The sequence below is a fragment of the Chelmon rostratus genome, chromosome 11 (genome assembly GCF_017976325.1).
Source record: "Chelmon rostratus isolate fCheRos1 chromosome 11, fCheRos1.pri, whole genome shotgun sequence".
NCBI lineage: Eukaryota > Metazoa > Chordata > Actinopteri > Chaetodontiformes > Chaetodontidae > Chelmon > Chelmon rostratus.
In genome coordinates, this window is record NC_055668.1 from 13,413,772 (window position 1) to 13,538,939 (window position 125,168).

General features: G+C 43.0%; 6 protein-coding genes across 12 annotated transcripts; 5 read left to right on the plus strand and 1 right to left on the minus strand.

Annotated features, from left to right (window-relative positions):
• The first annotated feature begins 6,594 nt into the window (after positions 1-6,594).
• Positions 6,595-15,094, plus strand: LOC121613724 (homeobox protein Nkx-2.5-like). 3 transcript variants are annotated; one of them, XM_041947328.1, is made up of 3 exons: positions 6,607-7,280; positions 13,128-13,376; positions 14,004-15,094. In XM_041947328.1, exons 1-3 carry the CDS (start codon positions 6,890-6,892, stop codon positions 14,531-14,533), a joined length of 1,170 nt encoding a protein of 389 aa, XP_041803262.1. In that variant the 5' UTR covers positions 6,607-6,889; the 3' UTR covers positions 14,534-15,094. The 3 variants fall into 3 exon arrangements, with proteins under 3 accessions (XP_041803263.1, XP_041803264.1, XP_041803262.1); XM_041947329.1 differs by lacking the exons at positions 13,128-13,376; positions 14,004-15,094 and adding an exon at positions 8,333-9,788 and having other exon boundaries at positions 6,595-7,280; XM_041947330.1 differs by lacking the exons at positions 13,128-13,376; positions 14,004-15,094 and adding an exon at positions 8,369-9,780 and having other exon boundaries at positions 6,599-7,280.
• A 12,115-nt stretch (positions 15,095-27,209) lies between these two features.
• On the minus strand, positions 27,210-33,815 carry slc25a28 (solute carrier family 25 member 28). Its single transcript, XM_041947594.1, has 4 exons — positions 33,288-33,815; positions 30,557-30,785; positions 29,685-29,741; positions 27,210-29,225 (listed from the first exon to the last, which is right to left on the minus strand). Exons 1-4 carry the CDS (start codon positions 33,630-33,632, stop codon positions 28,657-28,659), a joined length of 1,200 nt encoding a protein of 399 aa, XP_041803528.1. The 5' UTR covers positions 33,633-33,815; the 3' UTR covers positions 27,210-28,656.
• Positions 33,816-35,647: 1,832 nt separating this feature from the next.
• pyroxd2 (pyridine nucleotide-disulphide oxidoreductase domain 2) lies at positions 35,648-44,144 on the plus strand. Of its 2 annotated transcripts, XM_041947592.1 has the most exons (17): positions 35,652-35,714; positions 36,542-36,767; positions 37,114-37,133; positions 37,239-37,332; positions 37,792-37,865; positions 37,961-38,116; positions 38,250-38,403; positions 38,485-38,546; positions 38,633-38,730; positions 38,829-38,970; positions 39,054-39,188; positions 39,266-39,338; positions 40,271-40,424; positions 41,665-41,816; positions 42,027-42,133; positions 42,531-42,651; positions 42,898-44,144. In XM_041947592.1, the coding sequence occupies exons 2-17, from the start codon at positions 36,644-36,646 to the stop codon at positions 42,966-42,968; spliced, it is 1,737 nt and encodes a 578-aa protein (XP_041803526.1). In that variant the 5' UTR covers positions 35,652-35,714; positions 36,542-36,643; the 3' UTR covers positions 42,969-44,144. The 2 variants fall into 2 exon arrangements, with proteins under 2 accessions (XP_041803527.1, XP_041803526.1); XM_041947593.1 differs by lacking the exons at positions 42,531-42,651; positions 42,898-44,144 and having other exon boundaries at positions 35,648-35,714; positions 41,665-41,843; positions 42,027-42,131.
• Positions 44,145-44,363: 219 nt separating this feature from the next.
• Positions 44,364-54,360, plus strand: zgc:123010 (uncharacterized protein LOC641500 homolog). 4 transcript variants are annotated; one of them, XM_041946821.1, is made up of 16 exons: positions 44,364-44,536; positions 47,104-47,186; positions 47,278-47,358; positions 47,478-47,534; positions 47,629-47,835; positions 48,009-48,110; positions 48,472-48,517; positions 48,716-48,809; positions 48,911-49,052; positions 49,183-49,287; positions 49,468-49,561; positions 50,209-50,242; positions 50,383-50,460; positions 51,376-51,478; positions 51,573-51,694; positions 51,837-54,360. In XM_041946821.1, exons 1-16 carry the CDS (start codon positions 44,479-44,481, stop codon positions 51,970-51,972), a joined length of 1,542 nt encoding a protein of 513 aa, XP_041802755.1. In that variant the 5' UTR covers positions 44,364-44,478; the 3' UTR covers positions 51,973-54,360. The 4 variants fall into 4 exon arrangements, with proteins under 4 accessions (XP_041802755.1, XP_041802757.1, XP_041802756.1 ...); XM_041946823.1 differs by having other exon boundaries at positions 50,386-50,460; XM_041946822.1 differs by having other exon boundaries at positions 48,719-48,809.
• A 3,043-nt stretch (positions 54,361-57,403) lies between these two features.
• loxl4 (lysyl oxidase-like 4) lies at positions 57,404-82,375 on the plus strand. Its single transcript, XM_041946819.1, has 15 exons — positions 57,404-57,473; positions 58,641-58,987; positions 59,939-60,240; positions 60,324-60,538; positions 67,464-67,502; positions 68,029-68,242; positions 68,341-68,518; positions 73,746-73,900; positions 74,002-74,169; positions 74,612-74,774; positions 74,866-75,109; positions 76,172-76,287; positions 76,588-76,724; positions 79,401-79,512; positions 79,600-82,375. Exons 2-15 carry the CDS (start codon positions 58,672-58,674, stop codon positions 79,668-79,670), a joined length of 2,430 nt encoding a protein of 809 aa, XP_041802753.1. The 5' UTR covers positions 57,404-57,473; positions 58,641-58,671; the 3' UTR covers positions 79,671-82,375.
• An 11,653-nt stretch (positions 82,376-94,028) lies between these two features.
• crtac1b (cartilage acidic protein 1b) lies at positions 94,029-112,652 on the plus strand. Its single transcript, XM_041947823.1, has 15 exons — positions 94,029-94,113; positions 97,214-97,404; positions 98,334-98,530; positions 98,925-99,061; positions 102,092-102,248; positions 104,376-104,510; positions 104,656-104,798; positions 107,815-107,951; positions 109,558-109,640; positions 109,872-109,972; positions 110,072-110,240; positions 111,197-111,342; positions 111,962-112,004; positions 112,101-112,244; positions 112,525-112,652. Exons 2-15 carry the CDS (start codon positions 97,220-97,222, stop codon positions 112,650-112,652), a joined length of 1,905 nt encoding a protein of 634 aa, XP_041803757.1. The 5' UTR covers positions 94,029-94,113; positions 97,214-97,219.
• Positions 112,653-125,168: the final 12,516 nt, after the last annotated feature.

Sequence of the window (125,168 nt, forward strand, 5' to 3'; positions counted from 1 at the left end):
TGAGTTGCTATTTTCTCCTCCTGTTTTGTTCCAGATGTTACTCACTTTCCTCATACCTGGTACCACCCCCACTCATCTCCTCACTTCACTTTGACAGTAGATGTTTTCATTCTTTCCGACCAGGTGAGGGTGTCTCTTATGTTAGCTATCACTGTCAGCCCTGCAATTATGGGATTTGAGCTCCCAGAACAAGGCTTGGGGGCCCAGGGCAGGGTTTGGTGTGTACGTACCGGGGAGGCCGCAGGACAACGGCCTGGGCTGTGATGTGAAGTGTGAGTCAGAGCAAAGAGTGACAGGAGCAGCCTCTGGCAAGACAGTGCCCACAGGGGGAGTGTGTCACATCCAGATCAATGAGTTAGTCAGTGAAACATTCACAGGCACCCTCTTTGCATTTCCTTGACATTGATATGTGGAACATTTTTTTGGCATCTAGCAGCGTAATGCACATATGACCAAAAAAAAAAAGAAAAAAGAATAGCTCCAACAAGGTTTCTTTTCTCACCCTGTTTTCATTTCTCATGCAGGTTAACGCTGTTGCTGCAGGACGCTGACACTAAAACACACAAAGGCACACATTCAGGCACAAGACAGTCACATTCCAGCTGTGGTCTCACTGAAACACAAACAGGAGCGTGTGCACACACACACTGCAGCGCATTCCAAGGGGGATGCTGCAGCGTCGCTCACATGTTGCGATGGCCTCTGTCTCTGGGTCAGAGAGCTGTGCTGAGTGACCACCTTTTTAGCTTCCCGCCCTGTTTGTTTTCCAAAGACAGTGTCATCAATTCTCTAACAACAGACTAGACACAGCAACAACAAAGAGCGCAGGACCTCCCTGTTGCTCCCTGTGTAGTCGAAGTGACTGATGGAGCATGCATGCAATAACAACATTCTTACGAGTGTATTTGTGTGTATGTCTGTGCAAGTGTGTATGTACATGCCTTTGTGTGCTCTGTTTGATATCAGGGCATGTATTATCCTGGTGCATGCAAACATTTACTATTTGTTCTCTATGTACATCTAACGAAAGACAAAAGTGCATGTGCACCTGAAGTTACAGTTTTACTACCTGTGTGAGCACAGATGACCATGTGAGTGACAGAAGTTGCTTAGCTTTAGTGTGTATAAATAAAACTCAACTTACACTTACCTGATAATACTGGAACTTCTTTGGAAAATAAAAATTCTCACACGTTCCATCAGTAACACAACATTGGCTATTTACACTTTAGAAGTGCAAATGCATGAGTGTCACAGTCACAACCGCATGTTTTCAGAGCTCAAAGAAACATCAGGAGAAAATGTAAAAGACAATGTCACCACACATAAGATAAAGGAATAATTCAACATTGTGGGAAATACTTTATGTTCACTTTCTTTCCTAGGGTTGGAAGATCAATACCACTGTCATATCTGTCCAAAAATATAGATAAATAAATACATATAGCTATGCAGCCAGTAGCTAATTGGTTTAGCTTAGCACAAACACTGGAAACAGAGGGAAACATTAGCCTGGCTAAGTGTTGTAACAACAAGTTATGGTTTTATTATTATTATCATTTAGCTACCTTGGGACAGAGCCAGGCTAACTGTTTCCCTCTGTTTTCAGTCTTTGTGCTAAGCTAAGCTAACTGCTGCCTGCACTGGTAGCTTTATACTAATCTTACAGACATGACAGTAATCTTCTCATCTACCTCCTGGCAAGACAGCGAATCAGCGAATTTTCCAAAATGTAGAACAAAGCTAAATAATAACAATAATCTTCATTTGTTGCACTTTTCTCTGACAAAGTTGCAAAGTGCTTTAAAGTAAAACTACGAAGAAAAACAAAACAAAAATGTCAAAATGTAAGCTCTGTCTTGCCGACTACACATTTTTAAGAAACTGTGTAATGTATGTATTTATAAATGGCTAATGTTCACATGTTTGATCTAAGATTGGACTTTGATCATAACTTCTGACAAGTATGATGATGCCTATAAAGGTCTGCTAATGTCCTCATCACTCATTGTTTTTCACTGATATGGCCTTTACCCCATAAGTCTGGGTGGAACCTCAAACACAAGGTCTGCAGCGTGCTTTTCTAATTGATTGATGTTGTCTTTTGGCCAACTCAAGCTCTCCAGACCTCAGCTTTATACAAATATGCATGCAAAGAAACAAAGACGGGAAGTGGAAGACTCATGTCTGAATTTTTACTCTGACTGCTTATTTTGTGTGCCTGTGTGTGTGTGTGTGTGTGTGTGCGCAAAGCAAACAGCCACAAAAATGAACGGTGACAAAAGACCTGGCGATGTCATGATCTCTGTTGATGCGATATTTCATTAATCAGCATCGGGAGATCATCTGATTTCATTCTCCCATTCACAGAGAGGTCAAGTTCAGCTACACAACAGGGACTCAGTACCTCTACGGGGCGTCGCCTGCTAACACTGGGGATGAGATCAAAGTCATCCAGTCTCCCTGTTCTTCACTCTGACATCCAGTCTGAACTACAGCATTACCAACAGAATGCTGAAACTGCATCACTCTATTCATTATTTATAAAAATGGAACTTCTCTCATCAGGAGTCAGAGTTTTGCCAAAACAAACCGTCACTTTGATAATGTTACCACACGGTTGCCGGAGAGACGGCAGAGTTTTCTCTCAAGGATGTTTACCTCTTGGAGCCAGGATGCATGCATGCTGTTATTTTACAGCGACGTCGTCTTTCCCAAGAGAGCCATAACTGCCTGAACAAGTTAGAGAAAGTCCCTCCAGGAGCAAGCTGAACTCGATTCAACCTTTTGATATTCTTAATATTCTTTTTCGCCAGCTCTGGCCAAGTAGGACAGAACATACGAGCAGCTAGAGGGAACATTGAAGGGCCCACACATCCTATTCAGTAAAAGCCCCGCCTCCCTGCAGTGTCTTTATCTACGAGGCCCGTGTGGCAGCAGGGAGGATAAGCATATTTAGGTTGCATGCTTCCTCCCAAACTCCATTCCCAACACCGTAGATCACAGACATTACAGCCCTTACATCCCCCTGTTAGCCCTCATATATACAAACACACACCTGCTGGGGCAAGGCCGTCTGGGAGAGAATTACAGCAGGCTAATTTATGAGACCCAAGGGAGGGCAAAGGGCAGGGGACCCAGACTGCCCTGACCTCACTTCCTCCTTTCATGGCCTCCAAGTTAGGCCCTTGATACACAGAACGCTGCTTCGGTTCTCAAACACATCGCCCTCTCACAGTCTTTCAAACAACCTACCTAATTAGGGTATCCTTTTCCTAACCTGGCTAACACAATGAGCCCTGTGGGACTGTTGCAACATGCACAACATCACCTTCGGCCTGCCACCGGTGAATATTTGGCACTTTTGGAGCCGAAGGTAAGTGGGTGAGAACAGGGTTTCGCTAAAAATCTGGCCTCCGGCCTCGCCTCTGGCCTCCTCATTTCCTCCAGCAAGAAGGCGCTGTCATCCGTCACTCGGGCCCAGGCAGGGGCACAATAGCACAGTCTGGGTCCTGGCTACTGACACCATCACATGGGCTGCTGATAAAACTCACCTTCCGGGACCCAGAAGAGCTGAGCCGTTACTGACACACAACAGTTTGGGCCTATGCCATTCTTACAGATGACCATGAAATGAAAGGAAAGAACATTATGAGCTACATGAGGGAAAGCACACTCTGAATTTCTTCTATATTGTCATGGTGTCATGCTTCATCACTTCCATATTGCAACATGCTCTCCTGATGCAAGGCTCCGGGGAAAGACTCGCACCCTTTATTAGAGCTCTAATAGTTACTCACAGACACAACATGGAAAACAGGCCACGCAGACACACTTGAGCTAATCTGTTTGACTAATGTTATCTATGGTTGTTACTGGCTTATCATGAGCACAGTGAGACGAATGAATAGTCATACTTCAGTTTCCTCATCACACATGGAGGCTGTTACAGTAACACCTGTAAACAACCAGCTCCTTTGTAGAGAGACGTTAAGTGCTCCTCTACAAAGCTCCGTCAAGTCATAATAACACACATCCTTTCTTTCAGTACACACACACATACACACATGCTGCTCAAGGCCTGCGCAGTGCACCCGCACACACTAGAGGTGTTGATGCTTTCTTTACACAGAGTTTACTGCTGCGGTAAAACCATCAGATACCGATCGCCTCTCGGCTTTACAGAGGCAGAGACCACAGGGGGGAAGATAATTGCAGTCATTACCAAGTCATCAAACTTCCACTCTGTGTTCAGGGATCTGCTGTCTTTAGGGAGCGTTTGGCAGCACATCTCTGGTTATGTGGGCCTTCAGTCGCTGATATACACCTGCCACTCTGGAGGGGAGACACTGCTTCAACAGGTTCGCCTGCCACTGATATGGAGAGAGGGGGGTGAACAAGAAGAAACATGTTGGGTTCTGCCTGGCAAGCCACCAACTTTAAAGAACTCACCAGAAAGTGAATCCAGAGGAATGGTCGAAATGTGACTGCTGCAGAGCTGCACGCAGTAATCTTTCATATTGTTTCTGTTTTCTCTCCAGCAGAAGCGTTCAGAGCTGCGCAGCCTCTCCGTGCTGACCTCTGCTGCGGGCCTGACCCCACCCAGCTTATCGCGATGATTCTGAGAAGAAGATGATGTATCGGAGAGTCGCATTCAGCACCGAGCGGCTCTATGACACTCTCGGGGAGTCTGGGTTTTGTTACAGGCAGGAAACAGACTCTTCCGCTCCGTAAACACGCTGCTCTGCTCCGCCGCTTTTAGGCTGCCGGTGGCACGCGAGGACCGCTGCTGGTGGTCAGTGGAGGAACCCGCGAGGCGTTGCGCGCGCGCGCGCGTGTTGAGGGTTGAAGAGCTCATTAGGCCATTAGCCCGCTAACCTGCATCTCTGACCCGTGACGCAGTGACTGAGACCGCAGGGGCCTGTGAGGGCGGAATTTTCTTTAAACCATGATAGCGTAACATTTACATACTGCGGGCTGGCCGTAAAATCTGAAATTACTCAAGTCATTTCGTCATTATGAGGCGCGCATTGATTTCTGTTTGGTCTGTTGTCTCTGAATCATTGTACATTATAAACAGGACTGGGTAAACATGCGGGAAACAAACTGACCAGATTTACTTCCTTTTACGAGCCATTATATTCCACTCAAGTCCTCCTAGATTCCACCTAACTCCAGCAACATCACCCTCGGCAGTGTGAAAATGACCTCTGGCTGCCCGCAGATTAAATGTGGAAACTGACTTTAACCTAATGCAGACTGTTTCCAGCAGTCGCCCATGGCGCAAACTCAGTTGACCATCCAAAATCTGCATTTATTTTTTTGCGTTGAGCGCACACTCGTGGCTATTTTCTCCTAATTCCTCTGTGTCTCCACTCCACTTTAATGTCCCATTTTGAAGACACAGCAGACTCCAGGAGAGGGGGCGACGCTGCCCTAATCTAAACAGCGCCCTGTTGATGGTGCAGCGGATGAGATTATGTCGGCGTGCCCTCCTTTTCTTTCCACACGGTTTAGGAGCAATGGGCCTTCAGACCCTGGCGCCTGCACTTGGCCACTGATAGGCGGAGAGGTGTCTCGTTTCAGCCTGTCTGTCCTTTGGAGGATTCGAGGATTTTGTGTTTATCAAATAAGACAACACATGTTGGGACTATTGGAAAGCTGCTAACATAAATCCGTGATTTTTGTTGGCGGAATTATATATTTACACAACATTTCTACAAAATATATACTATATTATATATAATACACATTTTCTGCTACCGTAAGATAATTTACTTGAGCAGGTGACATTATTATTATTATTATTATTATTATTATTATTATTATTATTATTATTATTGAAGGAGTTTAGTTTAGAAATAGTTTATAGAATTAGAACTAATTTGCAGCGACTTTTCGTTTCTTGTGTTATTTACCACACATGCTCATCTGAGCAAACTGTCCTTTAAGATTTCACCCAGGGGCTTTTTTCGGAAATACTGACCTAAAGTCAAGGGAAAGCATAATCGTGGCCAAATTTTAGTGGAAAAAAATATCAACTTTCTCAAATTAGAGAGCCATAAATAAACAAGAAGGCATTCGAATATTCTTCATGTCTCCTTGGGTTGCCAGTGTTTATCTCATTTCCCACAGTTGCGACATATTATCTTATCCATGTGTTGCCGAGACAGGAAACGAAGATATGCCTAATCTTAAAACCACCGTAGTGATGATGTGAAGAACTGTGAAGTCGTGGGACCATTCAGCAGAGACTGGGAGATAATAAATGCTTTTCGGGTTGGCAACCAATTACTTAGATGCCGCACCAAATCAAGGATTTTGCTGTGTAAACGTTTTAATTATGCGAAATTAAAGGGATTTTCTTGTCGCCTGTTTTCTGTTGTGAAAACAAAAAGTATGTGACGAAAAAAATCTCACCTTCAACTCCTTTAACAGACTGGGGGAGTCGGTGTTGATATTATTTCATAAATTTGGCCTATATGTCTTCCTCACACACACACACACCCACAGAGAGAGAGAGAGAGAGAAAGAGAGGCTGACTCTATCAGTCCCTCCCTGCTCCAGGACGTCACTGAAAGGGAGAGGGCAGCATCTTGACTGACCCAGCTCTTTCTCTAGATAACTGAATTCAGCCAACCAAACAGCATCGACCTCTCTCTTTCTCTCTCAGCCCTCCAGCCGTAGACGCACAGCCGCAGGAGAGGGATGTCACAGCTGAGAGAAAGCCTCTCCACCGCAGTCTGCATGAAAGGCGAGCAGTGCGCGGCCAATCTTCACGCTTACGCACGGGGTGTTTGCTTTCTTTACGCGCCGTCCGGAGACATACTGGTCCAATTTCGGGCCTGCTGACTGTTTGTTATCTGTGATCTCACTGTCGGTGGTAATAATGCTTCCCAGTCCGATCATAACGTCTTCCACCACGCCTTTTTCTGTGAAGGACATTCTGAAGTTAGAGTTGCAGCAGCAGTCCCAACAGCACCAGCTCCAGTTCATCTCCTGCTTCGGTCTCTCTGGCGCGCTGTCACAGCCGGGGACGCTCCCAAATAAACCGTTTCGCTCGTACTCACCGCCCTCCTGCATGCTGGCGGGTAGGGACAGCCCGAGTCCCGGCAGCTCCGGCGTCTCGGAGGGCGAGGAGAGGATGTCGTACCTCAGCACGCTGACGGTGCAGGAGCGCCTGGCGGAGTCCGGTCTGACGGTGGAGATGTTTGGGAACCCGGCGCAGAACCACACCGCAGACCTGCAACTGGAGACTGAGCAGGAGGACCAAGATAGCAGTGAGTACACAGTCTAATTATTTCACCCACAAGTGAGTGAAGATGATCCTTGTTGTTTTTTTAGTGATAATAAGTAATACTATGAGAGGACAGAGGAGTAAATCAGAATCAGGAGTTTAAAAAAATAATAATTTGACTTAGATATTTCTGGACAAATGATTAGAGCGAACTGAGAAGATATCCTCAATGCACCGCTGGAAGATTTTTTGCTGATAACACAAAAAATACAATTCAAATAGAAAACAGCTATATTGGCGTTTAATTGCTTATTTTTGTGTAATGATGGATTATAATTTATAACAAAAACAATATATGGCAAGTGCCACACCTTGCACAACGAACGCCCTCAAACAAGTATTGTTCTACGCTGTTCATCAGCTGCCAGCAATACCTAACTGCTGTGCACGAAGACTGGAGACATTCAAGCATTGTTTACATCTGCTCTGATTTATTTATTTTGAACAGTCCACATAAATTACTGAACAGAAATGTGCAAAAGCACCAGTCGACACCAGACGACTGACTCACAGTTTCGTAGATGCACATTTTATCGTCACAGAAATCTGAATCTAAAATATATTTAGGTTCAATTTTAATTTCCAAGATCTGACTGTCGGTTCATTTATGTTCACTAACTAACACTGATAATTTATTTGACTAACTGACAAATAAATTATCAGTGTGTCCTCCTGATTTATTCTTTCATTAAATCCTTGTGATCCAAGCACATTGTAAGTCATTTCTTAATAAATATTTGCAGAAATGCTGGTAGAGCAATTTCCAATCCAGTACACTTTCACTGTTTGAAAAGTTTTGAAACAGTTTAATATCTAAAGGTCAAAATCGTGGGAAAATGAAGGAAGCTAGTATTTAAAAAAAGAAAAAATCCGCAACAAAATTATTTGCAAGGGGAAAATGTAAAGAAAAAATGTAAGATAATTTAGACTTTTAAATAAATTAATTAATGTGGATATCATTAATCAGATATCAGACATAATGGAGTGCTGGATAAATAATTCAAAATGCTCCATAACCAACACGTGTTGTTCTAGCTTCGATGTTCACCTCAACGTGTGTTCTCCGCGCAGAGAGCTGCGGAGCGTTGCGCGGTGACGGCGAGGATCCAGACTCGGAGAAGCGCGCCACCAAGCAGCAGAGGACCAGGAGGAAACCCCGCGTCCTCTTCTCCCAGGCTCAGGTGTTCGAGCTGGAGCGGCGCTTCAAGCAGCAGCGCTACCTGTCCGCCCCGGAGAGGGAGCACCTGGCCAGCTCCCTGAAACTCACCTCCACTCAGGTCAAGATCTGGTTCCAGAACAGGAGGTACAAATGCAAGAGGCAGCGGCAGGACAAGACTCTGGAGATGGCGGGCCATCATCACCACCACCATCCGCCACCGCCGCCCAGGAGGGTTGCTGTGCCAGTGCTGGTCCGGGACGGGAGGCCTTGTCTGACTGGATCCCAGAACTATAACACGTCTTACACGGTCGGAGCTCCAAACCCGTACAGCTACAATGGCTATCCAGCCTACAGCTACAACAACTCGATGTACACCAACACTTACTCCTGTACTTATTCTAGTTTACCTCCTCTGCCGCCCAGTAACACCACCGCTAATGCTTTTATGAACATGAATTTGGGGAATCTTGGCGCACAGACGCAAAGCCAGGCGCCCCAAGGACCAGTCGTCACACCCTGCCAAGGAACTCTGCAGGGCATCCGGGCATGGTAGCGCAGTCTTTACGCACAGCTTGGAGAGACTTCTGTGGGACGGCTGAATGAACTGAAGCATGTCAGCCTGATCAGCTAATGCAACGACAGCAGGGTTACACCTCGGTAACGTGAGACAGCGTGTAGGCCAGTTTGCTGTAACTCGAGGCCTGTGAGGAAACTCTGACCCGTTGCCTGAGATATAAGCCATATTCAGTATGCGCATTTTTCTCTGAGCCACAGTGTTTAGAAAACGTATTAAACCTGCCGTTGGATATTTAATTGTCGGATTGAATGTTGCCCATCAAAGATCTATAGTGGTTCCAAAGTGGATGTAATGTGCGACAAAACAAAGGGACATTTTCATATATAAACTCACATTTCTACGAATAAGCTATAATAAATGTATTAATGGCCTAACTAGGCCCATTCGATTACATCCTAAAATTCAACAATTTTAGTAAACAATATTGACCACAACTGCCAGATAATTAAATCGTATAAAGTATTATACTTATATTTTCTTTTTTTTACAGTGTGACTTGTGTTTGGCCAGTAGTCTTTGTTTGTACTCTAAAAACTAAGTGAGAGAGACTGAACGGTGGCCTGTATGACCTGAATAAGTCGGCCGCTTCTGCGTAACAGGGCTGCTTTAACGCTGAAGCTAATATCGATGAAAGTGATTACTGATGATAAAATTAAACGATATACCAAACAGAATGACACAAATGACTGCATTGTACTGTGCTTTTGTGTGTGTGTGTGTGTGTGTGTGTGTGTGTGTGTGTGTGTGTGTGTGTGTGTGTGCGTGTGTGTGTGTGTGTGTGTGTGTGTGTGTGTGTGTGTGTGTGTGTCATTTGCTGGCTTATTAAGACATACGGAACCAAAACAAAGTGTTCCAACATTCATATGAAACCGGGCAGGAAACTCAAATAAATTACTGTTGAGTTTATAACTCAAACTTACACGTGCAGTTTCTCATCGTCTCAAATCGTTTCTCAAGCCGTGCGAGTATTTTTCTTTTCCTGTGAGAAAGCTCGTGGTAGACTTTGGTCTGAGACGAGAACCAGAAACAGAGAGAATTTAGAGGCGATGTCCGGTCAGGATTCAGAGATGGACATTAACCAGACAGCCGGCATCCTTGGGACCCACAGAGCGAATAAACTCACAGAGCTTTGGATGATAAATATTGTTGGAAAAGTGTCTCTTGGTTGATGAATGGCACCGAAATATTATAGAATTCCCAAATTAAAAATACTACATATGCTTCCGTGCTGCTGTTGTAAATAATAATTATAACAACAATGATTATAATTGTATGTGATCATTATATAATAATTAGGCCTACCACCCACCCACACACACACACACAGACACACACACAGACACACAGTTGATTGGAGATGGACTTAAACAAACACCTTCACCTCCGAGGCACGCAGACACTATTAATGGAGATGAATGGCAACGTAAACAGAGTGTTTGTCTCCTCTGATAGCCTCACCGGCCACTTCCCCTGGCTACTGCACTGCCGGTAGGACATACCTGGTGTCAGCTCTAAGTGCTGCACAGTCACTAGTGTAAATAGAGCTGGCGACAGGACGGCGATGCCTGAGGACGCGGCCTGGCCACGGCTGCTCTGACAGGCGCTGTGATCGCTATCTCGTGCTTCCAAAGATAGCAGCTCGGCTCATCGCAGCGTTAGGCGTGGAGTTTTCCCAAAACAAAGTCTCCAATGGCAACCACTCAAGGAGCTCACAAAAGAACCAGGGCCCAAATATAGAGAAGAAGAAAAAGTGCGCGGAGAAGCCGGAGTAAGCTGCCCCATCAAGTGTCATTCCGGCCGCCAACATGGCATCAGATGGATGTGGAAAAGTTTTTCAGGACTTTAGACAACTTACCGAAATTTTCACCAAGTTTATTAGACAATAAAAATAAGTGTAAAATTAAACAAAATGCTATTCTAATGATAGGCTCCTGGAAAAATTCTAAATAAATGTGGAGTGATCTAAGGAGAGAGAGAGAGAGAGAGAGAGAGAGAGAGAGAGAGAGAGAGAGAGAGAGAGAGAGAGAGAGAGAGAGCATGCTGTACAGACTCAAAAAACCTCTGAGATAAACACGTGGTTTTGCGCTGTATAAATAAATCTGACTTGACTTGACTTGACTGTGGAAGCCAGTTGAGTCTTCACAAAACCAGGGTTTGAACATGAAGCAGAAACAGCCAACAGAAAGGTAATTCTTCCCTCACGTGGATCACCATCGAGCCACACAATACATGCTCAGTAGTTTTTCCATTTTCATCTTCAGCAACTGTTGTAAGTGGTTTCTGTGGTGATTTGGTGAATGCACACGCAGAGCTTCAGTTAGTTAAGCAGACAGATTCAGATGTGTGTGTGGGTGTTCACGAGGAAAAGGAAGGGTCGAAAACTTTGAGACGCAGGTCATGTTGAGTGAAGGAAAGCACCATAATCAGCAGTACCAGCATTTATTATAGCATGCATGTTATTGAATAATGAGCCGATGAGCTGAAATAAAACGTTACATTTTGTTATTGTGGTGATGACACGTCGTGTTTTGAACACATGTATGTGTGCCAGAACTCCCGTGTTTCCAATCCGGACATGTTTTGACACCCTGGAGCTGATGTGCGCTCTTTGGCAATCTGAGAGATTTCTCTGTTTAGTCAGAGGAAGAAAACAAAACAACACAGAGGAGGCAGATCACTGCATCTGTCATCACGTCTCCTCAGTGCAGGGTAGGCCCGCTGATTGTGTAATGTGTGTGTGTGTGTGTGTGTGTGTGTGTGTGTGTGTGTGTGTGTGAGAGAGAGAGAGAGAGAGAGAGAGAGAGAGAGAGAGAGAGAGAGAGAGAGAGAGAGAGAGAGAAAGGGGTGTGTCTGTGTGTAATATAGTTGCCATCTTTTCTTTTCAGGTAGCTTCTAACCCTGAAAACGATGGATTTTGACCACACGGCGGCGCTACTCACCTGTTTGAGCACGCAGAGTGGACGTCCCAAAGCTTTCTGTGTCTGGTCAAACGCAGCAACTCAGTGACGTTCTTGTCATGGGTTTTGTGAACAAACGTTATGGTTAAAGGCATCCAAAATATCAGTCAATTTTATGCATACATTTTACGAACCACTTAAACTCACAATCATGAGAGATAAGATACTGCTTTTTAATCCCAAAACGGGGAAATCTACAGTGTTACAACAGCAAAGAAGACGCAATAGTGACAGGAACAACAATAAGTAAAAATCTGTTTTTAAAAAATTAAGTATTTGTTGATTTTTTAAAAATTAAATCATAGATTTAAATAAAATCTACGCATTTTAAGTTAGAGTATAAGTATAAGTTAGTTGTAATGTAAGTGGAAGCTGGTGGTATAATAACTGGTCCTTACAAGTAAAAGTGGGCTGCAGTATTGTGAAAGCATTTAAATCCACAGACGCTGAGCTGCGTTTTACGCACGGCTGGCGAACTTTACGCATCAGACTTTCTAAATATAATTAACATATAATTAACGCTGGGTAAACCCACGGTGGCTGAAACAGTTCCTGAATAGCTGACAACATTCACTTGGAGTCTGTAACTCACGTGTTATATAGAGTAGCGTTACTATTTAAAGTGCTCAGGAGGGTCTAATTACTCATCTCTTCTCCACATAACACGCTTTGACAAATTTTGCCATATGGATAACCTTTTTAAATAATTCCTTGCGTTCGCTACGTAAGTGAATAAAATGAGCTGACCATAGTGAAATCCCTCCTGAGGAAAATCAGTGTTCCTCGTCCTCAATTAAGGCGCAACGCGCGGAGAGCAGCATGGAGCTGGGCGGTGCGAAGGAGGGACCAGGCAGAGAAAACAGCCTATCAAAGGTTAACTAGAGCTGCTGCAGCTGAGAATTTTGTAATAGACTTGACAGTTCGTGATGGAGGCTCTTCATTAGCAGACCGGACTTAGTTCACCACAATTAAATGTGAGCAATCAAAGAGCGGTGTAAAGATCGAACTGCTGAGCGCTGTTGCTTTCGAGTGGCTGATCTCTTGATGCCTCCAGATAAACCGCTTGCGAGAGTGCAGGAAATATCAATGCGCTCACTTTAACCATGACATTACGTTTTTCGTCCTTCTCAATCAAAGACATCCTCACCGGACGCGATGCCTGGGGACAGCCCGGTGCCAGGAGCACAGAGGAGCCCTGCGCTCCGAAACGCAACATCTGCAGCGGGCATGGTGGCGCGAGGGTCCCCAATCTGTCGCATCAGGACGCGGATCAGAACTGCATCCACTCGGAGAGACTTCCTGCTGGTCTCCGTGTGTCTGCTGGAATCCCCCGATCTGATACCTGCAGCGAGGAGTTCACTAGAGAGGAGACTGAGCACAGAGGAGGTGAGCACTTTTATTCCGGTCGGCACCAAACTGTAAAGACAAAATTTGGACATTTAGGTTGTATTTGTTCGATCTGGCATCCGGACAGAGGAAAACAAATGCATATGATGGAACACTTTGCTTGGGAACAGAATTATTTTTTCTCGCCTCAATGACACGTTCGTCTCACCTTTTTGAAATAAAATATGGTTTTAATATTGTTGAAATATTACGGGATATCTTCTGCAGTATTTACAGGAGACACACTGATTTATTTGTTGTTTATTTTCCTCAATTAAAAAAGCTAGAGATCTTAAGGAGCTCTTTGGGACCAATATTTTGGGACCAGTTATACTGTGTGTCATGAAAATGATTTTTAATAGCTCAGTGATCATAAAGTTGTTTTTTTTTTTTTTTTTTTTTTTTTTTTGCCCCTTTTGTTGTTTGGCAGAAGTACCCAGTGGGAGAGTGCTGGAAAACTAAACATAAAGCCCAATAGGTTGTGTTAGGAACGTGAGAGTTTGTTTACATATTGTGGAAGAGGAGAACCTCATACGAGCCACCAGCAGCACCTTGTTGAAGTGAACTCTGGTGGCGTTTATGATCTCGACCATCTTGACAGAGAAAACACATTTTATTGTCTTATAGGCGCTGCAGACCAGCAACCACAGTGTGAGAAGCGGGATGAACGGCAGAAGAAGGAGGAGGAGGATCAGGAGGAGGGGGATCACTACAGCGAGGAGACGGTCAGCTGTTCATCCGATGAACGACAGTGCAGGCCCGGTACCAAGAAGCGCTCCAGGGCGGCCTTCTCTCACGCACAGGTCTACGAGCTGGAGCGCCGCTTCAGCGCGCAGCGGTACCTCTCAGGTCCTGAACGGGCCGACCTGGCCGAAGCTCTGAAACTTACAGAGACCCAGGTGAAAATCTGGTTCCAGAACCGGAGATATAAAACCAAAAGGCGCCAGATGTCGGCCGAGCAGGCGGCGTACAGCCCACCGAAGAAAGTAGCAGTGAAAGTGCTGGTGAGGGACAATCAGACTCATTACCATCAGGCGAATGGAGTACACGTCCAAGTGGGTGTGCCACTGTACCAGGCTTACCAGTACTACCCCTACCTGCACCACTGCTGCCAGCCGTGGAGCATGAACAGCATGCCGTGTGGGGGGATGCTCTGAAGCCCCTCAGAGAGGACATGACCCGAACAAGTGCCAGCTCAAGGTGTCAGCAGCTGTCTGTACAGTCACAGGGAGACAGCCTCCTGACACCATCCTGTACGCTGTCAAACTGACTGAGACTGCACCGTTTTATTCTCTATTATTCCTATTTTTTGTCTCATAACAAGAACCCTGTTTACTTTTTTTGTCATACTTTTTTTGTTGTTGTTGGAGCTTTGCCTCTCATGTCTCTCACCATGACCAGCTACATTTAGAGACATTCAGAAAGGAAATGAGAAAAATAAGAGAATATTTTAAATGTCAACCTGCAGCGAACATTAGTGCGGGCATTTTGTATGGGACATTTGATTAGATCATTACTGTGTAAAGAGATCTTTAGCATTTAAGACAGAGATCTGAGTGTGGTTATAACTTTGTTACGATTTACATGAAAAACAAAATTTAACTCGAAATACCTTTGCCTTTTTTTCTGTCGGGTGGTTTTCTAGCAATCTTATCATCCATCTAATTTATTTAATACTTTATGTAGGCTTACCTTTTATAAAGACCAAACTGTCAAGGGACTGTATAAAAATCATTATTTGTTGGGGTCAGAAAAAGGGAGAGTTATGTATTTCTTGTGTTTGCTCAGGGGAGGATAGGCTGACATATCTGGGAGCAGAGAAAGGTCTTCTTATTCTAAACCCCTGATTTTACATTTCAGCATTATAGGATTATAATTTCTTTTCTTTTTGGAAAAAAAGGACTCAAAAAGTCATGAATGCTGGTTATAGTGTGCACAGTGGGTCATAGAGATATGTTTTGCTATGTACAGAAGACAATGAGCCTGTCTCTGTATCAGGATTTATCACACTAAATGTTTTTTTTCCGCCAAAGCAATTTCCTCTTTCACTTTCTTCTGCATCACAACAGTATGTTTGCCCTAAATTTAAGATCATTATTCTCCCTCCAATAATTTTTCTTCCACATGCTTTTATTATATGATTTTAAGCTCTTTGTGCTTTTTTCTTAATTTAAAGGTGCAACGAGTTGTACCAACACAGCGTTACATTTTGAGACACAGAGATGCTATTGCAGCTTTTTTTCTCAGTCAAAAATAGGTTCAAATAAAATATTAACAACGCTGGAGAGGGTGTTGCAATTTCAAACACTGAAATGTAACATTTAATCTCCTCCCTACCACAGTTATTTTCTTATAGTCCCTAAATATCACAAAAAGAGGTAGAAAAAGGGGAAAAATAATTTATAAGTGGTATTTAGTGGGTATTACAACTAAGCACACAGCAAGAAAACTGTGCTCTGTTAGCACAATTAAATTAAACTAGTCAATTTACACAAATACTTGAAATAACCCCAGTGGGTCTGAAAGGATGTAGCTGTATTTAGGGGTTATTTACAAAATCTGTAAATACACTAAATCAGGTAGTGACTTGCTTTTAGTCCACTGCAATGACTCCTGACTTGGTGCCTCAAGAGTCCATTTGATGATGTATATGTTGCTTTTTGTCCCCCCCTCTTTTAGCCTGCCAGGAATAGTCCGTTTTAAGCCACCAGACAGAGCGGAAAGGAATCCTGAATTTATACAAACCCAACAAGAGAAAGTAGCTCATCTCGAAGCACGAGTAGCATGACTGAGTCTCTGACATTTTTAGTAGGTATTTATTTTATTTATGGGACATCTTTATTGAGCATGAAACTCAACGTAACACCTGCAAGAACACATTCTTTATATGAGCTTTATGGACCTTTAATAACCTTTTGTGTCTGTGTATGTTGCAATAGATTAAGAAGCAGTCAGGCTGCACAGACAGCATGACAATATAACTTACTGTATGCTATTTAAAAAAAATGTGTGCGTGGAACAGGATACAGTGTGTAACATCCATATCTCAGCAAAATAAGTTTACTTTACTTTGGTTTTAGACAAAACTGACACATTTTACTGACTCAACCAGACGGTTTTTAAAGGGTGAATATTTAGTATTCGCGTAAAAAGTCATGCGTAGGTCTCCTCTGTTCTGCTGTGTGCTGCATGAGTCAGAGAAGGTCAATAGACCGTGGAGATGTTGCACCATCCAGCCGGGCTGCACAAGACAGCACACATTAATCATGGCTCACTCAAAAGACTACACCCTCATCGCTGAGGAGCACACACAACGGCCACACTTGATAGGGAAATAAAAACATATTTCCAGAATGAGGTGACTGACGCTTTGGGTCAGCCCTTAACTGATTGCACTTCGCACAACACAGCGTTAACAGCGTTAACCGTCAGGATTGTGCTGCATAAATGGAGCCTGCAGGCGAGTGGGGAGGGCACAGAGGACACTATCGCCCTACAGACAAACGGTTAAAAAGTTTTCTTGGGGCCAGAAATGTAAAAATCTACGTATTTGTACAACAAACTCGCTGTAAACAAATTATTTGTCTACAGCGGGGTAGTGCCCCGTCTATCGAAGCCTATCAAATATTCCAGTATATACAACAATTAAGAGGCCGTGACATCAAAGAACTGTGATGTAAAATTGGTACTTGAAGTTCCCTTTTCCCATGCGCGTTGGCACAGAGGATCTCCTTGTGCCACACTCTGGCACCAGCCCAAACCTCATTTATCACTTACATCAAAATACCACTTCAAGCCATCCCCAGTGGTTAACAGGTTTCTGGGAGGGAGGAATAATCTCCCACTGACTGTCTGACTGTAGCTCACCAGGGCACCATTAAGTCTAATTATGTTCATTTACACATGCAGGGTGTATTTGCCGCCCCAGACGTCGACGACTAACGCAACGCAGTGGAAAAGGTCACGGTGTTGCACTGCGGCTCCCAGGTATGCCACTCTGTATGTGCTCTGATTATTCACATTGTGCTGTTGAATAGTTGCTTTAGTCATCGCCGTCTTCCGTGACTAGATAAGATTTTGTGTTTATCTGCAGCCAGCCTGTGATGTCACACTGATGTCAGTTTCCTTTGAGAAGAAGTGGGGCACTGAGAAGAGTGACTGACAGGATGAGTTTAATGGCTGTGGACGTTCAGCCATAAGTGTGTTTTTTTTTTGTTTTTTGTTTTTTTTTTAAATCTGGAACGTCACTTTGCTTTCATATGACAGAGAAAACTCCCATCTTCTTCATTTAAAGCATCATTCATGTTTGGTATTATTTTCACATGTTCTGGCTATTATTTTGATCAATTGTGATAAAATTTAGTCTCACTGAGTTAGCTGTTGAAATCTGAGAGCATGGCAATGATATCTGAACCACTTAATCTGAAAAAAAACATGTGATCACCCCTTGTTAGATAGGAAAATTGTGTGCATGCACAGTTATGGCAAGTGCGGCAGATCAAAGCTGAACCAGGATGTTTGCGACAGACAGTTTCGGTAATAATTTTACCTTTCTTGTCATCTTCCAAATACGTATGGCGAATACGTTTGTTTGAAACCTGTCTGACTGTCTGATGGGTTTCTTGCACGGAGAAACAGCCTTACTGCACGACTAAGTATGAAATGTCAAGTATGTAAACATCTTGAGTTGTGCTTTATTGGTGTGCCTCCTCATGAACACGCTCATGAAGCAGAGAGAGAGAGAGAATGAAAGCAGATCAGCTCAGAGGAACATGTCAGTCTGCCTCTTCAAACAATCAGCAGCAGCTTCCACAACTCAACAAAGCATTAAAGGGCAGATTTAAATAGGACTTAATAAAGCCAGTGGAAACAGGTAATTTCCTGTTGTCTTTTATGTCAGTGCAGATTTTTTCAGATGAGAGGAATGCGTCGAGGGTGGGGCTGAGCAACAGTGAGCAACACAGGAATGACAGTCCTCACCTAATCCACGCTCGGCTGCACTTTCAAGATACAGATCTATTGACGGAGAATTCTCACAGGGCTCCTGAGCAGCAATTACGCATGCATTTCCGATGCGCCCATTGTGGCAGGAATCATTTTCTTAAGAGCTTGTTGATTTAAACAATATCATCTTCACATAACGGCTGCTGGCACTGACACTGCTGGGTATTATGAGCAGATTTATAGACGACACAAAAGAGGGACTGGGAGAGGCCTGCCTCTCAAAGTGATTCATGCCCAGCCAATAGTTGATTGTGCTACCAGAAGCAATTACAACAACCGCTAACTGTTTTGCTTTGGGGGAAAAGATGGAGCGTGCGTTAATGCGTTGGCCCTCGGCAGACACGGGGCAGGACTCAGGAAGGATGGGGGTCACGGTTAATACCTCTGTTTAAAGACAGATCTGCTTCCCTTTGACCTGGTCGCTTTCTCCCACAAACACACACGCACGCACGCACGCACACACACACACACGCCGCAAATAATCCCACCCAGAGGACTCTTTAGGCTTGTTCCAGAAACTATTAGCAGATAGCATCAGTGCATGTAGGAATGTAAACATTTACAGTGGAGCTATAGGACATCAGCTCCCCCCGAGGCAGACACATCCATCACACCAACCGCATCAGCACCCAGACGTCCCGCTGGTTTCAGAAGGAATGAAGACGTCACACCTTTGAGCACATTTTTAACCGATTCCCAATAATCAGCCCACATTGTTATGTTTGGCAAGTTGGTAGGTTGAAAGTCACTGTTCCATAAAATGTTCGGGTACCAAAGTGAAATTGTTTTATAAAAACTGGTTTACAATTCAAACACTGACAAACGTCTTTTGCTTTGAGGTTTGGGGCTGAGTGCAGCACAGCACCCGGCGGTTATTGTGGCCCAGTGGTCGTAGTATATTGTGCATGTGCAGGAGCGCTGCGATCCCAGCTCTGCGTTTGTTAGAGCGGGAGCAGGGATCATGAAGAGGATTAGAAAATAACAGAGAGATGAGCCCACCCAGACTCATTTGGAAGTTGCACAGGTCCAGTCCTCATGCTGTGTGTGTGTGTGTGTTTATGTGACTTGTCGTACCCATTAGGAGCAGATGCAGGATGTTCAGGGATGAGAGTCTAAGAGGCGGATTAAGACAAAGCATGAAGGTAAAGCAGAGGAGGGAGTAGAGAGTAGGAAAGTAAGACTAAGAAGACACCATATATCCCCTTACACCAAACATCTCTTGTCTATATTTCTTCATTAAATTTGAATGCACAGTTCAAGACCAATTACACAAAAGTTGGGACTAAAACATAAATAAAACAGACTGTGATAACTTGTGAATCATTTTTGAAATATGCTCACTTGAAAACAGTACAAAGACAATAATATTTTACCTCATCAACTTCATTGATTTTTGTAAATCTGTTTATTCTGAATTTGATGCCAATAACATGTTTCAAACAAGTTGGGACAGGAGCAAAAAAAAAAAAGAGAAATTGTTGAATGCTCAAAAAACACCTGTTTGGATCATTCCACAGGTAAACAGGTTGATTGGTAACAGGTGATGGCATCATGATTGGGTATGAAAGGAGCATCCTGGAAAGGCTCAGTTGTTCACAAGCAAGGATGGAGCAGGCTCACCACTTTGTGAACACATGATTGTATAAAGGATGTTACTACATGAGCTCAGCAACACTTTGTGTTGTGTCCCAGATTTGAAGGAATTGGGGTTGCAAAACATACACAATGAATATTGAATCTAATATACAGGAAACCATACAAGGCATGCAAAAGGTTGCATGAAATGTGTCTGTATGCATCTGTTGTGTGTCTATCAGTTGTTGAGGGTGAGTGTGTGTCGAGCTCCTCTGTCCATAGATGGACAGGAAGTCTTCCAAGCGGCTACATTTCCTTCCTCTGACTCCTCTCCGCTCTCATGTCTCCCACACACATGCTCAGACAGACACAGACTCCTCCAGAGCTGGCCGGAGGAATCCAAATGTTTTAATTAGCCCGATAAGCTGAGACAAGGAGAGCATTGAGCAGCTCTGACACACAGACGTCTCCTATCAGTGAGCTGATAAAGGAACTACTCAGGCCCACTTACGGCCTCTCAGACTTCCCTCCTCCCTTTCCTGGTCTCTCTCTGCATCTCCACTGAGAGGGATTCTCATCCCTGCTGTGTGAAACAGAGAGCGTCTGAAGTATCTCAAAAACCTTTCTGAGGTCGGTCTCTTGTCCTCTAAAGCTGCCTTCCTCTCACCTGCTTGCAGTTCGGATTAAATCTATCTTGTTGTTTTTTGTTTTGTTTTCTCTCTTGCATCCATGCAGTAGTTTTATCTTATTGTCGTCTGTGCCGTGTTTTTAATCTCTCAGGCTCTTTAGACCACATCACTATCTGAACACTAACTGAACACAACCTTGATTCCAAAAGAGTTTGGCCGCTGTGTAAAACATAAATGAAAACTGAATGTAAACATTTGCAAACATACTGTGTTTACTGGCATCAGTTTTACAAAGTGTTCCTTAGTCCATGTAGTAACATCCTTTACACAATCATGCGTTCGCAAAGTGGTGACCCTCGCTCCATCCTTGCTTATGAGCAGCTGAGCCTTTCCAGGATGCTCCTTTTGTACCCAATCATGATGTTATCACCTGTTACCGATGAGCCTGTTTACCTGTGGAATGTTCCAAACAGGTGTTTTCCTGTTTGGAACAACTCTCCCAGTCGGTTGTTGCTCCTGTCCTGACTCGTTTGAAACGTGTTGCTGCAGCAAATTCAGAATAAGCAGTTATTAAACAGTGTATATATTGTCTTTGTGTTGTTTTCAGTTGAGTATAACTCCAAAAATGATTAGAAAGTTATCACATTATGTTTTATTTATGTTTTAGGCAGTGTCCCAACCTCTCAGGATCAGGTTTGAATATTTCACAGGGCTGCAGACTCAGAGCATAAAACCGTCCTAACCTTGAACCGTTGCTTTGTCTATGGAGGTCTGAAGACACACACTCAAGCCTCGAGTTTGATACACAGTGAGAGATACAGTGTGAATTGGACCGATCCTCCCCGAAGCTTCCTGCCAGGGGAAAACATTTTTGGACATGTACTGATAAATTCAGGATATGTCCAAAAACCGTCTGACAGATCTTTACCTGGACTGCCACAAGCTTTCCAGAGCACAACTGGAACAGATTACAGGAAAACAAATTCAAAGAATATCAATGTGAGTAAAAAGAAGAGCTTCCATATATATCACTGTTGATAATACCTCTCAATTCTTTCAGAATTCTTTCACTTATTTCAGTGAATAACTGAATGGCTTCTGGTTTTCACCAGACCAGTTTGTGCTGACTGGAGCTCGGAGGCATAACAGTTAAGCTTATTTGACAGGAGGGGAAGACAGCTTTCTTTTCAAGATCAAGTTCAAAGGGCAGGAGGCCTGTTTCTTCCCCGGTGTCCCTGACTGCACCTGTGTTGCTTCGACACACACACACACACACACACACACACACACACACACAAGCAATCCTGTTCACACCACTGACAGACAACAGTTTTAGTCTCAGGTTGTGTGCGTGTGTGTCGTTGCATTTGCACACACGCATGACCTCGCTTGCCTTTTAGAGGAATTTGTCACAACATTTGAGACAGAGGGAAGGGCAGGGGAGAGAAAGTGCTGGACACCTGCAGTCACCCGTAACAATGCTGCAGTTCATCAGACCCTGCCAAGGCTTCACTCCCAAAGGCCCAAGGGATGATAGGTGTGCGTCAGTGTGTGTGTGTGTGTGTGTGCATCTGTGCACATCCCTTCAGCTTTGATCATGAAAGTGATGTGGCAGATTAAGTTTTCAATTGGGAATCCCTCCTAAGGCAACAAAGGCAGCTGAAATATTCCCTCTTTAAACAAACGTTAACATTTTGCACAACGGTTTCCTATCACTTCTTTTTTAATCCTCACACTCTGTCTGCTCATATGAAAATATCAGTTTCGTAGCTGCAGGAGCCCCCCCCCCCATATTCTGGCCCATTAGCAATGGCATTTTACCGTAAACACTTGGATTTATCGAGGAGCTTTCTATTCAAAGCAAGTCTTGCATGTTATTCTTTTATTGCACGAGAAGTGAGAAGGATCCTGTTTCAAGCTCACACTCACGCCACAGCCACACGCACCATCTCCATGCTGTCCCGCATCACATGTCGCCACACATAAATGCTTGAAATAAAAACAGCTGTTTTCTATTTTATTGCAGCTGGGTGTGTGTGTGAGTCTGTGTATTTGCGTTGGTGATCATCTTGTATCCTTGGTGGTGGTGATGGGAAGAATTCCTCCTCCCCAAATTATTCTCTTAAGTGATGACAGGAGCGGTATCTCCCCCGCATCCCAATACTCCACAGCACAGCACTATGGGAGACATTCAAGCCACAACTGGCACAGTAGGCTGATAATCTTTGTTATTTTGGTTTATTGACCCTCATCTGGAATTCACATTTTGCTACGCTTCATAATTCAGTCTGACGGTGCCACCTTTGGAGTCATGTCAGAGTTAACAATGAACAAACACATAATAAAATCTGGCCAGGAACCATTTGTGCTGGATCTTTGTAACTCCACGAGTAAAGGGTGGATTTACACATCTTTTATTAAATCTAGCTTTACCATGCAAACGAATTCTTACAGAGAGACTAATTCCTAAATGCTAACACCCAGTGACTGTTGCATAACCAGGGCTGATACGCAAGCAAAAGTAATCATGCTAAGATAACCTACCTCTTGCACTATCACCTTCTGATTGAGGACAGAACTGCAGCTTTCTGTTGTTCTTTTAAAGAACGATGAGATGTTCTTCTGCAACTTGACCTAAAGATATCAAACTGAATTCAGCTATAATCAGCTCACTGCCATGAGATTCATGCATTCATTCATTCAGATGTCATTCATTTATCTAACGCCCTGGTGGTGAGACCGACTGGGGTGTCAGGGCCCACAGCTCATTTTTACCCCTCAGCCCTCTTGCAGGTTAATCTGCCTCTGAGTGAGGGTGTGGCACCAAGATAATATTTCAGCATCACTTCAAGAAAAGCACACTTTTCTGAGAAATACAGTTAATATCACAATATCAATTAGCACTTTGCTTGTGGTCAATACTGGAAACATGAACCATGATGAAAATCACAGATAACATCTCAGCTATGGTTATCTTGTCTGCAGATTGTTGTGCAGGATCACGTTTACAGAATGTCAGAAAGAACAAAATCTAAACAAACGACACCAGCCAGGACTGTGTGTCACATGTTCTTTTACTTGCCAAATTAATGCACCAAAAAGCTTGTTTTCACTGCTGCTCTCTACTAGAGCCCCTCTGCTTTGGACTCTGGTCTCCCCTCATCTCTTGGCTTCTCTCCTCCCCTCAAACCTGCTGTATCTGCCCATGAGTGGGAGCGACTGCAGCCAAAGGGATTGCAACAACAGCTCCTTTATCCAGTTGCACCCCCAAGGAGCGTGAGATCACAACCCGTATGTGTCTGTGTGTATCCCAGTGAGTTAGACGAAGAGCCTGTGATCACACCTCATCCATTAGCTGCTGGCAAGGATGGAATAAAGTGGACATTATGGTGTAATCCTGTAACACTCTGTAATTCATGCTGAGTGGTCCAGTCATGATTTGGCTTTATATATGGAGAGAGATCTGACAAGAGGCGCAACAAAAGAGCCATAAATATGTAGAGAGTGAGAGGAGGCGAGCGACTGAGGGAGAGTTGTTGTAGAGGACCCGAGTCCTTCAGGCCTTCACATTCCTAAGTACCCTTCGAGTATGTGTGTGTGTGTGTGTGTGTGTGTGTGTGTGTGTGTGTGTGTGTGTGTGTGTGTGTGTGTGAAATAGACCCTTCCACAGGTGCTTGCTGCGAGGGGCTTTGACCGGAGGCTTGAGTTTCCAAAACATGGGCTTACACCAATACACAAGGGAGTGTATGCATGTGTGTGTCTGCCTGCCCCTCATCAACTCCAAAGGGTCTTTTCCACCAGAAAAGATAAATGCAATGTGTGTGTGTGTGTGTGTTATTGTCCAAATGGAGTCAGAGAAGATGGCCTTGAAGTAGAGATAATATGCAGTTGAGGAGAGAAATTGTTTCAGGTTAGTTTAGAGGCCAGCTGCACTGATTCACACACTCATGCACAATCTACACACACCCACTGGGCAAACGCCTCAGGGTGATTATAATTGACAGTGTAGAGTGCGCCACTCTGACAGCAATAACTCCATGCTCTCTGTCATGTCTGTGTATCTATTTAAAATGGTCAATTGTAAAGTAAATATTGTTTAAAGCGTGTAATTGCTCTGACAAGATCATTACTCACCATCATAATAGCATACCTGAATTAAGAGACCGAAGGGGTTGAAGTGGTTGATGTTTCATCTTTAAATGATTCATTAAACTCAGGTTCATTTAGAGTAGCTCGTCATTGGTGCTGTAAAAGAACTACACAGAGAGATGAGGAAAGAAGAAGGAGGTAGTGACAAGAAATACTGTAGCATTTGCAGGAAATGCTGCAGTAAAATGTACAGTTGGCCTATTTAATACCAAAATACCAATAAATGAATAAGGAATCTTTTTTTGTAGGTGTATTTTGTTGTGTGATTGTTTCAGTATCCGTGGGATTTAATGTAGAATTGAGTGCTTTTCTCCATTTATTGCATTTAGTGATTTGTCTATACATTGTATGGCTTGGGGATAAAAAACAGCATCAAAACAAAATGCATGTTGACCTGTTGACTGATTAAGCAGGAATACCAGAAATAGTATTTAGCCATCATTTATGACATAAAAGATCATCATGAGGATGAGTATAGAGAGAGGGAGGTCCAGTGCAGCCCTCTGAAACAGATGATGGGAATCCTGCCTGATAGGAAAACACCAAAGTAATTAATAGTCAACACTTTTGCCAGATGAGCTATCACTAAAAACTAATGAGCGCGCTCGTAAAGTTGCTAATGTCCTTGCACAACAGGGCAAGCACAGTGTGTGTCTGCCTGCATTGTGCTTGTTTTTCAGTTGGACCTGTTTTGTACTGTGTTATCATAACCAAGAACAATGAAACAATTAAAAGGAAACCCAGGCTGTGATAAAGTGTGGTCCGTTTCAGCACCACATGCAACAGCTGTGGGAAACACTGCACTGGTGGAAATGGGATGGATCCTGGACGAGAGCCTGAATGAGCACCTGAAGCAGACGACACCAGCTGTCATTGAACATCACGCCAACGATGGTCACATCAGGCCAAAGTCACCCAGGAGTCAGTGGCAACCACATCTGATACCAAACACCATTCATGAACAGACTCAGGGATCATGATCTCCCTACATGATCTCCCCACATATACACCCACCTGTTATCACGTGACCAAAGTTCCACACTCAGGTCAAACGATGACACCTGGCGTGAGGTTGAAAAGAGCCAGTAAGTGGTTGTGTTGAGGTTATTTTGTCACACACGATGTTTCCAAGGTAACGACTGAACTTAAGCCGACAAGCGTCAGGGCTTGAGGAGAGATACACAGATTTCTGAACGTCTAGTGATGAGAAGCCATTATTATCTTCATTCATACATGAGAAGAGGAAGCCCATCCAACAAAATTCAAACTACTGAGATGTGTCTCTGACTATTTCTGTTCTGACCCCGTCTGTCTCTGCATATTACTCAGATTACACACACACACACACCCTCTCACACAAACAGAGTGAGAAGAAAAGGGGAAAGTGACCAGACCGAATAGTTTACTCCTCTCTGCTCAGACAGCTGAGATTTGGAGCAGACATGCCTGTCACACTCTCCCACACAGACTGACAGACTGACAGGAATGAAAGGCAGTAAAAGCAGAGCAGACTGAACTCACCTGTGCAAGACGTCCATTTTCTACTGGTTGATGTCCCTCAGTATCTCTGCCACAGCGTTTCTACATGTGTGCCACACACACAGTCGTACTAACACCATTCTAACAGTATAAACTACGACGGGCCACACAAACTGTATGCAGAGACAGAGGGAGAGAGTGAGCGACAGAGACGGTTCATTAACACTCCCTGTTTGAACAGGTGTCTGTCTGACGAGCATGGGTGTGTGTGTGTGTGTGTGTGTCTGATATGTGGAGGCTGTCACTCCTCACCACGATCTGCAAAGGCGTGAAACCTGCGTCTCTGAAACTGGTGTGTTCACAGACTGTAACTACAGGATTTTAGTGTTTGTGTAGCCCGTTTCATATTTCTCCCACACAGAGCGACGACGTGAAGGTCATATGACGATATCTGTCAACCGCTCTCACAGCACGGCTCATGAGTTGATGAAAACGGGTCATTGTGACAGTTGAGTGTCCTTACTGCTTTTGTAAGGAAAATATATTTGACTCTTTATTCCAACACCACCACAGATCTCTCGTTTCCAGGACCTTCTGTAGAGCAATCTACCTCCCAGTTCCAGACCAACAACCAATTTATCCAGTGTATTTTTATCATGCATCATTTGCTGAATTCCAAAGGTTCGCTCACCTACAGCAGTTTGTACGCAGGCTGCATCCACAAGTTCAAATTGTGTTTTCAGTCTTGAGGGTCAAAGTTGAAATCCGCACCTGTGTTCAAGACTAAACAACTGTACCTGCCTCAAACTAAAAATAAATACCAGAAAACACACACAAAAACTTGCCGTGTGTTTCTGGCAGTACAGATGTTGCTCAAGGTATTGCCTCATTTTCATTCATTCCATTCTTTGGTTTCCATTCAGCAGGAAACAAAAGACTTCAGATCTTTCACAAACACACACACATTGACTTGTGTGAAATCAAAAGAGAGCTCCCATCATTTATGAGCAGTGAGTTGAGCCCCGCTGCTCAGTCTTTATTCAACGAGTGCAATTCAGTGTCGGAAACAATCAGACATCAATCAATAAGAATGACAGCTTCCACTCATGTGTACTCGATGGGGGCACAGATACATATCGTGTGGGATACTGAATTCCTTGATATTCTGAATAAATTCTTCATTTGGGCACAGTGCAGTGTAGACAGCCTTTTCTGTCAAGCACAGATACTGAACCTCAGTAGTTCACAGGCTGGTGACTGCTGTTCATGCACAGATGTGGCCATCTTAGTGCTGCCCTGGACTGCTCCGCCAAACAGGTACACAAGGCATTAATGGTGAGTATTTGGATGATCCAAGAGTTGGACAAACAAATGGGGAAAAATAAAATAAAAGTTCAAATGTATCTGTTGAAAAAAAAATACCATTTAAGGAATCACAGTTATTAAAAACAAATTAAACACACACTTCAGATACCTCAGAGCTGCTGTAAACTGGTATTTATCTGTCCAATTACATGATAGGGACCAACCTTTCACATCAATATTTGAAAAATACTACATAACACCAGCAGTACGGAAACCCAAATCTGATCTGTTGTATTTGTTGTATTAATTAAAGTATCACTACATTTGAAATTACACTGTTAAATTATTCAAGATATTAAAGATGATCTGAAATTTTGCTCTTGATTACTTGACTTGCCACGTTGGCAGGGCTCCCTTACACTTCTACAAAGGTATCTGGGTACTGATCCATGCCAGGAAATCAATGTGTTTGATTAACAAAATGTTCTCAGCTTAGTGTTCATTTGCTTTGATTCTAAATGGCTGAAATATTTCTAAATTGGATCATTTTTTATTAAGAGCTGAATGCCTGTGTGAAGCCCAAACTAGACACCAACACAACCTTGTCCAGGATTACTAAGACATGTCTGTTGTTAGATATTAAAAAAAAAGTTTTATTCATAAATCCAGAAATGGGTCTCAGTTAGGAGTCAGTTATATGTTTTATCTGCAAACGGAAAAGGGAGAAAAGAAAATCTGGTTCTAGAACAGCAAAACTTATGAAACTACAAGAGTTAACAAAGTAACACTACTGCCCCCTGCTGACTACCTTTCCAACTGAAAACTTGTGCGCTCTTCATATTTATCCTCAGTTTAGACAAATGTATTGGTCACTAGGATGGCTTTAAAAAATCTCCAGATTAACTACTTCTATGGAACTGTGTAAAACAATGAGAGAAACAAAACTCTTGAAATAGTGTAGCAGAAATATAACTACTCAAAGTGTCTCTGAAGATGTCTTTCTTATCTGCTATGTCTGAAAGGGGCGGGACAACTGAGGTGGGTTTTAGTCAGATTCTATGTGCGTATTGACTTCATCTTCTCCTCACAGCTAGGGCAGAGCAATATTAGAGGAGATTAAACCACGGAGACATCTACATCTAAGCCTCAATGTGCTGCGTTCTCCTCTTGTTGTGCTGGTGCTTGGTGAGTCCATACTTGAAGAACTCATAGACCGACCAGCTGATGGCTGTGGAGGGCATCTGGTAGATGACCCTCGCTTGTACTCCCTTAAAGAAGCCCTGCAGGCCGCCCAACCTGTAAACTGTCCGGAAGGCATGGGCTAGGCCTGAGATGTGTCTGTGGGCTCCTTGGCCCTGGCCCTGGCCGGGGCCTTGGCCGGAGGACAGGGAGCCGAGGGTTACAGACTCCTGGGTGTTGAGCAGGGTCTTGCAGACGTCCAGAGGTGTGGTGGCCGCGGCCGCGATGGCTCCGGCCAAAGCTCCGGACAGCATGTGGGACGAGGGATTATATTGTCTGTGGGGGTTGAGCAGCTCCTGAAGGTACTCGTAGGTCATGAAGTGGAGCGCCTGGAAGGGCACGTTCATGGTGAGCTGGGTGGTGTAGCTGCGGTAGAACGCAGCAGGGCCCTCTTTCTGCCACACAGCGCGTACACAGTCCAACACGCCGCGGTAGGGTGAATTATACATCTGCATGCGCTGCTTCACAACTAGGGACACATGGGTGGATGTATTGATGGAGGAGAAGGCCAAATGCGTCCAGCGTTGGAAGTACATAAGGGACAAAAATGGAAAAAGAATATAAGAAATGAGTGAGCTATTACCTGCAGTAAAGATGTCCTTAAAGCACATCAAGCTTCAAAAAACACACAGAAAGATGTAAAGCGTCATGTTAATGGTGTTTGTTCAGACAGCTGCACCCAAACTAACAGCTGCACATGAAGACTCTGACCAGTGTCCTTCTACTGACATGTTTGGGCAGGTGGACTAGAGGCAGCTGTGAAAGACAGTATGTGAGACTGCAGGGTTAAGGCCAACATGTGAAGATGGCTGGCCCAGGCATGGCACCTTTCTTCACGAAATGTTTGTATGGCAAGATAGAAAATGCCTTAAGACCTAATTCTGGAGTCAAAGACAAATGGCTTTATGCTGCAAAATGTTGGCCTTACCTTCAGCCGGGTTCATGACTGCGTCATGAAGCAGTGTGGCCACACACCCAGCTGTTCCTGGAACAAACAAACCTCGGAAATGAATACACACTGAGATAATCATGGAGAATACAAAAGGAAAATAGAAGAGACTGCAACAGAGGGGCATAGGCCGTGAAGGACAAAGCATTTTCACTTGTCACAGCCTCCACTGCCTTATTCCTAAAAGCTGCAGATGTCATGCTCAAAACAATACATCATTTTAGCAGAATTGGTGAAGATTCAGCAAACTGCACAGGTGTGAACTAGAGATCATGTCTGACCTAATCCAGGAGGCCAAACCTGAGCAAAGAGAGACACCTAGTGGACAAGGCAGTCCACTGCTCCTCTCCAGGAGATTTAAACCAAACCCATAAGCTTGAAAAGACTGGACCAACAGAGGAGAGAGCAGAAAAGATGGGAGAAAGAGGACTTACCCAGCCTCCCACTAAACTGGAAAACAAGGAGGAGAGAGAGTAGGGAGAACAAGGAATAAGGAAATGGTCGACATTCAGAGCAAAGTTTTCAAATTGAATCTCATTCTATTTTGTAGGAGAGGTGCTGAACTTAACCCAAATAAGGCAAATTGTTTAACTTTTCCAAAAGCCAGCAACAGATTGACAGCTGACCCTGGCACTTTCTTACAGACTGTAGCTATGAAAGGCCAATTTGATGGCCTGTCAGGGGTTTTTAGGAGTGGAGAGCTATACCCGGATTAGGCCGAGTCAGCATCTTTATACAGATCACACTGATGTTGCCTGAAATTAGGGCTGGATTTGGACAACTCCTGAATATTAACCTAAATTATGGTGATATGTCACTGTTAATGTGTGTATATGTATGTTTTATGGTACCATTAGCCAAATGACTGTTAGCCCCTGGGTGAATGACATCACTTAGAGTCTTTTTGAGTTTCTCATAGCAGGCAAAATAGAGGGCATGGGCAGGTCCCGCCCCAATTGCTGTTGCATTCAGCCCTCTCATTGGCCGCCAGACTCCCTCTGTGGCTACAATTCGGCGAAGAGCATCCATCACATTTCTGTAGCGGGCTGCAGGGTCGGGCTGGAGGCTCTGCATTCGTGTCTGGGAAAGAGGAGAAAGTGGACAGCTCAAAGTCAACACTGTGCTCCTTTCCCGCCCACCGAGGCGAGGTATTAAGTTTAGTAATATGTTCAATGAATTTGACCCGCACTTGTTATAAAAATAGAATGGAATGCATAATTTACATCCTACCATATGTTTACCTAATACAGCAAAGAGTCTTGAACAGTCTGCAGTGTGAATAAGGGAAAAGGGGAAATGAGGTGTTGGACATTGTGTGTGCGTTGTGTTGGTGTACATGCATAATTGAATAGAAGGAAGTATGGAGTTACAAGCTCCAAGGTCACATGGGGACATAAGCTGACTTCCTGTAAGCCTCTTTTCCCACTGACCCTGAAGCACACCTTTCTCTCTCTTCCTCTTAACACACACATGCACGCTGAGATAAATTATAGATTATATAAACATTATTTTAAGGACAAGTGCAAGAGATAGTGTTTCAGTCACCAGCTTTTTGATATTTAGAGAAGGTCGCCTGGGGACAAACAGTGTGGGTGGGTCCGTTTCTGGGGAACTAGCAGCGACATAATCCCTGAATACCAAACTTCCAGCTGAATGGACAAACTTACAACCCACTGTGTATGTGCATGTAGTGCTCTTGCAAAGCATAAACATGGCCTCAAGTCAGTCTGTACTGCAGCTGTGGAATGCAGGGCCCAAAAAGCGTTAATTAACAGTGGGACGAGTATATGCATCCACTTAATTCACGCCTGGCAAGCAAGCCTGTTGCAGAGCTCCTGTCATGATAGCGAAAAGAAATCGTAATTAGAATACTGGCTCCCTCATTCATGCCTCATACAACTGCATGCATGAATGTCTTGCAGTAACAGCTATGGGTTCAGTGTGTTTATCTATAGTATGTTTGCACATTTAGAGAGCGATGACCTTTGGACTGGTTGCAAACACTACATCAACCACTCTTTGGAGTAAATGCTGAAGACTTCTGGGTTTCTTTCAATGACTGAAATTCCATTCATGTACACTGTGCAGTATACACTGACAGACCTACAAATGCAACAGGCTTTTTTAAATCCACAAGCAATTACCGGGATTTGGGATACACTAAGGGCAAGTGACTGAGTCTATTCTACACTATAATTACACAACAATCTCTTAAGTGAGGAGCTCATCGCACAGGAGGGAAAGTCTTTATCTGGTAGAGGGGGACATCTCTAACCTAAAGGAAACCTATAAATAAAAAAGATGCATCTTAAATATTTTTCAGCTTCCTGAAAATATCTACCTGCATAAACGTGTCGCTGTTTCTGTAAAGCAGACTTAATTCTGCTGAGTCACAATGCCCTAAATCTCCTGTGGCTTGCCTGGAAAGATGCTGAGATCAAGTAGCGGTGTGGCAGACACTCTGCACATGAGAAGGCTGTGTAAACATTGGTCTTGTCCAGGTTCAGGGCTGGAAAGGCCGCAACAGAGCTTGACTACAGGTGGAAGAGACATGGATGAAGCATTGGCGTACGAACAGCTTTTCAGTCTGACATGCACAGCTGACTGTTCTAAGATCATCATCACTTGCCCCATCTCTCTAACCCCATGCATGTGTTATACAGTGATCACAGCTGCATGGCCACAGCTAACTGACCTCTTGAGGCAATAGGCCAAGTCTTGTTAACTATGCCTAAATTGAAGAGAAAGTAAGTTAACTTATACAGAACAAAGACCACATGATAAGAACTGGCCCAGTGAAGTTGAATGACTCACATGTGATGATCAAAAGACCTTTTCAAACAATCAGTTATGGTGTGTGTGAAGCAGCAGGCCTGCTGACTGGATAAAACTAGAAACCTCGCGTGTTGGGAAAATAGCAACAGACGCTGCACTGTGGATACAAAGGGCCAATTTGTCTCAAAACTGGAGTGAAGTTTATTTCTGTGTCTTGTAATAATAGTGGCAAACGGGTCGTAAGTTACGAAAAACTACATACAACCAAACCCTTGTTTTTGTAAACAGAGAGCACAGCTTTGGTCTATCTGGCACTGTTGTTGCAGTTGGCGTTAATAACTGATTCCTCCTATTAGCTAGCGCGACTTGAATTACATAAATAACTTGATAGCAGTCCGATATGCTGTCACGTAAAATTTACCCAATAACTTTAGTTACATAACATTATCAGTTTAGGATTTGACAGCCGCTCGATTTAATTATTTTTAGTGGTTTTACTCATATTTATCTTTACTGTTAAAGGTTGTCATAACAACTAGCTATTAGCTTACGTTAGTGGCGTTAACTTAATATAGCATGCTAACAAGTTAGCTAACAGGGAAGTGGAACGCTAACTGAGCCGACTGACCTTGTCCTCAGAGCCGTCAGCGCTGCAGCGTGTTTAGGTTAGCCAGCGAGCTAATAAGCTATGCTAGCTAAACATGTTAGCTACAAGAACAGTATCCGCAATACACAACAAAGAGCGGGGTGTGAAGGCACAAAACATTCATGGGAAGTGGTGGGTCAGCTGGTAAGCCACTGAGCTACCTTGACGCAGTCGATGGGGAACATGAGGCAGTGCTCCATGATCCCAGCCACGGCTCCAGCCAACATGTGGGTGCTAGTGGAGGCTCCCTGTGGCAAACCCTCATAGTCTGGTTCAGAGTCCTCTGTTTGTGCACCTTGTGCACCACGGATAAACCCAACAGTCTGTAGCTCCGTTTCTCCTCCGATCCGGGGTGTCAGGCTCCCCACAATACTTTCCGAAACTCCCCAGAATCTGCCCCCAAGCCATCGAACTTCTGCCCCGGCAGATGCACCAGCAACCCCGGGATCATTGCCTGTAGTCTCCGCTGTCATCCGACGCCTCCTCACAAATCCATCTGCTTCCATGAGAAACCAGGTAATACGTCAAGTCTTTAGGCAAGCAGACACGGTGTCTTCTGGGTGATTTCAGTCCTAAAGTTTTACATTCCCTTGGAGTGGTTTCACGGCTCCTCGCCTACTACACCATACCCTCCCCGCGTCTACGCTACCCAGCCAGAGCCAAGCGAGGGAGGCCGTGGCGGACAAACACACACCGAGCCACCGAGCCACACCACAGGCCGCGATGTGGAAGTAATCTGATTGGTTGCTGCAGCCATGTCCTCCTCACGCTACTGGCTGACAGACATGTCACTCACTATTGGTATTTTGGTGAAGGCTTCAAATCCTGTCATGTGGGACTTCACATGGCGTATTGGGCACCTTAGGTGCATCTGTGAAAGCTATCAAACACACACCTAGGTCACTGTAGGTCATTCAAATAGACATCCGTGAAACTGCTGAGGTGGTAACGACTAGCATGAGATTCTTGTATACAGACAGTGTGTGTTCAGTATTTGCAAATATACACTATAGCAGTATTTTCTTCAGAATAAGGAAAATTAGTGTGGCAGTTGTCGAGCTTCTATCACAAGGTATTTTATTTATTGTTAACACTTTGTTTAAAGATAAGATTTTCTGTAGACTTACATTCCAATTTAGTAAATAAATCAATATACAAAATGTATAATAAATTAAAGAAAAATTACACAGTTTGATTTTTCATTTTAAACCACAATTCCAAATAATAGCCAACATGATTTATGAGTAACTTGTGCCACATCAAGTGAAAAAAACACTTGTATGTAAAGATATTAATAAACAAACAGCACATCATGTTTATACTGAAGTCACAATAAAATATTATAATCTGGTTTGGATTTATATTAACAATTATTTCCATTATCGATTCATCTGTCAATCATGTTTTCGACTGAGGTTAGTTTATGAAATCTAAGAAAAATATTCTAAAAATGCACAAATTCCCAGAGTCCCAGAAATCCAAAGCCTAAAGATATTCAACTTTATCAATTTAATCGTATAAAACGGGACAAATTCTCAAACAGGAATTCTGGAAACAGCAAATGCTTGGAATTTTTGCTTGATACATGACTTAGACGATTGATTAATTTTCCGAATTGTTGGCGCTTAACTTTCTGTTGATTAAATGATAGACTGATAGGCTAATTGTTCCAACATCATCATTAATTTATACATTCATTCTCCATAGTGCATTTCTATATTGAAATTCCCCTGTCCCCCTGGACCAAATGACCCCTCCCCCTTACTAACATTACTCATCTTGGTAAAATTAAACCAACAGTTTGTCCACAGTAGCAAGTCTCAATGACGAAAGAGAAAACACTCACAAATGTTGTTTCTGCACTGTAACCCCTTTTATTATCTGCTGTGAAACAGTATCTTATGAATGCTGTTAGCTGTCAGATAAACATCTCCAGGCCTATCATCCTCATCAGTGAGCCTCTTGCCTGGAGCAAAAGAAGCACATATTTTTTCAGAAAATGAGGTAATTGTGTTTTGGTGCGGCGCTGTTATGACATAATTGAATTTTCCCCTTTATTGCCTGGGAGAGCCTTCAAGGGCTGTAGTGTTGAATTTCTGCCGACAAAGGGGAATGAAGTGTTAATTTCTGCTTACAAGAACAAAATCTCCTGCTTCTGATCTAGTTATGGTTGATTGGCTGTTGTCTGCAGACGTTCCTTAAAGGAAAGCCAAGCAGACAGCATATTAGGATCATTCCTCTTCCCTGAAACTAATGCTGCTCTAATACACCAAGGGAGAGGCTTGTCAGGTCTAGCGGGAAACTCTAGATCACCATAACACCTCATTTCATTCGAAGTGCACAATCTATATAAGCCTCAGGAATTATTTTACACTGTCTAAGCAAAACATATTGTAAAATCTACAATATATAGGCAAGATGAGAAGATAACTTGGTTATATTCTGCTGCGTTTGGTTGTTTTTGTCCCAGTGAACATCCTTCCTTTCATAGATCCCCACAGACAATCTCCTTCTGCGGCTCTGTCTACTCCCTGGATTGCTGCTTAGGCCAACAGATGATCTATGCCCTCTTATCTTATTAATGCATGGTAAGTGAACCACTAGGCCAATGTGACATCTTCAACTGTAGCACTAAGACAGCAGTCTAAGAGCTGATCTTCAAACTCTTGAGGCGGATCCTTACTGTGAGATGACTTGAGCACAAACCCTAACCAGCTAAGAGAGGATGGATGTCTTGACCTGCACTCTTTGATTATAGTACTTTTCTCATGTGCTCTTTGGAGCAAGTGTCATTTTTTCACATGCAAACATGCTGGTCACATTGTATTCTGACATCATGTGGATTTTGTTATATTTACATATTAGTAAATATTCCCAAAATGTGGAAAGAGTCTGAATATGAAGTTAATACAGTCATTAACGAATCAGTTCAAAAACCGGTCACTACACACACACTAAATGCAAATATGATGTGAAATGAATGAATGAGTGTGGACTGACCTTGCTGTTAATGATGCAGCTTTGAGGCATGTACAGTATGTATAAACTGTTTGTGGAAAACCATCACAGAGGGGTTTGGAGCTGGATTAAATGGGACAATTGTGCCACCAAGTGGACAGTTGGATAATGACAGGCGGATAAATATTTAAACAAATGTGACTGTTGATTTCAAGATGTGGAACCTCCTGTTTCTGACACAAGAACAAACTGGACCTCTGGTTTATTCACAAACAATAAAAACCAAAGCAAATATATAGGCGGGTACAGAAAGGGGGGTGGATGGGTTGGTACGTGTAGATTGGAGCAGGCTTTTAAATGACCAGTGCATCCACATTTTATCTACACATTCCATCGATTATACTTAACTGCCAATGTCCTCCTGTATGTCTCCATCTCCCGCCCCTTCCTTCATCAGATCGTGCTGCTGGCTCTGAGGAAACCCGGATCTACTTTACGCGGTTCTAGGAGATGAGGGGAGGGACAGGAGTGACGTGGAATCCTGCCTCACACTCCTGCCATGGCTGCAACGGTGTGGACTGATCGAGGCCGGAAAGCCGTGACTGTTTTGGGGACAGTGACCCGATCCACATTCACGCACACCGCGTTAAAACCCCAGTATGACGCACTGGTCATCGGAGGAGGTGAGATCTGGGAACAACGCAGTTTGACTAGCGGCGCCGCACTTTGCAATACTTCCACAATGTTTCAGCTAAGTTTGCAAAAAGTTGCTAATAAGTGAGAATTTCTCTCTCACTTATCAGAACTCCTTTCCTCTGCAGATAGAAGAGAGCTGGATCTGTCTCTCGATGTGTTTTTAATTGTTTTGCAAGATCACAGTTTAATGTGAATTGTTCAACTTTGGACTCTTTCAGCCTGGCTGTAAAATGCACAGGAGAGCAGCTTGAACAACCGAATTTAAAGAAATATCTAAGGGGATTTACATTTTGAGGAAAACTATCTGACATATTTTATTTTATTTCATTGCAGGACACAATGGTCTGGTGGCAGTAAGTTCATGCATTTGTTTCCCGGCACCCACAGTGTTCACTAAAGCACGGTTCAGTGACAGGGTAAACGTGATGTAAAGGTGGTGTATGTATATGTGTGTGTAGGCTGCTTATCTTCAGAAGGGAGGACTGCAGACAGCCGTGCTGGAGCGCAGGCATGTGCTGGGAGGAGCGGCTGTTTCAGAGGAAATCTTCCCTGGTAGGGTGGCCTCTGGCTGGGATACATCCTGGAGAAACCTGTGTCATAAAGGATCAGTTTAAACCAAATTAACAAACAAACACATTTTCTTGCTTTCCCCTAGTGGTATCTCACTGTACGGATACTGTGTACTGGAACTAACTTTCTGACTAACAAATTGTACTTTTGAAAATGCAATAACAATAACTGCACCACACACACATACACACAAAACCCCCATCTATTTGCATGGCTGAATACCACTAGTGGTAAGTGGAGAAATCTGGTTTTCTGTAATTTGGGTAAACTGACCCTTTAGCGGTCATGTTGAATTAACACTATCAGGGTTATATACTTGTAATTTTTACATTTTACAAGTTTCTAACTTCATACACTGTATTAAAATGTTGTATGAAGACATGCTTTAATCACATGTGCTTTATTTTGTCCTTGTTAGAATAACAATGCTCTTGTGTGCAGGTTTCCACTTCTCCAGGTGCTCCTATTTGCTCAGTCTATTAAGACCCCACATATATGCAGACTTGGAGCTCAGGGTAAACATGGCAAAGTTGTAAAGTATATAAATTTGTCTTATTTTGAGACATGTCTTGCTTGCTGCATTTACCTTTTTTTGTGCATGTATCTTCAGAAACATGGGCTGAAGGTGTATATGAGGGACCCCCATGCTTTCACCCCCATGTTGGAGGAGGGGGTGAGAGGTGCCCCGCCAAGGTCTCTAACCCTGGGCTCAGATATGGCCATGAACCAGAGGGAGATCGGCAAGTTCTCACAGAAGGATGCTAAGGTGATTTAAGTGTTATGGTGGCCATGGTAAATGCTTGACTGTATTATGCATGAATCTGCATTTTACACATCAGTTCAGGTGTATTTGGTTGTCAGTCTTTTTTTTTCTACCTTTATTTCTGACGTGTACCCAGGCTTTCCCAGATTTTGTTGCACACCTTGAGAAGCTAGCAGAGGCTATCCACCCTCTTCTGGATGCTCCTCCTGTAGACATCCCAGGCGTTACGGCTGGATCACTGAGGAAGAGGCTGGCTGCAGCTAAAACCCTGATGCCTGTTGTCAAATGCGGTGCGTTGGTGGATGCATGCTTGGGAAATAGACTTTCTGCAGTAACTGAGTCATGATGAGTTATGTTATGTTTTTTTAAAGGTCTGAAACTGGGCACAAACATTCCAGACTTTTATGAGATTATAACTGCACCAATAATGAAGGTTTGTTATAGTTTACACACAAAGTGTGGCATCAAATGCTGTTTTCTGTTGACTGCAGCATGACCAGCTCGTGTTTTGTGTTGTAGATCCTCAATCGTTGGTTTGAGTCGGAGCCACTGAATGCAACACTGGCTACTGATGCTGTGATAGGAGCCATGACCAGTCCAAGTAATCCTGGCAGTGGGTGAGCACACAAACACTTGTAACTACAGGCTTATCTGCATTGAATTGAATTGAACACTGACCTCTCAGAAACACTGATTTCATGGCCTTGCCTTGAAGGTATGTGCTCTTGCACCATGTGATGGGGGAGTTGGAGAAGGAGAAGGGAGCATGGGGTTATGTGGAAGGAGGCATGGGAGGCGTTTCCCAGGCTATCGCTAGCTCTGCTCGATCCCATGGTGTCGAAATCTTCACTGAGAAGGTAAGTATGTTGATGCAGTTTGTTGTGTTTTGCTTCATTCTCTGTTTTGCTCTTTATGCACATACAACATGTATCCTTGACAGGATGTGGGACAAGTCCTGGTTGGTTCAGATGGTGCTGCTAAGGGAGTGGTGCTGAAGGATGGCACAGAGATTCAAAGTAAGGTGGTTTTATCGAATGCCACCCCACATGTTACCTTCAAGAACCTCACGCCACAGGTAAGAAAAAATAAATGCCACATGTAACCATGGCACCAGACAATATGATTCATTGTGACTTCCTGTTTTCCCTGTAGGCTGCCCTCGCTCCAGAGTTCATCAAAGCCATAGATCAGATTGACTACACCTCACCTGTTACCAAGATCAATGGTAAATCTGCTCTGTTTCTGCTAATTGCAAATCATGATCTCAGTAGTTTCACTAGCTGACACTTGTTGTGTGTTGATGCTAAGACTGAAGGAGGATAATATCAAATGTACCCTAACTGTAAAAATAATATATAAGGTATTAAATGCTTCCACAGTGGAGACCTTGTCCTCTTTAAAGCTTTTTTGGAGAATGATAATGTTGTGTGTCACAGTAAGCCTCAACAGAAGCAGAATTGCAAAGCTACTGAGGCTACAGGCTGCGTGGCTCATTGTCTTCATCTCTGTGCAAGTGTTGTTTCATTCATTCAGGTGACGCCCTGTGTTTTTTAGTCATACTTGGACCATATGCCTGTTTTATTTGTGTTGAAACACTCTGAAAGCTGCCAAGATGTGAGGCAGTATTAAACAATAAGGCCCAAACAGATGTAGTGTTTCAGGAGGGATCAGCTGATCATTGAGTGCTGTATACTGTTACAGTGTAAGATTAGGTCACTGCCTAAGCTCTTGGTACTCTAAACACAAGTTTCAAAGTTTGGGGTATTATAAAACTCTGTAAAGCACACGCGGCCAAGATGTTTAGCGTTCTTCGGCTTCCTGTGTGGGGCATTTGTGCATCCTGCTTGTTAATTACAGTACAGCCTGAGCTGTAGGTCTTTATTACTCAGGAAGTCATTACTCCTAACTGATCCTTTAAAGTGCATTGCCTCTTATACTTAACGGCTGTCTACTCTGTTTCATAGAGTTTAACAGTTTTAGCTTTATGGTGAAGAAATTCAGCAGTGTTAATGCGTGAACTGAAAGTTGCCCTAATCGTAATTCACATATTTATTCAACTGAAACTTAAGCACACACTTCTGTGTCAAATATTACTTTAAAATGACACATAATCTTAGAGCAAACACTCATTACATGTCATTTCCTTTGGTTTTGCAGTGGCAGTGGACAAGTTACCAAACTTCCTAGCGTCTCCAACACCAGATGGTAAACCCGGACCCCACCATCAGTGCTCCATTCATCTCAACTGTGAAAGTGTGGGGGTACTGGAGACCGCATACAAAGAGGCCATGAATGGACGTCCCTCAGCAAGGTGCATAGCTGTGCACACTCACCTAACGCTTTCTCTTATTTCCTCACAGAAGATTCAAGGTAGGGCTGTCAGGATCATAAAATCTTATCTGACAGTTAATTGTGAAACACCTAATTGCAGTTAATGATTTAAAAGCCTTTTTCTGTTCATTTTTGTCACTGTAAAGCAGAAAATATGTTCTCATATGAGCTGAAACAAAATAACCTGCCCAACAGCAGTAAGGTCTAGACAGCCACGCTCTTTTTACCTGACATGGGAACCTTGTGCTCAGGTAGAAAGTTTAATTGCCTCAACCAGCTGAGGTAAACACACCTAATTCACTTTCTATTTGTTCTATAACATTAGACAGGTTTCCATCCACATATACCACAATTTACAGAAAATCGGCAAAGGAAAATGCAAAGTGATGTGCGTTTCCATTACTAACATTATGTGAATATTAGAAATAATCAGTTGGTGGCGCTAATTCTCCACTCACTCTCCATTAAACCACAGCAGAAGAGGCAGGTGCAATAAGATGATGTCATTAAAAGAGCACCACCAGTCAAACCTGAAACAGGGGAAAACAACTGGAAACAGTGGAGGAAATATGACATTGTTGTTTAATCCAGCTGTTTGTATACAAGTGAATGGAAGCATATCTAATGATTCTGACTGTGGCCTGCTCAAATAGTCATGATCAGGCATTTGTCTAATAATTATGACAGGTTAGGTGCTCGGTAATGTAGATTAGAAATTAACCGTGCAGCTGCAAAAGTTGTACTTTTACAGTAAGTAAAAGACAACTCATCATAAGTATATGCTGCTCCTTAAAATGTCTTTCCATGTCACGTAAATGTCTTAAAACTGTAATAGCATGTGCAGTGTAGTATTTTCTCCACACATTTGTGTCAACAGAACTCTCTAACAGCCTGGGTTAGGATGTCCACATACTCTTATCTCATAGATAACGCTTAGCCTTGAGTGAAGAGGCTTCTGTCCTGTACTGTTTGTACATCAGTTTGTTTGCTTGCAGACTGCTCACCGTGTGATCTTAATATAAAAACAATACCAGATGTCAGTTGTATACATTTTACAATATTTAGTAGTTATTTTCTGGGCTCCCAAGATGTCTCTTTAAAACAGTAGAAAGTAAAGTAAAAGTATTTTCTTAAATTCTTTTATCCCAGATTTTCATCAGTAACTCACCCACCCTTCACTCCCCACCATCTCGTCTCATAATGCTCCTCTACTTTTGCAGGCCCATGCTGGAGATGACCATCCCCTCTGTGTTGGATCCTACTCTGGCTCCCCCTGGCTGCCACGTGGTATCACTGTTCACCCAATTCACCCCCTACCACATAGAAGGCAGGGAGTGGACGAACCAGGACAGAGAGGCATTCGCAGACACTGGTAACACACAGTGATCCAGGACTTTTTGTAGGTCAACGTGTCCTTAAAGTTTGCAGCGCTACTTAATCTATGCACACAAGTTCTAGCATGGCTTAGTTTGAATCGAAAATGTTTATTTCAAACCAACAATGTTTAAAAGAAACCTTCACTTTAAATGTACACTGATTAACCTGTTTCAGTGAAAAGGCATGTGTTTGTCTGTCTCTTAAGCATTTGATTGGGTGGAACAATACGCCCCTGGGTTCAAAAAGTCGGTTGTGGGAAGGGACATCCTGGCCCCGCCTGACCTGGAGAGGATCTTTGGGCTCACTGGAGGGGTAGGCGACATTCTGGACACTGCAGACATTGTAGAACTGAGCAGCAATTTGAATGCTGATACACATCTAACTCGCTTGACACAATCGACTGTTCACTGGATGAGGAAGTAATTTGCGTCCTCTGCAGTGTTCTGGTGTTCACTTATCCGCTCAGACGCACACCTGTTGTATAAGCAGTTAATGGTTACAGACAGTTTTACCGCTATCACAGAATCAAAGTTCACTGTGTAAAGTGACACTAATCCAGTGAACGATATGTTTATGTTTATAGTGTCAGACTTTATGAGGCTCCTAAAACAAATGTCAGGCTATATTTCCCTTAATAGCTTAATTATATTGAGAAACAAAAGAAAAGTAAACATTTTGACTGGCTTTTTTTTTTTTTTTTTTTTTACAGAATATCTTCCATGGATCGATGTCACTGGACCAGCTCTACCTAGCACGACCTTTGCCCTCTCTCTCAAACTACCGCTCACCAATTAAAGGGCTGTATCTGTGTGGCAGCGGCTGTCATCCAGGTTTGCCTTTAATGCTTAACCCTCAGCTGACCATTGAATCCAAATGTGGCTGTATGTTGTGTATGATATAAGTATAATCACTTATTTTATGTTGTCTGGTGTTAGAAAAGCCCATGAACCTTTGGACCTTTGGATGTAATCTTGTATCAGCTCACTGCTGATGATAAAGAAATGAAGTAACTTAGGGATTTCAGGTGGCGGTGGCGGTGATTGCCCACACAGTTCTTTCTTTTTTTTTTTTTTTAGGAGGCGGTGTAATGGGTTCTCCCGGCTGGAATGCGGCACTCACCGCCATGGCTGACCTGAAACGACGCTGAAACATCTGACAACATCAGCGTGTGGTCTGCTCATTGATGTCCATCAGTCGTGTAAATTTGGCTGATTTTGAGCCATAAATTTCATCACTCTGCAAATCTATCTGATCGGCACTCTTCACCACAAAGGATGTTGTGTATCCTGTTTATAAGGGTATCTGAAAAAAAAGAAAGAGGCTAAATGTTAATAACTCACATGGGATGTAAGAGACAAAGAGAGACTCAATCAAAGAGGCTGTCAGGCTCTTTATAGGCCGTCCAGGGAAAAGCTGAATATCACTCTTAATGTAATATTGCTGCACAAAATCTTGTTGTGACATTACTTTTTAAGGCATGCGGACAAATTCCTTCTTAGAATAACTGATACTTGTCTTATTGAAATGAACTCAAACTGTTTAATGATGGAAATGATGCACGATGGGACTTTTTATAACTTTTTACAAATAAATTCAGTTAAATGTGCTTTATTTTCTTTAAACCGTGCATGCTGATTAGTGGTGTGTCATTACGTTGTGTGGAATTGATATAAAATTTTTTAGATGTGTAACCAGGGAGTCTTTCGTACAGCAGATATTTTGACTTGTCATGGTAGGAAAACACAGGCGTTACTAATAACATTAAGGATAGCTTTGCTCTAATCAAGTGTCCCAGTAAGTGTCAGAACCTTGAACTTAAAGCAGCCACAAGTTGTTGCATGTAATCATGAAGCAACAATTCAATTAATGTCAGTGATTGTTTAATTGAATGTGGCTGAAAGATTAGCACTTTGATAGAAAACCATTACTTTAATATTTATTCTACTGATAGGGTTAGTTCAAGGATTAACATAATTGTGGGGTAACCAAACTGGTTTCTCCTCTAATAATAAGTGTCTGTTTATCTAGAATGACAATAAATACCTTACAGAGCATAAAGACTTTAAAAAAGAGCTTGAAACTTTATGGTAACTAGTAGTGTGCAAAAAAAAAAAAAAAAATCTCAACTCAATTATCCTAGATTTCTCCTGTACCCTTGTAAACTTGACAAAAAGCTCAAAGGGTGTTAAGATTTTACTTATTTTAATTGATTTTATTGTCAAGCCCTACGCAATAGCTGTGCACAGTGTAATTGTATCCAGCCTGTGAGATTCCTTTATTTCCATATTCCTGCGTTTTTGTTAGTTGTGATAAACATGGGTTAAGTAATACATCATAATCATATTATGACAATAAAATACATATCACTCAAATTAATTATGGTTGCGAATTATTACCTGCGCCGAGAGGCAACATGACAGGTCGGTACTGCGCGTGATCATGTCTGAGCCGCTCCTTAAGCGGTAAGGCTGTCCTGTGCCTTTAAGACGCAGCTCAGGGTGGAGCCCGCGTCGCGTTGACGCTCAGGAAGTCAACCAAACCACCGTAGATTCCCGCAGATTCGCTGTCGGCTGTCCCGATGTTACAAGCGTGTTTCACACTAACCTAAACCTTTGTTTGAGTATTTTTAGTGGGATATTTCGAGACGATAATGCTGGATGGTTGCGCTCATGAAATTCACCAGAGATATATGCAGGCTGTTGGGACTCGGGAGCGGTAAGAGACGTCCCAATTTTCAAAACTTTCCAAACTAACGACCGCAAGTTCAACTGGTTCCCTAAATGATAATGAAACGCGTGTGAGAAAGAAACTGGGGGTTTAAAGCGACGTCTGGGTTATTAAACGACATATTTGTGGTCGTACCTCGCAGTTTGGGTTCGGGTCTTTGTCGTGAAGTTCAAGCTGAGTTGTTGGTTTAACAATGAAATGTCCCTTCTTGCCAGTTCCACCCTTGACTTGCGCCTCTTCCAAGTTCGCGCAGTCGCTGCCAAGAAGTTGTAATAACGTATCTAAAACACACTTTAACGGAGTTTTACAGTCACGGGGCCAGTAATAACCGAACTTTAAAGTGTGAGTGGGCCTTATGTGGCAGGAGACGTGCCCAAAGGACTAAAACTAGCACAGATTAGAGGTGCAGTCCCTCGTGCATGTCGGTATGATAACAATGCGTCAAATAGGTGCCAAAAGCCCCGTAGCCCAGGACGCGCCAGAGCACCTAGTTAAGTCCGTGAAAATATCATATGCCCACACTTTGTTCCTCTTCTCGCTTCTCCATCCGAGTTTAGCTTCCGTGTTGGGCAGTTGTGTTGCAGCCTCATCAGTGGCGGATGAGCATCCAAGAACACCACTTTCAAACGACTCTGATCGGAAATTGATCATATGATCGAGCTTTTCTTTGAATGGCACACTTTCAGGCACATTCACGGGGCCCACGTGACTCGCATCAGAGGTGTCATGGTCCGTGGACTCAGCTCCGTCCACAGCAGCTGTATCTTGCAGCCTTGCACTTAGTGTGTATAAAGACTGATGATTCACTGAGCATGTTACTGCTTTAAAGTTGTGTAAACAGACGTGTCTTTGGTCAGCATCCAGAATCACTCACCACACTTCTTGTAGTAGTGACTGGTTTAATGCTTATATTCTCTCTCTCTGGGATGCAGAGCTGAGGGACAGCAAAGAAAAAGAGACGTGAAGCTGATTTCCTGCTTGAAGCTCCAGTGATACACTGTTATTTTGCATTCCTGTGGAACGAGCTCACCTTTCAACTCAACACTAATTTAAGCAGTCTCCTTGAAAAGACAGAGACAGAGACTCTTTTGTTGCTTTTGTCCACGTATCTCGTATCATTTATATGTTGGGAGGGTGTTCCGCTATAGTTATGATTGAACAAAAAGTCTGATTCAGCTGATGGAGCTGGGCTTCCGCGGTGGGTATGTCCTGACATTTGAGTCGTTAGTCAGACACGGACAGCTGAAATTCCTTCCACTTTATGTGCATGTTTAGAGGCACATACTCCTCGCAATGACAGAACGGTGGACTCTTTACTGGACCACAGCCAATGACACTTATTTCAATACATGCAAAAGAAAATGTGCTGGAATGTACATGGATGGATGGTTAAACAGTGACTTTCACTAATCCTATATTTAATGCATTTAAAATGCTAGCCCGAGGCCCAGTACCGTTTATTATATAGAGAATGAGGAAGTCCAGTGGCTGCTTGTCTTTTTCCACTAGAAATGTAGTATTGAATACATCGAGCAAAACTGCACTGAGCAGCAGGAGAGCTGCAGTCACTCGCATCAATCCCTCACGAGTCACAACATGAGTCACCATCCAAGTATGAATTTGTCACTACTCTGGAGATCTTTGCTGAACAAATTGAAATCTGACACCACCTAGATTACTGCATGGTCCGGTGTTTTGCTTCCCTTTGTGTTGCCATTTGTTTGCTGCCACTGGGCCTAAGTCAGTGATGGGGTCCTGGCTTGATCTGATCTGTGCCCCTCCCATACACACACACACACACACGCACACACATATATATATTTATATATATATCTCCCACAACCAGGGCAGTGGTTGTCATTTTAAACCTAGTTTCTGAGAAAAGATATCATGTTCTCAAACAGCAAGTGCCCAAGGCAGCTGTGTGTTGCATGTGGAAAAGTTAAAATAAGCATCTCTGTCTTAAGAACGAAAAGAAACAACTTGAGTCCATCTCACTGAGTTTTCTGTTCTGTGTGCACTTTTGTCTCAGGTTGTGTTTACCTGACCTCTTTTTAGTTTTTGATAAGAAAGCATTACATCATCTTTCCTGTCTCCACCCAGTGTCACTTAGAATTTAACTTTTTGTTATCGAAGGTCGTAGCAGTTAGACTTGATTGTGAATGAGGAAGGAGGAATTTGTTTATTTACAATCCAGACAACCAGTATTTCTTTTGTGTTCTCAGGTTGGCACACTTCTTCTCCAAACGTCTTGGTCAGCATGCTTGTTGATGCGCAGACGTGTCACTTAATCTCTTGCACAGAGCAACATTATTGCAAAGCATCTGTTATTATTAAGGCAGACCTTTTGTACCTTTTTTTTTATAACAGATGATGAAACACAATGTACATAAGTAACGACTAGCTGTGCAGAGTATTCCTGTATGCTATATCTATCTAAGAACAAGAGCTACATTTAAGACATTTTCTTGATAAGAAAAGTTTCACCTGACGACATGTCTGCTTCCAAGATGGTTTATTTGGGTTCTTAAGAGCATATGTGCGTCTCCTACTAGGCCCCCCTGTCCAGCAGCAGCAGGAGCAGATGGACTGTGGTGCCGCAACCCCTGACCCAAGTGATGATGCCACTTTGTCACAGGTAAACAAATGGTGTCAGACTGACACGGCATTGTTAGGACTGCGAGGGTGAAGGTACAATGTGCAGCGTTCAACTGTGTCTGTTTGTTTAGGATGCATTAAATGGAGAGGAGGATTTGAGTGAAGAGGAGAAGGTCAGACGGAGGGCGGAGAGACGCAAAGCCAAGAGGAAGGTGGGCGCGCAAATTTGTTAAAGATCCTACTTGATGTACTTTTAATAAGGTCTATTATGCTATGAATGATGGGTAAAGTCATGCGTTTTCTGATGTGTCAACCGCTGCATCTGTTCCAGCGCCGTCGAAAACGTAAGAAGCAGGAGCAAGTTAAGCCAAACGAGAGTGCTGAACGGGTAACAATCATACTATTCCTTCTAGAAATTCACGCTACATTTGCTTTTAATGAATGTGAATAACTCAATGTATATGTATTGTGCTGCACATTAGGATGATGAGGACGAGAATGGAGGTGCAGAGTCTGAACTGGATGAGAGCGAGTCAGAAGCAGAAGTCGGTGCTGACGAGGAGAAAGAAAGGGTGCAAAAAGTGGAGGAAAATGAGGCAGCTGCCTCACACAAGTACGTTGCCACCCCAGTCATGGCTCCTTCAGGAATCAAAGGACAGCAGAAGACCCAAGCCAGATCCACTGAAGAGGTAGGAGCACTACACCAGACAATTATGCATGTATGAAACTACAGTAGAACCATCAAGTGTCAGATCTCTTGTTTAAGTCTGTGAATCAGTTGGTATAGTATCTGTTTGAATATGAAAGCCTGCATGCCTGTATGCCTGGACGACATGATTGTCTGGCTTTCTGTGTCTGACAGGAGCCAGAGTGGGATGTGAGCAGTGCCTTCTTTGCTAATGCTGCTAGCCATATCAAACCCAAAGGATCAAGTCGCAAGTCCAAAGAAAACAAAGAGAATGAGGTCAGAAGAGAGGCGAATGAATGCTAATAGATGATGTAAGCTGAGTAGGTATAGCAAGAGCTCCTGCCATAACTGTCAACAATTTTTCTTGTGGCAGCGGTTCAAAAGTCCAATGTGTGGAAAAGTGGACTCTGGACCATGAAAGCCTTTACAGCAGTTGCTGAAATGTGTGTGCGTGCGTGTGTGTTGACTTACTATAACTCAGCTGTACGTGACGCTTAGACCTTGGGCATTTGTGCAGTGAATTAAGCCCACGCTTTATAGTTCGTTTTCTCAGCAAATGCAAATCTGAGTATTTCCTGTTGAGAATGCTCAGTACATTTTCACAGCTGTGAATAATAAACAGATATTTTTCTTACAGACAAATGGAACTGACACCATGACCAAGAAAAGCGCATCGCTGACAGGTGAGGCATGGTTTCTGCATATCAGGGTACATAATCAGCCTTTTAATTAGTTATTAATTTAAAGAGAAGCAAAGCCTTGGAGGTTATTATTGATTAAATGTACCTTTTTTACGTGAGTCAGCGTGCACCACTGCAGTCACTCCAGCCTGGGGCTTCCGGCTCACCAGAGAATTATTTACAAGCATTTTTTCTTTCTAGCAGAAAAAGGGATAAAGCTGGTGCAAGAGGGGCTGTACACACAAGCAGTCAGTATGTTTACAGAAGCCATCAAATGTGATCCAAAGGACAACAGGTACATCATCTGTGGTCATGGCTTTCTAATAACCTACAAAGGGAGTGCATACATTTCCAGACACGTCACATATTCCTTTTGTATTTTTTGATGTCCTGCAGATTCTTTGGGAATCGTTCCTATTGTTATTACTGCTTGGAGCAGTACACTGAGGCCCTGGCAGATGCTGAACGCTCCATTCAGCTGGCTCCAGACTGGCCCAAAGGACACTTCCGCCAGGGCAGTGCTCTCATGGGCATGAAAGTGGGTACAGGTTACTGTGATACAACATGTAGTCAAAGAAAATTCTGCTGAATAGCTTTACACTTAAGCCTTTGTGATAAGATTAGCATTTGCGTACTCATATTTGTGAGTCTCTGTCTGTGTGTTTTAGCGGTACAGTGAGGCAGAGAAAGCTATGGAGCAGGTGCTGAAACTGGACAAAGACTGTGAGGAGGCTGTCATTGAGCTCTTTAACTGCAAAGTGCTGCAGTTGATGGTAAATACGTGGCAAAGGTGTTTCCTGTAAAGCTTGTAGCTGTGAATGAAAATAACCAGAGCTTCCTCTGAACTTTGTATTTTTAGAAACAACATGTAGCTGAACTAGTCATCTTGAATTAAAATGTAATATCTTTAGTTGTGCTTTCTGGTTGCTCATTTTCTACTCTTCTTTCCTCAGGAGCTTGGCTTTGAAGAAGGGCAAAGTGTCCTGCTGCTGGAGAAATTTTCAACTGTGCAGGCTGTTCTGTCCTCTTGTTCTGATGTTCCCAGGGGTAAGATCACATGTACATATTTTCTTATTTTATAGAGAGGGCCTATGTTTTCTCTTTACAGCTGTGGAGAGCAGTAATGTGTGGAATGGGATAAATGCCAAACTCAAACAGCCTTTTTTATATCTCCACACCGGTGACAGCTGTGCCCAGAGGCATTATGTTTACTGGTGGTCCATCCATACGTCTGTCTGTCACATTTTCCCTTTGACAAGCAAGATTTTGGTGGTCAAAGGTCACTGTGAGTGATTGTGTGGATATTATAAAGACCTCCTGTGCTGCCGGATTGAAGATGTGCGCAAAACATCCATGTTGTACAATTTGTGGCTTCTGTGAAGCAACATCCATATTTGAAGCATTGTAGTCCTGCACAAACTCATTGGTTTTACTGATATTGAGCTTCAGGTGATTGTTGTTGCACCATGTGATGAAGCTCTCTATCAGTCCTTTGTACTCCTTTGTAAAAATAGCCTCTAAGTGAAGACAGCACGTTTCTTACTCATTAAATTCCTTTAGAGTTTTCACTACTTATCAGTCATGGACATGCATGTAAACTGCAGCTTGACTGGTTGGTGGAGGAATATAGCCATGAGGCAGTAATTCTAAGTCTAGATGTATATTGTATTGATGGAGCTCTTTTTGCTTTGCAGCTGGGAGCCAAGAGCCATCAGTAGTGCAACCAGGGTAGGTGACCATTGTGTTTGCCTGATCAGAGCGAGGGGTTGTTCACTTTTGTTCACACATTTGTGTGTATAGGTTGTCAACATTTGATCTCAGCTGTGATTTTATTGCTTTCAGTCACGTTCTCTTTCTCTTTCCCTCAGAAGTCCTTGTCCATCTCTGTGGGTGGGAAATGTGACAACTGAGCTAACTGAGAAACACCTTTGGGACCTTTTTAAAATGTACGATCCTATTTCAGTAAAACATTTGATACTTACCTAATTTGAAAGGTGAACAGTTAAAAGGTTCTCTAATCAGATCTATGACTTAAAGTGGCAATCTCAGAGATTTCAGTAGTGGTTGATCTGTAAATAGGGTTCAGTACTGCAGCTCACATAAGTCTCAGGGCAGCAAAACAAACACTCGCCGTTTGTGAGGCAATAATTGTGCTTTTTCATTATTCTGTGAGGAATTGTGGTCTGCTGCACCCTGCATGTCTGCAAACAGCAGTGCACAGTGAAAGGAGTTGGTTACCTCGATGAGAGGTGGGTATGCAGCCAGTCGCCTGCAGCTCTACATCTAACAGTTCACTGTGGCCACTCCTTCTTGTTTCATTACTCCCTGCAATATCTCAGACTGATGAAATGCAGGAAATGACGAGATTGAAGATTGAAGATTTTTTAAGAATGATAGCAGTAAGTGAACTGACAAACACATTGCATTTCCAGTAACAACTTCACAATAAAAGTCAACTTGTGACTTGTCAGTTAAATTCTTTTAATGTGAAGCTGCAGCAGTAGAAATTTGCAGGTTTGCATTAGCAGTAACTCAATACAGCATTTTTTTTCCTGGAATGTCGAGACTGACGCCCAGTTCATAAAATTGCAAATATATATATATATCTGCCAATACTTTCATCAGTGGGCCATAGGCTCAATCACCATTGTGTTACCTCCTTTCACCATAGTGACATTTATTGTAAGTGAAAATGTTTGAGATTATGACTTGCTGCTTAAAGTCAGTCGATATACTCAGTGCTCCTGTCTCTAATTCAATAACCGGAGAGGCATTTCAGCGTGTTTGCACCTCTTTGAACAGTAACATTGAAATCTAAACTTTACTTAATTGTCTGTTAAATCATTGGCTTTGCATTGTAGGTATGGTGAGATAGAGAGTATCCGAGTGCTGCATGAGAGATTCTGTGCCTTTGTCAACTTCAAGAATGCAAACATGGCAGCTCGTGCCATGGAGAAACTAAATGTGAGTACTTGCTTTGTTCTCCTCTCAGTCTTGTGTTGGGTTTTAAAGAACATTGTTGTAGGACTCAGATCTGCATGTTTGCTTCCTCTCACAGGGTTATTGTATCGAGAACACGCGTTTAGTGGTACGCTATCCTGACCGCCGCACTCAGAGGGTCCTTCCCATTCCACTTAAGACCTGCGTCCCTGTCACACAGCAAGCGGGGGCAGCTGCTGGGTAAGACACACTTCAGCCTCACTATAAAATCTCTACGTCACTGAAGTCATACCACAGCACTGCAGTTTTATTTGCTTTTATATGTAATATTTTTTCTTTGTCTCTTGATGCGTCTGTTCATGTAATTTTCCTCTCTGCACAGACCACGACGTCGTGGCCCAGTGAACGGAGACGAGTGTTACTTCTGGAGAACAACCGGCTGCCATTTTGGGGACAAATGTCGCTACAAACACATTCCTGATCAGAAAGGCAAGGACAGGAAGCCCTGGCAGCCTTGAACTCGGCCTACTCTCTGCTCTAGTAGTGTGCAGGAAACTTGGATGCACAGACAAAGCCAAAGGAGCCGGCACTTACTGGACCAGGTTCCTTGGGCTAAAAATATTTACTGTAGCAGAATGGACTGGAATAGTCGTAGGATCGGAGCCAGCACTCAGGCTCTAAGGCAGGGATAGTCACACATGTGCCATAAAAGACTGGGAGTATGAAGGTTTTTATTTCAGGCCAAGACTAAACTGAGCAATATTGCTCAGTAGTACATCAATCAGTCTCTGTTTTAAATAAAAACCTTCATAATCACAGCACTTCATGGCACAAAGTGACCTATTCCTGCTTTAGGGGAAACAACCTAGAGCCACAACCAGGAAGTGAAAATGCCTGGGTCCACTGTTGAAAAAGGAGTGACGACTCAGTCATATACAGCAGTAATGAAAGGACTCGGTATGGATTTTTTCAGGCCAAGGTTCTTTCAATCCTCGCCACCTTCCTTCTTTAGAAACTCCATCACAGAGCAGTGTTTCTCCCCATTTTTAAAGTTTAGTCACTTGACGAATACAGTTTAGGTTTATCCATGGCCCTCAACTGCTCACACCAGTCTGCAGTTCATACTGGGGCTGGGGCCACTGGTTCCTCTGCCAGTATCTGCACATTGTTGACCAGACCAAAGACGTAGCAACAGACAAACTTGACATTTCAGTACTTCTCTATATAGATGAGGGTTTTCTTTTAGCTAGTAAGCTACAGAGCAGTGACCCAGAGAGGTGCCTTTAAGATGATCATAAGTGGCTAAATAGACAAGGGATAACAGAATTGAACATATTAATGCATGCAGTAGGTGTATATGTCACTTAATTTACACATAGCTGCCCTTTTGTTAAACTGTTGAATACACACACACTGCATGCCTGTTCAGTTTTCCTGACATGATTGAGGACTCATTGTGCTTCATAGCCATAATTGTTGGATATGGAAGAAGTAACAGAAACACCTGACGATATCATGAAATTTAGGAGAATGCTAGCTTTATGAAGGCTGCAGTATTCAGTATTTTGGTGAGACTATGTCAGAGAGGTATTGTTTCAATTCTGTTATGAGGCCATAGTTTTAGTTTAGTTGTATTGGATTGTGTGAAATGTCAAGTGTGGCGTTCTTCAGTTCACTTCTCCCCGGTTTTGCGGACTGTAGGAGAACTAGTTGTGGCACTGATCTGCGTACCCAATGCAAGTGAATAGCCTTCCTGAGTTTTTATCTCAGCATTACAATATGAAATATGCTTTCCAGGTGTATTTACACAGTAGACACCACAGTGCTTTTCGTCTATGCAAAAGAAAAGTTCGGACTTGATTGTCAGTTCTGTGTCTGACCTACACACACCTACAACCTCTGGCAGAAGTAGACTGTTTCTGTCGGTTAATGCCTGTGACAGACAGGGCGATTTCTTTGGTAAAGTACTTCATACTACAGGACGGTGCCTTGGAAAAATTCACACTCATTCATGTGCAAACACAAATTCACGGTCATGTGTGTAACATGATCTGTTTAAAGAACTTATGAACCTTGAAAAGCAGTGTTTTTGACCTTATGGGGGGGGTCTCCATTTCAGTATTTCAGTGAACCAAAGAATGCTTCATCTGATGCATCTGCACTGAAAACAGCCTCGTTCTTTCATGAGTTTCAACACAACCGTGCATTAAAACCCATTGTCATGTGTCTGTATCATCCACTAGATAACAATTACAGCTGGTTTAAGTCCACACTACGTTCACTAGTAAGCTATGCACAGCATAGTGAGAGTATTTATTTTCCTATTTATACTTAAGTTGTTTTTTTTTCTATTTCTTTTTTTACAACATACCGTAAGTCTTTCATTCTCTTTGTCTTTTCACTTCATGGTAGGTTAAAGAAATGTCCCCTCCTCTGTTTATTTCTGGCTTTAAGAGACAAGCATTATTAAGAACAATTGGTGCAAACACTGTCTAATGCTTCACTTCACTTCCTCTTGTATTACTTTCTGTCTTACGGCTAAATCTAGTGAAAAATGAATTGAACACACCTTTAGACTGCACTTGTCGATAAAACAAACTTGTTTCGTATTTGACTGGTGCTGTTAACTATGGTTGTGTAGTGCATTTAATTTTGCAGACTAATAACGTGTTTGATGTCTCCGAAGCATATTTTGATTTCATCTTGTGGATATTTCAAAATTGGACAGATGCAAGATTTCCCTGAGTTTAATTTTATCTATTTGGTATGTTTTTATGGATTTTTAATTATGATGTACACATTGATAACTAGAGCACTGCAATCTTGTTAATCTTCCAAATATTTTGTATTATCGTTACTGCACTGCAAAAGAGTCTTTTATATTTAATAAATGTATTTGAACCACCTATACCTCATATTTATGAGTCTCTACATGAGTAATGGCACAAACCAGGGGAAAAAATGTCTGAGGTATGCAGTTATTCTGCTAAGATGTTATAAATGTGAATTTTCTGGCAGTAGTGTGTGTTTTTTCTGCCTGCCACAAGGCGGCAGCGTTGTACATGAAAGGTTCTCACTGAACTATGTCACCAACTTAACCAGCCAGAGATCAAAAGAGGATAAGTGTATATGCATTGCATCGTGTGTGCATTCATCTTTTTTCATCTCCATGAACCAAGACATTGCTTTAAGTCATTCCTGATGCATACAACCCTGAAGATATAAATCAAAGCAGACCAGACTGATGTGGGGGGGACATGGTAACCCTGTCATCACTTGTAGGAGACACTCGTGTGGCCAGCATGAAAGACGCATTAGGGAATCTGTAACCACCCAGACCAGTGGGAGATGGAGACATGACTAACAGTGCTTAAAATGTGTGGGAAAAGCAACCATTAGGCCACAGATGACATTTTGAATAGAGAGGAACTGCAGCCTGATGCCACCTGTGTGTACTAGAAAATTTAAGGGGCACTCCACAACTTTACAGCGACATATGAACTCTAGTTCACTCATCAGAATTAACTACACGGCCTGTGGAAACATTTGTATATGCCCTCAAGGTTTAAGAAATTAACAAAGTCTGCATTACAAATAAGGTGTGAGGTTTGAAAGAAGGGGGCATTTATAGAGGAGGCAGGGGTGCTCTAATAAAACATGTTTGTAAGATATCTTGGCTTCTGCTGCTTTGGAAATTCCCCTGATTATGTGGAAGTACGTTACTGAATTGGTGGAGTACCCCTTTAAAATCACACACATGCATTTAAAGGTATTGAACAAGTATATAATAAAGGATTTTCAACCATTACATACTAGATTTAAGCAGGCATGAGAAAACATTCACTATACAGCTTATATTTTAACCTCATTTTGAATATTTTTGACCACACAGTCAAATTTTAGCCCACCTTGTTGTTAAGGATGACTTTTGATGCTAGATCAATGATGTCGACCTCTACGTGCAGCTCTTACAGCCCTCAACCTGCACAGCACATCCTCCACGCAGCACACGCCGACATGCTCCTATGGCTGGTTTGAAAGTAAAAGCGTTATGAAAGCCCAGAGAGACGGTCGTGGGGGTGAGTGTGAGGAGGTGCTGTCGTTTGAAAAGGCACTTGTTTATTGTTGGAGAGCATGTATTTATTTCATGCCTCCACAGATTGTGGGTAAGGGCAGAGCCGGCTCGGTCGGCGTAATTAGAGAGGTAGAGAGAGAGAGAGAGAGAGAGAGAGATCTGCCACAGAGAGCTGCTTCGCTCAGATACTCTTAGCCCTGTGAGCCCTCTGAGACCTCGTAACGCACTCTCACTGGCACACACCCCCCCACTGAGCTGCTAAGTATTTGCACCCGAGCAGAGACACCTGTCTAGTCTAGTTTAATTAGTCTGACGTGCAACAGTGCGTCAAGTTATAATGGAAGGATGTCACAGAAACCAATGATAGTTATATTTTTAAACCCCCTTTTCCTTTCCGTTTTTGTTTTTTTTTCTCACACATCTCTCATTCCTCTCCCTGTCGGCCTTGGAGATCCCTCTGATTTGGCCCCAGTAATAGGGGGTCTGCTCTTCCTGTTCGGGTTTACCAGTCAGGGAGGGACCACCATCCTGCCACCCAGTCGCACCATCACTTGCACACACAAACATCTCAATTACAGCTTCAAAGTCTACATGTGTGCACACAAATACACACATATGTAGCGTATGATTTTTTTTTTTGCACCCTGTTAGAACTCGGCTCCACACGTGAGTGTTTTTATGGCCGTGGTCAATGTTTCAGTTCCTACCTCCCCAAGTCATGATTGTAATTTTTCATGTCTATGAATAAACCTCGCTGCCTCAAAAAGGTGCCCGCTGAGGTTTACTTGAACACTGAAATACAGTTTATCAACACAACACCCCGAGGCCAGAAACGGCCCGCTAAATGCTAAATTTGTCCCAAATCCTCCCGAAATGACTCGAAAAATAAATAAACAAGTTCCAAACATGTGGAAAGGCCTGGGTAGACATCTAGTGGGATCTTAGTGGGATCAGGACTGAGCACTGAAGTGACCTGGGCTGGAGGGCCGTGAAAGGAGGACTTTTTCCTCGTTTTTTGATCTGGATCCACACTGCTTAGTTAAATGTTCATGCTTTCTGTACCATGATGACAGGTTAGACTCCAGTAATGCACTCCTGGGCAGTATGGTATATTCTCATCAGTCACGTTCACCATGGCTACGGTGAGGCTGGGCCTATTTTGGAGTTGGTGGTTTGCGGCCATCTCAACAAGGAAATATCTACCCTGTGGTATAGGGAGCTTCTTTAAGACACTTGGAACTTGGTGTTTGAAACTATTCTGAGTCCTTCATGTTGGTTACATTTACACACGTTTTGCTCTCAATGTTTCGTAAGGCTCTCAGCTGTTCAGCCTATCAGAGGAGAGAGGTGTAAAGAGGCCCAATCAGAGAGAAACACTTGATTTAATCATGAAAATGGGTTTTTATAATGTACGACGTCCATTTCTGCGGAGGTATTAAACATCCCATCCTGAAATTGATGAGTCTTGTGTTTGCTGGAGACTAATTTCTCAAACATTCACCGTCTGATTCATTAATCTGCCCCGTGTTGCATCTCAGAGCTCATTCAGCAGTGCTTAAAAGTTTTCCTCCACAGTTCTACAAATGTCAGCAAAGAAAGGAACCCAAAATAACAAATCCCCCATCGACAGAGGGAACCCACTACTTTGATATTTTTAGATTTTATAGGAACTTTATCTATATGAAAGTTAGGTTGCAATGTAATAAACCAGCTTTACATTTCAGCACTTGAATTAAATCAAAGCCTCTATATGAGAGAAAGGTGCCCAGAGGGAAAGAGAGAACTGGAGGAAAGAGGGAGGGAGGGAGGGAGGGAGGGATATAGGGAGAAGGAGGGAAGAAGGGAGGTTTGACTAAGGAGTGCATTTAGTAGACACACTCCTTCACTCAGTCACTCTCCCCTTGCCAGTGACGGCCACCACTGCAAACATTTTCTGCCTGCCAGGTGAGTGAACTTTCACCTCCTCCTTTTACACTTTTCTTGGTAAAGAATATTTTATTTTCACCTGCTTTCTCTGTTATTTTTATTTATTTTTAGTATATATATGCATCTGAGTGCATGAGTAACAGGTGTTTTAAGGGTTGAGATGCTTCTCTCTTCTCTGGATTCTTTAACTAGATTAATAATAATAAATAAACAACTGTTAGCTATAGTGCTGCCAAACTTAAAACATTTAGAGGAAATATTTGCTGTTTGATATTTTGTTGTTACACTGCATTAAGCAGTAACAAAACAAGTATATAAGTACTCACGGCATTACAAGCTACATTTTCCCACCATGATTTACTGAGGCCCATCTCTGTGCTTGTCGCTGGTTTGTTGCTTTGTAATTTCACCATCACAGTAGACAAACAGATTTTGTGTATTTTATGCTCAGCGTTGTCCTGTGGCCTGCAGTGATTTACTGTTTCGGCGTCTGCCTCCACCACTGCGTTCTTGTTTGCCTGTATCCCTTGTTAACCTCCAGTTAAAACCTGCCTCCTGTTTCTGTCTGCTTAGCCTTGGGGGAATAGTAATTCACGCCAACTGCAATACAAAAGTGAGCCGGTGTAGCTCTAATTATATGCCTGTGTTTGACATGAGTGAAAAGCCCTCATTTCATGTGTTTAGGCTTCCATTGCATCACTGCAAGAAGTGATTAAAATCAAATGTGGGACTCTGAAACAACTTTTATCTCTCTGATTGTGAGCAGATAAGCTACCACTGCAATGACAACTGTCTCACATACACCACTCTTGATAACAGTGAAGTGCATACCAGCAGCTGGATTCTGCCACCTGGACTCTTTTGTCCAGAGGATGTCACCATTGGGCCGTTTAATATTCAGGCCTGTGCGGCTCCCTACTGGCTGTTTGATTGACTTGTGTTAAAGGGAATTACTCAGTCTTAATGCACAGTAGTTTAAGTCTCAGGATGTGTCTAGAAGTGATGATAGATGTTTCTCATCAAGAGGAAATTAGCCTGCAGCTCTAAACTGGCTGCTTAAGTGACAAGCCAGCTAAATGGCTCCACTGGTCAATTTAACAGAAGCGAATAAAATGACGTGCAACACGGTCAAGTTTCGTGAGCAGAACAAGCTGACTCACGCAGTGTTTCGACCTTCACCTGCAGACGGACCCCCCCCCCCCTCCTCTCAGTCACGATGACCCGCACCCTCTGCTTGAGCTTTCTCCTCTTCCTCCTGGTGCTGGCCCTCTCCTGTCCCGCTCGCGCTGAACCGCGACGGACCACGTCCTCTCAGCGCCGGGCGCCTCGCGCGCCAGCCGCCAAGGTGCGTCTGGCGGGCAACTACGCGCGAGAGCCCAACGAAGGGCGCGTGGAGGTGCTGCACAACAACACCTGGGGGACCGTCTGCGACGATCAAGTAGACATCAAATTGGCCAACGTGGTGTGCCGAGAGCTGGGTTACCAGGGCGGCATAACGTGGGCACACAGCGCCAAATATGGAGAAGGAGCGGGTGAGAGCACTTCCTGTACCAAATTACAGTGGAGCCACTTTTGGTAGCATGACTGATTCTGATGAAAGGTCATATGTCACTACTTCCCTTTAGGCTTAAGTCAAACTGTCAGGAAGTTCAAGATCTTGTTCACAAAGCAGGAAAGCCACAGGTGTAATTAATAATATTAATAAGGGCTGCAGCCCATTTAGCTTTTCCAGTTTCAGAGCTTTGCCACTTTGCATTCTGGCTCACTGACAAAACTTTACTGACATACTTAATTGGACCAGCGCCATTATTAATTGTATTAATTACACCTGTGCTTTTCCAGCCATGCTCATAAAAGGCCCATTAGACTAACATATTCATTTATTAGATTTAAGGTGTTTTATACTCATTGGCAGGCAGCCATATTGGGTCAGTTTGTCCAACCTGTCTCTTCCAAAAACTTCTATTCAGTCATGTGCTTGCCCCACAACAAAGTATGCATATGGCCTTACGAAAAGTCAACCAATTAAGACATCCAAAATAACTAACATCATAAAGTGACAAAGATAACTTGTTGTGGGATTGGAGTCTACACCTCGTTAAGGTCTCCTGGCAGGCTGCTTGAGCAGATATATGGGCCAAAAAAGGGCATTTGTTTCGGAATAATGACAGCATTCGCTTGCCAGAGTTGTGCAACACTTGCTGTGGTTTATGTACGTTCTTTACTGCTGCTTTTAAATCCAAATTAAAGAGAAGGTTGAGTGGATTCAGGGAGCAGGATCTACAGGACCCTGCCTTGTAAAATACCGTGTATCTACATGCCGCTAAGGTGCAACCTTAAATCAGCGTGCCAGTAAAAGTCAAGTGTTAGGTGTTTAGGAACTGATTCGAGCCCTAGTGTAGATGCACTGCCCCAGTCTGTCTGTTGAACAATCAATGAAAATCACAATGAATTAAGTAATTATTTGTTCATCCTTCCTCAAGGACCAATATGGATGGATAATGTACAGTGTGATGGCTCAGAGAAGTCCTTGAAGGACTGCAAACACAACGGTTGGGGGGTGAATGACTGTAAACACTCTGAAGACTTGGGGGTGGTCTGCACCACTGAGCGCAGGCTGGATCAGACAGTCAGCAGAGGCTACACCACCGCCACCAGGCCCAACGGCAGCCCCGCACCTCAGTGGCAGGGCCCTGTGTCCTCCCGTGGGCATCCAGGATATGGCTATTATGGAAACGGACACCCACAAGAGAACCCCAGGTTCCAAAGACACCACCACTACCAGGTACAGCAGTTTACTTCTCATACATTTCCATGTTTTGCTTAGAAAGACATATAACGGTGGATGTGATGCGCATCCTCCCCAAGGGTCACAGTAAGGTGCAAATCCAAGAGGTCCGTCTTCGTCCCATCCTCATGGCTACCAAGAGAAAGAGCCTGATCACGGAGGGTGTGGTGGAAGTGAAGCATGCTGGGAGGTGGAGGCAGGTTTGTGACCTGGGTTGGAGCCTCAACAGCAGCCGGGTTGTGTGTGGGATGCTCGGCTTTCCAGAGGCTACCAAGCACAATGTCAGAACATACAAGTGAGTATGAATTTTCCCTGCTAGCTGCACTGAGAGCAACACAATTCACCTTTATGAACACAAATTATTAGATAACAAAACACTGTCGACTGTAGTTTGAAAGGGCAGCATACTAACATGCTATGCCTTGCATCCCATTGTTAAGTAAATAAAAACACATCCTGGAGAATGAAAAACAACAGTGGCATCCCTTTCAGAGCCACTATGAGTAAAGGCCTTTTTTGGGCTTATCTTCCTCCCCCAGCCACTTCTTCTGCGTGTCCCCCTTTGCTCTCCCCTCCCTTCCTCAGACTCAGGATGATGATAAAGGGATCCCTGTCCCCTCTCTACTGCCCTTTCTCTACACCCCTCTCTAGGCAAATCACCTCTGCTCACCTCATTACCTCTCTCTCACTCTCTCTCTGATGTTATCTTCAGCTTGCAGCTCTCAGACAAACAGCCCCACTTTAACTTTTAGATTCCCATGCCGAGGTGTAATATCACTGCTGATTGTGCTTTAACTCTCCCATCGATACCATGTGTGAGACAGAGGTAGCTATTGGAGAGCGGGACGAGCGTCTTTGTGAAGCCACTCGTCTTATTGGCAGGGCAGCCTCTGCAGGCTCGAGTCAGCGGTGCATCTCTTCATTTTCACATCCCGCTCCCCCACAAGGCAAAGTAATCAAAACAGAACTTTCCTAAATAAAGCAAACTCTAAAATCAGGAAAACTCTGAGGACAAATAAGTAAGAATGATCAAGTATCCAAAACCTGGTTTTGGTACTTTTGGCACATTTTGATTCTCGGGGTCTACTTAAAGGAATAGTTTGACATTTTGGGAAATGCACTCATTTGCTTTCTTGCTGAGAGTTAAATGAGAAAATACATACAGTTCTGGTTAGCTTAGCTTAGCATAAAGACTGGAAACAGGGGACAACAGCTAGCCTGGCTGCGTTCCTTTTCACAAGCGGTGAAGTTTGATACGCATCCCAGCATATACATGTCTTTACCCTTATTCCCTCTAACACCATTCCAGTTAGACTTGTGCTTAAACGCATTATATTTAGGTGTCTCGTTCGCCCCTTTGACACAGATCTGCACCGCTTCTCCTCCCACTGAAAAAAAAAACACTGACAGTGGTTTTTGGGAAGGCTCTGCTCTTAAACCACAGGAGGACCACACATTAGCACAGAATTGCTCTTTTGCTATTATAAGAATGAATAGTGTCTGACCATTCGCTGTCCTCAGTGGAAGGGGGACCCAGTTGGATCCCGCTGCTGGAGAGCTGCCGGCTTTAGGTGATTCACAGTTTAGCTATTCCTTCCCTCTTTTGGCCGGGGTTATTCTGACTCAACTGGCGACAGACCGCAACATCTGCTCTGTACTGTAGGTGCTAGATTCTTGGTGCTACTGAAATGCTGAAACTGTTGAGGGCTAACTTATTTGTTTTATAGACTTTTCTAACTTTATTAACTTTACAAACTGCCCCTACTGAAGCACAATGACTCACAAAGTATTTCTGCATTGCACTTGAATTAAGCAATCTTCCCTGAACTCTGTGTTATTGAGAACACAGTGACGCTATAACTGGATTCTATTGTTGGAGGAGGGCATCATCAGACCTCATATCTTCAGTAATAAAAGAATGAGGTGTCGTTGAACAGCCCGGCCTGACTCTGTACACCATCTGTACAGGATCATTTATTAGAGCGCGGCTTCCCCGCATTGCAGGTGTGATGCATTTCGTGCCTCTTTTTCGATTTTCTATCGCAGCACAGGTTCGCCACTAAATGCGAATATCAGGAGGTGAGAAGTACGAGCAATAGTTGAGTGAGGAATTAGATGTGCAGATTTGTAAGACTGCAACATGAGAGATCTGGCGGCTCACCAAGAGGAGAGAGAAGGACAGGGCTGCTGTAGCTTGAAGGGCTTGGAGTGATGCCTGCAGGGAATATGCTCACTGGCTGTTTCAGGATGTTCTTTTTAAATCTCCCTCTAAGGTCAAGGAAAGGGAACTTTAACAATAGCATATATATAGTATGTTTATCCAGCTTGTCTGCTCATAAATGTACAGTGAAAAGTTTTGGCAAACATGTGCTATTGTGTTGATTTTTTTATTGTGCGTGTAAATTATAAGGCTCTGGCTTAGAAGCGGTCCTGACTTCATACACCCCGGTCTGCCTGTCCCGGGTATGACCTGGTGTTTTGCTGCAGCCCCAGCAGCTATACTGGTCTGAACCACCATGATGTGTTTGTTTCCAAATCTGTACCTGTTTTCTATCTCCACAGATGGGTATTTGTTGTCTCCCAACATGTGTTTTTGACTTCAAAGTGGTTCTAGGTGCACACATGCTTCCTAGCTGCCAGTGATACACTCGAGTTATCTAACAGTATTTAGTTTCTAAAATCAGGATGAAACCCTACCTTTGCTATTGTATTGGGATGTTTGTATATAACCGGCAGAGTACTGGATATTCAGGTAATGCTATTTCAGCCTTGACTTAGGGGTAATTGTAAGGATTGCACTCACTGTAATTATAATTACAAAATGCGCCTAGTGTCACAGAGAAACAATTGGGTTTGAGACAATATGATGTTCAGTTTTCATGTAACATCTTTCACTTCCACGGTTGCCAGAAAAGCTCAGGATTGTGTTGCATGGTTTATCCAAATTTAGCCAGTGACACTCCCCCCCCGTTTCACCACCTTGCTCCAAGTCTCTCAGTCCATTCTTAGAAATCCCGGACCGTGCCATGTCTCTCGGCTCCCTGTGTCTCTTGGACGAGACTCTGAAGATGCTGTAATTACAGGTTGGTCATGACCAAGGCTCTCCGGGGTTTCTGCTGAGAGTGAAAAAACACCCCCAATTATAGCCGTGTGTGTGTGAGAGAGAGGGAGTAAGACAGAGTTGGTGAAGGAGGAGGAAGAGAGTAACAAGAGAAAGAGGAGATGGGGAGAACGAACAAGAGCAGCAGAGGAGCCAGATTTTCGCTTGCTCGTGTGAAATATGTTCAATTACAGCTGCAGTTTGCAGCGTAGCCCGCTGTGTCAGCAGCTGTCTGTCTTCCTCTGTCACCGTAGTGATTTGGGGACTTAACCAGCATTTTATGTTTAATTATGTTTCAGACGAAAATTTTCTTATGTTGAGGGTATCATTTTCAGGCTTTTGGGTGACATTTTCTGTGACCAAGTCTGGTTTTCCTGTCTGATGTCTATGTGATCTTCCTCAGTGACCGTCTCTATAATTTATTTGACCATCTTTTAATTTCTGTATGCATGCCAGTGGCTATTTTTGTGGCCCAGAACAGACTGTGGAGGACAGCTTTCAGAACTGAGTTGAAGCAATTTTTATCAGTTCACTGCGGGCAGTATGGAAATATTTAGCAAGATCCTTTTCATAGATGCCCAATGTAGGGCAAAATTAAATTGTCAAAATTATTTCATTTTGGCTTCAATATGCTCTGTTTGAGAAATAATATGTTTCTTTTTCTTCATTTTTCTTTAGCTGATCATTAGGTCCACTGTTACAATAACTTCTTGTCCAGCTAAAAATATTTTCATGCACCTTAATGCCATGTAACAGACCTAATAATACCACAGGGTAAGCATCTTGTAAACCAAAGTTTAATGGTAATATATTTTAGCATTCTCAGTATCCCTGTATAGGATGTGAAAGGGTCAGCATTTCTCATTTTCACAGCAATAAATCATGAATTTATTTTAAAGGAGCCAAATAAAGTTAAAGATTATACTTAAATTATTATACTTATTATACTTGTGATTATACTTAAGGTTTTTACCCTGACAAAATGTTCCCTGCTGCAAGAAAATACTCTTCACTATTAAAACAAGGTCTCCCTGCGGTAAGAACAGCTCAGAACATACCTTCAGTAGTGCAAATGGAATTTCTAAAATCTGATTTGCACCCTGATTTTTTTATTATTCATTTTTAAGATGCACTTTTCATGCATCTTTAAATTAACAAAAGCTACAGTGATATTTAAAAATGAAGCCAGTGAGCAGTGTGAGGGTGATGAAACCCAAACAGTGGTGTAATGCTTGTCTTTTAACAGGCGGGTGGGACTCCCTATCATTAGCCTCTGTTCTCTTGGCTCCACAACAAGTGCTGGATACACTGTATGACTGAGCGAGGTGGAAGCAAACTTATGCTGAGACTGTCTGTTCATTGCATCTGTATATGTATGATAGCTATACCCTTCATAACTAAGTGAAAGACGTAAATGTTGCTTAGTTGATTTTATATATCAGAAAAGTGACATTAATGCATTTTATATTTCTTGAATGAAGATTTATTAACAAACAGTGCCGTAATTCAGTCAAATGAAAGACCTGAAGCAATCATTTATAGCCTGTGTAGTAGTCCTGTTGGTTTCTGAAGAGGGAAAATGGTTAGCTGATTGGTCTGTGGTGAGGTCACAGTCACAGACGTGTTTGCCTCATGGGAAAATGTGTGTGTGTGTGTGTATGCTCCTCACTGTCTATCCCCGATGATATGTTCCTGCAGAGCCACATGGTAGACACATTCAAGATATTTTACAAGCGTAATTCAAGACACCGTAAAGAATAAGTGTTAAATTCTATACAATGTGTCCCAATTTACAGCAAGTCTCGTGACATCGCACGCGGCTTTATTTAGAGGCATGCACGTGATGTAAAATTATGGGATTTTTGTTTTTTTTTTTGCATCAAGTCAAATGTTTGGTATAGCTTTGAAAGGCTATTTAAGCTACTGAGATTTCATTTACAGATGTTCATAGTTTAAGCACTTCATTGAGCTCCTCAGAGCTTAATTTGTGCTTCAAATGACCCTGAGAAATGACATAAAGTCCATTTGAAGAGTGTTATTTTAAAAAAAGCATCTGAAATTAGCAAAATGCCTCTATTTGCTAAATTTGCTGAAATGAAAGTTTACTTGTTTTCCTTACCAAATGCTAATGTTTTTGATGAGAGGTCTCTTCTGGCTCATTTACGTCTTACAACATCAGGAAACAAGTTGTTATGTGATTTTGGAAAGTGTTCAGTCAGCAGTCCATGACTTCACACAGCCGTCTACATAACATCATGTCAATGACAATGATTCTCTTCATTCCTGCATCCTCAGTTTGTTTTGCAAAGGCTCGTGTCAGAAATGCAAATATTGACCTGCGTGCGCTTTCATGTAAATATCCTGAGACATATTTGTTTCTTTAAAGGGGAATGCCACTGAAATCAGTATTGCAACATTTTTTATTGAAGTTTTTTTTCTTAATGTGTCAGTAGCCACGAAAATGAAAAGCATTTAAGTCTCCCACACTTGTGCTGCCATGCTGTACAGCTTTACAGAGATTAAACTTGTGTTTGTGTGTGGGCTGTACAAGATGTTTAATTTAATTTAGCTACACCTCACCAGCTCATTTTGAGGAATGCCACTTGTAAGTGGAGCCAATAATAAACAGCAAGGGCTACATATTCTGGACATTTGGTGGATGATCCACATGTTGAAGTGCAGGACACTGAACCCCAAGTTGCTCCTTATGGTCAGGTCGCCTTGCGTCAGGGCTGCCATCAAGGTGTAAATACGTGTTAATCTCTAAATTACCTAATTCATTATGAACAGGAAGTGTTTTATATACTGTCTTATTGTTGGCACCAGAATATCTCTGATATAATGTACCAATAGGCTGATATATGGCTGACACTGAGCTGTTTAAAATATGTAGGGATTCTTGGCACAACGCACCCTATTTCCATGGATGGTTGCATGGAGAAAAGTCTCAAGAGGGCAAAACTCCAGCAACACTTGTAGTGTACACAACTTTTTTGTCAGGCCTTTGAACCATCAGTCAGGCTGTAGCGTGTGTGTCTCTGAGTGTTTTGGTGTAATTGATGTGAATGTCGGTGATGGTGCATGCACTTCGCAGTGGTTTGAGGATGTCCTGGCATGGTCTGTGTGGCATGTCTGCTTTGCGTGTCTGCCAAGAGAACAGAAGGCTTTCCTCTCCACCACTCTCCCGAGTAAGCCAGCCTACTTGCTGCATAAATCTTTATTTGGTTCTGGCATTTCTCGGACGTGCAGCGCAGCGTAGTGCCAGAGTTTTTGTTTGTATATCGTGCTTGGTCAAACCCTGTTTTCCCAGAAATGTTGTACATCATTGATGTTGAATGTCATGATTTTTTTGGCTAGCGTGTGGTTTGGGAGGTTAACAACATGGTTCAAAATATATTGCTTTTTTTAAATCCTTTTATAGTTCTTGCATCCTGTAGTTATTTACATTTCAACAAGTAAAGACAAATACATTTTATTCAATGTAAATATGGGTAATTTGGATAAAAATTACCCAGCAGCACATTCCTGTTGAACATTTATTCTTGTGCTGGTGACAGGAAGTAGTTCAGCAACATGATACACTGGCAACTCTACACATAAACAAGCAGCCCACTGTACAGATGGAAATATATGTTACTGAACCTATAAAGCAAGAAAGAGAGATGGAAAGTGAAGTTGCTGAAAGAGAACAAGAGCAGTGCATTCTTCTTTAAATTATACCAGTCATCGCCATCAATATGCCTGATTTTACTTTCACCGCAAAGTCTCATGCACAAGTCACTCTGGTTTTATATACAAAAGTTCTATTTGGAGGTGTATGATTCATTTTTTTGATAAAGCCAGCATCTCAGCTGTAACTATTTAAAGTCTTTGCCAAGTACCCCAGTAAGATGACTTTTCTGTATGTGTTTGAGGCATAAATCCCTCCTGTGTGGCCAGGTTACATATAAAACAAACAGCAGATGTTACAGCGTATCCTACAGTCACTACCTCTCTACATGAGAAACTGGTCACCCGGGTCACCTCACAGGGTGATATGTCTGTGTCGGTAACCTCAACAAATATACGTATCTGGTAGAACTAACATCCATCTCTGCTCTTTGGTTTGCTTTTTTTACAGGAAAATATGGGATACCAAGGTTGCAGATCCTTCAACAAGGTAATATAAATACATTTATTCCTCATGTTGCCATATTTTCTTGTTTTGTAACACTGTGAGATACTGGCAGACCTCATGAGTTGAACTTCATTTAAAGGCCCTGAAAACTTATTTCCTCAATCAGCTTTTTATTATGAGTGCTGGGGTCCAACATGAAGAAGCAAATTTCTGTAAAAATTGTCATGAGATTTAGATTTTTTTGTCCTTTCTTTTCTGTCTGATTTGAAGTGGGCGGAGCCCTGTTGGAAAACAATGATGTCACAAATGATCCATTTCCGTGCACCAATCAGAGTTTAGCACATTTGAATCAAAGTGTGATGTAAGCTGGGTGGTTGTTTGCTTATGTTGCCTGCACGGTCAGTCAAGTATAAGCAAACCAAACCCACACAGTCCTGATGAGGCAGATTAGAGTTTTTAGAGTGATAAACTCATAATAAACAATATCTAAGTGTGTTTTTTTCTTTCATTTTTATTGTTGTCAGAGGCTTTAAGAATGTATTACCAAAAAACTTTCTGTTCTTTCTAGATTGAGCCTCATGTCAAAGAAGAAGGGATTCTGGGTAGAAAAGGTTCACTGTCGGGGCACTGAAAACACCCTGTCAGAGTGCCTTGCTCAGCTGTCAATCCCCCGTAGTCCCACCCCTTGTAAGAACGGGAGACATGCAGTGGTGAAGTGTGTACCAGGACCTCAGTTTTCTCGCATCTCCTCAGGAAGACCTCAGGCCCCATATCCAGTTGTGGTGAGATTGATAAAGTTAGAGCTACACAAACACAGTCTTACAGTGTGTTTATGAACTGTGTGTAAGCTGAGTTATGTTCCCTTTGCTGCCCTGTACAGCCTGTGCGTCTGAAGGCCGGCCCCAGGCTGGGCGAGGGTCGCGTGGAGGTCCTCCGAGAAGGAAAATGGGGGACCATCGTGGATCACATGTGGGACAGAACAGCAGCCAGTGTGGTTTGCAGAGAACTGGGCTTCGGTACTGCCAAGGACGCCCTGCAAGGAGCCTTTATGGGTCAAGGTGAGATAGAGAAGTGCTGTTGCTCAGAGCAGAGACTTTCACACAACTTAACTGGAAATTCTGGAAAACATTTAATCTAGTTGTTTTGAGTCTGCAATTGGCTTTGAATGTGTTTATCATACGTCATGCAGCGTTTTGCTTATCTTTTGCTTATCTTAGACGCCGCACCCGTCTGCCCTGCCTGATCAGATAATGTATGGGCTTGTGTGTTTGTCTGTCTGTGTATGTTACCTTGTGAAGCTGCAAATGTGTTGATTGCAGTATCTCCAGCTGTGATTACATGAGTACTGCGCCAGGCCTAGCAGCTGCCCAAACACCATGCAAATGTGCATACACACACACTCTCACACAAATTGTAATACTATAAGCTACGGTGGTTAACATTGGCATTTGGTAACTAAATCCACAGACATGATCTTGCCATCTTCACGCAAGCTTTTCATTCATTCACTGAGTGCTGTGGTCTTTCTTTCCTCGATTTTAACTTTCCAGCTTTGGTGATGCACAGATCCAGTCAGCCTCCAGCTGCGCCAGTGGTGTCTCCACCCTTACAAGATGTGAGAACGGCTTCCCCACGTCTCAGGCTAGGCTGTAGTCTGTAATCATGCTGATCGAGATGAAATGTGGGATGACAGTCTGCTGGTTTAGCTGATCATACAAAGGATATTTTTGTATGTGTTGGATTAGTCCCTTTTACTTTTTAACCTCATAATGTATACATTTATGGTACCTTTCTCCTTTCATGAGTCTAACAGAACTCAATCTGGTTTAGTTCCTCCTCTAAAGGGACTTATTTTGCACCAGGCCTCATACCCCTTCTCATCTGGTTTCAATCAGCACCTTTAGTCGTTGGGATCAGTGTTCAGTTTCGTCATGGTTCCAGCTATCTGATGCAGAGGTGTTTAATTATGAGGGACAAAAACAGACCAACAAGCTTGCAGTTTTCTACCTGAAATAGGTTTTCCCTGATCTAGCCACAAAGCTACATTTGTGTATGTCCAAGTGTGTAAGTGGTAGCATGCACTGTACATAGACTGTGTAAAACATGGACCAGAGCCATTGTGAAGCTAAGTGACAGTGGCTCCAGCTGTCACCATCTTGGCAGTGCCTGACTCCACCAAACTCCTGGCTAATCCAAAAATGGGCAAAGAGGTGGAGTGTGGGTGGAGCTGAGGCAGACTGAGTGAAGCCTGGTTATTGAAACCTTCGGGCTAACCGTCACTCAAAGCGGCTATGCCCATAATTATGCATAACCGTAGGCTTTGATATAATTGAAACAAGTGAGTTATATAAAAATTCACCCCATTCAACGAGCCAGCCAGCCCCAACTGGCCATTTGAGGAACTACAGTTTTTAGAAGTTTTTGGAGGTTACTGCTTGCTATTGTATAGTTGTGTGTGTCTGTATGTGTGCGGCCATGTGTTAGTCATGTTGTGGAGACATACATCTGTTTACACAGTCACATTGTCAGAATTCGCCTTCCTTATGGGGACAAAACGTAAGTCCCCATAATGTAAACAACACATTTTAAGTTGAAGACTTGGGTTAAGGTTAGAGTTAGGGTTAGGTTTAGGCAAGTAGTGGTTATAGACACAAGACTGTGTGTGTGTGCGTGCGTGTGTGTGTGTCTGTGATAAAATCAGTCTCAGAATTAAACGTTAAGATGTGGCTCTATTTGGCTCGACAAATGGCAGGCTTGCCCTGTACTTTTATGTGGTATTACTTCTGTCTTGCTCCTGAAAATGCAGCTTTCCTATACCATGCTTCCTGGGTTAGTCACTTTTGGCCCTATTTTTGTGTGATATTTTCCTGACCTTAAAATTGGCTTTGCGTGCCGGTGTGGTATTTTGGTGCCCAGCACAGAGCACTCGGTGCACAGGTGAGATGAGAGGTGCAAACAGAGACATAAACTGACTTTTGTTATTTTGACTTTTGTCTGTTTCTGGCTCTCTGTCTGACTTTGTTGATTATTTCAACAACAAACTAAATGCTTGGAGTAAATGCGTGGAAATAAGGTAATAATGCTTAAAATGTGAATCAGCAATTTCAGCTAAACTCTCTTCAATCAGTTGCTGCACTGAAGTTGGTTTGAGAGGTGCTGCGCCCAAGTGCAGTGGCACTACGCACAGCGTCCACTGTGTTTAGCTCTTAAATTACACGGAAATGAAACCAGGCTGCTCCAGAATAACTGCACACACCTCTTCTCACATCAGACTGGTATTCTACCCATTTTTGTGAGAGGCATCAGATCAATCCTGTGTCAGGCATCACAGCCTCCTTTTAAAAAGAATTCAGCGTGTCACATTTTAAGTTATGATGGAACCATTTATAACATGAAATACAGCAGAATTCTGACTGAAATAGCACTGGATTGATGCAATCTTATAAACTGCTTCACCAGACTATTTTTTATTATTTCCTTCTGTCATCATTGTACTAATTAACTGTTAAAAAACCACCATCTGCCTCTGGCTGCAGATTTGTGGTCCTGTGTGCTTCTCTGCACCATCCACTCAAAAATATGATTTTCTGCACAGGCATCTCTCCATTTGTTAAACAGGCGTCACTTTGATTGGCACAGCTGTTTCAGAGCAATGAGACCAGTGATGTGACTTGCTGAGATTGTATTTTTTGATCACCTTTAGATCTGTATTCACCTTCACCCAGCAGCCTGTTTGTTTGGCCAAGACGTAACGCTATGTTATTGTCCTCGCACAACTAAAATTCACTTTCCATACATGTACTTACATATACACACCCATCTACATGCACAGACACAGTACAGTACTCTCCCTTCTCATCAGTCATACATGCTGCCATTGCTGGTTGACTGGACATCAAGTCCTCTCACAGCTTCGTTTCTATAACATGCAGCCTGTTAGACATTTTACTGTGACATATAATTTTCCATGTGCTCGAAGGCCACATAAACACAGGCCAATATGTCGTTGGAAAAGGCCTAAGTTAGACTCTTTGATAGAACAAACCCTCACTGAGAAAGATGTCCTGAGAGGGTGATTTGTTTAAAACATAGATTTGTACAATTCTTTCAGTTGTGCAAGTTAATTTCTCTTTAAAATCACTGGATCTGAAAAGGCAGCAACATTTTGAGATAGATGGCGCCTATAAATCTTTCAGTCAGCAGTCTGCAGCATGAGGACCCAACATGAGAGCATTGAATTATTTACGATGATCAAACATGATAATATGATAAAAGTTGCGGTCAGTCGGCTAGGGGGCTGCAAAGGGTGGTGGAGTCTGCCAGTCAGAGACTCTGGCTGCAGATGTGGTCTTACTCATCAGATTTGTTGACACGCTTGCTTGCACATATGCACTTACCTGCAAGCGTGATGTACAGGCACACACAAGCCACATTACCCTCCACTGGGATAAGTGAAGTGTCACCTCATAAATTGTTAGCCAGTTTTGAAATCTTGTTGACAAAGGAAATATAATATTGATGCTGGTTGACTTCTAGCATCTAAAAGCCCACAGGCAGGCAGATCTAGTTAGAAACCTACTGGATTTTAGTTTTCAGCTGGGCAAAACACAGATCTCCCTGATGACAGAAGTTTTTGTCAGAGGCATAGAAAGAGACGTTCCATGGAAAGAAAAACACTACACACACTGCATTAATGTTCCTAAAACAGAGCGTAATTTCAGAGAGGAAAAGAACCGGGTTTCCCTTGTAACCGCTAACCAACTATTTGTGCTATTCTCAACAAGAATGCGACCAATTTAACCCTATTTCCATCCTCTAAAGTCAATTTTCTAATCCGTCCAAATGACCTGTGGCATTTGCCAATTCTAATTATAACACTTGTAAATACTGAATTTAAGCTACCGCATTTATTTTATACCCCTGTGTTGCTCTCATGGTTGTATTTGCTGTCAATCTTAGACATTTAATGTTGAAGTTCTTGGAAATTAATGTCAGGGAGAAGAAAATATTCTAAGCTCTGTTCAGACTCCATCTGCCAGCCGTCTAACTCCCATCATCATTACGTTTATCGTCATCATCACTGATTTAAATTACAGGGACAGTGTTTCTATTTCCTGTCTTGACCAACATTGTTATTTTACTGTGTAATTTTGCCTGTGAAGTGGATATATGTGTAATGTACTACACGTACATAAGGGAGTAAAAGACCCTGAATGCCTGTACTATGTGTGTATGTGTGCATGTTAAGTATGTGGGTGTGTGTGTGTGTGTGTGTGGCCAGTTTCTTGGAATTTATTTTGGGTTTTCGTGGATTACCAGAACTTGAGTTTAAATACAACATGTCACTGTTCATTTTGAGGATCCCTCAAGTTGGCTCCGTGTTTGTCTTGATAACTTAAACAGTGGGAGTTTGGATCTAGTTTGTGGCCTTTACCATACAGATAGAGGAAGTGGTTTGGATGTGTCTCTTTCATACGCGTGAACCCACACTTGGTGACCAGCATGGAGGCAGGCCTACAATCTCCCAAAACCAACACAGAGACAGATTGGGTTTGGCTGCAATCTGGTCCCGACCATTTCAGTCGTCTTCTTTTTCGCCCTTCTCTCTTGGTTTTTCTCTCTTTCCCCCAGCTTTAGTGGCTTTGGTTGTGTTTATTTCAATGCAGCCTCATTGCCAAGTTTGCTGTTGGTGCCTTTTGTTTTAAGAAAACACAGAAGCCATAGTTTGTTCTGTGTGTTCATATGCTGCCGTCATTATATCAGCAGCTGTTCCTTTCACAAAATCTGAAGCCTTTTTTCCACCATTTTCTATGTTGTTTAGAGATTATATGGTTTTAAACAAATGAATACTAGTGAAAGTCTTTTTTGTTGAGACAGATTTGGTCTTGTTTGCTCACCCAGGGTGGCGGACTACACACAGTGTTGTTGTTGTTGTGCCTAAAGCAACAGAATGAAAGAAATGAGGTGTGACAGATTCCCAAAGTAGATGTTGGTGGTTCTTCTGCTTGGCTTGCAGGGGTGTTTGTCATGACAACTTTTCATTGTTGGTTTTGTGATAAAGTAGAGAAAGAACATTTAAAAGGAAATAAAGAGCCGTGCATGTGTGTGTGCGCTTCGCGTGATAAAGTCTGCTAATCTTATTGTGTCTGGTGGGCGGCTCCAAACAGTGCACATGAAATATTGCCCTACAGTTATGTCCATGTTCTTCTGGTGTCTGTGTTTTCCCTGCTTTATTTTTTATCAGCGTAGTCTTTAAATCTGCCACATCCCCTCCTCCCTCTTCAGGTACGGGACCTATCCATATGAACAGTGTCCAGTGTATGGGGTCAGAGCGCTCCATCTTGGACTGCTACTTCCAGGAAGTCCAACCATGGACATTCAAACACAGTCAGGATGCCTCAGTACGCTGTAACGTCCCCAAGACTGGCATAGAGAACACGGTATGAAAACCACGCGATCACAAGGCGTGCACATACCAGCTTTCACCGAGAGCAAATCGCCACAATCTCCATTTAATCCCTTTACTCTAATGGATTGCCAGGTGCGGCTTGCTGGTGGTAGAGTGGCATCAGAAGGCCGTGTGGAGGTGTTGATGGAGGTCGGGGGTCGTAAGCGCTGGGGCACTGTCTGTAGTGAGAACTGGGGCATCAACGAGGCCATGGTGGTATGCAGACAGCTCGGCCTGGGCTTTGCTGCCAGCGCTCACCAGGTAACAATCCTCTAGCAACACAACATTCATATCTGACAAGGTGGCAGTAAGCCCCACCCCTTAACCTGAGTAATCTGTTTAAAATGACTCATCATACAATAAGCAGCTTTTCAGATCATCGGTGTCTTAAGTTATGGACATCACGTCCTGATGGAACAAACAAATTAGCACTCCCACCTCTGTACCAATTAGTGTCATTTAAAAAATGTCAGACAATAGTGGTCAGGCGCATCATTCCTCCAAGATTTGTCAAAATCCCATCAGCAGTGTCTGAGTTATTGATGAAAAAACAAACAAAAGATGTTTAAACAAATGAACACATGGAGGCAAATCCATAGTCACAGCCCCTGTATTCACTGTGGTGGACAATGAGCTATGATACTGCTCATTGATAGAAAACCTGATGTCCTGTAACCCCACCCCCACCCCCACCCATTGACAGGAGACCTGGTACTGGTCCGGTGACCCGAATGCAGCTGAGCTGATTCTCAGTGGAACTCACTGTGTTGGCACAGAGTTTTCGATTCAACAGTGTCGCCGCAACAACCACGTGCATTGTCCTCGAGGAGGTGGAAATAAGGCCGCTGGGGTCAGCTGTTCAGACAGTAAGTCGAGCCATCATCCCGCAGCTCCCCATCTCCTCTGCTGCTTCTAAATCTGTGTGACTCCTAACCTCTCACATCTGACCCGCTTCAGCTGCACCTGACCTCGTTCTGGATGCCCAGCTGGTCCAGGAGACAGCCTACCTGGAAGACCGACCCCTCCACCTGCTGACCTGTGCCAATGAGGAGAACTGTCTGTCCTCGTCTGCTGCCAGGATGAACTGGCCTTATGGCCACCGACGCCTGCTGCGCTTCTCCTCCCGCATCATGAACCTTGGTCGGTCCGATTTCAGACCCAAAGCAACAAGAGAGAGCTGGACGTGGCACCAGTGTCACAGGTAGAACGAGTTTATGTAGGTGTTACATTGCTTAGGTGTTTAGGTTATTGCAATGGAAAGACTAATACTATACTATACTTACTATTTGTGGGATGTTGCGGTTGCCCCTGTGGTCATTCTAAGTGTTTTTTGGGAAAACTGTGGTTTAGAGTGTCCTGGACACGGGTAAACTGTGGTCTTTAGAGGCTGTCGAAAATATTCTGACAAACACCTGTTCCTCGTACGAAATTGCTTGTACGTGCATTAATGACATAGCTCCCTCCACGCTGAGTAATTTGAGTTATATTTAATGTAATTGCATTCAATTGCTAGCAGGAAAGAAAACATGCTGAAGTGTGATCTGTGCGCCAGCGCACATATGGTTTGACGAGGGCTCCGCAGGTAGCATGCAACACGGGCATAAAACACGAGAGCCTTTGTCTGTCACCAGGCCTCAGCAGCATTTTGTCCATTTGCTTTAAATAGATGAAATATTGTCCCCAGGTCTGCTCTTAACACATTCCACTCTACCTCTTGGTTTGCTCCCCCCAGTAAGTTAGTTTCTTGCCAGATGACGAGAGCACTTTCAGGCCTGTCGTCATGAGGGAAGAAGGAGCCGTTTGAAGGCCACAGTATTGGCTGTGTGAGATGTGTCCCAGTGAGTTCCGGGGGGGGGGGGGCGAAACAGTGTTGTCATCTCTTCTGATTCATTAGCCGCGCTGCAGCACGTGTCTGTGGAAATGACGGTTGAACCGGTCCAGTTACCACAGGGCGGGTGTAATACAAAGGACAGGGTGGCCCACGCAAGGTCAGTTTGTTACAACAACACATCAGAGCTATGGGTGTGTGTTTCAAAGCCCTCCATTCACTCGGAATGAGTAAACAGCTCAACCAAGCTGGCGCTAAAACAAGCTCCTGTGAGAGGTGTTACGGTGACACCCACGCTCATGTTCGAGCAGTGAGGTCATTCGGCTACCAGCCATAGGGAGCCAGTGTTCGGCTGGCGTAAATACACACACTCATGGACGTACAGACGCACACACTTACACGCTCTCACTTGGACTTTCCCTTCTGTCGTCCCAGGCACTATCACAGCATCGAGGTGTTCACCCATTACGACCTGCTGACTCTGAATGGCACGAGGATCGCAGAGGGACACAAGGCCAGTTTCTGTCTGGAGGACACGTACTGCCCCGATGGTAACGCCGTTCACCACTACTCATGAGCCCCAGTAAAACACTCCTTCCCATTAGTGACAGGAAATTAATAGCAATATTTCAGCTATAGCTATTTTTACTTCGTGTTTAATGTATTAGATCACAGCTGCTGCTGCTCGTTCACTCCCATTTACTTGTTATATCATGTATGAAATAACTCGTGAAAAAGAAACGTTCATGTCCAGGAAGCTGACGGCTCTGAAAAATAACAGGGAGTGCTGAGCATTAAATGAGCTTTGATGTGGTGATTGATAATGTTGCTGCTGTGCGTGTGTGTGTTAGGACTGCAGAAGCGGTTCTCCTGCTATAACATGGGTGATCAGGGCATCTCTGTGGGCTGCTGGGATACGTACCGCCACGATATCGACTGTCAGTGGATTGATGTGACAGACGTACGGCCAGGAGACTACATCTTCCAGGTCAGAAGTCTTTTTATCTTCCTCACGTCTCCTCTTTGCAGTCTGGGTGCATTTCAAAGATTTTTTTTTTTATACACCACAAAAATCAAACAGCATTGACTGGTTTAAAGGAATACTTTGACGTTTGTGGAAATGTGCTTATTTTGCTTGTTTTGTTTTTTTTGTGCCAAGAGTTAGATGAGAAGATTTAAGCCACTCTCATGTCTGTACGGTAAATATGAAGCTACTGCCAGAAGCCAGTTAGCTTAGCTTACTTTAGCACAGACTACAAACAGCTTCAGTAACTTCCTGGAGTCTTGTCTTCTGAAGTCTCAGTTATGTTGACAACACTTACTTTGCACTTGCTGTTTTTGTACAGATTAAACAAATAAGATTAAATATGAAAATTATTGATCTTTAGAGGAGCTAGTAGGTGGATTTTGTTACATTTGGACAGAGCCAGGCCAGCTGTTTTCACCTGTTTTCAGTCTTTTTTATTTTATATATAAATATGAAAGTGCTCAATCAATCTTCTCTTCTAACACAAGAAAAAAAGCAAAAAAATCAAATAAGATATTTTCCAAAATGTTTAACTATTCCTTTAAGGCCGAATATCCCGTTAAAAGATTCACAGGCTCTAAAGGTGGACTTCCTCATGATTCGTGAGGTTACCATCTATTTCAGTACACCCTGCCTCATCACAGTCATCACCTCAAGCAGTCCTCTGCCTGTTATTACTTTGACCAGGGTCAATCAGTCGAGTCACTGTGGCTGCCGCTCTAAAACACATCAAGGACTCCATCTCCCATTATCCTGCATTTCCAGTTCAGACTACACTGTGGCATGTAGCCGTCCTCAGATCTCATGCTGCCAATTACCTCGCAACGGTCGCAGTGTAACTCGCTGTCTGATAAGCTCTGCTGTTGTCTGAGAGGTCACAATGTTTGTAATTACACTTCTCTGCTCTGCTGAAGATGGATTTATTTAATTTACTCGTAAACATATCATATGTGCCGACTGGATGTATTTTAAGCATGTTTAGCAGGGTGTGATTATAAAGTAGCACACTGCTGCAGCACAATGTGGAGGCGGAGAGAAGGAATGAATGATAGAGGAGGAGAGAAATGGAGAGCTGGAATGTGAAAAGGTTGGGGTCATGTGAGGAGACCAGCAGTAAGGGGACATAACAGAATTTAACTGAGAAGAACAAGAGAGAGAAGAAAGTAAGCCAAGCAGGGAGTTAGTTATTCACCAAGGCTGCAGAGTTGGAAAACATCTTTTACAGCAATGCTCTGCTGTGTTCTTTCATTTATCCAGTAAAGTGCAGATGATGCCTGACTTTTCTGATCCTGGGCTTTACAGAAAGGTTCGGCAGGCCTACCCTTGAACCACCCACTGCTAATGAAACACAGCAATTACCCAGATTAACTATTGCCTCCCTTTAGTCAAACGGCAGCAAGTCCCCCCTTCCATTAGGAATGGCTAATTTGCCACCAAGGAATTCCTCCTGCCCTGTTTTTATTTTTATTGCCACTTTCTCACTGAGCGACACATTCTGCTACCGAACCAGCCCTCAGAAAAATCCTCACACGCTCTGGCCCAACGCTGTAATTTACCCTGAAAAATTAAGAAAGACCAGTTTTTGTGCATTCACTTAGTTTTTTAAAGTTATTTTTTTCGTGTACTTCGCCTTCTTCTCCCTGTAGCTGTTTGTAACATGTACTTAAAGTGGGTGTAGCAGTTTACAGAGCAGCTATTAGAGTAAATGGCTTCTCAGTATTATCACCAGACCAGATTAAGAAAATGGTTGTATCAGCAGTTATAGAGCTGCTCTGCAAATGACAGACTATTAGTACAGTGTATGGCAGCACTCGGAATAAGACTGATTTCAGACACATAAACATGCCAACGCATAACAACTCTATTGCAACCGTCTTCAATTTCAGGTTAATTTGCTCCTTATTATTGCATACCTACAGTGTGTCGGTATGAGGAGCAGAGCAGATCTCTCCTCTGCAGAAGCTGGGGGCTGCACTGTGGTATAACCACGTTCCATGAACCTCAGCTGTAAAGTTGCACAACCTCTTATGCTGCTAGTTATCATGTTTTGTGTGGGCAGAAGAATCTTTGTTACATGTTTTCATGCAAGTTATAAAGTAGTTTTTACGACGGGCTTTCCTTAATCTACCAGCATGTTCCTTGCTTTGCAGAACAAATGCTGAAAACAAGTTTTTACTGCGTTTTATTCAGTCCATATGCTTAGACTACCAAGTGCACATCAGTCCATGAGAACGTAGGGTATAGTGTATTAATCTTTCTAAATAGGAATACTGTATGGAAAAGTCATCCAGCCTTTTATAGATGAGAAAGGGATTGACTATAAAAAACAATACCGCTGTTTAATAACAGGCCCTCTAACAATTTTACATCCAACTGGTCTTTATTGAAATGGCTTTCTCACTGTGTGGAGAGAGGAGACTTACTCCTTGTTTGACCATGTGCCCGGCCAGCTGGAGATACAGTATTCGATTAAAGCGAGAACAACAAAGTGATAAATTCTCCCTGTTTCCTAATGAAAGTTTGTCGCGATGATGTAGTACGCAGCTGCAGGTCAGAAGGTCAGAGACGTGTGCTGCTGTGATATTGAATCTGTGCTTGTTGTCGACCGATGATGAGTATGGTTGTGTGTTTTTGCAGGTGGAAGTCAACCCCTCAATGGACATGGCTGAGTCTGACTTCATGAACAATGTCATGAGATGCCGGTGCAAATACGACGGCCACAGAGCGTACATGTATGGATGCCATGCAGGTGGGGACAGAAAAGCCTCTTCCTCTTTCTTGCTTCATCTCCACCCCTCCTCCGTCACTCATAGTTTCACTCTTTTTTCCCTGACAGGTGATGCATACAGTGCAGAGATTGAAGACCTCTTTGAGCACCAGAGGCAGATCACCAACAACTTTGTGTAGCCCCTCCCAGGGCCCAGTACGAAGGCCTTCCAGTGGGGCCCAGAGACTACTCAGGGTGGGCTGAGGTCGATGGCTCCAGGCCCTTGGGACCTTAGGACCCACAATAACGGAGAACACACAAAAATGGCGCCTGTTCATCTCCTTGGCAGACGTGGATAAAATATTCATAAGCGCATCATATTACAACAGCGTCCATTGCAAAGAGTCCATTGACAACAAGATCGGAGCAGGTGCCTGATGGCTCAACATGTTTTTTTTACTCTAGTTAAAAAGGTATTGGATAACGATTCAACCTATACTGATTTTTGTGAATGTGGACGATTAGTAACTTAAATTAGTTATTCAAAACATATACACATGAAAGACCTATAACTAATCTGTCACAAAGACAATGGGGAAGTCGGTGCTGCTGGGAAATCTCATTCCCGGCCTCAAAAATATGAAAATCTGAGGAAAAAGAAAAAAAAATTGTGAGTTTGTATAATTTCTGTCTCTGATTTAATTCACATGTAGCAAAACGTACTATAATTGGCTCTGTTGGTGTTATTTCACCCAAATTCTCTACTTATTGAATCATTTGTAACTTCCGCTTGTACATTACATTATTTCAATATTGGTGCTCTGTAACAATACTGTGTCATTATATTAACCTCACTACATTTCAGGTGAACAGTGTTGTATAATTCATTTCAGGTAGTCTCCTTTTACAGTTAATTAGATATTTTAAAAATTGCTTTGGTTTGAACAAAATCATCGTAAATCGTGCTCCAGAGTTTTGCTTCTCATCTAGAGTAGGTAAGAAAAGGTCAAATGATTTTTAATGGAACAAAGCACTTTATCTTTTAAACATCAGTATTCTAGTTTTGCCCCAACATTTTAATTAGCTACCAAATTGACTTTTTAGGGAGTTTATCTAAAAAAATGCTCCATTATGTTTTACATTTCAGGAAGTGAAATATAAGGTTTGTGTTTAGTTTTCATATACAATGTACTATTTATGCTGTAACTTTATTTATTCATGGTCTTCACACATACTGTACACAGCATGCTCAGTAAAGAGTTTGTTAGCTAGCGTTTGACTAACCGTACTGAATATTTTTTGTTTTTCTGACATAATTAACCAGGGAGAAAAAGTGATGTTGTGCAGAGGTTACAGAACATGGCATCAGAGCGTTCCCATGATGCAGATGAATAATTGTTGATTCATTTCAGTTATTAAAACAACTGTAACTGTACAGTTTTCCCCTCCAGCCTCTCTGATGGGAGGGAGAACCGGCATGACAAAACCACAGTATTGTGGTAGGCAGGCAGGCTGGGTTTTGAGAGCATATAAAAAGCCTTTTAATTACGTCTGTTTGGGTTAGACTTAAGGTTACGGTTAAGGTTAGGGCTATAGCATGTGCTTTATAAAGAAACGCTATGGATTTGTTGCTTGTCGGAATCAGGGAAAGAGCAAGAATCTGGATTTCCATCCTTACAAGAGGAAAGACTCTGAGCGAGGGAGACGGCGAGTGAATGAATGAGAAAGTACGACAGAAGGAGGGAAGGGGACGAAGTTTGGAGAAAGACTTATGCAGACATACAGTTTTTACTACCAGAGCTGCCTTTTTGTCGGCAGCCATGCAGAGACCACAAGCTGGCATTTTCAGCTCCCCAACGAGAACAACATGTTTGTCTGGGAGAAAAAATAAACTCCTCAATTCATGCTTCAACACCGTAAACAGTGACCTTATTTTCACTGAAGCCGGGCTTGCTGAAATATACTGTTTCTGTCTTTACTAACTTTTAAGCTCCGCACCAAACAATGATGCAACTCCATTTTCTTTACAACATGGAACTTGTGTTAATCATGCTGTTTCACCCCACTTGTGTGTTTGATGTGTTGGGCTTATTGTCTGGGTGGTTAAACGTGTTTAGATGGTTTTCTAATGGACAGTTTCCAGAACACGTTGTGGAAAAGGACACGTCACTCATTTAGACGACCGTAGACTTCATTAGTTTCTTTAGCAGATGGTCTTCCTCCTCACTGGGCCTTCATCATTTTGACTCCATGAAGAAATAATTTGCAGATACAAATGTTAGGAGATCGAAAAGAACTGTTTGCTGATGTCTTTTCTGTTGTTTTGTGCTTGTGTACAGATGATATTGACATATTACCATGGTCTGTTATTTGTGTTATTTAAAGTATATATCACTCCATAGCTTAAGTTGGTTCACATTCACCACTCTCATCACATTACTGTATTTGTACCCACAGCACTGGGACAGTGTCTGCCATGGCCAGTCATGCTTTTACTTTCTCTTTAAAGCTGAGAGTGTGAGCTACGTGGTGCTTATGTACAATCACATTCATAGAAAGCTGTGCTCTCAGGGACTTTTAACTCATCTAAAGAGTAAACATTACATGTCATTTGATGTGATTTAGGTTGCTTTTAGCTGTGATGCACTCACGATGACACCAAATGAACTGCAGCTGTATTTTTATTTTTATTTTTTTCGTCAGTGCTATTACAAAAAGTATTCTGTACCCGCGTGTTTTATTTTGCAGGTAAAATCTTCAGGTTCTGTTTTTCCTTGAGAAGAGTTAGGATAACTGGATAGACACTGGCTGAGTCAGAAGCAAATTTCAGTTTCAGTTACAGAACAAATCACAAGCCATTCATTCATCATTACTGTGAATCAATAAAACTTCATCACATACTAAACCGTCCTCTGCTTCCTGCCTCTTTCTTGCTGTCGATTTGTGACGCCGCAGAATATTTGTTGATGAGAAAGTGCTTTGAATTGAATGTTTTCTCTGCATCAAGAAGCAGCCTTTTCCTTCCACCTGCTCTGATACATGTGAGCAATTTCTCCAAACTGGTTACTCAAGGACTCTGGGTTCTTGGTTTCAGGACACTTAACGGCTGCTGGAATACTGGAACGTTTTTTACAAGGTTTCCCCTAAAATGACTTGGCTACCCAAAGACAACCCTTTCAAGCTGTTAGATTTTCTGTGACTTAATCCTTTGTAAATACTGCCCCTCATGGGAACTGAGGAAATCGCCGAACCATTTCAGTAACAAAAATACACAAAGTATCCAGGAATTATGGCTAAATTCAAGCATATCAAATCTGGTACAAGTGGGTGGAGTAATCAGCTATGTCTAGAAAGGAAATTTACTCTTAACAAAAGTCTGATTTGATCGCAGCTGACAAATCCACCCAGAAAGAAAACAGAGGAGCTGTGAAGTGGTCACTCGCCGGGATGAAACAGCCGCTGGGCAAACAGGAAAGGAGCACTTGAAAGCAGAGCACCTGGGTTCACGGCGTGTACTCGCACACATTCAGCATCCTTTCATGCACTTTCAGCATACTTTATTCCTATAAACACACACGCAAGCGCACACATGCTGCAAGCGAGCATAGTGGACTTCACACATTATCTTGACTTTTATTAGGTCTTAAAAGCTTTTCTTTTTATTCTGTTGAACTTTTGAACCTTTGAAAGTGCAAGCCAGAGATAAAACGGCTGAAAACATGTCACTACCGTGGAAAGAGCTCAAATTATCTCATCACACTGGCAGACGCTAGATACTAGTGTCTGGAACTTGCTTTAAGAGAATATGATTTTGTAAGTCAGAACATGATTACATCTCCTGGAAGGCTCATTCTTGTGCAGGGTGGACGTGTGTGGACCTATACGTCCAAAGTTAAACCCAAGCAAATCACTCTATCAAGATGAATCAGAACAGGAGACAGAAAGCAATTTGTGAAACAAAAAAGAGAGAGAATTGAGAAGCTGTTCATAAACACTCGGCCACGCAGCTCTCATTTTATCCTCACGGGCCCGCTTCCTGTTTGCAGCACGTGTTTTTATTCGGGAGGCCCCCTTGCCACCCCACCCTGACCCGATGGGGACCACAGACGGCTCCACAATGGAGACTGTGTGCGCTCTGTGAATGACAGACCTGTCCATACAAGCTACAAGGAACCCCCCCGTCACACACACATACAAACAAGTGGACTGCATAACAGGTTTTCCCTTTTGGAAGCAGTGTTCCATGGTTTACACAGCAGACAGACATGATGGAGGATTTCAGTGATCAGACTTCAGATTATTGAGCAGGAATGTCCTCGCTGAAAGCCACGTGGCGGCTCTGATAATGGGAACTGTCTGGTTTTGCTCTGCCCCCATGATGACTTGCTTTTTATCACGTTCAGGGTGATGAGCTGCTACTGTATAATCTAGGACGCTGATGAGAAGGCTCATTAGCGTGTTCATCCCTTGTAAGTGATTTACCTGTTTTCATTATTTTGCATGTGCGCAGCATGTGAGTGTGTTTGCATGCGCTCATGGATCATTAGCAGACCACCTGACGTCCAGGCCCTAACTCATCACCTGGGATTGTTAATATTTACTGATAAGGATAACGCTCTCCTGAATAATGAATGCATTTGCATAACTGTGCCGCCCTGTTTAGTGAAAAACACATTATGAGACACATTCAATTTCCATGTCTGGCCCGTTGAGAGAGTAAATGAATAGGCAGTGAGATATAATGACTCACAGAAACAAAGCGAGTGCTTGCAAATTAGTACGATGTCTTTTCTTAGGTGCTTGAACAATTTTATCTACTTCGCTATGTGCTTACTGTATTGTTTGAGCATTGTGTGTAAGTGAATGTGTCTTTATGTGTGTGCAAGTGCTTGCGTGCACGTACATAACCCCCCCTCTCCACCTCAATCCTCTCCTCTCCAGATTTATTGCAAAACAGCCCTGTGAGAGAGTACACATGCTCTGCCCAGTCTCTGTACTGCACCCTGACAATTACTGCTATATATACCACTCCAAATGAGAGCCATGAACTGGCGTGATTATAGGGTGGAGCAGAGGCAAAGAGGGAGAGGGGGGAAACGAAGGAGTGAGGCGAGTTGAGAGAGAAGAGGGGAGAGAGAGGGAGAAAGAAAGGGCGACAGGCGACACGAGTGGAAGTGACTGAAGTCTGCTGTAAATTGTATTGTGCATCTTTCGTAAATCACAGTGTATAGGACAAGCTGTGTTTTAGTCTGAAAAGCTTCCTTTTCAGAATAGTGAGGATGAGATTAAAGGGCCTGAGAAGCATGTAGGGAATGAGCAGCAAAAGTCAAGATGATGACCCCTGTCTGCATGCTTCTCCTCAATAAATTACACAGCAGGGCTCTCAGTGCAGGAATACTGTAGAATATGGCAGAGGTTACAATAACATTTGGTAAAGAAGTGCTGCCCTCTTCTGGAAGTGAGGGAAACCTGATACAAGGAATATGAATGAGAGCTTGAATTTAGAAAAAAAACAAACAGGTGGCAACAACAGCTTTTGCTCCCTTAAAGATTTCAGATATAAATGGTGCAGATGCTTTTCTTGTATTGTCCACAATGCAAATATAGACAGATTTCTGGAAGCCTGACAAGAAAATAAACATAAAGAAGAGAATAATGTTTGACACAGTCATCCTGGTGGGTGAAGAAGCTTCCACAGGCTATAAACAGTCAGTCTCCATACTGCTTCTCCATCCATCTCTCACTTTCCCGGTGGCTGTCACTTCAGCGGAGTGACAAGCTGCTGTCACTCACAGGGCTGCCCTGACTGTGGCGTCACCTCCACCCGGCTGTCTGGCGACATCACGCTGCCTAAAGAGAGGCATCTAAAGAAAGATTGATAACACAGGAACTGATGTCGCAGCGAAAAATCCCCACATATGATGTATTGAACTCCTGGATGTAATGGATGCAGGTTGTTGCAGAGCTCAGGACCCGGTGATGAACCATTTACTAAATAGATCAGTCTGCCATATGGGGTCATGAAACTGTGGGAAAAGTGGTGAACTGGGAAGTGTTGAGTAGAGAAATGGCTGAGTGGAAACCATCCCTGTGGTGGGGGGAGCAGCAGGATCACATTATCCATGGACCAGTTTTCATCGCACAGAAACCCACGCTCTGCCTCACTCCAGCGGCTCGCATAATTGGAAGCATCTTGGCATGAAGATAGAGTCAAGGTGGCATATCAATAGGCGCGTACTCCAAGGGCATGCAGATAAGAAAAGGCTGCTTTTCTTAACAGGTCGTGTCCATGATAGGGTCACCGGCCCTCCCTAAAAAGACAGCAGGCTGGGTGTTGACTCACATACAAATAGCTATAGCTGATCAGTGGTGTGGAGCCTTGTTGTACAATTCATTCCCAGTGGTGCTCATCCCGAACAGCAACAAGAAACATTTCTGTTACCAAGCCTTGTCTCATTATGCATGCATGCAGAGCTGCAGAGAGCTTATGAAGCGCAGGATAAAGAAACCAAGTAATGAGATGACTGAAAATGTATTCTTATGAACATTAATTTGCTGCCGTTTGTTGTTCCATTACACCAGTAAGAGCTGTGGAAGGAAGTGTATCCGTAACTAACCTGCACAGTCATGTCAAGTGCAGTAGGACATTGGAATGTACATTTTATGCAACATTTTTGAAATCAATATCAAAATATCAGAGTGCTGTTGTGATTTAGAGTTGACTTCTATGGGCTTGAAATGGGCGGATTCCAAAAAATGGTTTTAAAAAATCAGTGCAGCAGAGACCAAGATATCCTTACTGTTGGTCGCATGTATGGGTCAAGCTCCAAAAACACTGATCCTACATTACCCATAATGCAACTCGTCAGCATCTCACCTTATAATTGTAAATAAAACTTGCAATTGTACGTAAAATGGAGCTTCACACACCCAGTTTGCTAGTTTTGATTTTGTGAAACAATGAAAGTCCACTAAATAATATAATACTATCATTTTGAGCAGCTCTCATCCATCGATTAAGTCCTGCAGTCAGGTGGTAATAAAAATGGTCAGTTCCTCTTTCTCCCGCCTGCTTGTTCTGTCTCAGCTAAGTGTCCACCACTGCGCCACTGCTTCTCCTCCTGTAACAGTATCCACTCCGCTCCACTCCTCTCCAGAAGGGGGAGAAGAGCAGGACTTCTCTGCCTCCGCACAAATAAAACTGTGTGCCAAGCCGCATTAACCCTGCACCCTTATCGCCTTTTTGACTTGAGACATTTTATGAGTGGGAGTTGTCAGCCCCCGTCAGGCTCTAACAACGAGCAGAGGCTTTATGCACTGCTGCATCACTGTTTACTAGTCGCCATTATCATTTAACTGCATGTACACTACGAAAGGTCACATTTTGGACTTCAATTTATCACATCTCATTATATGATATATATTTAAATATATATAATGTAGCCTCAAAGCTGCTCCCGTGCTGGATGCAAGTAACATTGAGCAAAGTTGAGGTGAAGTTACAAACACAGTTATGTGTACACACCTAGCTGAGGCAAAAGACCTGCTGTGGCCTCTGCTGCCGGCTTAAACCAGCTCTCTGGACTCTCTTAAAGTTTCTGCCCACACAAACACTGACCACACTGGCTCCGAAATAGCCGTTTATGCTTACTGAGGAGAAAATGACTCAATAGTGTGCCGGGAATGTGTGCATATTTCCACAAATATCTAAATAAAAGTGTCAAATAATCTAATTTTAAAACAGCGGCATGTCATATATTGGTCAACATGCTCCGCCAGGACAAATTAATTTTGTGCTCCATGTGTGACACTTTTTGCTTTTCAGTATGCATCGACTGTTGCATGAATCAACATTTCAGCAACATTGCTCCGGCTTGCACACGACGAGTGTTAGTATATGCAAAATCTCATAATCATGCTGTGGCTTTGGCCCCTTGTGGTTTCTATAGCAGTGACTTAATTCTGCTCCACTAATCATAATAATTATAGATATTACAGTGGCCTTGGTAATTACTGTAGTGCACTGGCTCCTATCCTTTAATGGATGCTTAAACAAACAGATTTCAGATAAGTTTGGGAAGAAAACTAATTTATGGCGTCTGAGGGAGATCAATCAGGCGACAGGGTTGTGGTTGGGAGGGTGTAATAGGGTGGGGTTCAGTAATTAATACAGAATGCAGCAAGAGATGGAACCTGGCTCTTCCCTTTTTTTTCAATTCTGCATCCCTTTCATCCCGTCCGTGCCTGTGCCACATTATTTATCTCCGCTGTCACACCATTGTTGTGATTATGGATGTCATGCAGCTGTAAAGCGCTCCACGATCAATAGGCCTGAAATTAAACCAAAAAATGAATTTCCGCAGTGTCGGCCACATGCACTCCTGAGCAGGAATTACCTCGCAGGAGAACGGCTGATTATCCCGCTGAGGAGACGGCAGCAGAAACACAAGAGGAGGGAAAGTGTTTGACTCGCGGCAATGGCAGTTGGTGCAAGGACAATTTTTTTTATAGCTACAGACCACAGAACACACGGCGTAGATGTTGAAACTACTGGCAACAAAACATCAAACTTGTCATATTAGGGTCAGCTGATAAGTGGAAACTGATTTGTGCCATAAAAGATATTTATTATGCTGCCAACATCACATATCACAGCCACACAAACCTGAGAGTTTTTTTGTAGAAATCACTGCTAAATGTCTGTAACAGAACAAGTCTGGGTTGTTCATGATGACACGGGCTGACTGAGGGGATGTAGTCATTTCTTCCTGGAGATCAATACACTATTAGGTGTGATGAGATGAAAAAGTGCTCATTACTTCTATCATGAGGTCATTGGGAGAAGTGCAGATTGGGACTCTGGTCAAGTGGGAAGTGACTCCAGTGATTAAAAATACAATAATTAAAAGCATGAGGTGCAGAAAACAGAGCAGCTTTATTGGAAAGGTGCTCTGTATTCCATCAGCTTTATACACCAAATGGTTTGACAGTCTTTCTGGAAAGCACACAATGAAACCTGCAGCTCTCACTCACACCAGCGGTTGTGATTTATCCTTGGTGTCTGACGCGTAGCTGCAGAGAGAAGATGTCAGGAAAAGTGTTTTCAAGATACCTTGTGGAGCTCTCTCAAACCAGCCTGCCTTCCAGCATACACTCCGCCTCTGCACATCCCCCCACCGGAGACGGGCGCTTCCTTTTGTTTCTCACTTGTTTCCCTTGTCCCTCATTTAGAATCGATTTGCTATTAATGCCGGAGCATCACAGAGGGAGGGTGACAAGGGGTCGAGATGGCTGCAGCTGCTTGACAGGCTTCTTCATCTCCGAACAGGAAGTTTGGTTTACATCAGCCGCGGGGCGGGAACTGTCATCAGGAGACCTCAGGGCTAATAGGCTGGATTTATGCGCTCCTCTCCTCCTCTCTGGGTGGACCGAGTTGGAAGAAGCTGAAGTCACTGATCTGAGGTCTTTTAATTGTTTTCAACTAAGGTTGCTCCCCATGATAAGCTGTGAAATCCGAGCTTGAATCCAGAACAGTCATGACTTTAATGATTTTATGTAACATGGGCAAGCACTTCACCTAAAGTCATTTCTTTCCTTTGCCCTAACTTGACATGTCAAGACAAATTTCATTCATCACTCCAAGGAGCCTGGTGCTTGGGCAATAACCACAGTTTGGTTTTCAAATCAATTTGACAAATCTTCAGCGAATTGCACAACAGTCTTAGAGCAAATAATGGCCTGACACTCTGCATTAGCAGAAAAGCTATGACTCGAGACTGACGCCTGACCATGTGGCCTCTGGGTTCTCTGAGGAACATCGTGCTCTATCACTTGTGACATTGTGTAAGATGTCGATAAAGGTTAGCATAGTGAACACACAAAGTATGGCGATACCTGGAAGCAAAGTATAGCTCGGCCACCAGCCTCATTGAAACGTGATGAAAACGTCACATGACTTGTGTCCTGTGACTTCAGGGTTAAACTCGCAGGATGGGAAAATGACAAGTTGATTCCGGCAATTAATTCTGTCTGTGTGGATGATCTGAATTAACCGTCTGTATCGCCTCAAATTCACAACATGCATCTGATAATCAACTTCTGTATCATCCTTTTTTTCTCCTGATTCTCATTCCGGCTCTTTCCTCCTCACTCCGTCTCTCTCCCTCTCTCCCATCCTTGTGAGCATCACAGTGACTGAACTCATTCTCAACTATTTATTTGCTTTATTTCCTGAGATCAGCTATAAAGAACAAACACTATTAAGCCAACCAATCAATAAGGGAACATCAGCACTGTTATCCCCCCTCTGCCACCCCCCCTCCGCAAAATAGATTTATATCTTCTGCCTGAGCAACATAAATCACATATTCATACATTAAATTAAAAATGTGATTGATAGCAACGCGGAGAGAGTGTGTACAAAACCTCATGATGTAAAAAAACAAATATTAGTTGGGGACTGTGGAGGGTGAAGAGAAAGCAAACGTTGTTTTCCAAGTGTAATTCTTCACAGTCTTGTGAGGATGTCCAAGTTCAGGAGATGAGTTGTTGCTTCAGGAAAAGGAAATCTGACACTTGGCAGAATTGTAGCCACAGACGCAAATCATGTAAATAATTATCTGCATCTGAGCTCAAATACAAACTCAGTGTTACTGAACAGTTCTCACAATGGAAACACAAGTCGTGGTCCAGGAGACATTTATCTTGACTTTAAAGGAGCTGGTCAGCCTCCAGCCTCCATCCTCTGCATGTCATCCTGCGAGGCGAACTGCGTGTGGAGAAACAGGTTCATTCACAAAGTGACACTTAATGGGATATATACAGATTGTGTCATGCATTATAGGGCCCAGTGGTTATGGGAGCATTCCAGAGGAGAGAGGCAGAGAAATATGGCAGCATCCATCAGAGGCTTGGCCAGAGAGAGAAAAAGGTGCAGGAACGGAGAGGGAACGAGAGCGGGGGGTTGGGGGGCTGCCAAGGACATTTAAGAGAGCTGTCAGGGGAGGCTGATCTATGAAGGACCCTGTTGGCTAAACCTATATCCCAACATGTGAGCGTGTGTGTGAGCGCCAGGGAAAGACATAAGCACAGTCACAGCGACACATGCAGTCACACACTCACACCCTGGAGGCTAAAGCACAGTGGAGTCGTCTCAGTGCACAGGTTCAAAGATCAGAGCGGAGCTCATCCACACAGAAAATCAAATGTTTTCAAATGTGCATCCTGAGCATGAAATGAAACAGAGACTAAAAAAACGGGAGCAAAACAACGAGAGAAAGGGCTCAAATGCAAAAAAAAAGAAGAGTCGATTTGATGAAAAGTTGGAGTTTACTTTAACGTTATAGTTATCATTATTGTGTCATGCAACAGCCGAGGTATATGCAGGAAGCAACGTTCTACGTTCAACGTCCTCCAGAATATTTTCAGTCTGCCACCTTCGATAGCTAGACAGAGAGACACTCCGTCTTAAAAGTGCTCCACTGATATCACATGAAACACACACACACACACACACACACACACACACACACACACACACACACACACACACACACACACACACACACAGTATTTGATTATTTTCTTTTCAATCTACTTTCTTCTTCTACCTCATTACAGTTCAGAGGGAAACATTGCACTTTTTAGTCCACTACATTTATCTAACAGCTTTAATTACTTTACAAATTAACATTTCTGCACACAAAACATGACAATGTACAAGTACAACTGAGGCACTTAGTCAATTAATCAACTGACAGAAAATTAACTGGCAACCATTTTTAATTGTTTAAGCCATTTTTCTTGTAAAATCATTGAATTGTTCCAAATATGAGGATTTGCTGACTTTACTTTTAATTATTTCAATAATTTGAATGTATTTTTAATCATTTTGAGGTTTGGACACTGTGAAGGCACCACTTTAGATAATTGTGACGGCATTTCTCACTATTTTCATAATTTTTGCAAACAATTAATCAATTAATGGGAAATTAAAATAATCATGTGTTGCAGTCTTGTACAAAATAATTGAAAAACAGCTCCTCCTCAACCAACTACAACAGTAAAATTCTGCTTTTACATTTTAATGCATGAGTAATAATAATATTATGATAATGTCATAATCTGTGAGCACTTTTATTTTTAATACTTTATGCACATTTTCCTGATTATACCTAACATATTGCAGTTCAGGACAATTACTTGTAACATAGTATTTTTACAGTGCAGGTTTTAGTACTTTTACTTAAGTAAAGGATCTGAATACTTTCTCCACCAATGAAGTATAGATATATGTATTCTCAAAATATCAAAAGCTGAAAAAAAGAGCCATTTTTGTCCATTTTAAAGCTTCACGTATAAAATTAAAGTGATGGGAATACATTCTAGATCCAGCAGCTCCACTGAACATTGCTCCAGGAAGCTGACTCTTCCTCAGCTGCACAGTATCTGAGGTAGCCCAGCAGCTGCAGCAGCAGCAGCAGCAGTGAAGCAGTTGGAATCTGTAGGTATAGCCAGCAGGCCTGTTAGCCAGAGGAGTGAACGCCAGGCAGCCCTGCCAGAGGGGATGCAGCAGTGGGACCATTACTAAAGCTTAATGATATGAGAAGTGTTCTCCTATCCACCGCGGAGGGGATTCATCATGATGCTGTAGCACTATACATCTTTCAACAGCCCTTAAAGAGGAATGGGGACATTTCTTCATGCTGTAGTAAAGGCCCCTCCCTTCCCCATTCTTCCCTTGAGCTTCCTACACTCCTCATCTTCACTTAAAGATCCTCTATTTTAAGACCATTGCGTCTACGGAGAGGGGAGGGGGGGGGGCACGACCTTGGTGACGAGTGAGGGCGAAGTAAGGTGGTGAGAACTGCCGGATGAGCGCGTGTAGCCGTTGGAGACAGTCACAAACCACAACATCTTGTCTGGGATTTGTCCCAGTGTGCCCCTTGGGAAGGAATACAATTCACTTTCCGCCTCAAAGTCACACCATACACTGTCACCGGCTTCAGCTGAGTGCTGATAGATGTCTCTTTGTCCCCTCATAAATAAAAACACTCCAGTCTCGGCTGTGAGAGACTGTAGATCAGGGAGTAAATAGCTGAAGGTATCATGCGCTGCAGTACGTCAAGCCTGGAGGATTTTCTCTTTCTTCTAACCCTTCACATTTTGCGGCCGTGTCAGCGAACTCTGCGACCTGTAAATCAAATTGTGCAGATAAACAGCAACATGGGAGCAATCAAAATAAGTAAAAGCAGTGTTGACTTTGGGGTCTTTAACTTAATTTTATGGCCTGCAGCCAATATGCAGTAATCACAGCATGGAAAAGCTTAACGCTTCTGTTCTGGTATTTGCGTTGTTTGAGTTACAGCCACCTGCCTGCAGATTTACACCAGTAGATCACAGACAATAACAGTAAAGACAGAAGTGCACTGGTTTATGACTTCAGCACTTTCAGTTTGAAGCCTTCCAGCACCAGTGAGTTTAAATTATGGTGGGAGACGTCCTTGGGATGTGAACATCTCATTTCACCAGGCTGTGCGCAACCACGCACACACAACACACACACATACACACACAACTCATTTCATTGGGGGGTCTCTGGGAGGCTGGAATCAGTGGAGCATGACATAAGAATTATACATCTGGCAGCAGTAAACCTGCAAACTCCCTCTCTCTGAAGCACACACACATACACACACACACACACACACACACACACACACACTTGTGCCTGTTATGAGACAGAACACTAACTTTTTGTTCATCAATCTGAGAAAGAATTTTTTATTATTCCGGAGGATCATTGCTATTGATGCTTGTAATGCTGCTTTATGCAAATGCGATGCTGTTGCTTTCTAACTTTTATTCCTCAAAGAGAGCTGAAACAGCTCTCTGGCTCCTCTTAGATAATGTCAAGGAGGCAATTTAAGAACCCATCCTTTCATTTGTAAGTGTGCATTTAATTACTTTAATCACCTCGTTTTTGTTCATTGAGGTAATTGATGTATCAAAGTCACTACCTTAAAGGACCAATAAGTAGTTTTTCTTATTTTTAGTTGAAATAAGAATAGCCACATATAAATTTGAATATTTGGGGGGAATAGACCACACAACTGCACATGCATCCAGATTTTATGCCAGTAAACCTTAATGAGTTTTGATCTGCACTCATAGTCAGAAGCTAATAGAAATAAAAAAAATGTCATGACATCTATTAATCCTTGTTGTTTTTAAAGGAGAGAAAAAGTAAAAACAAAATAAAATGTATTGTCGCACGTGGATGGGGCAGGAGTCGGAGAATCCCGTCTGGACCAGCTCCGCATCCCGATCCCAGCTGCGCTCCGCTGCCGCGCCATAATGAACACCTGGGGACACGCCCACCCACCGGTCCCCAGCCCTGTTATTGGTTACGCGTTTAAACATCTCGCGAGCTGCCCCGCGATTGGCTCAAACGCCACACAAGTGATTTCATAAAGCAAATCTTTTGGAAGTTGTGTAAAGGGGATAAGTGGGAAAAAAAACCCTTGAGATAACTGCGGCATCCGCAGCACAATTAGCCGACCGCTCCTCTCTCTTCCTCCCTCTCTCTCCTCGCTGTCAGCCGCTGGAGGATTTTGTCGGGAGTTTCCGAGCGTCTCTGCATCTGTGAGTACCTGAGTTTGCTTGCGGCCGAGGCTGCTGCCCTCCGCCCGGTTCAGGAGGACCGTGAAAGCGCTCCGCCGGGATCCGCTGCGGAGAGAGCCGATAGAAACTTGAACGCAACTTTTCTCGCCAGAGCAAATCACGAGTTCCGAGTCAGACGCTCGCTTATCAGTTGTCAGACAGGCAGATAGGTCGTGATGCTGTTATATCATCACCTAAAGTAACGCCACGGGAATGAAGTGCTGCCTCACACAAAGTGGATTAAAAAGACAAAGAAAAGGAAAAACAAGCTGCCGATGAGCAGAAAGAAAAGACCGCACCTGTCTTTTCCACACAGACTCTTCATTGCAGCAACTATCCCTGTTTCAAAAAGATTGTTCTCATGGTTGCACATTTCTTCTGATCTTTTCTTGTTTCTTATTTTTTAATAATTAACGCATTTATTATATTCATTTAAAGTTGTGCATCTCATCTAGCTTCAGACTGTAGATCCGTACTATTATTTCACATGGTCATAAATTTAAAAGTTGTTCAGTTTCATGCATCGTCTGATTGATAAATTCAAGAGTGCAACTTTCCGCAAAAGCTGTCGTCACTGTTTTCATGGAGTTTTGTTCCTGACATGTCAGATGTTTAAATGTGTTGATAAAGTGTTTTGTTGTGGAGCAGATGAGGCGTTGTAATGAGCTGTTGCACTGTGTGTCTCTGCTGGAATGAGGTGTTTAATTGTCTGATGTTCATTGTGGTAAATGATGGATGAACTGGAGCCTAACATTAATGGCAATTGTTGATTGTTCAGAGTGACTGCTAAGTATAATTCACTGGCACAGCACTTTTGTGTGTGTGTGCGTGTGTGTGTGTTCTGCAGTGAGGGTGTCCTTCACAGAGAAGAGCTCCTGGAAGTGTGTGTTTGAATCGGAAGATGTTGCTGGCTCTTTGTCGCAGTGTTATCAGGATCAGAGCTGGGCTTGAACGCTCCAGAAAGCACATGCTGATGTTGCACGCTGTGGTAATGGCCTCTTAATGCCAACATAAATAACCGCATCGAAGACATTTCTCTGCTTCAAACAACAGTTTTTATTTTCCAGTGGCTATTTCATGGTCTTTGACTGTTTTCCTGCAAATGACTTGGTTTGATGCCTCATGTTGTTATAGTGGAACGGCTTGTTGTTGACCCTGCAGATGCTACGTAGACCACAGTGAGTGCATCAATTGTTTTGTGAATTGTTGCTTAAAGAAAAGTCACATTGCAACTTTACTTGGCGAATGAAGAAGGGGGAGGTTTACCGCAGTGAACGTGAGGCAAAGTGGTTGTATGTCCTTGACTGGATAACGTAGTACCCCACCATTTTATCAGGCTGGGACCCAACAGTTCCAAGCACTCATTTGTCCTTTTTCGACACCCATCTTCTATCTCATTACCACTCATTGTGGCCGAATTATTGGGAATACTTGACTTTTCCTCTGTTTTCCTCAGACTTTTGATGAAGGGAAATATGCCCACTGCCCTGGTGCAGTACAGCAGGAATAAAGCCCCCTCTTTTATTTAAGCATTTGTGTGGATGTTAAAGTTCAGCCGCCCACCTGTGAGTTTGTTGCAGAGACTGTATCATCTAAAAGTAGCTGTTTTGTCCTCTATTTTACCAATTTAAAAGGCTGCTCCAGGTGCATGTTCACATAAAAATACATCCCACAAAGAGTGTACCCTTTCCCAATACGCTCTTCTTTTTACTTTTCAAGTTTCCTTATCCTCCTCCTTTTAATTTATACCTCACTGCCCCTTTCTAACATGCACTATAAGAGCAAGTCTGTAAAGCTGCTTTGTGCAGTCTGGAACCTTTTAGCTCATTTGTCATTACACTCTGCGCTAATGGGGAGAAACTCCCTCATCTTGAGCTCCCAGTGTTTGTTAATTAACCCTTCTTGCAAACAGCCACAGTCTACATCTCGACCAGGCAGCGTTATCGCCGCGCTGCCTGCCAGGAGAGCTAGCATTAGCTGGCCGTATTTCTGCAGGTGTCAGTGGAGGTGCTTCCTCTCCCTGCCGACGCTCTTTTGAGAGTATTACTCAAACAGCAGTGCGGTTTTTATCTCAAATTGAATTGTTGAAGGAGATGTTAAAGAGCCATACATCACCTGGACGCTCGCAGCGGAAAGGGAGAAGCTGCAGCGGCGTGGAAGCAGGGATGGGAGCGGCCCAGTGACATTACAGGTGCAATGAGCGCTATGATGAAGGCTGCGTTCATAAATCCACAAGCAGAGCAAATCAAGTTGTCAGCTCGCAAATGCCATTTAGCGTGTGTGTGTAGTGTGTGTGTGTTGAGTTTTGCAGTGCTGCTGGTGATGAGCGTTTTGTTTTAGCCTTAAGAAGGGTGACCTTCCTCTTTCCCTTCTCCCCTCAGCCATGTTTCTCTTGCCTCTTTTCGGTTTGAGCATCAGGAACCACAGCTCTACCTGCCCGCACTTCACAATTCGATTGGATCAATTCCTCTGCGTTCACCTTTTATCTACTGACCGCTAAAAGGACACATCACAGCCCCTTTTATCCCAAAAAGAAAAGCTCTCCCAGCTTAGAGTTGGTACCCGTCTCTGAGGAAGCAGCGCCTCAGGTCTGTTATGTCAGGTCATATTGGTTTCCTCTGTGCTCACTTGGCCTCTGGCTAATGCCTTGCTCCATGTATGGATTTTCTGTCCTGCGTTTCCTCAGCCTGTCTGCCTGTGATGGGTTGTTCAGATCTAACCCTGCAGAACGCCGCTGATTGTGGTGGTATATCTTCATCTTTATGTCTGAGCATAGCAGAACGCTCTGCCAACGATCTGCTGATGTTCGCCTCGCGATGGATGTGGAGAATTAGCAACAACGGCGTGTGTTGCAGTTTGCAAGTGTACGACTTGTACAAGTTTTTATTTTATTCTCGAAAGGTGTTGGTGTTCTTGGTAGCTTTTTTCTACTTTTGAGTCCAGACTTGTGTTGTTGCTGCACTTTATCTCACCACATGTGAAATCTGTGGGAAATTCATTTGAGAAAGAAAAAGTGGGAGAGGTGTTTTGGAGCTGTGAGACAATAAACAGCATGATGGCAGCCTCCTGTTCTTCCCTGTAGGTGAGGATGTTGTTGCGGCTGGTTTTGTTCCTGCCTGCCCTCTCCTCGGCTCAGCGATCGGAGCCCATGTTCTCGGCCATAACCAAGACCGTCCTTCCTCCCGACTATGACAACAACCCCACCCAGCTCAACTACGGCGTGGCCGTCACTGACGTGGACGGGGACGGAGACCTGGAGATGTTTGTAGCTGGGTGAGAAAGGGGGAAGGGAGGCTGTGTAAAACTATTTTGCTTCTCAAAGTTTAATTCAAGCCTTGTGAATCCTAAGGCCCTTATGTCCCCTTGTTCTTTTCACAGTGTTACAAGCACACTCATTTCTTTTTCATCACGCGCAATTAAAGCAATTAATTAACTACTGAGTAATATCCAACTCTAAATCGGCGGCTAAAATGAAAGTGCACTGTCATTTACCAAGCTAAAGGTTGAAGACAAAGGCGAAAGAGTAAAAGACCAGAGACAGTGAGTGCGCCCTGAGGCTCACTCAGCTGATGAAAATGGATGTGATTGGATAGCGCGTCTGTGATGGGAACAGTTTGGCAAGCCTGCCTATATCCAGTGAAGCAGTAATGAATTTCTCAGTGCTTAACAGAATATAGAGGGACCAAAATGACCCTGCTTAATAAACGTCACTTAGCCTAGATATCCTGTTCAGCAGTTATCCTGGACAGGAGGGCCTCACAGAACCTCACAGTAGAGATGGGGAGAATCTAAGGATGGAGAGTTTTAGTTTATACCACAGTGATGTATGTCCACGTTAACAGTCAGAGCAGAGGAGACTGTTGATAGGTCACATTTTTACCCTCCTTGCGGCCTCTTTTCTGTGTCCCTCACAGCTTATGTAATGTATATCCAAACGTCTGTGGAGCTTTATTATTTTGGCACAAATGGATTTTGACGGCAAGCCGCTGCTTCACCCTCCTGTTGCAATAACAAGACGATTGATGTCATTTGCACCATGAAGATAATATAGAATTTGTAGTGAATTACAGCTTGGCCAATTATAAAAGCCTTAATTTGTTCTCATTGAATGTAGAACAAAAGTGGCCCTCTGTGATTTAGATTCCTGCTGACAGTCTTATGTAATGAAGATGTAACAGCTTCCCATTGGTGCCTGTTGACAGCTACAACGGCCCAAACCTGGTGCTGAAGTACGACAAGGAGAAGAAAAGGCTTGTCAACATCGCCGTTGACAACCGAAGCTCCCCGTTCTACGCCCTGAGAGACCGTCAAGGCAACGCCATCGGAGTGACAGCGTGCGACATCGATGGAGACGGCCGCGAGGAGATTTATGTCCTAAACACCAATAACGCCTTCTCTGGTACAGTACATTTTTTCACACACACACATATACACTGTCATAAGAATACTTGACAAACGCATTTGTGCACACACTCTTTTGTACCTCCTGTCTCGCACAAAGAGACAAAGCAAGAGAATCAGTATGCAGATATTAAGCTTATCTCATCTGAGTCCTCATCAGATAACAGATAAGCTTTGTGCTGCTATTAATCAATCTGAGAGCTACGGAGCGTGCACTGCCAAAACTACAACACCTCACCTCTATCATTTTTATAAAAATGTTAGAGGTCACTCGCAGCCGCCGCAAACTGCTCCTCTGCTTCCAGTCACCCACAGTTCTTGTGTTGCGTAACACCTCTTAACTCTCCGCACAATCTTTGCCTCTCCTGAACTCTGCATCTCTCCACATCAAGGTCGGGCAACGTATTCTGACAAGCTGTTTAAGTTCCGTAATGGACGTTTTGAAGATCTGCTGAACGACGACATTAACGAACACAGAGACGTAGCCAACCGTATGGCCGGGCGCTCAGTGGCCTGTGTGGACAGGAAGGTACTACACGCACACACACACAAACGCAAGCAGAGAGGAGAGTATATGCAGATCCACACCACGCACACACAAAAACTCCCCAGAGTGTCTTCTGCGTACATGCATGGGTGCTTCTGTTTGTTTACCAGTGATAACTCATGCCCTGCCTACGCCGCCCTTCTCACCATGTGCTATGACAGTTCATTTGGGGGAATGGTGTGCCATTTTCTCTCTTCTGTCCATCGCACCAGTGTAATTACAGAAGCCAGGGCTCGTTTGTTTTATAGAACATCGTACGAGGGGAGGAGTGATGACTGCACACTACGGCTTTCTACCCATAGCATTTTCTCTCATTCTCTCTGTCCCTTTCCCATTGTTTTCTTCTTCTTTCCACCTCCTTTACTCGCTTTTTTCCCCTCTCTGACTGACACGCTCACACTCTTTCTTTGTCTCTTATCTCGCACACACGCGTACAGTTCTCTCTTCCAATCAGGGGATGGGATAAAGAAAGTAATAGTGGGAAGAGGACAGTAGGGATTACAATAGATTTTTTTAACCACAGTCCCATCTCGCTGAGCACTGATAGGTTGTGCAGCTGCCAAACCGATTGGAAAGATATCTGCTTTTAATGGCATAATGCTTTTAGAGGAAGCCAAAACCCTGATGTGTGCTCTTCCATGCTCGTTCCAGCAGACTGACAGAGAGGGAGAAAACATATTCCTATTGCTGAGCAAGTTTTATTAGCAGAGATTTGGAACAGCAGGTTAAACAGGCCAAAATCAAAGCATGTTGTATAGTTGGCTAGGTAGCTATTGTGTCCTCCTGTGCTCATAAATAAAGCGTTATCAGTCAGAAAAAAGAGGGCTAATTATTCATCCAACTGTTTCATCCCTCCCAGTCTCCTTGAAAGTGACGTCCCATCATTAGTCTTATACAAACTGATGAAGTTGACATATTGAGGGGTCTCGCGCTGAACTGATGGATTGGCTCACTTTGCGCTGGGAGGCAGGATGGAGCCTCTGAAAATAAGTGGATTTTAAAAGCCAGAATAATTGAAATACGGTTGATAAAATGCACCACGTATATTTCCTGTGAAAACAAAATTAGATTATTCAGGCTTTTCAGTGATAGCGGTAAAGACTGATGTAAAGGGCATGCAGTCACATAGCCCTGCACCAGCATGCACTTTGCAGGCATGCATGTCACACTATTCACAATGCCAATCCCAGTGACAGAAATTAGCCTTGGGTGAAGACTTATTGAAAAATCGTTGACTTTTAAGTTTGTTAAGTAACTGCCAGTGGCCTTCAGGTCTTTCATTGTAGTTCATTCTCATTTTGCCTGAGTGTGTGTGTGTGTGTGTGTGTGTGTGTGTGTGTAGGTGCAACCCCCTCCTCCCTCCTCAGCAGGCCATAATGTGACACCTTATGACATTTACATCAACTAGACCCATTTACTTTTCTTGTCCTGTGAAAAATACACTAAAGATATCACAAATGGTGAAATGGCGGGTACGTGTGTGCGTTTGCATGCGTGCATGTGTTTGTATTGATTGAAATATGTAAGGCCTGGTGGGAAATCTCATTGGAATTGAGTGTGTAGTCTATTAGTGTGGTTCCGTCTGTGAGTTTGTGTCTGCAGGGACTCTGACTGATAATGGAGTGTGAAATTAATCTCCAAAGGGAGGCAGAGGAAGGAGTCGGGAGAGAGGCTGAGGGAAAGGGGGTAAAGGGTAGGAAACAGGGTAGAGGGAGATAAAGGGGAGAGAAAAGGTTGGATTGGGAGAAGGTGAAACTGATCACAATATTCACAAAAATACCAAAAGAATAAAAAAAAGATGGTTTTAAACTACTCTAATGTTTTAGAATACCATTGTATCAAATGACAATGAGCAAGAGGTCACTCGATGTGGTGAGACTACAGAGAATTGAATCTGTAGCTCCCTTCAACTTTATGGAGCTTTATAGTGAGTGTCAGGTCATTGTTTAGCCGTGCGGCCACAACTTTACTGTTTTAATTCACTCTCACTGCTCTTGTAGTATTGTTTTTAGGCAGCAGCAGGCAGCTGTTTTCAACTAAAAAGCTCTAAAAACTCATTATACACAAGCTGATCAGCAGCAAACCGCAGATAAACACAGTTAGAACTAGCTGTTGAACACAGTGAAGCATTTAGCAGCTAAAGAGTCAGATAGGAGTTGGTAGAGACCAAAAACAGAGCTATAGAATATGATACCAAAGGAATGATAATAGTGGACAGAGCCTCGGTAAGGTCACTGTTGGTTTGTGGACTGCTGTTTTGGAGCCTCTTGCCATTAATACCTCTCTCTCCTGATCGGATCTGACTGAGAATCTGAGAACACGCACACATATCCTGCATTATCATCTATTTTACTCCCATACCATAATTTCCAAAATGAGCATAATGCTGAAAGACTAGCAACTGAGACATAAATTAAGAAAATGTTTACTGAGGAAATTAATTAAGTGACAAGTAGAGTTATTTTCTCATAAGTTTACATACAATCTGACTTATTTTGGCAACCAGTGGAGTCGCCCCCTGCTGGACATAAGAAAGAAGGCCTGTTTAAGGCACCTCTGCATTGGCTCCACCTTTCAGACCCAGAAGCTCTGCCCACTTATTATACTGTCAATGGTTGCTCTTAACTGCTGGATGTGTAAATAAGCAGCTGTTTGCTGTTACATTTGCCATATCATCTTTTTTTTTTTTTCAACAAACAAAAAACCTGTTTTGTAAAATTTCTGCCTCCACTCATGTACTAATGAGGTGAATCCTTGTTACTGTGGTTAAAGGAGTTCCAAAGAATTGTTTAAAAACTATTTTTAAATGCCGTGGGCACCACAAATTAAATTCTACTTTATATGCTGTACTTGGGTGGCAGCAAGCAGCTCGACAACAAAAAAAGTTTTTTGTCCAACTCCCATCCAGCTATAAGTCAGGCCGTGGTGTTTCATGCGAAGTATATTACATATATAAGCACAGTACATTCATAGATATATTAATAAATGTAAACCATATTTGTTTTTTCCCAGGGTACAGGCCGTTATGCTATCTACATAGCTAACTATGCCAGTGGCAACGTGGGCCCTCATGCTCTCATAGAAATGGACGAGGTAGCGAGTGACCTTTCACAGGGCGTCATCGCCCTCTCCAATGTGGCAGAGCAGGCCGGAGTCAACAAGTTCACCGGTAGGTATGAAGAAATGATGTGTGTGTTAGTGTGTGTGTCTGTGTGTGACGTACATCCAGGCTTTAAGATCATTCAGCACCACAGGACCTTCAGCCTGATTTACACAGACATCTGCAGGGGAGCATGTGCTTGTTGCTTGTACCCATAGCGTCTGAAATATAGGACTTCAGTACAGATGGAAGGTGAGTAAGGGAGAGTTGGAGGGTTGCCAGGTGAGAGAAAGAAAGAGAACATGACGAGTGTAAGCGTGAGGGAAGAAAGAGAGGACAGGAGAGCGAGGGGGAAGAGTTTGTGGGCTCTTTTGGCCCCGTCAGCTGTTTACTCCAGTCAAAGTCACAGGGAAGCGAAGGGCGACACACACATACATCAGACCAGCTCAACGGCCCAGAGATGGCATCTATCACAGCCTGGTGTGATTCCCCCACACTTCTGAGGCTGTGAACGTATGTATGCGCCCGCCGCTACAGCGCTTTGTATTTTATGTGCAACCAGCTCAGTCGGAGACCCCAGAGAGGGGAGCAAAGACAGTATTTTCTGCAGAGGTTAATGTTTTTAACGTTGACAGGAAGTTGCTGGCGTTATTTTACAAACTGGTCATGGAATCACTCCTACTGATTGGTTTCTAAAGGGATTTAAGAGGTCAAAACAGGAAGCGAGGCGACACTGCCAGAGTGGCCAGTAAAATCAGTCTGGTGAGACGCAGCCTTCCTTCTCAGACATTTTTAGATTACAAATCACCCAAAATCCAGTTTAATAATTCCACATCGTCCTCTTTGTAAAGACTACTCAGGCTCCTGAAAATTAGGTGCAACAGGATCAAATTTCCATTTATTCCATGTGCAGTAATTCTAATTCATCCCATAAACTGCTCTCAGTTCACACCAAAACTGCAGTTTTTACTGCATTTTGTTCTCTTTAATTGTGTGCATTGTGTTCATTATTTTAATGCCTCCTGTTGTCTTAAATTTTTAATGTGTTTTTATTGGTCTCGTAAAAGCCTTACTGCTAAATCTCTCACATTTGTGGCAACACAAAGATCTTAATTGAACTGAGCAAAGGAATTACTTTTTGAAACGGAGATTGATTATTTACTTCAAACGCAGCACTGGAATCCATGGCCACACCTCAGCTCACTACCCTTGCTTGGATCAACACTTGATTTAACCCTGTGATGGATATCTCCTTCGATATAGAAGAGGAGGACAATAAATGCCAAAATGAACGATTCCATTGTGATCTGTTGCTTTCATGATAGATATCGTTGTGAGTAAAAAATGCTGCTGTACGATACTTTATTGTAACCACCGAAAAGTCCTTGACGCTGATGTCCGGGTAAGTTTTGGAAATGGCAGACGACTTTGGATCTGAGCATAATAGAATCAATCTTCATCATCTGTGGGTCCTTTTGCATGCAGGACGTCATCTAAGCCACTGGGGGGGCAGAGTGGGCAGGCCCAGAGCCGCTGTGAATGATGTACGGTAGATGGCTTTGTCATCAAACTGCCGTTAATCAGAGCAGAGGGACAGTCAGTGAAGTTGTATATCTAATGGTTACATATCTCTGGAGAGACATTAGTGGTTTATGGCCATAGGGGGCGAGTGATATTTGTCTGGGCTGATGGAGTGGGCTAGTAAATCAGGAGCGAGTCCTGACTCACAGCACTGACTCCGCATACTGGCGGGCCAATCACAGCCCTTTCAACTCCATAATTAGAGTCCGCTGGTCTCAGATGAGACACTTCACTTCATAGAATGTCATTGAAAATCTCGGGGTGATCTTGAGAAAGTGTTGAATGGTCACAACGATCTTTTCATAAGAAGAAAGTTACCGTCAATGCGAAAGAGTCTCAGCATGTGTTTGTGTGTTTTGTATTTGTGCCTGTTTGTGTGTGTGAAGCCCATCAGAGTCAGCGTCTGTGTCAGCAGAAAGACCTGCCCTGCTTAGAGGAAATGGCTTGGAAAGACAGTAATGATCTCTCGCCGTTCACTTTCGTTATGGAGCTGATCTCTCCCCCCCTTCTCTCTCTTGTCCCACCGACCCTGCTTCCTTTTTTCTCCGTCGACCCCCCTTCTTCAATGCTTAACTCTCTGTCACCGCCGAGCATCGTCTCTCTGTCTCTGTGCAGGAGGGCGAGGTGTCGTGGTGGGGCCCATTGTCAGCCAAAGCCTGTCTGATGTGTTTTGTGACAACGAGTATGGACCCAATTTCCTGTTCAGGAACAACGGAGATGGAACTTTTACTGATGTGGCGCAGCAGGCTGGTGAGGGGAACAGTTTCTCGATCAGTTCATGTGAATCTGGTGCAAAAACAATACAGAAGGCGCACTTCATTTTATAACAGTTACAAAACTTTGGTATCTGACGACCTGGGAATGACAACAGGTTGGTATTACCATATTCCTGTAGGTGTGGAGGACCCCATGCAGCATGGCAGAGGGGTCGCTCTGGGAGACTTCAACCGTGACGGCAAGACAGACATCGTCTACGGGAACTGGAATGGACCTCACCGCCTGTACATACAGCTGAATAACCGCAAACAGAAGTTTAAGGTGGGACCAAACATGTTCACCAATAATTACACAAAAATGTAAGGTATCAATGTTGGTTTAAAGGTCTCAGGATCTTTTCAATGAACATTTACACTAAAAGTGTAAATACTGCCTGTTTTCAAATGTTCACACCTGAAGGTAATGTGAAAAGACAGAACACATGAGCATATGAGCATATGAGCACACACGTGTGGTTGTACATACAAACAAATTTCAGAAATAGGTAGAAGAAAAGAGTGACAAAAAAGGAGACAAACTGTAATAACTTTCACAGCTCTGCACGCCTGGCCCGTTGCAGAAAGTGGGTACGATTGTCTGATTGCCTCTGTTCAGATTCCACCACCAAGAGGAAGGTTTCATATGCCAAGACACATTCTCACAGTCGCTTTGTTTGAAGCATGCTGAGACTTTTACTTATTTATCAAAGGGTCAGCTGACCCAAATGACAAAATACATATGTCACATACCTCTAGTGGTATCTAACCATGGAGTTTTCTGCCTAGTTCGCACAGGTCTGCGTGGACAAAAGGTCAAAGAAAATGCTGCATTTTGGAAAGTGTTCATGTGGACTGTAGGCAGCGGAGCGAGGTGCTGCTTCTCTCTTCATCTCCTCTCTCCACAATCAATGACTAATGAACAAGCAGCACAAAGACAGCAAATCTCACCCATTAACTCCGTGAATCACAGAGTTATCGATGCTAACGGCTGGCTGGTGAATTAGCGCTCGTCAGTGCTGGCGCACTTTGGGACTGAGTGGGATTTAAAGACGGACGGGCAGTGATTTAATGAATCGTCGACTACACAACTCCTGTGAGACAGCCAGCAGTGTACACGTGTTTGTGTAGTACAGTTAAGAGCGGCAGAGACAGGGACGAGCTTGGCTGCGTGTAAATCTTGGGAGTTTTGTGCTCGGTGATCTATCTGTCAGCACCTGCGGCTGCATCTTTTACCAAAGAGATAAACGTCACAGGAGACATCTTTATAGGGGTCAAATAAGGGGTTAATGTGTGATGCTTAGCCCAGAGACAGTTCCATCAGCGTGACACACACACACACACACACACACATTTCTCTCTAATACACACACAAACACACAGAAGACAAATTGAATTAGCCAGCCGACGTTTTTTTTTTTTTCCCACTTTTTAAAGATTGTTAAATCACAAGCCCACAACACATTTTATACCCCTTCCCTCCACACAAGCTGACACTCCTACGAGCCGTGTTGACCTTTGGCATGCATAATGAAGCTGTTGTATCACTCCAGTAAACCGCTAATTAAATTGGGCTGAAACAGCAGCTTGCATGGGTTGTGGAAAGTGCCGATTAGGCCTGTTTGTGCTTTAATTAAAATCTATTGCCCAGGTTTTCTTAGCAATAGGTTTAACATGCACACACACACGCAAAAACACACCCACACACATCTAATATGGATTTAAAGAAAAGGAAAAGGTCTCACTAGAAGTTTTACTTTCATCACAGTTGCAATTTCTATATATAGCCTATAAGGAGGTTGAGTTTAGAAGTTCTCTCTAATAATAGTCTATTATTTAGACCATTATTCCGAGCAATCACATTTTTGTCATAAAGCATTGTAGTAAAATACTAAAAGTACACAACTAAAAAACACATTTCTATATTATTTATATAGAAAAATCAACCAATACCTTGTTGTGAGAAATCCACAAAAGTTTTGAATAATTACCATCTTAATACAAAATCACACTACTCTGATCTTTCTCCCCTCTTTTCCTGTAAATCTCATATTTCTGTGCTCCATGTTTGTTTGGTGACAGTGCCTTTCCTTTTCCTTATGGAACATCTACTCATCCACCTAATAATATAGTAAATTTAGAAGGGTCCCTCCCTCCCTCCCTCATGGCCTCAGTTGGCCATCCCCTCTCCTTCACCTGAGAAGCAGAAGGTCACTGTTCGCCCTCCCCCCCACCGGCTTTATGAGCCTTATAATTAAAACAGGGAGTAAATACTGAAGGGAGTGAAGGGCTGCTCTATAACTCTTCCCGACTTATCACCGTGTCAGCGAAGCGATGAGATATCCGTTACTTTCTCGTGCAAAAGCTCCTCTGCTGAGGAGACTTTTTGGGGCAGGAGAGCTGCAGTCCAGTGATGATCTGACGCCCGAGGATGTAAAACTGGCCTTCGTTCTTATTTTTAGGCTTTAAAAGAAAGTCTTGGCCGGGGTGACTTACAGTGAGATGACAGATCAGTGTCTAACCCAAGGACTGCATCATTGATGTGTGTTGTGGAGAATGAACTTGTGACCTTCGTGTTATGGAACAGTCTTTCCAGCTATTGGCTCAACTCGCACCACCTGCCCACATGTCGGACTGAACACAAATAGGATGCTAGCTGTAATAAAATTAGACTCAAGTGAAAATCCTCACTTTGTGGACTTCCTCTGCTGATACATGACTCTAATCTAAAACTGCGCTTCTAAGAGTTGACTTGGCAGTTAAATTGCAACTTTTTCTGTGTTTTTCTGCAGCAGTGTAGTTCCGTTAACCCCTGACTGCAAGCAAATTTCAGAATTGCATTTTAGAATACGCTCTCCTTAGCATATGGAGTAACAGTGTTGTATTACTGAATAACCCCAAACCAAGCTCTTACCCCCCAAAATACAAGAGCAATAGTTAAATTAGAACAGCATTCATTCGAAAAAGAAAAGAAAAGAAAACAGATTTACATGAGGGAAAGCCAGGACGTTTAGGTGTGAAATAACTGTCCCTGTGCACAAATATGTGATGAGCATGGCAAGAAAGACACCTGCAGCACAGGTAAAGTGAGAATTTTTTAAGAATTGTGATTGATCAGTTATGATTACTTTGTGATCACTGCTGCTGTATTTTCTAATTTGTTTTGAACTGCTAGAAAGACATTTGACGCATTTCCCCCCATTGGAAAACTAAAACAAACTTGCGTGTTTTTGACTTCTGTACATGTATATGTGAGTGTGTGCATGTGTTTCACTGACGTGCCATGTTTGCTTTGTTTTCAGGACATCGCATCCCAGAAGTTTTCCATGCCGTCCCCGGTTCGCACTGTCATCACTGCAGACTTTGACAATGACAACGAGCTGGAAGTCTTCTTTAATAATATCGCCTACCGGGGCCCCTCCGCCAACAGGCTTTTTAGGTACTCACCCAGACACACACACACACACACACATACACACACACACACACACTCATACATGCATACACACATGTTGTACAAGTATGATGGTAAGTTTCAATAGCAGCTTGGTGATGAGCTTAATGAACTGCTCTTGTGTCTTGATTTAATATTCTAAAACTGGGCTTAGAAGCTGAGAAGAATTTCAAATTCCCAGCCAAGGATACTTATCTAGTCTGGCATCCCGCCTCCTCCTCCACACATGAATGAATCTTTCATTAAGACAGTTTTAGGTCTCTTTTTGGCTCACGGTTTGGCTTCCTCTCTAGATAATATTAATGAACTCAGCTCTGTATATGATACATATCAATTATTGGGACTTAATAGTAGAATAAACTCATCCTGTCTGAATAAACATCTGATCTGGCATATTTTTGTGAACAGGATGCAGAAGTCACGGTGAATGTTGACATGAGCTGGTGGGTCAATTCATACTGAATATCAATGATCAGTGTAAGCCCCAGAGAGTCCTGGATCAGAATACTCCCGCACACCAGGTGACTGGAGGAGAATTTGGCTTTCTGGACACGATGAGGGTCTGACAGGGGTCACGGCTCCGCAGCCCGTGGCACCGCCATTGTCTAGTATGGAGATGAATCAGCTAATTTAACTCTGCTTTCTGGCACTGAAAAAAAAACAAGCTCAAACTATTGTGCCCAAGCTAATTAATTCAATACAACTAATCAATATTTAGCTGAGCTGAGGGGGTTTAACAGCCAGGATCAGCACATTAGTGGGCTGTGAAAAGATATTATAACTTAAAGAAACTTGGATATAAAAATACTTTGTGATTAAAGCTGGTAATGTAGTCAAGTCCATTTATTTATAAGGGACAACAAAGAAGTTGTGTTTGCAGAAAGATGAAATTTACAATCAGATTAAACCATAAAAATCACTAATAAATAATTGAAAATCAACAATGATTTAATTTTAAAAATCATATTGCATTAAGTATGTGTCAACAAATACTAATAAACATATAATATATCATATAATGTGCAGTCTATGCGGGCTAACCATGTCGTATATAGCATGTGGCATTACAAATACGACGACTTCATAGTTACTGTTTACTTATATTCTGCATGCCACGTTAGATTAGACATTTGAGTCTTAGATACAGTTGTGGAAAAAGTATTGAGACCCTTTACTTGAGCTAAAGTAGTAACTGGAAATGTACTGCAATATGGAAGTATTGTCATTGTTTAATACTGCTGGTCGAGGGGACCTGATTTTACCTGCCTTATAAACTGTTGGGTATTTTATAACAATTTGTCATATTTTATGATCTGATCATATGTTTTGTATGTACAATCTTAGTTTGGAGATTAACTCGTGACCATTTGCCAATTAATTGCCAAATAAAGTGTGACAGTAAAGCTGAAGTGAAGTGGTAGAATGAAGTAGCATAAAATGGAAATACTCATGTAAAGTACAAGTACCTCAAAATTGTACAATACTTGGGTTAATTAGTTACAATCCAACACTGCTTGTATTTTTGTACTGGTCATGGTTTTAATGTTTTATAGTGATTTGATGGGTAACTGCTGCGATGTGGATTTGACAGGGTGAGCAGGAGAGAGCACGGAGACCCCCAGATAGAGGAGCTGAACGTCGGGGAGGCGTCAGAGCCTGAAGGACGGGGAACTGGTGAGTGTGGTAGAGCAGACTCTGAACCATGACATGTAGCTGCTGTTCCATGATCTCCCCATTAGGTGGCACCAGAGTTCCACGAGGGAGTTTCCTCATGTGCCTCATAAAAGAAAAAAGCCCTCCACGTAATGAGTTCCACGACTGTGTCTCCCTGCGTGACGATAATAAATGATGTGCAGCCTGTTTCCTGAAGTGTTTAGCCGCATCATTACTGTGATGGCTCTCCAGGAGCTGTAGCCGCAGACTTTGATGGTGACGGGCGTCTGGAACTGCTGGTCTCTCACGGTGAAAGTGCAGCACAGCCGCTCTCTGTCTACAAAGTCAACCAGGTGAGAGCTTGGGAGACATCTTAAAAGCCTCAACATGCTGCTTGACAGTGTGATCTTAACCCAAACCCTCCTTTTTCTCTCATTCTGCCTGTGTCTCAGGGCACCACTAACTCCTGGCTGCGGGTGATTCCCCGGACCAAATTTGGTGCTTTTGCCAGAGGAGCTAAAGTGGTGGTTTACACTAAAAAAAGCGGCCCACACACACGGATCATCGATGGTGGCTCTGGGTACCTGTGTGAGATGGAGCCTGTTGCCCACTTTGGCCTGGGTAAAGTTTTTATTGCACATACTGAACTGTAACCTTGTAGCCAACTGCTTCTCTGCTAGAGCTGCAAAAAATGAGTATATATTTTGGAATTAATTTTCAGATTAATTGTTTTAGCTATGAAAAATTGTTTAACCCACAGCCTAAAACCCAACAACGTTTACTTTACAGTAACATGAAACTGGGAAAAAGCAGCAAATTCTCAAATTTCAGCAAAAGTTTGGCATTTTTCGATTGATTAATCGATTCATTAACTAACCATTTCAGCTGCTTGCCTCAGCTTGCTAAATGGAGAGAATGAGCTTTAAAGAGAACAGCAGTGTGAAGGAAAATGGAGGCTCTGAAAGCATTGTTTCACTACCTCCAGCGTTATTAGACACCCATGGGAGACTGAACTGTTTGTGGCAGGGAGCTGAGTGGACAAAGCAGCGAGAGATGGGGGACAGGTGCTGCAGCTGGAAGCCAGCCTGGAACCAGCTCTTTCTGCCCCCACAGGAGTGTCAGCTGGTGGTCATCCAGGCCTGGTACCTGGGACCTGGCCCAAGCACAGATCATCTCACTTTTACTGCCTGATTACTCATAACACACTCTAAGAGCAAACTTTCCACCGGTCGACATGCGAGATACGCTCCCCACCACTTAATGAGAGGGCATCATGCGGGTGCAGAACAGGTGAAATATTCTTTGGCTCTCAGGCAGAACACCTGCTGAGCAGATCACTGTCTGGCAAGGTAACTCAAGATCTGTTTACATTAGAAATGCCACTTTAATTAAGGCCTGCAGAGGCCCTCTGGAGAGGGGCTTTCTCTACGCCTGATTAAAATAGTTAATGGAAAGAGGAGAGTAAGAGGAGAGTGCCACTCTGTCTTCCTAAGGAGAGGAAGGAGAAAGCTTCTACTGAACTGTGTGAGACATACGTTCCTCTGTGTGTGTTGCGTCTGTGCTGTGTGTCTGACCAGGTAAGGATGTGGCCACCAATGTTGAGGTGTACTGGCCAGACGGCCGCTCAGTGGCCCGACCCCTGGAACCTTCAGACGTCAACTCTGTGCTGGAGATCCACTATCCAAGAGATGAGGAGGAAGTCACTCCTACTGTGGAAATAGAGGTACAGTAATCCTAAATTCTTATCATCTGGAGAAATGTTGCACTGAGATGAAGGGGCAGAAACAGATGCACAAACCAGACAGGTAACTGCTCAGAGGCTCCAAAACTCTCAGTTTACTGGTTTTACACCTTGATCATACAGTATATGTAGCTTTGTGCTTATATTATTGCACATTCTGCAGTTCATTTGAGTTTAGACAAATACCAACACACCAAACTTAAGATCAGCACAAAACTGTACACATTGTACAGAAAGTGGGAAGAACGTGGGGTCGATAGGGACCAGGTTAACCTGGCCATGCATAGACCTCACAAATTTTCATGGGGATTATCTACTTTTTCTACAAACAAAACCTTATGGTCTCATTAATTTAAGAATTCTACAGGTGGGTGACAAATTAAAGGAAAACCGAACATATGAGGATTAGCAATAACCCTTCTCTAATGCTCCAAACACTGCCAGCAAAATGCCCGACCTGAGAGGAAGCATCTGCATTGGTAATGTTTCTCCGCTCATTTAACCAGGTTTTACTTTATTGGTCACCTGTCTGTGGGGTCACATAGTGGCTGTAAAGGATTTTTATTCAGATGTTTCTAACTGGACTGCTTGTGTCTTACAGTGTGGTCATGGGTTTGCCCTGAATGAGAATGGCCGCTGCACAGGTAAGTGCACAGATTTATCTGTTCCTCAGCTCAATACTCATGTCCTCGTTTAAACTCAAGAGTGTCTTTCCTTCCTTCGCCCCCCCCTTCCCTCAGATGAAGATGAGTGTACCCAGTTCCCCTCTGTGTGTCCCTCTGACCGCCCCGTCTGCACCAACACCTATGGCAGCTATAAGTGCCGCGCCAAGAGGAGATGCAACCAGGGCTTTGAGCCCAACGATGATGGGTCAGCCTGTGTGGGTGAGTGGTCCTGGCAGAGTCAAGGTAGACTTAGCTGGATTACCTCGATCAGGAGAACAAAGGAAGCACTGCCAGAGAACCAGAGGACTTAAGCTGCCTTAATTACTCTGGTTTTGAGCAAAGGCTTAGAGGTGCTAGCATTCCTCTGGCTGTGCCCCCTCTCTGCACCCCGCTGTCTTGCATGACTAACTCCCCCATGTGAATGAGCTCCCGTTCGGCCGTAAAGACGCAGATGTTGGCTAACTTTTCCCTGCCCTCTGTGTCGCCTCTGTCTCTGCAGCCCAGGTGGCTTACTTCGGGGGGACACGGTCTTCCGGGGACCGCAAGTGGTCGGGCCTTTCTTTTTGGCTGCTCTTCGCCTCTGTGCTACCCCTCATCTCTACCCATCTCCAGACTGGACTACTGTAGCTGTAACTGTCTTCTCCCCTTCACAACTCTCTCCACTGCTAAATGGGGATGTACAGAAACTCTCGGAGCGAACTTTCCACTGATCTACTCCTCCTTCTCCTCTGTGGATCTCTGCTATCTTTTTTCCACCAGTTATTCATAGTCTTGCCCCCTGCTCACCACTGCTATGTGTCACCTCTTGGCTCCCGGCCCCCTCTGGACTATAAAGAAACACACAGGGAGCATGCTCGCTGGGAGCTACGGGGTTCAGAGCTAACTGTGTCACACCCGCAGAACCCTCACGTCATCACCTGGCACTTATCTTAGTGGGACCTGAACTGAGGCCAAGTCAATAAGTGGAGCTGCAGCATATAAACCACTGCACATACTGTACAGCAAGCTGAGCCACTGGCTCCACAGACCACATTCATTAGTGACACGCTGAGGCCCCATCTGTATCTCCACAATGCCACATTGCTAATCCTTACAATGTCACTCTTATTCTTATTATGGGCTTACTGGGATGCTGAGGAACTCCAGGTCTCCGAGCTTTAGGTTATGTGTGTGTATGTGTGTGTGTCCAAAGAGGCGCTCGGGTAGAAGAACATATGCCAGACCATCTGTCTCCGATGGTAGGTTACATTTTGTTACCTATGAATAATACAACAGCACAGTGGAGAATATAAACACACATGTATGTATGTGTGTGTGTGTGTGTGTGTGTGTGTGAGCACAAGATTAAGTACATTAGGTGCAGCAGCTAGAAGGTGTACCTAAGCTCATCATAATTGACTGAGCAGTTTTCAAATCATTTTCCACTTCATGTACAACTTTAAGTTGTAAATTTTAAATGAGCCTCAGCTTACAATATGTACTGCTAATATGGCTCGTGCTAAATGAGCTTTTATTGCTTATTTCCCCATTTAAATGAAATAATGGCCAGGTGACAAGAACAAAAAGACAAAATGAAAAAGGTTTGGATTTTCTGAAACAAAACTCACCCGTCCATTTAATATGGCATTTCACACTAAGCTCACTATAGTGCAGATAAATCTACCGTAATTTCCTGACTATTTAAAAGCTAAAAAATTTAAAGTTGAAGCACAGTAGCTAGAAAGTGTACTTGAATCCATAATTTATTAAACACGTTTTTTTAATTTATAAATCATTTCCCACTAAATATAAAACTTTAACTCATAAGGCTGGGGATATTTAGTATTTTTGTTTTTGTCGACAAATCACATTAAGGAAAAAAATCAATAATGCATTCGTCTGTTAACTGCTCCCTGCGCTGTCTGTGGCACTCTGACTCCAGACCATCACTCCCTACTGAACACTTTGCAAACAAATTCATTCTTTAAAAATTCATTTCTTAATGGATGATTTCCTTAAACAGCTGGGGAATGTAGTTTTTAGCAAATGTCACTCAAACGGGACTAAATATATTTAGAGCTGCAGGACTATGTACATAACTCAGAATGGACTGCAGTGTAATGAAGGAACATGTGAGTCTGTGGCTCACTGATGTGTTTTTAATAATGTTTAAACAACAATTTAGGTCTGGCACAGTGGAATAAATTATTGTGGCAGCACTTGTTAGTAGAGTCAATTAATTGCGGATTTTGTTCTTTTAAAGGGATTTGTTGACAGTAAGAAAAATCCAAAATATCTTGTGAATGTGATATTAAATAAACATCAGCTCAAATATTTAATTGAAATAAAGACGAGGTCGCAATGAAAAGGAAGAAGGGGTGAACATCTGGGGCAGTAAACTGAAGCTAACTTCACTTCCCTCATTACTCTAATGTGTGTGAGCTGATTCTTTTCGTCTTCTCTTTGTTTAACGTAGCGTTCACGCTGAAGCCCTCGACTTAGTGCAGCAAAATGCATAAAACACACAAAATGCTTCATTTCTTACTTAGTGCTCATTTGCCACCTGCTTCTGGAAACTTTTTAGCAAATGAATAAACATTTCGGCAGAAGAGATGCGCAAGAAGTGGAGACGCTGTCCTCCACAAGGGACTGACAGATTTTTGCCTTCTTCTTATTCTGCAGGGGAGCGTCAATTCTCCTCACAGCGGTCCCAGTGCAGAAACAGTGCAACACAATTCCCAACTTATCCAGTTTTAGATCATGATCACTGTCATAGCGGGGGTAGATTCGTCAACAACAAGTGCTGGCCTGTACAGTCCTCCAGAGTAGTGACTGTGTGTGTGTGTGTGTGTGTGATTCATGGATTTCTCCCTATCCACTTGCTGAGGCAAGTGTTATATTTTTTGGAAATTTTTAGCCAAAAACCTCACACATTCCATTTAAGATAGAGCACCGAACTCGGGCCCTTGACATCAGTCCCTGAGCTTGCTAATGAGTTGGACCCAGACCACAGATGCCACCTGTAAATATCAAACATTTCAGCTGAGACTTAGAGACCGAGCTTCTTTCTCTCAGAGACATTTTTAATGAAAACTAAGAGGCATCAGAGCATGAAAAGCTAATAAACAAATGATGATGGATGTGTTAAAGCAATTAAAATTACTCACCACGGATCTCTGCTGGATCCAGACTGACGATGTTGTCATGCTCTCTGTGCAAGCCAAAGAATCTGTGGAGAGTGAGAGTTACGAAGGGTTCAGCAAGATCGCGTCCACTCAAGTTCAATATTTGAATCTGCTTGCTAAGAAATTCTCACTCAAAGATGCAGAGGTTCAGCTGAGGTTGCTGTAAAGATGTTGTTGTACGGACAGATTGGAAACCTTTTTTTGTCGTCTGAAACGCGCTCTGGGGTCAGACTCGAACTGCATCACATAGGACTGATATGGAAGCTCACAGTTTGCATGAACAATACGATCCACAAGGGTTTATCAAAACTGCACGCTTAAAGAGGACATACACATGTTTTCTGCTCACATTCTCCTGAATCAGTGTAGTCCTTTCCTGTCAAAGACATGGTCGTGTGAATCTAGTTTGTATCTTTTCCTAAAAATGTTTTGAAATGGTTTGTGGCATTTCAGCTAATTCTGAAGTTTGTAAACAGAGCGAGGGTTCCACTAAAGGTTGACTTGACAACTATATGTACATGCAATATGCAACTATCCATACTGTGTACAGGATTCACTGTATCTGCTCTCCTGTTCAAACGTGCAGGGCCTGTTTGAAAATCACAGTTTTCACAGTCATACAAGACTCAATGCAGATACGAAGCTTTTCTGTGTCCAGTGAAACTGGAGTTTATTCAAAGTATGAGGTAATGCTGAAGAAAATAAATGAAAACGCAGTATTCACAGTGATGGATTACTTCGCTCAACCACTTTAGACATAACTGGAATTACAATTGCACATTTTTGGGGTAGAGTGGAAGAACTGAACTACAGAAAAGGTAGAGAAATGACACCTTATCGGCAATTACAATTACAGACCAGACTCCACTGAGGAAAAGGTAAGCTTTACATGAAACTGCGTTCTGTTGCTGAACAGTGTGACTGAATGATGTCCAGTGTGTGTGTGTGTATGTGTGTGTGTGTCTGGCACGGTCATTGCCGCTGCATTGTTTGTGTCCCAGAAGCTCCAGCTGTGTTTCTCTCTGCTGAAATCAACTGCAAGTGGAGATGTCCCTGTGAAAAATAAAACCTGGAACACAATGCTCAGTGTGTGTGTGTGTGTGTGTGTGTGCAGCCTGTTTGCGTGTGGGCATGTGCTCCATGTGGAGAAATAATCCGAAAGCCTTTTTTTGTGCTTCAGACCACTAATTACTAAATGTCCCACACACAGCAGTTGCACAACGTAGAAACGCCACGAACCGGTCACAGAGCATGGCAGAAGATCAGACACAGCAGGATACGTTAAGAAAATATTTGCGCTGCACGGAAATGACCAGAAAAATGGAGCGGAAGGAGAGCAGAAGAGAAAATGTGTAATTGTGGATGTATACACTGTAGTGGCCATTTTTTTAGCTACAGCCGGAGAACATGCGCTGTATGTTTATTTTCTCTTTCTCTTTTCCCTGATGCAAACAACTGAGCTTGTTTATCAGAGCTTCACGAGTACTGCAGCGTGCTAACTCCGGTCTCCTGTGTCTTCCGGCCAGCGCAGGCCTAATTCCAGTAAGGACGCATAAAACAAATGCTTCATCCTTCCTGTTTATAATTGCACGAGCACACCTGAAGTCAGTTCCAATTTATTTGACTCATTTCACTGTGCCTGAACACTAAAACAGGTCAGTGACATTACAGATTAAGCTACTGCAGCAACCACTTGAGCATGAACGGCATCACGTGCAACAGCCGGCTGTTCAGTAGGTTATCGTAATTGTTGCCAATTTCAAGCTTAACATGTTAAAGATAATTCAGTAACAATTATTAAATGAATCATTCCTTTTCTTTATCTACAGTGTGACAAGAGGCTGGAACATTTCCCAGTATGCAATGGGCATTATCCTTTATAATAACACTGAACTCACTAAAGAAACTGCTGAAACCTGGGAGCATGGCAACATCACTACAACAAAGTCTGAGGGAGCGAGAAACAGGAGTCAGATGATAGCACAGGTTGTAAACAAGCCGAGAGCTTGGACAGATATCTGAATCATCCAAAATGTTGGTAGCATCCCCTCATGGCACAGAAAATCTGTGTGCAAGCACAGTCGGTCAGATTTAAACAAATAAGTCAGTTTGTTTTATTAATTTTACAATTTGCCCTCAACTTCTCTTCCAAAGAAGCTGTGTGAACCTCAGGGATTGTTTTTAACGTGTGTGGTCGTCTGACGCCTCGTGTTTCCTCCTCTGCTTGGGCTTCTTTTTTGAGATGTTGTTTCCAGATGCCGACATTAAACTTGGTTGGAGTGCAACTTTAATGTGGCTGATTATTACCTTTTAAGAATAAAGATCAACAACAACAATAAACAAAAAAGAAGTGTGCCATCCGCCATCCACCTGACTTACAAAGACATGAACTTGTAAACTCAGCACAGATGAGCTCAACTCGGTGTTGCTTTCAGACAAAATACATCTGTGTGTGGATGCTGTGAGATTACTGGTTTTGCTTAAGGTAATGGGACTACTTCATGTGGCCAAAGGTGCAATAGTCTATTTAACATGCTCCAGGCTTCATGCAACACACACAAATGCAAACTTGTGCACATGCATTCATATACGCCACACATATGCACGTATAGTTTAGAGCTAGCTTGCATCTACTGCCATTTATCCAAACACCACATTGCATGTCAGTCATAAACTAACACGTGTTGCATACGTAGTCTGAGTGAGGTGTATTCTCTCATTTGAGTATCTCTTTTTGACTGATCCCTGCTTTCGGCCATGCGTGTTCTGTCTGGTGTGAAAAACATTGTTTCAAAGCTTTGCGTCTGTGATCTTTCATCCCTGTTTCCGTTCAACATTTTAAAAGTAGTTAGAGGGGCAGTGACTGACACAGCACCATTTATTTGCCTTTAGTAACAGATCTAAAGAGAACGACACACAATAACCTCTGTCTCACAATTAACCGAGGTGATCACAAGTGACATTTTAACTGGAACCACACGTTTCCGGCCTCGGATGCTAAAGTTGGGGTTTTCGTGTCGCATTATGGGCTGCGTTTGGGGGAGCTCCAGCGGCAAATACAACACAAGCGCTGTCAATCACACTGAGGTTAAGCAAACTGAGCGGATGTTCATGCCAAAGCCAACAGGCTAGTGGGGGAAAAAAATCGATTTAAAGAGAGAGTCGCCAAAACAGGCCTAAGCACAATAAATCAAGTGTGGCCAAAACACAGACAAACCCTGCAGTTTTCCTCAAAGAGCATCTCTTTACTGTGGTTTTCACAGCAGAATTTCAAAACAAATGTTAAAAATCAGATACAACATGCACATGTAAGCCAAAAGCGTCTGTGCGTGGGTGGGGTTTTGACTACAGGATGTAGGGAGCAGCAGCACTGAATCTCTGTTTCTGCACAGCGGTTTAATGCACAATCATAACTCACCGTGATCTTGAATTTGGGCAGAAGTGGATAAATGTTTGGTGGGCCTGAGCGAGCACAGCCAGAGTTGTGATGCCTCATGAGACTCTGCGGTAGACTGCCGGAGTTAACAAATCATTTCATTTGACTGAATTCCTGTTGTTTTGTTAGTTTTGTTCAGGGACTTGAAGTAAATGTGTACTTGTGTGCGATTCCAGTCGCAGATGAGTTTCAAGAGCAGAATGCAGGAGTGAGCATCCTCCTTGCAGCAACAGGCCCCACTTTCCTCTGATGCCAGGAGCTTCTCCTGAGGGGCTCCGTGTTTGATGCTTTACATGCAAGCACACAATTGCAAACCTTACTATAATGACTTCTCTGCGTTTGCCAGGCGCTGCTGCCAGTCAAAATGTTTTCGGAACACAGAGGCAGCGGTGGGATTCTGATTTTTCTGTCATTTGCAGGAATAAACATTTTAACCAATCAATACCAGAAATACTTTTTTTCCCTCCTGGATATCCGTGACTCAGACAGAAAACAAATTGTGGAAAAGGTAAAGCAGGCCACTTTTTTTTTCCTGTTTAGAGAACAAGGAATGAAAGAGCAGGAAGGGCGCGGAGGAAGTAGAACGGACAGACGAAGTGTCGTGCAGCCAAAGGACGAGGAATTTTAAAACTTGGAAACTCAAAACAATTGCGGCAACAACCTGCAGCAGACGGTGGGGGGAAACAGATTTTCAGGAACAAAGGGGGTCTGTGTGGAGGGAGAGAGGGGCTTGTTAGCGTGAGAGTGACCTTTCCCCACAGGTGTTGAGATGTTTCTTCACTCCTCTGCTGTCTTTGAGAAAATATCAGCTCACTCTCACCGCTGTCTTTCCTCCTGTGATCTTCGCTAAGCCTCAGCATCTGCCAGAACGTTATCGCTAATTTTTAGCCTTATGAGCAGGCTATGATGGATCTACTGTATGCCTCTTATACACACATGCACACACACACACACACAGATACAAAAAGCAGTCACCGGTGCAAAAGATCGAGAAGGTCTACCGACACAAAACATTCACATATTACCACCTTATAAAGTTTATATGGTGATACAGCGTTTGCAAACATGGGAAATTTAAGCATCTAGCAGTAAAGGGACAACATCATTATTCATTTGGAGTTTTTACGTCCACCTGATGAACTTCAGTCCAACATTCCTTCCAACATCTCATTTAGCTCTGTTTTGGTCTCCACCACCTCGGGAGGGAAATTTCTGTCTGTTTACCTGCTAAATGCTCCTTTATGTTCACCACCTTTGTCTGGGTAACGTCTGGTGCTGAGCAGATAGTTTGCAGTTTCTCAAACTGAGGCGCGCCTCCCCAGGCAGTGCAGTTGTGGGTTGACGGGAGGGGTGCTACGGGAGAGACGCGAGGCATAGGCTAGGATTACCATCCAAAATCAAACTCCCACTGAGTCATAGCTTCAAATTTGAGCACACAGACATGGTGCACATATCTCCAGTGTCATTCTCATGCAGCTTCACTCGTTTTCATAATTGCTGACATCATGGTATCAATAAAGTTGCCTACAGTAAGTCATGTAATTGTGCTGTTTGTACTCCAAAGGGCTAGTTTATTTGAACATTTCTTCTTAAATTCAGGTAATGAACTGAAAAAAGAAAGGCTAAATATTGTGTCTCAAAACTTTTATTAATAACAGAATAAGTTTGGTGGTCAATTAAGCACCAAACTCAATTATTTTGACCTTTAGATCTCTAAAATGTAATTAAAACCATCAGTCACAAGGAGAAATGCTCATTGCGCACATGATACGCTTTCCTTTGGGTTCTTTAAAACTCCTGCAAACATCATTGTCCCCATACTGAACTTACAAAACAAATGCTGTGATGATAAGGGCTGATTAGTTACGGACAATTATGTATTAGTCACACACCCTCTGCAAAATTGCTTGGTTAGTGAAAGTCATACTGTTTACAGAAACTGATCCATTTGTGTAGTTGGGTTCTAGTTTTGGTGGTCCTTGATACAAATGACTAAGTGTATGTGAAGGCACTGCTTTAATGTCCACAGAGAATTATGATCCGACTCTGCAGTTCTCCCCACCTCTGTGCAGCTTTTCAGCATCTTTCAGCTTGATGTGTTGGTTTTACAGCCTCTGGGCAACTTCCCTATTTTTTGGTCATTCTCGCTGCTCTCATCAGCGTCATTTCCAGTAGCAGCAGGCTGCTGGTTTCAGCAAAAAAAAGCTGTGCTTTAGGCACTGTACACTGCCTCCCCAGCACCAAACATCACACAGACAAAGTTAGCCATTAGCTGGTGAACGAAGCGTGCTTTTAGCAGCTGAAGAGACAAAGAGACACTTATTTTCCCTTTGTAGTTGATCAGAAACACAACTCCAAATGAATGTTAGCTACATACCTGCTTCATGTAAAAAAAAAAAGTGCACTTAAAAGCAACTCGGTTTGCTGCCCCCAAGTGGCCAAAATACCTACTGATTTAATCCCACTGACAGACTTTTCTCCACTTTTCTCCACGCTTAAAAACATGAATACAATTTTAAGACTAAATAACTGGATTAAATGACTTCACATGCATATTATTTGTAGTAAAATCACTTTGCATGCCATCAAATGTTGCTGCAATACTCAACCAGACATACATTTATTTACAGAACAAAACAACAAAAGTCTGAGGCAGCTGCGGCACATGGCCCACGAGTTTACCTTCTAGTACAGACAACCTGGAGATAAGTCAAACTCATAACTCATTGTGGAGTTTCCTTTTGTAGATATCCTGAGAAATGTGTGTAAGAGAAAGAGAGAGAGATCCCAACTGCTGCCTCTCATGAATTCAGAGCAGAGGCACAGCATGGGTCCAGTTTCTCAACAACAGCATGAGTCGAACCTCGCTGGGTTCCAACAGCAGCCTGCAGTCACAATAACTCTCTCTCCAACTTCATCAGACACTTTATTCATCTCTTGGAGACAGTTCAAACTCTTCTCCCCAGGCTTTGAATAATAATCAGCTTTGAGGAAAAAAAAACATGAATCCATTTCAATAAATATGTAAATAATCCGATGTAAACACATAGATAACACCAAGATAAGATATAAATTCCTCTCTCGTAGCAGCACAACCGAGGGACTTTGTTGATTGGGGATTTCAGTTCTTGTCATCTGGTACTCGCTTTGTTTACACACACATCATGCAGCATTAAACATCAGTGCAGTCTTAGTCTCCTCGAGGCAGAACGGCTCCGAACTCAAAGGAACTCAAAGAGTACCAAGACTCTACACATCTCTTACATTTTAGGAAGACATCATATCGCACCATGAATAATTTCTCACTTGTGACAGCATAACATACAGTATCTGGACTTACCCATGACTCCACGGACTCGCTGCACTCTCAAACACAGCGCATGATAAATACATGACATGGGAATTTACATACTGAAATGGACTATACATCATCACCAAGTTTAAAATCTGCTTCCCCTCCAAAGACAAGTTGGCACAGAGGTTATCTTGACAGTCAGCATGATAGAGGTTCAAGGACCCGAAGCTGAATCTGCTCCGTGATGATGTACTCATATCTCAAAACACATCTTTTTACAAGAATACATTTAACACCGTATCATAATCTTCACTCTCGTGGTTGTCTTCATTAATCAAAGAAGTCATTCCTGGAAGAACAAGCTACACAACGCCTTCTTAAATGGCACACAGTGCTTCTTTTTCACCTCAGCCTTAAAGGATAGGTTCAGATATGTTCAAGTATATCTAAATGCAGTGCACACACGGCTTCTTTTAAGATATACTTAAAACAATGCGACGAGTCTACAACCATGCTAACAGCTCAACTCACACACAGTGAGTACAGTAGTGCTTTAAGCTAAATGCTAATGATAGCATGCTAACATGCTCACAGTGACAACATGCTATTTTAGCAGGTAAAATGTTCACCATGGTATTTTAGCATGTTAACATTTATGAATTAGCAGTAAACCCAAAGTAGACCAGCTGAGGCTGGTCCAGAGTTTTGGACAAATTCCGATTTTGCTGATGGCGCAGGATCACTGCAGCTAGTACAGTTCATCCTGAAGGGAGCATGAATGTCTGAACCAACTTCGATAGGAATGTTTCATTCAAAATGAATGTCAACTACGTGGTGGTGCTAGTCAGGATTAGTCATCTTCTGGGCACCATGGACATCTGAATGTGAGTCCATCCAATAGTAGTTGAGATATTTCAGTCTGGAAACTGGTGGACGAACCGACACAGCAACATTGTCATCCCTAAAGCTGTTAGCATGGCTAAACATGTGAACCGACCCTTTACCTCAGCCTCTGAATTTGGCACATTACACTTTCCCCTGAGGATCAGCATCATCACGCTTCATTTACGTCCACTGTAATAACTGACATCATCGTTGCTATTAACAATATCATTAACTACATAATCAACACTTTAAACACTATCTTGGACAAAACAAAATGTTATCTCCATTTTCCAGAAGATACTACAAAGCAGCTGACAGCTGTACAGACGATATGCTTTCATAGCTGCTCCATCACTTGTTGCCCAAATTAGAGAGGATATCAAAACATTAAAAATGTAATTAGGAGCTAATACTGGGCAACAGTGCTTTTTTTGGAATTAAATAGCATTATGGCATTTCCATCCGCTTCTTTACACTTCACAAACTCAGCATGGATAATCATTGACAAGCATGTACAGCACAGTTCTTCTGTACAGTTCATACACGCTTCATTGTTTTTTCTTTATACATTGTCCAATGAGCTGCTTTATTCGCTTATTGGCAGTGTTGAGTCTTCTGCTAACTGGTCAGTCCATCAGCCCCAGGTTGGGTATCCATTCCACTGGGATGAAACATGAAGGCATCAAAAAGCACAGGAGGCTGAACACAAGCACAACTGAACTCAACTGCTGTGGTAAAATGTCTTTGCAGGTTCATCTCTTTATTTCAGGTCATAAAATGTCGAGTTGAAATCAAACTAGACTCCACTGAACTGAAGCAAAACGTCGTCATTTCTACAGTGACTTTCCAGTGAGTAGTTTAACTTCAACTGGACACTGCTCTGGTTTAAGTACACGAGGCTGATTGCAAGGCAGGGATTCTGCTGAGGGTTTGCCTACAGCTAACAATGTGGTGAAGAAGAGGCAAAGGGCTGCGCTTCCAGAGGTAATTAAAAGATCATGTTATGTGGGGAGTTTAAAGAGAACAAAACTGAAAAAAGGGTAAAAAAAGGGCGACAGAAACAGTGGCAACAGAAATAAAATATGCAGACACTGAAACAGGGCTTAAGTTTTTTCAGGAGGTCTCGTCTTTTGTAAGATGTTGTGTGGGTGTCCTGTCTACTGGCATCGACAGCTTTGCTACATAATGATTGTCTTTTGTCTCATCAGCCTCCACACACATACATGTGAGTCAGACAGGACGCACAATTTCCCACAGAGAGAGAGAGAATTGAAGCTCCTTATACTCCATTGTCTCTAGTAGAAAGGTACCTGCAGAGCAGTGCAGTAGTGTGAATAAGCAGTGTTACATTAAGTTTCATTAAGTAGCAAAGAATGGATTGAATCATGCTATCTTTACTTCCTCACTCTGACCCTAGAGGGAGCTACAGCTGTGGTCCACTGACAAAATGACTCACGAACTGATCCCTATCTGATAATACAAAACAGACAAATGACAGCTGGCACTGATGAACCTAAAGACTTTGATGATAAATATTTAATCTTTTCATTTGTTAATGTTGTGTGCATGTCATATAGAATACATTCTAGATGTCTAGTTATTGCTGTTTTGATTTTAATTAAAAATAATCTGCAGACAGACTAATAGAGATTCAGGTCTTGAACTCTGTGCAGGCTGATTCTCCTGCACACACTTCTCATTAACACCAATACTGGTTAACATACATAAAACAGCTGCAGAGATAGCAACCCACACTGTGTCAGCCTACTCACAACCAAATGTGTCAGAGTGTGTTCGGTTCTCATTGAGGGTGCTGATCCTTGTTTTTTTCTTAAAGTCTCCTTAATGATCAGAAAGCTTTCATCTCACGCTCGCTAAGGTTTGAACTGATGGCAAAGCACATGAACGCCCACAGCACACCAGATACGTGTGCACGCTACCAGAAACTATCACAGCCTTACAGGGCTTGAGTTTGCTTGCATTCCCAATGAGCTGAGACCACAGAGAATATTGTCTGGCGAGGTCGACTCCTCAACCTCACGTCTGCCAGAATGTGTGTGTGTGCAGGAACGCATGGCCACAAGCGTGTGGATGTGCATATGCATGCGTGTGCATGTCTCCTGCTAGTATGTGTCTGTATGAGTACTTACATACGGTTGTATGCATATGTGTGTGTGTGTGTGTGTGTGTGTGTATAGGAGAGCGAGAGAGAGCGTGTGCGTGTGTATGAGTGTGTTGACCTACAGCTGTGATGTGGATCACCAGTATCCACTATTGTGAATGAGAAGGATAAATAATCCAAGGTGCTCTCTGTTGGCTGTTTGATATTGAAGCCAAATGCATGTGAACAGAGCATAGAACCA

Excerpts from the sequence above, each read along its gene's own strand:
- LOC121613724 (XM_041947328.1), top strand. The coding sequence starts at position 6,890 with ATGCTTCCCAGTCCGATCATAACGTCTTCCACCACGCCTTTTTCTGTG. Across the intron at positions 7,281-13,127 it reads GCAGGAGGACCAAGATAGCA|ACATCCTCACCGGACGCGAT; the intron begins GTGAGTACACAG and ends TCTCAATCAAAG. Across the intron at positions 13,377-14,003 it reads GGAGACTGAGCACAGAGGAG|GCGCTGCAGACCAGCAACCA; the intron begins GTGAGCACTTTT and ends ATTGTCTTATAG.
- slc25a28 (XM_041947594.1), bottom strand. The coding sequence starts at position 33,632 with ATGGAAGCAGATGGATTTGTGAGGAGGCGTCGGATGACAGCGGAGACT. Across the intron at positions 30,786-33,287 it reads TCCCCATCGACTGCGTCAAG|ACACGAATGCAGAGCCTCCA; the intron begins GTAGCTCAGTGG and ends CCTCTTTCCCAG. Across the intron at positions 29,226-29,684 it reads AGTCATGAACCCGGCTGAAG|TTGTGAAGCAGCGCATGCAG; the intron begins GTAAGGCCAACA and ends ATGTGTCCCTAG.
- pyroxd2 (XM_041947592.1), top strand. The coding sequence starts at position 36,644 with ATGGCTGCAACGGTGTGGACTGATCGAGGCCGGAAAGCCGTGACTGTT. Across the intron at positions 38,731-38,828 it reads CCAAGTAATCCTGGCAGTGG|GTATGTGCTCTTGCACCATG; the intron begins GTGAGCACACAA and ends CTTGCCTTGAAG. Across the intron at positions 39,189-39,265 it reads TCAAGAACCTCACGCCACAG|GCTGCCCTCGCTCCAGAGTT; the intron begins GTAAGAAAAAAT and ends TTTTCCCTGTAG.
- zgc:123010 (XM_041946821.1), top strand. The coding sequence starts at position 44,479 with ATGGTTGCGCTCATGAAATTCACCAGAGATATATGCAGGCTGTTGGGA. Across the intron at positions 44,537-47,103 it reads GCTGTTGGGACTCGGGAGCG|GCCCCCCTGTCCAGCAGCAG; the intron begins GTAAGAGACGTC and ends GTCTCCTACTAG. Across the intron at positions 48,111-48,471 it reads AAGAAAACAAAGAGAATGAG|ACAAATGGAACTGACACCAT; the intron begins GTCAGAAGAGAG and ends TTTTTCTTACAG.
- loxl4 (XM_041946819.1), top strand. The coding sequence starts at position 58,672 with ATGACCCGCACCCTCTGCTTGAGCTTTCTCCTCTTCCTCCTGGTGCTG. Across the intron at positions 74,775-74,865 it reads TGGGGTCAGCTGTTCAGACA|CTGCACCTGACCTCGTTCTG; the intron begins GTAAGTCGAGCC and ends GACCCGCTTCAG. Across the intron at positions 79,513-79,599 it reads CATGTATGGATGCCATGCAG|GTGATGCATACAGTGCAGAG; the intron begins GTGGGGACAGAA and ends TTTCCCTGACAG.
- crtac1b (XM_041947823.1), top strand. The coding sequence starts at position 97,220 with ATGTTGTTGCGGCTGGTTTTGTTCCTGCCTGCCCTCTCCTCGGCTCAG. Across the intron at positions 97,405-98,333 it reads CTGGAGATGTTTGTAGCTGG|CTACAACGGCCCAAACCTGG; the intron begins GTGAGAAAGGGG and ends GCCTGTTGACAG. Across the intron at positions 104,511-104,655 it reads TGATGTGGCGCAGCAGGCTG|GTGTGGAGGACCCCATGCAG; the intron begins GTGAGGGGAACA and ends ATATTCCTGTAG.